Source organism: Monodelphis domestica, chromosome 3 (genome assembly GCF_027887165.1).
Source record: "Monodelphis domestica isolate mMonDom1 chromosome 3, mMonDom1.pri, whole genome shotgun sequence".
NCBI lineage: Eukaryota > Metazoa > Chordata > Mammalia > Didelphimorphia > Didelphidae > Monodelphis > Monodelphis domestica.
The window spans coordinates 12,572,970-12,696,189 of NC_077229.1; the positions used below are offsets into that span (position 1 = coordinate 12,572,970).

General features: G+C 41.4%; 3 protein-coding genes across 8 annotated transcripts; all 3 read right to left on the minus strand.

The window, feature by feature from the left end:
* Positions 1 to 8,308: 8,308 nt before the first annotated feature.
* LOC100617630 (zinc finger protein 260-like) lies at positions 8,309 to 40,269 on the minus strand. 3 transcript variants are annotated; one of them, XM_016432572.2, is made up of 6 exons: positions 34,011 to 40,269; positions 26,050 to 28,220; positions 23,731 to 23,853; positions 20,670 to 20,796; positions 15,328 to 15,423; positions 8,309 to 12,821 (listed from the first exon to the last, which is right to left on the minus strand). In XM_016432572.2, exons 2-6 carry the CDS (start codon positions 26,086 to 26,088, stop codon positions 10,984 to 10,986), a joined length of 2,223 nt encoding a protein of 740 aa, XP_016288058.2. In that variant the 5' UTR covers positions 26,089 to 28,220; positions 34,011 to 40,269; the 3' UTR covers positions 8,309 to 10,983. The 3 variants fall into 3 exon arrangements, with proteins under 3 accessions (XP_016288058.2, XP_056676527.1, XP_056676528.1); XM_056820549.1 differs by lacking the exon at positions 26,050 to 28,220; XM_056820550.1 differs by lacking the exons at positions 23,731 to 23,853; positions 26,050 to 28,220.
* Positions 40,270 to 40,405: 136 nt separating this feature from the next.
* LOC100617675 (zinc finger protein OZF-like) lies at positions 40,406 to 81,182 on the minus strand. Of its 3 annotated transcripts, XM_056820557.1 has the most exons (8): positions 81,029 to 81,181; positions 79,468 to 79,590; positions 59,415 to 59,548; positions 54,097 to 54,223; positions 50,111 to 50,233; positions 45,570 to 45,696; positions 43,047 to 43,133; positions 40,406 to 42,157 (listed from the first exon to the last, which is right to left on the minus strand). In XM_056820557.1, exons 4-8 carry the CDS (start codon positions 54,118 to 54,120, stop codon positions 40,740 to 40,742), a joined length of 1,779 nt encoding a protein of 592 aa, XP_056676535.1. In that variant the 5' UTR covers positions 54,121 to 54,223; positions 59,415 to 59,548; positions 79,468 to 79,590; positions 81,029 to 81,181; the 3' UTR covers positions 40,406 to 40,739. The 3 variants fall into 3 exon arrangements, with proteins under 3 accessions (XP_056676535.1, XP_056676536.1, XP_056676537.1); XM_056820558.1 differs by lacking the exon at positions 59,415 to 59,548 and having other exon boundaries at positions 81,029 to 81,182; XM_056820559.1 differs by lacking the exons at positions 54,097 to 54,223; positions 59,415 to 59,548 and having other exon boundaries at positions 81,029 to 81,182.
* Positions 81,183 to 84,530: 3,348 nt separating this feature from the next.
* On the minus strand, positions 84,531 to 103,905 carry LOC103098714 (zinc finger protein OZF-like). 2 transcript variants are annotated; one of them, XM_056820561.1, is made up of 5 exons: positions 103,806 to 103,905; positions 102,077 to 102,199; positions 97,159 to 97,285; positions 88,690 to 88,785; positions 84,531 to 87,851 (listed from the first exon to the last, which is right to left on the minus strand). In XM_056820561.1, the coding sequence occupies exons 2-5, from the start codon at positions 102,107 to 102,109 to the stop codon at positions 86,407 to 86,409; spliced, it is 1,701 nt and encodes a 566-aa protein (XP_056676539.1). In that variant the 5' UTR covers positions 102,110 to 102,199; positions 103,806 to 103,905; the 3' UTR covers positions 84,531 to 86,406. The 2 variants fall into 2 exon arrangements, with proteins under 2 accessions (XP_056676539.1, XP_056676540.1); XM_056820562.1 differs by having other exon boundaries at positions 84,531 to 87,848; positions 103,806 to 103,899.
* Between the last annotated feature and the right edge of the window lie 19,315 nt (positions 103,906 to 123,220).

Here is a 123,220-nt window from a genome sequence, read left to right on the forward strand (position 1 = left end):
CAGAAGGTTCAGGTTCACCAGGAACTGCCTCAATGAAATACAGCAAGCAAAACAGCAAACAGATAAGGATAGGATCAGCCACCAAGGAAATTTGCAGCCACCACCTCCAGATATTCTCCAGAGAGATAGTTAACAGCCTTAGTCCCAGCCTAACCCTTACTTCTAAGTGCCAGAATCTTCTTTCTGGTCTCATATAACTTTTCTCTGCATACTTACACACTTTTCTTATAACAGAAGGCCCACAAGTAACAACTAGATAAGGCATACTTGTAACAAAATTCCCCAGAAATATTTGGAAAATCAAACATAGAGATCACAGAGATTATAAATATCATTAAATGTAGAGATAAAAGGTTCAAACTTTATATGACTCCAAGGGTCCATTTTCTCCACGTTGACAGCTGTCAGAGTGGTAAGAAGACTCTGTAATGGGCCTTTCCAAGTCAGTTAAATAGAACTGGAACACTGAACATTTTTCATATAGACAAAATCACCCAGTTGAAAAGGGTGTAGTTCAAAATCAAAAGGCCTGATTGAAAAATAGTTCCCATCTGTTGCAATTCCTTTAACCTGTGTTGCAATTCCCTAATATACTTGGCAATTGTCATGTCACCACCAAGCATAGAAGTATATACTGTAACAAAGGGTCTAGCCTTTAGAGGTGGGTGACCAAATAACATTTCATGAGGAGAAACATAATAATCCCCTCTCCTCAAATGAAACAAAACCAAAGGTAAAACCTTGGGCTATTTTTAATGCATTTCTTGACACATTTTGCCAATTAAAAGCTTGATTTCTTTATTAACCCTTTCCATTTTCCCCAAACTCTGAGGGTGATAAGGAGTGTGGAATTGGGCATCATTTCCAAGTTGGCATAAATGCTGAAGCCAGAGGACCATATCAGGGTACAATTTCCCTTACAAGAATCCTGATAACAAAAGTTTTGTCTGCCTTTGAGACAGGAAAACTTCCACCCAATGAGTCAAATGATCACTGATAACCAAATGATATTTCCACTGAGCAACTTTGGGTATGTTTATAAAATCATTTTGTAAAGCTTCAAATCGGAATTTGACTAGGGGAAGACCAGCATATGCAACCTTTCTAAAGTCATGTTGATTAAAAGCCAAACATTCAGGGCAATCAGCAGTGATTCAACAAGCTACTGATGTGATTCCAGGTGCCATCCAACCCTTTCTTATTTTAACCATGATTTCCTCTGCACTACAGTGACCACTTGCATGTTTCGCCAAACAGGACTGCTGATAACACTTCTGGTAATAAGGAATAAATTAGATTAGTATAGAAAATTGTTAGTTGATTAGAATACTGACTTTTGGGGTTTAAGTTTAGATACCCAATTCCCTTCCATCCCTTCTCTTAGCTTAATAAATACTTAATTAGTTATAATTACTTGGTCTACCTAGTATTTTAATTATAGTGATTTCACTGATGACTTTATTTTTTAAAATATACAGAAATAATTCAGCATCTACTCCTTTTCTTCAGAGGGATGATTTATAAAATGCCTCTTTTAAAAGGCCTCCCATGAGGCATTTCAAGAACACACCAAAAATCTTATCCTTTGCATTTCTATATCTGATTGATGCCCCTTTCACCTGTGATACCATGCGTGTTTTTTAATGGACATTAAATCTCAAAATATGGTCATCTCTATGAATACCCATTGACAGAAATATGCTGAATTTTGGAGCCATGGACCTGCCATGAAGACCTCCACAAAGCAATGACATGGATTCATTAGAGGCAATAACCTCAAGCCAGGAGACTGAAACCTTTTTTCTTCCCCCACTGAAAAAAGACAATCAAACCCCAGAAGCACTCCAAGTGGATTTCAATTTCAATAATCATCAGATTTGAATCAGAACTTCTCACCAGGATATTTATAAATACTGATGTTTTCCTCTGGATTTCAATTCACACAATTATGTAATGTGAAATACCATAAAAGACAGTTTTGTCTTTCTTGGTTCTGCATTCAGGAAGGTAAAGATAATTGGGGAGGGAGACATAGTTGTGTTTTGATTTTTCCTAGTGAATTCATACTTGTCCTAATCCTTGTTGTTCAGTTGTAGATTGGGTGAACAATGTTGATGCTGGGACTTGTCCTGTTAATCCTAGTATTGGATTGGATACTGATGCTCTGACTTTTTCACTGTAGTGTCCTGTTTGTTGCACAATTCTACCGGGATAAGGCTTTCAAATCTATCCCAGACAAAAGGAGGAAGTCACCAATGGATTTACTATTTCCTCAATAAAGTTGGTGACAATTTCCTCTTGCCTGTCCCAAAGGTTCCATCAGAGTATTCTTGTGGAATGCTTGATTTTGAATCATATGGATGATGCATTTGTAACATACAGTGGAAAAGGGTGCATTCAAATACACATTAGTTATTGACTGGGTGTCTCCATGCCTTTAATTTAGATCTATATATATTGACCTGAATTTCTCCACTTTACCTCCTGACCATTTGACCTCCATGATCTAAGAATCATAATTGGCAGTTTTTAAATCATTAATCACTTGGGTATATACTGATAAACACAGGGCTCTAGAACTTTCTTTTGAATTCCTAAGATAATACATTTCTGGTATCGTGTGTATTTTTTCTTGGACTAGGCACACTCAATGCCATTCTGTTTGAACTCCTCTGGTGATTTTATTTTTTTTAATTTTCAGAAAAATTCAGCTTCTACTCCTTTTCTTCGGGGGGATGATTTTCAAAATGTCACTTCCAATAAGCTTTCCAAGAGACATTTCAGGAATACACCAAAATAATATCGTTTAAATTTCTATGTCAGTGTGCTGCCTCTTCTTTCATTAGGGATACCATATGCCTTTTTTAAAAAATGAACATTAAATCTCAAAATATGGTCCTGTCCCTGAACACCCATTGACATAAACATGCTGAATTTTGGGTCTAAGAACTGGCAATGTCTACCTCCACATTGCAATGAGAAGAATCCATTAGAGACAATACCTGCAAGTCAGGAGCCAGAAACTTTCCTAATGCCCCCACAGGAAAAAGTCAATCAAACCACAAAGGCATACCAAGTAGATTTCCAGTTCAACAATCATCAGGTTTGGATCAGAACTTCTCACCAGGATATTTGTAAATACCAATGTTAGCTTCTGGATTTCAATTCCCACAAACAGATAATGTGAAGTACCATGAAATGCAGTTTTGCCTTTCCTGCTTTTTCTTTCAGGAAGCTAAATATACGTGTGGATGAAGAAATTGTTGCATTTGGTTTTTTTCCCCCAGTGAATTGATACTTGTCCCAAATCCTTGTTGTTCCACTGAAGGTTTGGTGAAAAATGTTGATGCTGGGACTTTTGTTGATAATCCTAGTGCTACATCAGAAACTGTGATGCTCTGACTTTTTCATTGTATTCTTTTGTTTATTTCCCTATCATATTGGGACAAGGTTTTTACATTGGTTCTAGACAAAAGGAGGAAGTCACCAATGGACTTAGCCTGTTTCTGCAATAACTTTGATGACATTTTCCTCTTGCCTGTCCCAAAAGTTCCATCAGAGTATTCTTGAGCAATGCTTGATTTTAAATCACATGGTTGATCCATTTGTAAGATACAGTGGAAAAGGGTGAATTCAAATACGCATCGGTTATTGGCTGGGTGTCTCCACACCTTAAAATGAGACCTTTATATATTGGCTTATTTTCTCCTCTTTTCCTCTTTGACATTTTAACAATCCAAGACCTAAGAATCATAACTGGCAGTTTTGAAATCATTAATCACTTGGCTACATGTTGTAAACAATATGACTTTGCAACTTCCATTTGAATTGCTTGGATAATACATTCCTGTTGTGGTTTTGATTTTTTTTCTTAGACTAGGCGCACTCAGTGCCATTATGTTTTAACTCCACTGTTGACTTCTTTATTCAAATTGTGCAGAAAGAATCTGGCATCTACTCCTTTTCTTCAGAGAGATTATTTACAAAATGCCATTTTTAAAAAGCCTCCCAAGAGACATTTTGGTAATACATCAAAAATTATCCTTTGCATTTCTATATATGAGTGACGCTTCATGCATGTTTTTTTTAAACCGTTGCCTTCCATCTTGGAATCAATACTGGGTATTGGTTCCAAGGCAGAAGAGTGGTAAGGGCTAGGCAATGGGGGTCAAGTGACTTGCCCAGGGTTACACAGCTGGGAAGTGTCCGAGGTCAGATTTGAACCTAGGACCTCCTGTCTCTAGGCCTGACTCTCAATCCACTGAGCTACCCAGTTGCTCCCATCATGCATGCTTTTTAATGGACATTAAATCTCAAAATGTGGTCATCTCCAATAACACCCATTGACAGAAATGTGCTGAATGTTGCAGCTACGAACCTGCCATAACTACTGCCACATTGCAATGAGAAGGATTCATTAGAGGCAATAACTTCAAGCCAGGAGTCAGAAACCTTTTTTCTTCCCCCAGTGGAACAAGCCAATCAAACTCCAGAGGCACTCCAAGAGGATTTCAATGTAAATAAACATCAGTTTTGAATCAGAACTTCTCACCAGGATATTTGTAAATACCGATGTTTCCCTCTGAATATCAATTCACACAATCACGTGATGTAAAATAATATAAAATGCTGTTTTGCCTTTCCTGGTTCTGCATTCAGGAAGATAAAGATAATTGGAGATGGAGAAATTATTGCATTTTGGTTTTTCTTAGTGAAACCATACTTATCCCTAATCCTTGTTTTCCATTGTAGGTTGGGTGAACATTGTTGATTCTGGGAATTGTGTTGATAAACCTACTGTTGGATTAGAAACTGATGCTCTGACTGTTTCACTGTAGTCTCCTGTTTGTTGCACAATTCTATTGGGATAAGGCTTTCAAATCATTCCCAAACAAAAGGAGATAGCCAGTATTAGATTTTTGTTTCCTCGTTCCTCAAATGTTGGCAACATTTTCCTCTTGCCAGTTCCTAAGTTTCCATTAATGTATTCTTTATTTTACTTTATTTTTTATTTTTAAAATTTATCTAATTAATCAATTTCGAACATTTCCCCTTGTTTACAAGAATCATATTCTTTACCACCCCTCCCCCCACTGTTTCCCATACCTGATGTGCAATTCCACTGTATTTTGCATGTATCCTTGATCAAAACCTATTTCCATGTTGTTTATGTTTGCACTAGGGTGATGACTTAGAGTCAACATCCCCAATCATATCCCCATCAACCCATGTGATCAAGCAGTTGTTTTTCTTCTCCGTTTCTACTCTCACAGTTTTTCCTCTGAATGTGGATAGTTTTCTTTCTCATAAATCCCTCTGAATTATTCTGGATCACTGCATTGCTTCTAATGGAGAAGTCGTACTTGTAAGAAATTTCCCCAGAAATGTTTGGAAAATCAGGGTACCCTCATGGGATCTGGTTCAATCATTAATTGTAGATTTTACAATGAATGGATAACAAGTGCAGGCTTGATATGAATCCAAGTGGCCTTTTTCTCCACTTTGACATATGTCAGAGTGGTAAGAAGAACCTTGAATGGGGCTTTCCAAGACAATTAAATAGGACTAGAATGCTGAGAATTTTTCATATAGACAAAAATCACCAGGTAGAAAATGATGTAGTTCAAAATTCCCTCCCAAACATATAGCACACATGTACCAGTGGATGTGTGTGTTTGTGTGTGTGTTAGGACTCTTGTCATGTCCTGTGGTCATGGAGTTTCACCTGGAAGGGATGCTGGACATCACCTGTGCTGACTCCTGTGTTTCACAGAAGAACACACTGAGGACAAACACATGTCAGAGGCAGAATCCGAACCCAGGGCCTCTGAATGAATCCCTCATGGGGAACAGCAGGAAGGGGAATGCCTGGCCTTCAGGACTATCAGCACTTCCTTTCCTTCCTCAGCAGAGGACCTCAGAGGGGATCATGGATCAGCCACTTCCTGTATAACTGTGTCTGAGGATCCCACACGGGATGTTGGGCTGGGAGGGCTGAGAGGGGAGTGAAGGAGAAGGCAGATGGGAGAGGATGGGGAAGGGGGCTGGACCTTTTCTGTAGAGGGGGTTCTTCCTGGTACCCAGGCCAGAGATAAGGAAAATACAAACATCCCAGGCTACATCCATCCCAAAGTAAGACATTCCCTGTGCTCAGCAGTTGAACTTCCAAAGGAGAATACTCAGCATTCAGGGGGCTTTGGGTTGGGAAAGTTCCTGATCTGGAGAGGGGGAGCCTCAGGGCACAGACTGACATCCATCATTCAGGCACAGGCGCAAAATGATTTGTTCTTTGTCATTGGCTGAACTAGAGAAAAAAGAGAAAGGACTGGGATGGCAAAGAAGCCCAAACCAGGACTGAGCTGGGGAGTTTGGGTGGAAGAAAGTTCCTGAGAGTGGAGAGTGAAGTGATGATTTCCTAAGGTTTCCCCCCACCAGGGATCAAGGTGACTTGGACACTAGGGAGCCCTGCAGAGTCTCAGGGAGCTGAGGCAGGTAAAATTAATTTTCTGTCATTAGTATTATATTTTATGAGGTGTATTAAAGATTAATAATTTAAGAAAATACAAGTAAGAAAGCATGTGCCTAGGAGGGCTGAAAGGCCCATTCAATTTCACTTACATCATGAGAGACGCGTCTGCCTAGAAGCGGAAATAGGAAGAAAAAGAGCCATAGGTGGAGACTCTTTAAATAATAATTTGTTCTCGGCCCAGGTGAGAATTCAGGTGAGGTTACAAAGCATTCTGGGAAGCTGCCAAGGACTTCTGGGGATTGAAGTCTGGGGTTCAAATCTCCATTTTTACAGAGCCAAGGGTATGGGCAGAACTTCCTGATGAGTACTTGTTTCCAGTTTACTTTGAGAAGATATTTTGCCCTCTTTCTAAAACCTATTGGGGGGGGTTGGGAGTATGGTGGGTAGGAGAGAAGGGGGGGGGAGGAGAGACAATGACAAAGACAAGAGAAAGAGATAAAGACAAGAGACAGAGAGAAAAAACATAAAACAGGATGAAAGACAAAAACAAGAGATGAAGATGAGAGAGAGATTGAGAGAAAGAGAAAAAGAGACAGAGAGAGGGAGAGTTCTTAAACTTCACATGGTTCATGTTCATATAGGGTTGGCAATATATTAGAAATGTAAAGAGTAATAAGAGGAAGCAGATCTGAGTAAGGTATTTTAATAGTTTTGTTTCAGATTTCAAACTCAATGTATTGTTTATGAAAAGGTGAAATTCGGCAAAACCTTGTAAAGATATACTGTGGAAAAGCAGCTTCTTTTACAATCTGGATGCTGCAAGGTTGTAAACTACTTTTTTAAAAAGGTGAAAAAATACACATTTTAAAAAAATCATGTATTTTATCAGGATTATTGATCACGTAGTTTAATTATATCAAGCATTGTTTCAAGAATTTTAATTCTCATTTGAGGTTTAAATCTAATTCTGAAGAATTTCTGATGTTGATTCTCCTTTATGGAAGTAATAATTTGTATTGATCATAAAATTTTATTATATGATAATTATTATACTATTCTAATTTATATCATAGTATTATATAACATAATGTATTAAAATATAATACAGTAATATATCATTTAATATTGTATATTGATCATGTTCAAGCCCATGAAATATTTAATTTATTATATTTGAAAAGAGAAAAAAGATATCTGCTTAAATGTCCTTGTTTTCTTGTAAGCATAAGAGCAAGTTTAATTCTTATCTCCTCCATTAAAATGACTCACTGATTAAAAGGAAAGCCATTGTCATAGGGAGGAATAATTAGAACTTTGTTCATCTCATAGAAATGTTATATTGTATAGGATTCAGATTTTAACCAATAAAGAAAGCTATTTCTCTGAACATAATATGGTTTCTCATTGGGGACACAGGAATCCCATAAGCAAAAAAATGTCTCCTTCACCATCATCTTCAGAAAAGAGGGTGCCTTGCCTCCTGCTTATGAAGGGAGTTGATCCTGACAGTTCAGCCTTTAGGATGTCCTGAGACCCCATTAGTTGATATTTCAAGAGACAAGGTGGTCTTGGAGACCTCAAATCCTCCCTTATTACTTCATCAGAGGAGTTAGACTTCTGCTCAGACCCAGAAATCAGCCAACTGCATCATGAGCCTAGCAGGGATCAGGTTCCCTATTCCTTCCACATCTTCCTCATGCACTCTTATTGTTTGTTTGGTAAGATTTATATGTGCCAGCAAAAAATGAGAAAGAAGTGAGAGCCAGTTAACCAGGAAATGGCTACAAAATTTGTAATGGATGAATGACAAACAGTGAGGAAGAATGACAAGCATTAGGATTTCAGAGAAAAAAGTCTTTATTGTAGTAGTTTTTGCAAAATATGAAATTTGGGTCGTTTAATGAGGGCTTCTCTGTGGGAAAGTCTATGAAGTCTGTACAACAGCAAAATGCCTTTCCTAGTCAATTAGAGGCACTGAATCTTATCTCCAGAATAACGTGTCCAGTGTATCGTCAAGTATCAGCTTAAAGTGAAACCATTCCTTTAATTATTCCTTGTACACCCCTTCTAAAGCAGGAAGGCCGGCCCGCAGCCTTCCCACGAAAGGAAAGATAGAAAGCTGACCTTGGAAAAGGACTGCAGCCAAGGAGATGGACAAGAAGCAGGCAGATACACACGTAATATTTGACAATGGTGCTCCACAGAAAAGTCCCCACTACTTAGCTATCATGAGGACATGATACCGCTAAGCAGTCCTAAATTAACAATACGTGGATATAGGAATATAGAGATTAGCTGAGAGGAAAACCCGGTCTTTTAGAGTGAATACTCTAAACCCAGACCGTTCTGGCTAGAGAATTAGGATGATAATAAGGAAGGGTCTTTAGAGAGAAAAGGAAAGATAGAGAGAGGAAGTTAAAGAGTGAGCTTAGCCAGAGGCTAAGTTGCAGGAAAGACAGAGACAGGTGAGGGATGATAAGGTAAAGAGACCTGGCCTTCTGTGGAGCTCCTATTTATTACCATTGAGATGCAAATGTGCACAATACATAGGGATGAGTACATAGTGTATTATCATTGGTTAATGACAAGGTATAGGTGTAGTTTGTCTCAGCCAGGTGAGCACAAAGAAACCCGATTTCGCACCTAAACTGGGGGACACTGGAATCAAGGGTCAAAAGGCTTTACTTGCCATGTGCAGGACTGAGCATGCTCTCTTCTAAGACAATCTTTACATTCTAACTGATTCCCTTGTCCCTAAATAGGTGTGGACTGCTACACGTTCATTCTAGAAAGAATGTTGTTCACCACTGAATATTCAACTCTTCTCCATCATTTCATTTTTTTGACAACAATTATTTGTTGTGTAATATGTGTAAAAACAATATCCAACATTTGTTCAAAACTTTTGAGTCTTGGATTTTCTCTCCCATGCCCAAGAGATATTAAGAAATCGCATATAAATTTTGCATGTAGAATTATATGAAACATTTCCCCATATTGATCCTTCTGTGGAACTAAACTCGAACAAACAACAAAAATTTAAAACGTGAAAAAAACTTTTTTTGGTCTGGATTCAGATTTCATCAATTCTTTCTCTGGAAACATAAAAGTTTTGATTATCAGTCCTTTGAGATTGATTTCGATCACTGTATTGTTGAGAATAACTCAATTCACAATTGTTCTGCATACAATATTTCTGTCACAACGTGCTGTGGTTCTCCTGGTATTGCAAAATTCAGTCAGGATCAGTTCTCAAGTCTTTCTAGGTTTTTCCCAGCTCCTCCTTCTACTCATTAATTATAAAACAGCAGTATTCCACTATAATTATATGCCACAATTTACTCAGCCATCTCCAAGTTGATGAGTTCCCTTTTACTTTCTAATTCTTGTCAACCCAAAAAGAGAAGATTTAAGTGTTGGGTTTTAAAAAAAAAATACATATAGGTCCTTTTTCTTTTTGTGTCTTAATGTTCTTTGGATGCAGTTCAAAATTGCTCCATCCAGTTCACAAATCCACTCAATAGTTCATTAGTATCTCAGTTTTCCCACATCTCCTCTAACTTTTGTCCCTTGCCCTTTCTGTCATAATAGCCAATCTAACAGATGTGATGTGGTCCCAAAGACTTATAAATTATAGTGATCACCCTTGTCCTGAGGAAAATGCATAAAACTTAAGCACATTTGTTAGGTTTTTCTGTACTATAAATCTGCTAATATGAAGAGATGATTTTTGGATGAAAGCCTTTCTAGAGGGAATTCATCTGGAATTGGTCTGATCAAAAGACATTTTCTCACACTGAACAAGCTCAGGATTCTCCATATCAATGTCTTTCTTCTTCCTAGACAGTAATAAGATTCCTATCCAAAAGGAATTCTAACCTGGAAATAAGATATGATTGTTACCTGAAGCCCTTTCTGAATTCAACATCTTCCTAAAGTTTCTCTGAAGTGTGGATCCTCTAATGTTTAATCTAAAAGTGGCAACTATAAGAGCAACCTCACTCATGAGGTTTTTCTCCAGTGAAGATTTTCTGACATGAAGCAACTGTAGGGTTTATGTGAAAGCCTATCTAAATTGATGCCATTCATAATTTTTCTCCTCAATATGAATGCTATGATGCTTAGTAAGATTACTCCTCATTGTGAAAGCTTTACCACATTCTGTACCTTCATAAGGTTTCCTCCCCAGTGTGGATTCTCTTATGTGCAACAAGATGGCCCCTTTGTGTGAAAGACTTTCCACACTACTTACATTCATAAGGCTTCTCTCCAGTATGGATTCACTGATGTTTAGCAAGATTGCTCCTCTATGTGAAAGCCTTTCCACATTGTTTACATTCATAGGATTTCTCTCCAGTGTGGATTTTCTCATTTATAGTGAGAGATGTCCTTGTTATAAAAGCCCTTCCACAGTGATTACATTCATAAAGTTTCTCTCCATTGTGGATTCTCTGATGTGCTGCAAGAGAGTCCCTCTGCATGAAAGCCTTTCCACACTGTTTATATTGATAAGGTTATTCTCCTTCATGGATTCTCTTATGTGCAGAAAGATGACCTCTTTGTGTGAAAGCCTTTCCACACTGTTTACATTCATAAGGTTTCTCTCCAGTGTGGATTCTCTTATGTGCAGCAAGAGAGCCCATCTGTGTGAAAGTCTTTCCACACTGTTTACATTCATAGGGTTTCATTCCAGTGTGGATTCTCTCATGTGCAATAAGATGGCCTCTTTGTGTGAAAGCCTTTCCACACTGTTTACATTCATAAGGTTTCTCTCCAGTGTGGATTTTCTCATGGTTAGAGAGAGATGTCCTTGTTATAAAAGCCCTTTCACAGTAATTACATTTATAAATTTTCTCTCCATTGTGGATTCTCTGATGTCTAGAAAGGGAGCCCATCTGTGTGAAAATCTTTCTACATTGTTTACATTCATAGGGTTTCACTCCAGTGTGGATTCTCTTATGTGCAACAAGATGGCCTCTTTCTGTGAAAGCCTTTCCACACTGTTTACATTTATAAGGTTTCTCTCCAGTGTGGATTCTCTGATGTCGAGCAAGAGATCGCCTTTCTGTGAAAGCCATTCCACACTGTTTACATTTATAAGGTTTCTCTCCATTGTGGATTCTCTGATGTTTAGCAAGATTGTCCCTCCGTGTGAAAGCCTTTCCACACTGTTTACATTCATAGGGTTTCACTCCAGTGTGGATTCTCTGATGTCTAGCAAGAGATCTCCTATCTGTGAAAGCCATTCCACACTGTTTACATTCATGGGGTTTCATTCCAGTGTGGATTCTCTCATGTACAATAAGATGGCCTCTTTGTGTGAAAGCCTTTCCACACTGTTTACATTCATAGGGTTTCACTCCAGTGTGGATTCTCGTATGTGCAACAAGATGGCCACTTTGTGTGAACACCTTTCCACACTGTTTACATTCATAAGGTTTCTCTCCAGTGTGGATTCTCTGATGTCTAGCAAGAGATGAACTTTCTGTGAAAGCCTTTCCACACTGTTTACATTCATAAGGTTTCTCTCCACTGTGGATTCTCTGATGTATTGTGAGGGATGTTCTGGTTATAAAAGCCCTTCCACAGTGATGACATTCATAAGATTTCTTTCCATTATGGATTCTCTCATGTGCAGCAAAATGGCCTCTTGTTGTGAAAGCCTTTCCATACTGTTTACATTCATAAGATTTTTCTCCAGTATGAATTTTCTGATGTTTAGCAAGAGATCTCTTTTCTGTGAAAGCCTTTCCACATTGTTTATATTCATAAGGTTTCTCTCCTTTGTGAATTCTTTGATGTGCAGCAAAAGGTTTCTTCCATGTAAAGGCACTTCCACGGTCTTTACATTCATAAGGTTTCTCCCCATTGTGGATTCTCTGATGAGCAACAAGCTCAGAGTTTTGACTGAAAGGTCTCCCACCTTTATCATTCACAGAAAGTATCTCTACACATTTACTTTTTGAATGGCTAATGAGGTCTAAACTGCAGCCAAAGGCTATTCCTCCTAGGTTACCTTGATACATGGGCTTTTCAGGAGTTTTCTTATTTGACCAACCAAGTTCTACTTCTTCAGGAAAGCATTGACTTTGTTGACTATCCAGACAATAGTCCTTTCCTGAGGTCACTTTCATATACTGATTTAGGACTGAACATTGACTGAATTTCTCTGTAGCGTCAGCAAATTCACAGTCACTCTTTAGATTTTTGTTTATCTTGATATCAGAGTCACAAATTTCTCTCAAAATGACATCATGGGGATCCTCATTCATGCAGTTTTGGGGGCCAGATCCTTCCACAAAATGTCTCAGCTTTGTAGACATCTCCTTTACATCAAAATTAGCCTCTGCTTCTGAAGAAAACAAATTATGATATTAACACAGAAGGAAGGAGTACATACATACACATAAAGCAATATAAATTATTTCCTCTGATGACAGAAAGCAAACCAATTTTTATTCTATTTCTCCAAGCAAAAAAAAAAAGTTTTTATACTTAAACAAGCAGAACCAGTCTTTAGATACACCATTTGGTCATATCTGCAAGATGAATGAATTTAGGAAGATTTTCACATACAATAACAATGAAACCACAAAAAAAGCTTGTGACACAGGCAGGTACAAGATTCCAATCATTTTTCACAACTCATGTTATGAGTAAACAATGGTGAAATCACCTGACCTATTTCCTTGTAGCTAGAGTAAAACTCAAACCCTGTGCCTGAGCATGCTTTGTCCTCCATATTGGATTGTTTTTCTCCACTGCCCTTTCTATCTTTCCTAAAAAGGCATTCATCCAATATTGTTATAATTTTGTGAATCTCAGGTAACCTTCCATATATTCTCTTCTCCTCATTTTGCATGCACTACCACATGGCCATTTTTGGTCAATTTCTTGTGCTACACAGAAAAACATCTTCACTCTTTTTAACTCTCATGAAATAATTTTCAAAATGGAATATAAATTTCCTTTTTCTCTCTACACATTGTGAAAGCAAAATTTAATTGTTATAATATGCAAAGAGATTATGACATTCAATTTGAAATTATGCCCAATGGGCTTTAAATGAATGCATGCCCTTTGATCCAGCAATACCAATACTGAATATGTATCTGAAAGAGATAATAAAAAAGGGTTGTACACCTAATGCAAATATCAATAATATGGAAATAGGTCTTGATCAATGATACATATAAAACCCAGTGGAACTGAACTTCAGCTATGGTGGGGGAAGTGTGGAGGGAAAGAACATGAATCATGTAACATGGAAAAACATTCTAAATTAATTAATTAAATAAAAATTTTCAATTAAAAAAAGGGTTTTACAAAAATACTCATATCTTTGCTCTTTGTGGTGGTAAGAAACTGGAAAATAAGGGGGTAATCCCTTGAAAGAGGAATGACTGAAGAAATTGTGGCATATGATGATGATGGAATACTATTGTGCTATAAGGAATGATGAATTGGAGGATTTCTATATGAACCTGAAGAGTCTCCATGAATTGAAGAGGACTGAAATGAGCAGAAGCAAGAGAACATTGTACAGAGAAACTGAAACTTTGTGGAACAATACAATGTAATGGATTTTGCTACTAGTAGCAATCAATTATACAGGACAATCCTGAGGAAGTCATGTTCATGTAGGAACTATCCACATTGAGGAAAGAAATGTGGGAGTAGTAACACAGAAGAAAAATATATGACTTATTACTTGTATATATGGGTACTGTGAAAGTGAAATCCCCTACCTATTTTATGATTATAATAGTATTATCCTTTATGATTATTTTAATAACATAATTAATCTTAAGCTAATAGTCAAATAATATAGTTTGCTTTATAACAATTATAAACATTAGCAAAAAAAATAAAGTTTAGGTTGGTATCCAATCTTGTTTACAGGCATTTTGACCTATAACCCAAGATTCTACTTAGCCCACCACTTGCCTGTTTTTGTATAACAAGTTAGTCAGACAGAAGGTGGGGAATTACTCTTTTTTTTATAACAAGATACTCAGAAAGGCACCCAACTGCTGACTTTGAGTATTTCATAATAATTGTCAGCAGAAAAACAATTAGCCTCCAACCTCTTCTTGCAGAAGCCTTGGAAAGGTCAGGATAATAATAGACATAAGTTACCACCCATAGTGATTTTTTTTTACACTTTCTAACTTAATTAGCACTTGTATCATTAATTAAGAAGTGCCCATGTGAAAGATTGTGCATCCATTCTATTTTAAGTTTGATTGTATTTTCTGTCACTGTGTCATCAGACTACTTGACATAAAAAGGCTGTTCTTATAGCTTGGGGTCTCTGGTTCTGATCTTGACCAGAGTTCAGATTTACTGTAACATTGACCTCCTCTCAATAAAACTTTTATTTAGCTTGGAGTTTTGTACTTGTCTGATACATTTTCACCAGAGTACATGATGGAGGGTTTTGGTTTTAAAAGATTGCTCTAATGCAAAAAATGAAAAATATAAAAAAAAAGGTATCAAGTGATAACATTTATAGATTACCCAGTGGAATTACTCGTTGGCTCCAGGAGAGGGGAGGTAATAGGGGTGGGAAAGAAAATGAATCATGTAAACATGAAAAAATATTAAAAAAAAATAAAAACTAATCAGGGAAAAATTATCTTATGCCTTTTAGTGCACACATAGTAACTATTATTCTATTTTTATGATCTACAATATATAATGTCTCATGACCTCCCTACCCTCATCCATCTCTCACAAAATGAACAGCATGATTCGGCATTGGTCGGCCAGTGCCCAAGTCTAGCACTCCCTTCACTAGAATAGATAAAAGTCTTTTGGGATAATAGCCCTTATAAACCTACTTTCACCTTACTCACCTGAAAAGGAGCTCCTTGGGTCTTTTTGCTCTAGCAGCCATGGTGCTTCCCCTTGCTGAAAACAGGAGGTACAATATTTTCTAGGAACTGGAATACCTGTGAATGAGAAAGAAGGGATCAGGAGAGAAAAATAAACAATTTAGTCTATCTTAAAGGAAAGGGGGCATGAAAGTAAGGCCTACAGAATGGCTTCTGTTGTATTCACTCTTGGGATATTTGCAGGAGGGTGACTATTATGGAAATAATTTTTAATCAGAAAATTCTATTTTTATCTCTTGAAACAGAAGGATAGGCACATACCACAACCTCCATTATACAGAAATGAAAGGTAGCTCGTCATGAAGGGATAAGAGAGCAGAACTTGGAGTCAGAAAACTAAATTTAATCCAGGCTCAGAGATATGATAAGTGGGCAAGTTATTTAAATTGTTTGCCTCAGTTGCCTCAAGTGTGAACTGGGGGCAATAACAGAATCAAACTCACAGGGATGTTGTGAAATTAATGATAATTAAGAACTAACTCCTTTACCCAGTAGAGGGCATAGAATAGATATTTTGAAATATTTATTCCCTTTCTTTCCATTCCCATCATCTAGCCTGAGATTTGATGGAAGAATGAAGGAGGAATAAGGATTAATTAGCTAGACTAGGCAGAATTAATTGTGACCTATAGTTCTACACTTTCTTTTTTTATTTCCTTATTGTTATGGAAATAACAGTTCCCTTACCGTTACTCTCTAAATGTCTACTCATGTCTATTGAATGTTTTTCTTGTAAACAAAATATAGAATTCTGGTTTTTAATCCACTCTGCTATCTGCTTCCATTTTATGACTGAGTTCATCTTTTATAATCCCAGTTATAACTGCCATCTCGGTATTCCTCATCTTGTTTTCCTCTTTAATATTACACTTTCTCCTTTCACTGTCTGTCCACATGTTTTCCTTTAAATCTGTGAAGATTTTATTTGACTCTCCGCTGATTGTAACAATGAAGGTACTTAGCTCTTCCCTGATTGTGAAGATTTAAATTGTAACTCATGTCTATTTTTAGATTTTAATCCCCATAAGTGTAAACCCCCTACTTAAAAAGTTAAGTTTGGAGACCTGCCTATTTTTAGATTCAATTACAAAAAGTGGAAACACAGTACTTAAAAGTTAAGTATGAAAATCTGCTCACTTAAATATAATCACCAAAAATGCAAATATCCCACTTAATCATGAAGGGGTGGGTCTGTAACCCACGTGTGAGATAGTGGATGAAGAATCAGAATCAACTGACTGACTTCTGGGCAGTCCTAGAGCAGAGCTTCAACTGTGATTGGCAGATTTAAAATTAGGAGAAGGCACAGGAAGTGATGCAAGAGAAAATGCCTTTAAAAGGAGCTCTTAACTTCCTGTGAGAATTCTTCATGCTTTTGAGTTGAAGCTGGTGAAGAGGGGCAGAAGGATCTGATGACTGGACTGACATGTGGGGAGTGAAAAAGCTGGCTCTTTCCTGGATATTTTCTGAAGAGACTAGCCTCAGGAGAGACTGCCCCAGGTCCTCAGCTTTGCCAAGTCCAGCTATGGACCAACTCTCCTGGTGTTGGTTTTGAGCCAAGGGTCAGGAGTAAATTGTTTAGTGTTTAGGCTTACCTTATCCTCTCTCTGATTTCTTACTTCACTCTTTCTACATTTTGTAATGAATTGTAAATAAAATCTCTTTGGAGTTAATTAAATTCCTGGCAACCAAACTTTTAAATAATCAAGTCCAACCCTTTAAAAATTAATCCCTTTCCCCCCTTACAAATCACTCCCCTCACATCCCTTTCCTTGTATTATTCTACTCCCTACCACAACTCTTCTTATTCTCCTCCTACTATTCTAGAGGGCCTTTTAATCACTCCCCCTATTCCACCTTCCTTATGTTATTGCTCTCCCTCCACCACCTTTCTTATTCTCCTTTGTGAATCTTAAAAATTCCCAGAACCTACTTCATAAGATTTGGTTAAGACCATTCCCCACTTTAGACAATGAAGGGACTTAGTCAGGAATGTGAGAACTCTACTCCACCCCTACTTAAGCATACTTTAGGGGAAGAAACTCCTTGCTGAAAATTGAAAAATACTTAAACCCATACTTATAGTAAGGCAAAAGTTCTTAAGCTGTGCCTATTTTTAGATCTAATACAAAAGGGTGCTAAGTACCTATAAAGGTCAGGCAACTTGTGAACTTGCAAAAGGCAAAGAGGTGAGAACTTACTCAGGTGTGAACTTAATCAAAAGTTTAAGTCTACTTAGGTGTGAATTAAGAATGGTCTGTCCTTTGGAAAACATCTACTGTGATTGGTAGATGTAAGAACTTAGGGGAGGTGACATAGGAGAAAATTCGCTTTTAAAAGGAGCTGAGAAAGGGCTCTGGGAGGGATTTTCAGATTGAGCTGGGAAAAGCTGCCTTGAAGGACTCTCTTGGGGCTCCCTCTCAGAGATCTTGTGGTGAGTTGATAAAAGACTGACCGATCCCTCTCTTAGGGTTTTCAGCCTAGGCTGGCTCATGCTGGCCTAGGCTGGTATAGCCGTTTTCTCATTATTTCCTTTTCTCTCTCTCTCTTTAATTCCTCATTTGTATTAATTAAAATCTCTATAAAACCCAGTTGACTTGGGTATATTTCATATTTGGGAATTTTTCCCTGGTGACCACCTTATATTATTTGATTTAAAACAAGACATTGTCTTGAACCATATTTTTTGTGGTCACAATTTAAGGCAACCACTTGTATCTGCAACAGTTTAAGTCTTCCTCTATTTTAATTATTACACTTTTTGGTCCACAATAGAGTAAGATGAGATTCTATACCCCAATGAGTCTGGGTGGTCTTCTCAATGAGAATAAGTTATACTGATTGCCCATCACCACTCTCATCCTCCCCTCCACTGTAATAGTTTTTATCCCATGCCTCTTTATCTGATAATTTTTAACCCACTTTACTTCTTTCTTCTTTGTTCTCTCAGGGCTATCCTCTTTTCCATCCCCTAATTTTTTTTCATATACCTTCCTTAACACTTTAATACCATACCTTCTGTCTAAGGATACGACTTCTAATTACTATGCTAAGTATACCAATTTTAAGTTACAAATAGTATCTTTGCACTAGACATATAAACAATTTGACTTTCTTGACTCCTGTAAATTTTCTTTTCTTATTTACCTTTTTATGTTTCTCTTGAATTCTGTATTGGGACATCAGCTTTTCTGTTTTGGTCTGTTCTTTTTCATTAATAATGCTAGGACTTTTCCCTTTTTAATATCAAATAATGATTTTTCTCTCTGAAAGAATGAATTCCATCTTGATGGGTGGGTAATTCATGATTATAAACCCAGTCTCCCTGCCTTTTAGAATATCATATTCTGCTGGGAGCCATCAGACCACGACACCTTGACAGAGTCATGCATGGTAGCTGTGGAAACCACAGAGTGGTCCTTGGTGAGATGTGACTGCCCATTCTATCCCCCTAGCATGACTTCTTTCATCAATGCCCCTTACCTATGAATTGACATGATTATTATTCCCCTAGTCTCAAAAGAAATAATGTAAGAGCAAAACACATGTACCCTTATTCCCCCAAACATCACCAAAAGATCAGACCCTCAAACCCAATCCCAAAAAGACTAACATGGGTTAACTTTTACTTAGGTACATAATTCCTAGCAAAACCGCAGCTACAGGCTAAGCCCAAGAACTTTCCAACTCACAGAAGCCTATTCTCATGAAGTCAGCACACAAATCAATCCTAGAGGCCCAAGCGATAAGTACAAGTACATCAAGCTTCAGTATGCCTCAGTGACTAGATTACACAAACCAGTATCTCAGGAACTCCCTGGAAATGACCAGTCTAAATTTGAATTGTGTTCCCAGACCCCTCAGTCTCGATGATATGATTGTTGAATTGTCTTCCAAGAACTGCTGATTAATTATTCCATTTTATTAAAAGCAATATGTAATTTTCCTTGATTGTTTATAAGCTCAAAACTTCTCACGGGGTAATGAGAAAATTAAGGCATCTGTGACAAAATCATTTATCTTGTGTGTAACCTTTATTATGTCTTTAATCACAATACAAAAATATAGAATGTTAATCAAGTGATTTATTAAAAGTTAATGTATTACTTTTCCAATTATCTCTCTCTGATTTTTTATACCTGCATGCCAAGAAAATGGGTATAAAAATAAATCCCAGGTGTGGGAATGTCGGAGCATCTGTCAAGATGCAATGCATCCCATAGCCATAATGATTAAGCTGTCTTCCATTTGTTATTTATTTATTTTGACTGATCGTTTGCCACCAGTTGGGAACCCTGGAGTTGCAAGTGAGGTTGGACCCTGACCGCCACAATATTCCAAGCATTGTGATCTTTTAATATAGAAGTTCCCAGAACCTGTATAATTAACACTGGGCTTCCATGATATCTGAATTATTTCTTACTGGCTTAATGTAGTACTTTCTCCTTAGCACAAAGCTCTTAAATTTGGCAATAATATTGCAGGGAGTTTTCATTTGGGGATTTATTTCAGGAGATGATCTGTGGATTCTTTCCATTTCTCTTTTAACACAATTCCAGAATATTAAGGCAGTTTTCTTTGATAATTTCATATAATATGACTTGTTGGCTTTTGGGGGATGGGGTGAGGAGGGATAGTTTAATGAATTTTAAATTGTCTTTCCTGCATCTATTTTCCAGGTCAGGCGTTTTTTTTTCATTCAGATATTTCATATTTTCTTCCATTTTTGAAATCTTTTGATTTTATTTCAGTGTTTCTTGATGTCTCATGAAGTCATTAGCTACTATATGCCCAATTCTAATTTTAAAAGAAGGATTTTTTCCCATGACCTTTTGATCCTCCTTTTCCATGTGGTTCCTTTTACTTTCCCTGGAACTCTTTTCTACATTGGATTTTTTTTTACCCCCATTTAGTCAACACTGCTTTCTATGAAAGGCTTTTCTTTATTGCATTTTTGTGCTTCTTTTGCCACTTGACCAATTTTGCTTTTTCAGTTCGTATTTTCTTTTTGCAACACTTTTATTTGTTTTCCCCATTTTTCTTCCACTTCACTCATTTCATTTTTGAATTCCTTTTTGAACTTGTCCAGCACCTGAGACCAATTACCATTATTGCTTGATGTTTAGCATGTGGAGGCTTTTATATCCCAATCCCCAGCTCACCTTGTGTTTTGCTCTTCTTTGCCTCTTAGATATTTTCTATGGTTAGATTTTTCTTTTGCTATAAAATCCAGTACATATGGTTTGGAATAAAGACATTCCCTTAATAGCAGATTCAGAGTGAACAGTGGAAATTGTCCTTACCCACAGAAAGTAGATTGTGTACATTCTCTAGCATAACCTCCAGGAATAGCTCCTTCTGAGAATGGTCCAATAGGCACCACTCTTCCTGTGTGAAGTCCACAGCCACGTCCTTGAATGTTATTAATCCCTAAAACAGTAAAAGTGATAAAATTTAGAGCGGAACCTACAGAATTCATCTAAAGCAACTCTCATCCACTTACTAGAGGAAACTGAAGCACACAAGGGATTTACCCAAACTCCTAACCTTGAAGGGTGTCAGAGGCAGCACTCTGATCAATCTTTCAATCATCGAGAACCCAGTGTAATTCTGACAAAAGCATTTTGTGTCTAAAGTGAGAATCATGTTGGGATGAGTAAAAAAAAGTATCTTACTCTGAAATACTTTTCCATGTGGAATCAGGGAGATGGGAAATGCTTTATGAGTGACATGGGAGATTTTGTGGAGGAGACATAGAGAAGGTGATCTGAAATTCCTCTTCACGAGTCAGAATTGATGTGGTAAGAATATTTTTTTGAAGAATTTTTGAGAAGGTAGCATACACTGTATATTCTAGGGGGAAAACATTAGCAGTGATCAATGAGGAGATAACAAAGAAAAAGGAATGCTCTATTTAATTTCCTGAAAGTCTGAAATACTTTTATCTAGAAGAAAGCCTAAAGAGGAGTCCATACAGTTATATGGGATCAGACTGATTCTAGCTATGTGAAGACTATCATACTTGTGCTAAATTGAGAATGTGCTGTAGCCAAAATATTGTCTTTGCTTTATGATAATTTTGTTACTGGAATACAGTCAGTCATTTTTTGTTTACATACACAGGAAGAAGAGTAAGTATGATGAGGAAAAGAATGGTGTTCATCTTTTAAAAACATTTTAGCGATAAAATTATTCAAAAGCTATTGAAAGTGTAATGACTGGAATTCTCAAAAAGCAGAATTTCTTCTTTTGAAATATATAATTGATGGGTCATTTAATGTGGTCAGTCGACACTCTCAAAATCTAAAAGAAAGAAAATGGGCAGAATGAGCTAATATAATAAAAATGGCTCTCCTACCTAAATTAATTTACTTATTCAGTGCTATATCTATCAAGCTACCAAACATTTTTTTTTTATAGAATTAGAAAAGCTTATACTAACATTCAGCTGGAAGAAAGAAAAGATAAAAAATACCAAGGGAACTAATTAAAAAAATGTGAAGGATGTTGGCTTAGCAGTACCAGATTTTAAACTGTACAAAAAGCAGTGATCATCAAAACAATGTGGTACTTGCTAAGAGACAGAAGAGTGGATCAATGGGAAAGACCAGGGGTAAAGAACTTCAATGATGGAAAAACAGTAATTTTCTCTTCCAGTCTAGGTCTTCTGTCTCTCCCTCCCTGGTTAGCTCACCACTCAGGCCTGGGGGCCATCAGACCACGACGCCTTGACAGAGTCACGCATGGTAGCTGGGGAGACCACAGAGTGATCCTTGGCGAGATGTGACTGCCCACTCTATCCCCCTTGTATGACATCTTTCATCAATGCCCCTTATCTATGAATTGACATGATGATTATTCCCCCTAGTCTCAAAAGAAATAATGCAATAGCAAAACACCTGTACCTTAATTCTCCAAAATATTACCAAAAGATTAGATCCTTAAACCCAATCCCAAAAAGACTATCATGGGTTAACTTTTACTTAGGTACATAATTCCCATCAAAACTGCAGGTACAGGCCAAGCCCAAAACTTTCTCATGAAGCCAGCACAAAAATCAATCATAGAGGCCCATACTATAGGTACAGGTACACTAAACTTCAATATGCCTCAGTGACTCAATTACACAAATCAGTAACTCAAACTCCCTAGAAAGCCACCTGTGATGAAATCATTTTGTATGCAACCTTTATTCTGTCTGTAATCACAATACAAAAATATAGAATGTTAATCAAGTTATTTGTTAAAACTTAATCTATCACTTTTCCAATTATCTCTTTGATTTTATGTATCTGCATGCCAAGAATATGGATATAAAAATAAATCCCAAGCCTGGGAATGTCAGAGCAGCTGAGATGCAAAGCAATCCCATGGCCATTATGATTAAGCTGTCTTCCATTTCTTATTTATTTTATTTATTTTGACTGATTGTTTGCTACCTGTCGGGAACCCTGGAGTCGCGTGAAACTGGACCCTGACCGTGGCAACTCCGTCCGTCCCCTGAGGTCTCACATTCATAAATAACAGCTGAGGAGGGGATCTTTGGAGACCTGAACTCCCCCCTCATTACCGTCTTGCTCTTGCTAAAGGATGCTGTTCTAATAACTGGACATTTTCAGAAGAAATCTTTGCTCTCCCCACAATTCTCCCAAACAGATGGGAGTTCCTCCATCTAAGGACGTAAGCAGGAGGGTGCTGAGCCCTGAACTTCTGCAGCCTACTCTGGGCCACCAACAGCCACAGCATCCTGCTCAACTCAGCCTACTGGCTGCTGGTGTCTCACAGCAGCTGCTGCCCATTGAAGGGTGCCCAACATCCCCCACACTGCCTGTGCCCTGGAGGAGAGCTTGCTGGGGTTCAATTCATTTACATAAAGCTGATCATCAGGTGTATTTATCTGACATTTGTGGTCCTACACTGTAAACTGATACCTCCAAACTGGCCATGGCAGCTTCCTCATTCTCAGGGAGCCTCTCGTGCTCTGAAATTGTGTCACCGTCCTGGCAGGTTTCTGTCCTCCCTAACCAGCTCCTGTAATGGCTGCCTAAAGTCAGTGAAACCCCCAAAAGCTCCAGTTATGGGGATTCGGGTAACTAGAGATGTCACACTCCAGGGTGGATGAATCAATGGCAGCCCCTGGGCCTGTTTGACTGGAAACTGGGCTGCTCATTCAGGCAGGGTCTATTGAGGCTGGAAAACCTCAAGTACACGGTGGATGTGGGGGCAGCCAGGGTGGACCCTGCAACTTACCCTGAGGACAAGCAATGATGGCACCTCTGGAGGCCTGGCAAAGACACAGGTCTAAGTTCCGCTGGATTCCAGCCGTGGGGAGCTTGGTCAGGGCTGGGGAGGGGCTGCACTCACCTGGGAGGGGGGTCTCAGGGTCCCGGGGGCCATTTCCTCTGGCTCTGGATTTTCTGCTAGGGCCAGACTGTGGTCCTTCAGAGCATGGGAGCCCCAAGGTGGGGAGACTTCCTCTTTGGATGTCTGTGGGGAAAGAGAGAGGGGGAGGGCTCAAAGGACCTCCCAGGGCCCTTCCCTGGTCTCAGGGGTGACCCTCCCCAAGAGTTGTGACAGGGAGCCTCAGGCTTGGGAAGGACCTTTGTGATAATTAAAATTAAATTTAAGTATTAAAGTGCCTGCAGTTCTACTTCCTATCTTTAGATGGCGCTACCCTAGTTTGTCCTGGCTCTGGGTTAGGGTCTCCCAGGGCTAGAGAGCAGCTTGTCCTAAAGACTAGGAAGAAAAAAATGGTGTAGGTGCAGACAGGCCTATACTAGCCTTTGAATGGGGGGCTGGAAAAGCCTCAATGTGAGGCCAAAAGGTGGTGAGGAAGGTTTGGGAGGGGAAAAAACAAACAAACAAAAAAAAGAAAGGCTTGTTACTTAAGGCAAAATATAAAACCCCTCCTTGAAGGTAACCCCCTCGCCCCAGGGTCCAGCCTGAGTGACCAGGTGCTTCCAAGTCGGCCTACAGGGTTGGGGGCTGGGCACTAGCTCTGAGGGCTGCTGGGACTCTGAGGCTTTACTGGGGAAAGGCTTAGCAGGGAGTCTTCACTGAGCTGGCCTGGGAGGGGCAAAAGGCATGGATGGAGAGCACAGGCTGTCTTCAGGGTCCCCTGCTAGGATTTTACCCTTATTAGGCCCTGAAATGCTTCTCAGGGTTAAGGGACCAGCTTTAGGGATCTTGTTGCTGCTTCCCCAAAGCCCCACCTCCTAGTAAAGCTAATGCTAGAGGCAGAAGTGGGCTCAGAAAGGGCCAAAAAAAAAAAAAAAGAAAAAAGAAAAGAAAAAACCTCTCAGGAGGAAGATACTCTTCTGTAAAGGGCTAGAATTGAAGAGATTTCGGTCACACCTGGTTTTGGGGTGAAGAAATCAGAGCTGAAGTCCCAAAACCTGTCTCTTTTTGGGTGGTGGGAAGCTAAAAGCTGAGCTTGTTAACCTCCCCCAATACTTGGCTCCTTCTTTCCAATCCAGAGTTCTGGGCCACCAGGTAGTAGCTTTGATCTGTCCTAGTTGCTGAATCTGGTCCACACCCTGGAATTTTTTAGCCAATTTAATTTAGCTACTAAGAAATTTACTTAAGAATAATTTAGAGAGAGTAAAAAATGAAAAAGCTGAAGAAAATGAGGATACTTGTCTGGCCTTTGTGGTTGCCCAATTGTAATAATTAAAATTAAATTATCAGGCTATTAGTAGCTTTAACAATTTAATTAAATCAAAGTAGTAATAGTCAAGAGAGGGAAATATAGGAAAAAGCTAGAGAGCAGCTTAGCTAAATACCCTTATTGCTGTTCTGATGGACTGAAGCTCACAACCAACACTTGTCCCTTCAGGTTCCAACCTCCAGTCAGAAGAGCGTGCTATTGGGAGACCAGGGCCTTGGCCTCCCCCTTATAAGCAGTTTTCTCCACCCACTGGCTAAACTTGTTAACTAATCCCAAGATTTAATACCTTCTAATACAAGAGAAAGCTAAAAGCTAAATTTGTTAACTTTCCCCAATACTTAAAGCCTTCTAATATAAAAGAAAGCAAAAAACTAAACACAGGTGGGTCACAGATCTCTCCCACTTAAAGATAAGTGGGGTGTATACATGTTTCTAGAGATTAAATAAAAAATGGGCAGGGGAGAATTAATCCCATCTTCACATGAGCTGGGATTCCTGTAGAGACTTGGGGAACTTCAGAGGGCCCTGTACCCCCTTTATAGTTTCACAGCATAGCAAAGAGGCAAATATGTACTTTAGGATAATATCTACATGAACTATATCATATTACTGCCTCCCTAGGGAAAGGAGAGAGGGAGAGAGAGAACATTGAGGGCAAAATGTCAGAAAACAAACTTCAGAAAGGACTGTTTATGGTTGAATGGGTTTCCTTAGGTTTTGCTCCCTCTATGTCCCCCTGAAATGATAGTCCTCTTATCTGACTACAGGTTAAATATGGTTTAATAATTATAGTAAATCAAGAAAGGGGATAGGTAAGTGGGAATAGGAGAACTTTGCTGCTTCTGCAGTTAAGCCAAGCTGGCTCAGCTTCAGATTATCTATCTTCCTCTTAACTAGTCACTATCTCTACCCTACTAAAGAAAAGGCAAGTGTCCTTCTTGGGAGGGTCAAGTGATGGAAAGGATCTTCAGGGTGACCCCCTGAAGTTAAGGGATCAACCCCTTTCAGTAGCTTACTTTTATCTTGTTCTTCCTCAAATGGATGCTCTCACACATACAGGAACCTTTTTTTTCTCCAGGGCAAGGGAATGGAGGCAAGGTTTTTCACAAGTTGGGATATAGAGCTCCTGGTCTTTTCTCCACACTCAGCCATGGTCAGAGGGAAAAGACCATACCTGTTATGGTTTCTCCCACAATCCTCTTCTCTCACTCCAACTGTCACTGCCCCTCCTATTACATTCCAACTGATGTCTGCTCCATCTCAGTGGGCAAAAATGCAAAAGCTTGATTCACAATTTTCCTTTCCACACTACCAAGAAGGAGAAATCACTAACTCACATTGCTTAGCCTTTTCAGCTTGTCTTAGAAATGATACAAAGACCAAAGGTAAGGGATAAATTAAAAAAAAAAAGGAAAAAGAAAGCTGTCTATTGTCTCCATTCTTCCTATATAATGAGCATCTGTTCTCGATATCCCTTGGATAGGAGACCTGAAAAGTGAAACTTGCCTCAAATTTGTTTCCCAGCTAAGGGCTTCCCTTTCAATTATAAATGTACTTTTTCAAAAAATAAGAACTGTTCATTTTATCTTCTGTAATCCAACCTGTCTCCTGGGTAGAGAGGAATTCTTCCACTCTCCATGAATCTCCATGACATGAATAAAAGGAGGATACTTATGTATCTATAAAAAGTTGCTGGGGGAGGGGAGTATTTCTCTATTCTTCATAAGGAGAGATTAGTATCTTCCTTCAAAAGGATACCTAACATTCACTAATTTTTACAGGAAGTTTCCAATCTAACATTACTAAAAATGATAAATGCATGATGTAGAATATTGCATGTTTTCCAATACAATAAGGTTTCTCTCCAGTGTGGATTAGCTGATGTTTTGCAAGAGAGCTCCTGTATGTGAAAACCTTTCCACAGTGCTTACATTCACAAGGTTTCTCTCCAGTGTGGATTCTCTGATGCGCAAAAAGATTGCCCTTCTATGTGAAAGCCTTTCCACAGTTTATATTCATAAGGTTACTATACAGGGTGGATTTTATGATGTGCAGCAAGATTGTCCCTCTGTGTGAAAGCCTTTCCATATTTTTTACATTCACAAGGTTTCTCTCCAGTGTGAATTAGCTGATGTTTAGTGAGACTTCCTCTTGATGTGAAAGTCTTTCCACAGTGTTTACATTCAAAAGGTTTCTCTCCAATGTGTATTAGCTGATGTTTAGTGAGACTTCCTCTCAATGTGAAAGCCTTTCCACAGTGTTTACATTCATAAGGTTTCTCTCCAGTGTGGATTCTCTTATGGGCAACAAGAGGGCCCCTCTGTGTGAAAGCCTTTCCACACTGTTTACATTCATAAGGTTTCTCTCCAGTGTGGATTTTCTCATGTTTAGCGAGAGATGTCCTTGATAAAAGCCCTTCCACAGTGATTGCATTCATAAGGTTTCTCTCCATCGTGGGTTCTCTGATGTGCTGCAAGAGAACTCATCTGTGTGAAAGCCTTTCCACAGTGATTGTATTCATAAGGTTTCTCTCCATTGTGGATTCTGTGATGTGCTGCAAGGGAGCCCCTCTACATGAAAGCCTTTCCACACTGTTTTCATTCATAAGGTTTCTCTCCAGTGTGGATTCTCTGATGTGCAGCAAAAGATTTCTTCCATGTAAAACCCTTTCCACACTCTTTACATTCATATGGTTTCTCTCCCAGATGGAGTATTTGATGTGCAGCAAGATCAGAGTTTTGACTGAAAAGTTTCCCAACTTCTTTCTTCAGAACAACCATCTCTACCCATTTACTTTTTGGATGTCTAATGATGTCTAAACTGCAGCCAAAGGCCATTGCTCCTAGGCTACCTTGATACATGGGCTTTTCAGAAGTTTTCTCATTCCACTGAAAAAGTCCTACTTATTCAGGAAAGCATTTGCTGTATTGACTATTCTGACAACAGACATTTTCTGAGGTCACTTTAATATAATGATTTAGGACTGAAAATTGACTGAATTTCTTTGTAGCAACATCAACTTCATGGTCACTCTTTAGATTTCTATTGATCTTGACATCAGAGTCACAAATTTCTCTGAAAATGAAGTTATGGGAACCCTCAATCATGCATCTTTCAAGGTCAGATCCTTCCACAAAAATCATCAGTTTTGTAAACATCTCCTTCACTTCAAAATTAGTCTCTGCTTCTGAAGAAAACAAATTATGATATAAACACAGAAGGAAGAAGGAAACATACACACACACATACAGAGCAATATAAGTTCCTTCCTCTGATGGCAGAAAGTAAACTGACTTTTATTCTCTTTCCACAAGCAAAAAGGAGTTTTTAAACAAGTAGAACCAGTCTTTGGATACACCATTTGGTGATATCTGCAAGATGAATGATTTTAAAAAAGACTTTGACATATAATAACAATGAAATCTCACAATGGACCTATGACAGGCAGGACAAAGAGTCTCATCAAATTTCACAACTCACGTAATGAGTAAAGAATGGAGGAATGAGCCGAACAATTTCCTTGCAGGTATACTATAACTCAAACCCTGTTCCTGAGTATGCTTTGTCCTCCATATTGGACAGTCTTTCTCCACTGTGTTTTCTATCTTTCCTAAAAGTCACTCATCTATTATTGTTATCATTTTGTGAATCTCAGGTAACCTTCCAGATATTCTGTTCTCATCAATTTAAATGCACTATTACATGGTAATTCTAGGTAAATTTATTTATGCTAAGCAGAAAAACAACTTCTCTTTTTAACTCTTATGCAGTGATTTTCAAAATGGAACATAAATTTCCTTCTTTTCTCTATACATGCAAAGATATTATGACATTCAATTTGGAATTATGCCCAACAGGTTTAAAAGAATGTATGGCCTTTGGTTCAGCAATACCACTACCAGGTTTGTATCCCAAAAAGATAATAAAAAAATGGTTGTACAAAAATCCTCACATCCCCACTTTTTGTGGTGTATGAAATTGGAAAATGAGGGGATATCCCTTGATTGAGAAATGACTGAACAAACAGTGGTATATGATGGTGGTAGAATACTATTGTGCTGTAAGGAATGAATTGGAGGATTTCTATATCAACTGGAAGTACCTCCATGAACTGATTGAAATGAGTAGAACCAAGAGAACATTGAACACAGAAAGTGAAATTTTGTGGAATGATCCAATTTAGTGAAATTTGCAACTATTAGTAATGTAATGACACAGGACAATACTGAGGAATTCATGAGAAAGAATGCAGTCCACACTGAGGGAAAGAACTGTGAAGACTGGATTTAGCTAGATCCTGATTGATTGTAACAATAAAAATACTTAGCTCTTCCTTTATTGTGAAGATAAAATTGTAATGCACAAAAAGGTGATAACTTAGAATTTAAGTAGATCTGCCCATTTTAACCACAAAAAGGTGTTAAGTAACTACAAAAGGTGAACTTAACAAAGGAGGTGTTAAGTAACCCAAAAAGATATAATCTAATCAGAGAAGGTGATAACTAAGGAATGGGCAGTCCTGGAGAAAAGCATCTGCTGTGATTGGTAGATGTGAAAATTTAGGGGAGGTGACAGAAGAGATAAAGGTCTTTAAATAGAGGAAGCAAAGACTGAAGAAGGACAGAGTCAGTCACGTGGGCTTGGAGTGAAGGATGAGTCACTCGGAGCTGGAGGGAAGATGGACATTCGGACATTCAGAGATTCGGAGAGACGGACATTCGGGCACTGACTCGGAGGGGCGATGGGAAGATAAGACACCCAGACTTCTTTTTAGACTGTCACGGTTGGTGAGTGAAAGGCTGACTTAGTGGACTTGCTTTTCTCTTCCCCTGGCTGGGGCTTAGAAATTCTAACTGACTTAGTGACCTCGCCTTTCTGGAGGCATGAAGCCTCCAGATAAGGCCCATCTTCTTGAGGCTCTCTTCCCTTGGCTGGGGCTTAGAGATTCTAACTGGTATAAGAAGAAGCCAGAGTTTTCTCTCTTTCCCTCATTCCTTAATATCTTCCTTCTATTGTAAATATAGTAAATAAACTACCATAAATTCCATTTACTTTAATAATTCACTTTGGGATTTAGAAATTAAATCCCTGGTGATCACCCAATAAAACCACCTATTATATATAGAGTCCCAACTACAATGAATTTTAACAGAAATGTTGGAGTAGAAACACAGAAGAAAAGTATATGATTTATCACTTGTATATATGGGTACTAGGTGAAAAGTCCTACCTCTTTTAAGATTATAACAGTATTATCCTTCATGATTATTTTAATAACATTAATCGTAAGTTAAAAGTCAAAAATATAGTTTGTTTCATAAGAATTATAAACATTAGCTAAAAAAAATAAAGTTTAGGTGGTGTAACATCTTTATAGGAATTTGACCTTAAACCTACAACCCAAGTTGACTCAAGAAGTTTCACAAACTGTATTAAGTGTACACATTACATTTTTCAATTAAAGAATTTCCAGAGCAATTATATCAAATAATTCCTCCTTATGGCAGGATGAATTCTAACTACAAGGAAACCAAATAATACTTGTGGGATGAAATATATTCTCTGCATGTAAATGGTAAGATTTGCCTTTTGAGAGAAGAGCTTTTGGGACAGTCACTAACATTATTTTGAGTCTTGAGTTCAGTTATAGTCGTCTGATGGGTCTTTGATCATGAATCTGGTAATCCACCATTCCAGAGAAAAGTTACAAGTTACTCAAGAATATGATCTGGAACAGTTACAGGTGGAGATTTTGTATGGCAGAACTCAAGGGGGTGATTCTAAGCACATCTGTGTGAATCCCCTTTTGACTCATTTGAGAAGTTGTACTAATTTGTCCTGAGATCTGCTTTGTAACAAGATTTTAGCAGGAACATCTAAAGTAGCTCTACAAGCAACAGGAAACCAAAGAAGCAAATATAGTAAAGAGGAGACCTATTCCCAAGTGTCTGAGATGGTTTTTGAGCCGCAGAGAACTAGCTGTGACACCTGAAATCTGAAATGGAGTTTTTCCAACACTGAGGATGGATGACTATATTGCAAAGAAGCCTGTTATTAATTAATGTTGTCAACTGCTACTGGATGACCTTTGCTTTTTGGATGACTCTCTCTGTACACACATTTCTTCTGTTTACAAGCTGAGAGGAGAAGCAGAAGATTTAAGACCATCAGAGTAATACCTTAGGCCAAACCCACAACAAATGGTCCACTATTTTATCTTGATTTCTCTGAGAAAAATAAATTTGTGTGACGAAACTTTCTGGTTTTCCTTGGTCTGATGATTTTTTGAACAACACTTGTGCTCTTTCATTTGATTCTTTAGGAATTTTCTCCTGCTTTTACCTTGCTGACAATTCTCCCTTGAGTGACCTGTACAATCAGAACCTTCTGAAACTACCTCATTAAGAAATGAGACTTTTGCCCAGTCTGCATTGTGATATTCTTCTTTGGTGGCATAAAGACACAGTTAAAGAATCCCCCGGGGGCAGTCAAGTGGCTTAGTGGATGGAGAGTCAGTTCTAGAGATGGGGGTTACTGGGTTAAAATCTGGTCTCAAACATTTCCAAGCTGTGTGACCCTGGGCAAGTCACTTCACCCTCACTGTGTGACCCTTACTGTTCTTCTGCCTTGGAACTGATACACAGTATGTGCACTCCAATCAGGTTCTTCACTGGAAAATGATTTAATTCATGTTTTCTCTTTTATTGTCCTGCCCATGGTAAAGGATGCTGCTCTAATAACTCTAGACATTTTCAGAAGACATCTTTGCTCTCCACACATAATTCCTAAGACAGATGGGAGTCCCTCCCTCTAAGGATATAAGCAGGAGGATGCTGAGCCCTGAACTTCTGAAGCCTACTCTGGGCCACCAACAGCCACAGCATCCTGCTCAACTCAGCCTACTGGCTGCTGGTGTCTCACAGCAGCTGCTGCCCATTGAAGGGAGCCCAACATCTTCCACACTGCCTGTGCCCTGGAGGACAGCTTGTTGGGTTCAATTCATTCCCGTAAAGCTTCTCATCAGGTTTGCTCATCTGACATTTGTGGTCCTATACTGTAAACTGATACCTCCAAACTGTGAGCTATGGCAGCTCCCTCATTCTCCCAGAACCTGGTGCTCTGAAATGGTGTCATTGTCCTGGCAGGCTTCTTTCCACCCTAACCAGCTCCTGAAATGGCTGCCTGAAGTCAGTGAAACCCCTGTAAAGTCAAAGCTCCTATTCTAGGGATTCGGGTAACTAGAGATGTTACACTCCAGGGTAGATGAATGGCAGCCCCTGGGCCTGTCTGGCTGACACCAGAGCTGACTCATTGAGGCAGCAGCTACCAAGGCTGGAAAACGCGAGAACGTGATGGATGTAGGGGCAGCCAGGGTGAATCCTTGATCTCAAGCAGTGATGGCGCCCCTGGAGGCCTGGAAAAGACACAGCTCTTAGTTCTACTCTATTCCAGTGTGGGGGAGCTTGGCCATTGCTGGGGATGGGGGCATCGGGGTCCTGGGAGTTATTCCCTCTGGCTCTGGGGTCTCTGCTTGGGGTAGACTGTAGTCCTTCAGGGAGTGGAAGCCCCAAGGTGGGGAGACTTCCTCTTTGGACACCTGTGGGGAATTAGAGGGGGGGGGGGGGGCTCAGAGGAGCTCCCAGGCCCTTCTGATGGCCTCAGGGGAGACTCTCCCCAACAGAGGAGAACAGGGAGCCTCAGGCTTGGGAAGGGCCTTGGACAAGTCAGGAAGAAGCTTCCTCACCTTCTCTGCTGCCATCTTTGGCTTCATTCCATTCAGAAACTGCATTGCTGGATTGTGGGAGATGGGGGCGGGGGGAGCGCTGAGGGGAAGACGGGCATCAGGTAGGGGTGGGGAAGAGCCTGTTGGCATTTCTTCTGTGCCCAAGATCAGGCTCCTTCTATGGCAAGTGGGCACAGGAACCCCCATGTTTGCTGCCCCCGGACAGGCTCACGTTGCCTGCTTCTCCCTCATTCTCTCCTCTGGGGGAGGGCAAAGCCCCGCCATGGCTCATGGCATAGACAGAGTCGCCCCGGCCTGAGCCAGGCACTTCCCTGTTTGTCCCTTTTCTGTGGTCCTTTCAAGTGATGGTCAGACAAGCACACACATTGGGTTCCCCCCTCCCTCCAGCTCAGCAATATGAAACTGCACCACAACCGGAGTTATTATTGCTGCCTAGAAGTTGGGAGCAGAAAGTCTCAGTAGCCAAGGCAGGGAGCAAGGCCGCACCTGCGCACTGACTCCCTCTCAAACTCACCCAAAAAAAGAGGTCCAAAAATTGCAACTGTGAGCCTTCCAAGATCTGAAACTACCTACATGAGGTTCCCAGAATGCCTTGGGGATGTTACAGGGGGAGGTGCCAAGACTGCAGTGATATAGGAAACTAGGCAATTTGGGAAATGGAGAAAGCCTTGGGGAAGGGCATGGAGTACAGGAAGTGGTGCCAGGAATTCTCATAAGGAATTCTGGGAAATGTAGTTCGGCTTGGGTCCCTGGGTTTAGAGACATGGTAGGGGAGGAGTTATACAGGAATTCGGGGAGTCGTGGGGGAGTGATGCGGTAGGGCTGCAGCCTCCTCCTCCTCACCCCCATTTCCCCTGCAAGCTCAGCCTAGATTATTTAGCCTGCAAAATGCCTCAGACGAATGCCTGGCACACAGAGAGCTCCTAATAGGTGTCTACTGATTGAATCAATGGATCTACGTTCTTCGCGGCCCAGGTGGGGCAAGAATCCATTGGGACGGACACCCCCCTCCCCCCAGCACACTTTTACAGCCCAGGATACCACCTCTACTAGCCCCCGCTTGTTGCACATGCGCAAATGCTTCCGGCCACACTCACAGGCTCACTAACCCGGAAAGGGTGCACCCGGGTCTTACGGAGCAGAAAGTCTCAGCTGTCAGAGCACGGAGCCCCAGGGAGCCCCGGCCCCCCACCCCACCCCAGCACCACTGACTCCCTCCCCTCCTCCTCTCACCTAGTAAAGATCCTAGAACAACAGCAGCAAGTCTTCCAGGAGCTGAGATTGCCCATGTGAGTTCCAAGCATGCCCGGAGGCCGTCTCGGTGGGGAGGAGCCAGGACCGGGGAGGTCAGGTAACTGGCTTTCTGGGAAATGGAGTCCTCCACAGGCGGAGGGCCAAGACATGCAGGATGTCATGACACCGGCATTCTGGAAAATGGAGTCCTCCTGTCTAGACCACTCCATGTAGAGACTCGGTGGGGGAGGGGTCACATAGGAATTGTTCCCCAACCTGGGGGGCTGCAGCCTTCTCCCCCACCCCCATTTCCCCTTCCCGCCCAGCCTCGCTGCTGCTTTGGCATGGAAGCTACCTCAGGCTACAGCCTGGCACACAGCAGGTGCCTCATAAGTGTCAATTAATTGACTAAATGATTGATCAACCAATGGATCTCCCCTAACCCAGGGCCTGTGGAGTTGCCTCTTGGATCCCCGGTTTTGACAGAGAAGGAAACTGAGGCAGAGGGCAGCAGCCCCAGCAGGGGGAGCCTGCCCAAGGCCCTCCCCAGCCTTTGCCTCAGTTTCTCCCACTGTGGGATCCAGACAAAAAGAGCCTGAGCCTGGGGGCTCCCAGAGCACCCCCCCCCCCCAGGGCCTTGGAAACAGAACTGCATCCTCGGGGTCTCCTGGGCCTCTGGGCCAGCTGAGGAAGGTCTCCTTCAGCACCTCCCCCAGCACACAAAGCCCAAAGACTCTTCAGAGGCCTGGGGGAGGCCCAGGAACTCCCTCCTGCCCTTTGGGAAGCCACAGAAGGCAGCAGCAGCCGCTGAGCCCGGGCTCTGAGCCCTGATGGACAGAGGACAGTCTGGGGGGGTGTCTGGGTGTATCTGCAGAGCTGCTGGGCTCAGGATGTTCAGGCCTGGCTGCCTCTTCCCGACCCCTTTGGGGCTTTTTGGGCAGAGGCTGGGCGGCTTTGCCCTCTTCTCCTGCAGCCCATTGGACAGGGGAGGAAACTGAGGCAAGCAGGCTAAAGTGACCTGTCCAGGGTCCTGCAGGGGGAGAAAACTCAGGCCTCCCTGACTCCAGGCCCTGATCTAGCAGGCACTTAAGTGCTAAAGGCCCTGGAAGGGCTTCTCTCCCTGGACAATTCTTCCTTTGCTGGCCTAAGAGCCCAGGACTGCTGCTCTGAATTCACTCTGCTGTCTCTGGAGTTCAGGAGGGGAGAATACACAGGCCTGGACTGGGCATGGCCTGCCCTCCCCTGGGTTGGCTGTGTCGGGGTGGCCCGGGGCCTTCCCTGGAGTCTAAGACTCTCCTTCCTGGCTTTGGGCCTGTCCAGGCTGAGCTGGGAGGCAGCCCTAAAGGGAGACCTAGAGGGGGAGGCCTCCAGGAAGGGTGGCCAGGCCTGCCCTCAGGGGAGGCATCAGGGGTGTCCAGCACCCTCTGCGTGGTCCCCCTAGGCCTGCCTGCCCCCAAGAGCCCAGGAGGAGCTCTTTCCTGCAGGCACCCCCAGGCTCAGTCCCCAGGTTTTCCCTGCAGAAGGTCACGGCCAGACATCAGGGAACTCATGCTGGAGAGAAGCCCTAGACTGCAATGAGTGGGAAAGGCCTGCTGCCAAAATACAGATCTTTCATTGCTTGAAAAACAGATTCATGAAACGAAGAAGTCCTGGAATTGCAGTGAATGTGGAAGGAAGGCCTCCCTCTGGATCACAGCTGCTTCCTCAACCTGAGAGGATTCTTGCTGGAGAGAACCGCCTTAGTAGAATCAGAGAAGCAGTACTTTCTCTGGGGGACTCTGATTAATTTCCTTCTCACTGGAAAGAAACCACAGGAATGGGGCGCCTGTGGAAAGCCCTTCTGTTACTGAGGGTGAGCCATCTCTCCTTATTAGAGGAGTCATTGGCTGGAGATGCCAAGGAGGCACATGCTCTCCAGGAGCCAGAATGTTGACTGATCTTCCTTGACACCATGGTGCTGTTACCTGGGAGCTTTTTATTGGGGACAGGAGAGTCAGTGGTCCCAGTGGTCACCACCAGTAAAACAAAAGCTAATCCTTAACTCTGATCGCTGAACTTCCTAAATATACTTCCAGCAAGAGAGACAGATGGAGGAGAGACAGGAGAACAGTTCAGAGCTGCTCCAGTGGTCTGGAACAGTTTAACAACAGCTGGAAGTGGTCAGCCCCTAAGAGCCTTGGGGATTATGGCTGAATCTTGTTCCACCAAACATTTTTATCAGTGGCTTGAGATCATATAGGTCAGACTTTGTCAATGTTTAAGCACCATCTACATGTAATCTCTTGTTATTAAAGGCCTTGGTGGTCTGCTTATCTAGTTCATTGATGAACCAGGAAAAGGTAACTTGGTTTACTCTTTTCCCCTAAGCCCAGTTCAGGGAAGCTGGAGATTCCCTGGAGGGATGGGTAGTCAAGTGTCCATCTCAAAAAGAAAGAATAGGTGGAACCTAGGACATGGACTAAGCACTTTACAAATATTTGTAGCTAACAACAGTCCTGGGCTATGCCATTATGAGCCCCGTATTACAGGGGAGAAAAATGAGGCAGGTTAAGTGACTTGCTCAGGATCAGAGTAGGTGTCTGAGGCTGGATTTGAACTCAAAGTCTTCCAACAAGACCATGTGCCCATGGCAGATTAGCCATTTCAAAATCTCCATTCACCACCATCACAAAGCTGGCTGCAAGCCAAAGAGAGAAGAGCCTCAATGTCCATTGTCTTTATCATCTGTCTAAAGGAAATACATAATGACAGGAAGTCAGTGGGCTCTCAGGAAATATAGTTATTTTTTAGGGTAACAGATTTCCAATTATACACTACCACAATCCCTTTTTTCCTCCTATTCCCCCTCCCTTTTATTATTGCCCCCCTCCACCACCTTTTATATTTTCCTTCTGTTCCTTTATAGAGTAAGATAAGATTCTATATACCCCAATGAGTGTGACTGGCCTTCTCAATGAGATTAAGTTATGCTGATTGCCCATCACCACCATCATCTTCCCCTCCACTGTAAGTTTTTCTTCCTATGCCTCTTTATTTGATATATCTGCAATTCACAATAGGATTGTCTTTCTATATTCTGAACTACAAAGCTGTTATGGGAATTTGGAATAGTTCCATCCCAGTCAATGCAGCAATGAAAAAGTCCCAAGAAACATAGGAGAAACCATACTCTGCTTCACATAATTATCGAAGAAATCCATATGGAACAAGATGTTCTACTTTTTATAAGATTTGGAGGAAGAATGGATTTGCCAGGTTTGATTCAGATCCCAGACCTTTTCAATTTCTTACATTAAAATTGAGTTTCCGGGCAAAATATGCAATTGAAATACAGGCCAAAATGTTATTTCTTTCAGTACCAAAATAATTTCACTTATAAAACATTTTCAATAAAATTTGTTTCTTCTATATTTTCTATGCAATTTTTTATAAACAATTTTTATAAAATTTCTAAATGATCACACATTCAAAGTTAAATTGAAAACTGTTTCTATATTTTCATGACCCAATTTTATTTCTAATTTATTTCAAAAATTGTATTTCTGATTTTATTTTTCAAAATTATGAAACTTTTCCAAAGCTATTTCCCCCTCTTTTTAGTGATATACCCCTTTTGAATCATATTAATAAGCAATACATTGTAGACATTCTAATGTTCTACTAGAAAGTACTGAAGTGATCTGGTCAGCTACTCTCGCCCATTTTATGACTGGGATTGCTTTGCACACAATAATGACTTCTGGGCATGAATTGCCAGGCATGCTGGGTGATGACATTTTTACAAAGAAAAGGCTTGACTTCAGTACTCACCTAGAATCTGTGATACCCGGACTGCATTTTAGCCTTGTGTCTTTGCCTTCTTTATCTTCATGGGTGTCTTCACAGATGATGATTGTCCATCCATCTTTGTCACCTCCAGCCTCAGTGTCCTGGGCAGCATTTATAGGCTGGGCCTTCTCCAACTGCTGCTATCTTTGGAGCTGAACCAGTTCTGTTCTTGGAATGGCAATAAATTTAGCTGCCTGGCCATATAGATCAGGCAGAAGAGAGGATGACCTCAAAAACCACTGCAGTTCCTGCAGCCCCAAACCACGGTAGTTCTGGTAACTGCCTTCACCTCCTCTAAGCCAGGATTGCCAGGGGGGAACAGTGAAATCTGTATAGTTTTGTTTTGGTTTTACAGTCATACCAGGCTTCCCCCAGATAGATGAAGATCAGGTGGGGATTTGAGGTGACAGTGATGTTTTACATTTTCCATTTTTCTAGCAAGCCTCTGGTCTAAGGAAGCCCGCATTCAGTGGCGTAGCAGCTCAAGTCACTAGGCATGGGGAAATGCTAACCTTGGGCCAATTGTGGTTTTGAGTGCTTTTGAAAGAGAAACTGCAGTGAACACAGTAAAGTGGCTTCACTGTCTCTCCAGAAGGTGAATGTTAGGGCTAATAGCCAGCTGACCCTGATATGGAATATACCCGTCTCTTGGTCCTGGGTGCTGACAGGTCCTCCTTGGGAAAAGTCCTTTTTCCTGGTACCTGGGATGTCTTGTTTACCTTCCTGAATCAAAGGGAACCATTTCATGGCTGGGGGAGGCCAAGAATGAGTCAGCTTTGCAGTGGAGTTGGTAAGTCCTCCTAAATTATCTGAAATCTTTTGGAGAGTTTATGATGGTCTGTGACAGTCTGATCCACATGACATTGGTATCTAATCAGGTAAATGCAACAAATATTGGGCTTCAGGTTTTACAGCACTTACGGAATAGAAGACAGCCGACAAATCAACACTGAGAAATGAGTGGCACTATGAAGAATCGCCATCACAGTAGCGAAATAACTGGACTTATCATTAGTGCAACTCAAACTACTGAGGCACAGGTGGTCATTTTCCTCTTTTGGTAAAAATTATAGGATTGAGAGATTTTTATTCTGGTCTAATAGTGCAAAAGACAAATTCTCATCATTACATTCACTTATTACATCAACAAATTTTCATCAAGCAAATTTACAACAATTATAATCATAACATGTGGCTTAATAATTCTCAATTTACATAAAAATTTTTACTCACAAGATTAACAGCAGATGGAGGCATTGGGGGGCAGAGCTAAGATGGCAGTGTAGCAACAGGAGCCTTCTGAACCTCCTTCCAACCAATCATTACAAAACCTCTCCAAAGGACAGAAATCAAAACCAGAAGAGCAAAGGGGCTCTACCATGGGATTAAGCTTTAAAGGTAGGCAGTGTTTGGGGGTTCTAATGCTAAGAAAGGGCAAAATTGCACTTATCAGAGCACAAGCTGATCACATCTCCCCCACACCATCTGCCATGCCAGAGCCAGAGAGAGGATCAAGGAAATCTCTGAATTCTCAGAGGCTCAGATCCTCTCTCTGTGAAAGGTTTATTATCCTACTTGGTTTATGGAAAACACTATATAAGTGTTAGTTATTATTGCTCTCATTACTATCTTTTAGATCCTTATCTTCTTTCCTGGAAACAATGTCATATATTGCTTTGAAGGCACAAGAGTAGTAAGAGCTAGACAATGGGGTTAAGTGACTTGCTTAGGGTGACACCTAGGAAGTGTCTGAGGCCAGATTTGAATCTATTACCTCCCACCTCTAGTATGGCTGTCTCTCAGTCCACCAAGCCATCCGGCTGCCTCTATTGTTATTGCCACTTTAACAGGTTATTCATATTACATAGTCTTATACAGGGTTGGAAATATATTAGAATTGTAAAGAGTAATAAAAGGAAGTAGATCTGAGTAAGGCATTTTAATAGTTTTGTTTCAGATTTCAAACTCAATGTATTGTTTATGAAAAGGTGAAATTTGGCAAACCTTTATGAAGATATGCTGTAGAAAAGTAGCTTCTCTTACAATCTGGATGCTGCTAGATTGTAAACTACATTTTTAAAAAGGTGAAAAAATACTCATTTTAAACATATTTTAATTATATCAAGCATTGTTTCAAGAATTTTAATTCTCATTTGAGTTATAAATGTAATTCTGAAGCATTATGTTTCCTTTCCGATGATGATTCTCCTTTATGGAAGTAATACAAGAATTTGTTTTGGTTATCAAAAAATTATATTATATGAAAATTATTATAATATTTTAATTTATATCATAGTATTATGTAACATAGAAAGAAATGTTGTTCACCATGAATCATGTAACCATAGAAAAATACTTTAAAATAATTTTAAAAACTAAAATAAAAATATATACTTTTATAACAAGTGTTGTTCAACACTGAACCTATAACTCTTCTCGTCCATCATTATATATTTAGTTTTTTGAGTGTTTATGTGTAAAAGCAATATTTAATATAGTAAAAAAATTCTTTAATTATTCCTTGTACACATCTTCATTGTAGAAAGAATGTTTTTCACCACTAAATATACAATTCGTCTCCATCATTTCATATTTTATTTTTGACAACAATTATGTGTAAAAACAATATCCAACATTAAAAAAAAAATTTGAGTCTTGGATTTTCTGTCCCATGCTCTACTCTTCATAAGGAGAGATGAATATCTCCCTTCAGAAGAGAACCTAAATTTCATTCATTTTTAATAGGAAATTTACAATCTAAGATTACCAATACTAATAAATGTCTGATGTAGAATAATGCATGATTTTTTCCAATACAAAAGGTTTCTCTCCAGTGTGGATTTTCTAATGTCTAGTGAGAGATCCCCTTGGTGTGAAAGCCTTTCCACAGTGTTTACATTCTTAAGGTTTCTCTCCAGTGTGGATTCTCTGATGTGCAGCAAGATGGTCCCTCCGTTTGAAAGTCTTTCCACACTGTTTACATTCATAAGGTTTCTCTCCAGTGTGGATTCTCTGATGTGCAGCAAGAGAGCCCATCTGTGTGAAAGCCTTGCCACACTGTTTACATTCATAGGGTTTCTCTCCAGTGTGGATTCTCTTATGTGCAACAAGATGGCCCCTTTGTGTGAAAGCTTTTTGACACTGTTTACATTCATAAGGTTTCTCTCCAGTGTGGATTTTCTCATGTTTAGTGAGAGATGTCCTTGTTATAAAAGCCCTTCCACAGTGATTACATTCATAAGGTTTCTCTCCATCATGGATTCTCTGATGTGCTGCAAGAGAGCTCATCTGTGTGAAAGCCTTTCCACAGTGTTTACATTCATAAGGTTTCTCTCCAGTGTGGATTCTCTGATGTCTAGCAAGAGATCCCCTCTCTGTGAAAGCCTTTCCACACTGTTTACATTCATAAGGTTTCTCTCCACTGTGGATTCTCTTATGGGCAACAAGATGGCCCCTCTGTGTGAAAGCCTTTCCACACTGTTTACATTCATAAGGTTTCTCTCCAGTGTGGATTTTCTCATGTTTAGTGAGAGATGTCCTTGTTATAAAAGCCCTTCCACAGTGATTGCATTCATAAGGTTTCTCTCCATCGTGGATTCTCTGATGTGCTGCAAGAGAGCTCATCTGTGTGAAAGCCTTTCCACAGTGATTACATTCATAAGGTTTCTCTCCATTGTGGATTCTGTGATGTGCTGCAAGGGAGCCCCTCTGCATGAAAGCCTTTCCACACTGTTTACATTCATATGGTTTCTCTCCAGTGTGGATTCTCTGATGTGCAGCAAAAGATTTCTTCCATGTAAAACCCTTTCCACACTCTTTACATTCATATGGTTTCTCTCCCAGATGGATTATTTGATGTGAAGCAAGCTCAGAGTTTTGACTGAAAAGTCTCCCTACTTTATCATTCACAGAATCCACCTCTACCCATTTACTTTTTGAATATCTAATGAGGTCTAAACTGTAGTCAAAGGCTATTCCTCCTAGGTTACCTTGATACATGGGCTTTCCAGGAGGTTTCTCATTTGACTGAACAAGTCCTACTTCTTCAGGAAAGCATTTGCTGTATTGACTATCCTGAAAATAGTCATTTCCTGAGGTCACTTTCATATACTGATCTAGGACTGAACATTGACTGAATTTTTCTGCAGTGACATCAAATTCATAGTTACTCTTTAGATTTTTATTTATCTTGATACCAGAGTCACAGATTTCTCTCAAAATGACATCATGGGGACCCTCATTCATGCATTTTTTTGGGCCAAATCCTTCCACAAAATGCCTCAGCTTTGTAGACATCTCCTTCACTTCAAAATTAGGCTCTGCCTCAGAAGAAAACAAATTATGACATATAAACACTTTTTTTTGTATAACAAGATACTCAGAAAGGCACTCAACTGTTGACTCTTGAGTATTTCTTAATAATTGTTAGCAGAAAAACAATTAGCCCCCAACCCCTTCTTGCAAAGGCCTTGAAAAGGTCAGAGATAATAATAGACATAAGTTACCATCGATAGTGAATTTTTTTTATACTTTCTAAGTTAATTATCACTTGTATCATTAAGAACTGTACATGTGATAGATTGTGTATCCATTCTATTTTAAGTTTGATTGTATTTTCTGCTACTGTGTCATTAGATTATTTGCCATAAAAAGGCTGTTTTTATAGCTTGGGGTCTCTGGTTCTGATCTTGACCAGAGCCTGTCTTTACTGTAAGATTGACCTCCTCTCAATAAACCTTTTATTTAGCTTGGAGTTTTAGACTGGTCTGATAAATTTTCACCAGAGTACATGATGGGTGGTTTTGGTTTCAAAAGATTGCTCTACTGCAAAAATGAAAAATATAAAAATAGGTATCAAGTGATAACATTTATATATAACCCAGTGGAATTGCTCGTTGGCTCTGGGAGAGGGGAGGGAATAGAGGTGGGAAAGAAATGTAAACATGGAAAATATTAAAAAATTAAAAACTAATCAGGGAAAAATGATCTTAAGCCATTTAGTGCACATATACTAACTACTCATCTTATTTATGATCTACAATATATAATGTCTCTTGTCCTACACTGATTGCCACATCCATCTCTCAGAAAATGAACAGCATGATTCAACATTGGGCTGTCAGTCCCCAAATCTAGCACTCCCTTCACTAGAACAGATAAATGTCTTTAGGACAACAACCCTTGTACAGCTGCTTTCATCTCACTCACCTGGACAGGAGTCTTTTTGCTCTCGCAGCCATGGTGTTTTCCCTTGCTGAAAACAGGAGGTACAATATTCTCTAGGAACTGGGAGACCTGGGCATGAGAAAGATGGGATCAGGAGAGAAAAATAAGAAATTTAATAAGGTTTACAGAATGGCTTCTGTTGTATTCACTCTTGGGGATATATTTGCAGGAGGGTGAATATCATGGAAATCATTTGCAATCAGAAAATTCCATCTTTATCTCTTGTAACAGAAGGATAGGCACATTCCACAACCTTTATTAAATAGAAATGAAAGGTACTGGTAGTGAATGCGTAAGAGAGCAGAACTTGGAGTCAGAAATCCAAATTTAATCCAGTCTCAGAGAGATAAATGGGCAAGTTATTTTAAACTCTGTTTGCCTCAGTTGCCTCAACTGTGAATTGAGGGCAATAACAGAATAAAATTCACAGGGATGTTGTGAAATTAATGATAATTATTAACTTCTTTACCCAGTAGAGGGCATTGAACAGATATTTTGAAATATATATTCCCTATTTCCATTCCCATCATCTAACCTGGGAGTTGAGGGAAGAATGAAGGAGGAATAAGGATAAATTAGCTAGATTAGGCAGAATTAACTGTGACCTATAGTTTTACATTTTCTTTTTTTTTTCCATGTTATGGAAATAACAGTCCCCTTGCCTTTACTCTCTAAATGTCTACTTGTGTGTGTCAAATGTGTTTCTTGTTAACAAAATATAGGATTCTGTTTTTTAATCCACTCTATCTGCTTCCGTTTTTATGGCCGAGTTCATCTTTTACAATCCCAGTTATGACTCTCATCTCAGGATTCCCCTTCTTCTTGTTTTCCTCTTTTAATACTAAACTTTCTCCTTTCACTGTCTGTCCATGTTTCCCTTTAAATCACTCCCCTCACTTCCCTTCCCTTATATTATTCTTCTACCTACCATAACTCTTCTTATTTTCCTACTTCTCTAGAGGGCCTTTTAAAAACTCCCCCTATTCCATCTTCCTTATGTTATTGCACTCCCTCCACCACCTTTCTTATTTTCCTTCTGTTCCTCTATAGAGTAAGATAAGATTAGATACCCCAATGAGTCTGGCTGGTCTTCTTAAGGAGAATGAGTTATACTGATTGCCCATCACCATCCTCATCTTCCTCTTCACTGTAATAGTTTTTCTTCCCATGCCTCTTTATTTGATAATATTTAACCTACTTTACTTCTTTCTTCTTTGTTCTCTCAGGGCTATCCTCTTTTCCATCCCTTAATTTTTTTTTCATATACCTTCCTAAACACTTTAATACCATACTTTCTGTCTAAGGATACTACTTCTAATTACCATGATAAGGATACCAATTTTAAGTTACAAATATGATCTTTGCACTAGACATATAAACAATTTGACCTTCTTGATTCCTGTAAATTTTCTCTTTCTTATTTACCTTTTTATGCTTCTCTTGAATTCTGTATTGGAACATCAACTTTTCTATTTTGGTCTGTTCTTTTTTAGCAATAATGCTAGGACTTCTCCCGTTTTAAAATTAAATAATGATTTTTCTCCCAGAAAGAATATGTTCCATCTTGATGGGTGGGTAATTCATGGTAATATTCCAAGCATTTTGATCTTTTAATATAGAAGTTCTCAGAATCTGTGTAATTAACACTGGGCTTCCATGATATCTTAATTATTTCTTACTGGCTTAACATGGAAGTTCTTAAATTGAGCTAAAATGTTCCTGGGAGTTATCATTTGAGGATTTATTGCAGGAGTTGATCTGTGAATTCTTTCCATTTCTCTTATTAACCCAGTTCCAGAATATGAAGGCAATTTTCTTTGATAATTTCATATAATATGACACGTTGGCTTTTTTTGGGGTGTGAGGTAGTTTAATGAATTTTAGATTGTCTTTCCTGAATCTATTTTATGGTCAGGTTTTTTTTTTGTCAGATATTTCATATTTTCTTCCATTTTTGAATTCTTTTGATTTCATTTCATTGTTTCTTGATGTCTCATGAAGTCATTAGCTACTAAATGCCAAATTCTAATATTAAAAGGATTTTTCTTCCATGACCCTTTGATCCTCCTTTTCCATGTGGTTCCTTTTACTTTCCCTGGAACTCTTTTCTACATTGTATTTTTTTACCCCCATTTAGTCAACCCTACTTTTTATGAAGGTCTTTTCTTTTTTGTATCTTGACTAATTTTGCTTTTTCAGCTATTTTCTTTTTGCAACACTTTCATTTGTTTTCCTCATTTTTCTTCCACTTCACTCATTTCATCTTCGAATTCCTTTTTGAACTCTTCTAGTACCTGAGACCAATTACCATTATTCATTGACATTTTGGATGTGGAGGCTTTTATATCCCAATTCCCAGCTCACCATATACTTTGCTCTTCTTTGCCTCCTCAAATATTTTTCTATAGTTAGATTTTTCTTTTACGATAAAATCCTTTACATCTGGTTTGGAATGGATATTCCCTTAATAGCAGATTCAGAGTGAACAGTGGAAATGGTCCTTACCCACAGACAGTAGATTCTGCACCATCTCCAGCATGACCTCCAGATATAGCTCCTTCTGGGAATGGTCCAATAGGCACCACTCTTCCTGTGTGAGGTCCACAGTCACATCCTTGAATGTTATTGACCCCTAAAACAGCAAAAGTCATAAAATTTAGAGCCAAATTTTCAGAATTCATCTAGTATAACCGTCATCCACTGACTGGAGGAAACTGAAGCACACAAGGGATTTACCGGGACTCCTAACCTTGAAAGGTGTCAGAGTAAGCACTGGAGACCAGTCATTGGGAACACAATGGAATATTGCCAAAAGCATTTTGTGGGGGGCAGCTGGGTAGCTCGGTGGATTGAGAGCCAGGCCTAGAGACAGGAGGTCCTAGGTTCAAATCTGGCCTCAGCCACTTCCTAGCTGGGTGACCCTGGGCAAGTCACTTGACCCCCATTGCCTAGCCCTTACCACTCTTCTGCCTTGGAGCCAATACACAGTATTGACTCCAAGATGGAAGGTAAGGGTTTAAAAAAAAAAAAGCATTTTGTGTCTAAAGTGAGAATTATGTTGTGAAGAATAAAACCCGGAGAAGCATTTTACTCTGAAATATTTTTCCATGTAGAATCAGAGAGATGGGAAATGCTCTCTGAGTAACATGGGAGATTCGGTGGAGAAGACATAGAGAAGGTGATCTGAAATTCCTCCTCACAAGAGTCAGAAATGATGTGGTAAGAACATTTTTTTGAAAAGTTTTAGAGAAGGTAGTATTCTAGAGGGCAAACATTATCACTGATCAATGAGGAGAAAACAAAGAAAAAGGAATGCTCTATTTCATTTCCTAAAAGTCTGAAATACTCTTATGTAGATGAAAGCCTAAAGAGGAGTACATAGGGTATATGGTACATAGTACATATTGGGTTAGACTGATTCTAGCTATGTGAAGACTCTCAGTCTTGTGCTAAATTGAGAATTTGGGGAACTACTGGGTATGATATGCCGTAGCCAAAAACATTGTCTTTGCTTTATGAAAATTTTGTTACTGGAATGCAGTTAGGCATTTTATATTTAGTTACATGGGAAGAAGCATATGAGGAGGAAAAGAATGGTGTTCATGTATTTAAAATATTTTAGCGTTAAAAGTATTCAAAAAAAAGATACTGAAAGTGTAATGATTGTAATTCTCAAAAAGCAGAATTTCTTCTTTTGAAATAATTAATTGACGGGTTATTTAATGTGGTCAGTTGATACTGTCCAAAATTTAAAAGAAAGAAAATGGGCAGGATGAGCTAATATAATAAAAATGGCTGTCCTTCCTAAATTAATTTACTTATTCAGTGCTGTATCTATCAAACTACCAAAAAACTTTTTTTTAATAAAAACCCTTACCTTCCGTCTTGGAGTCAATACTGTGTATTGGCTCTAAGGCAGAAGAGTGGTAAGGGCTAGGCAATGGGGGTCAAGTGACTTGCCCAGGGTCACCCAGCTAGGAAGTGGCTGAGGCCAGATTTGAACCTAGGACCTCCTGTCTCTAGGCCTGGTTCTCAATCCACTGAGCTACCCAGCTGCCCCCCCAAAAAACTTTTTATAGAATTAGAAAAAAATTATACTAACATTCAGCTGGAAGAAAGAAAAGATCAAGAATATCAAGGTAACTAATGATAAAAAAAGGATGGTGGCTTCGCAGTACCAGATTTTAAACTATGCAAAAAGCAGTGATCATCAAAACAATGTGGTACTTGCTAAGAGACAGAAGAGTGGATCAATGGGAAAGACCAGGGGTAAATAACTTCAAAAACAGAAAAATGGTAATTCTTTCAATCCAGGTCTTCTGTCCCTCCCTCCCCTGAGGTCTCACATTCATAAATAAAGCTGAGGATGGGATCTTAGGAGACCTGAACTCCCCCCTCATTACCGTCCTGCCCTTGGTAAAGGATGCTGCTCTAATAGTTCTGGACATTTTCAGAAGACATCTTTGCTCTCCCCAGGAGTCCTCCCAGACAAATGGGAGTCACTCCATCTAAGGATGTAAGCAGAAGGGTGCTGAGTCCTGAACCTCTGCACCTATTCGAGACCACCAACAGCCACATCATCCCTGCTCAACTCAGACTAAGTGACTGCTGGTGTCTCACAGCAGCTGCTGCCCATTGACAGGTAGCCTAACGTCCTCCACACTGCCTGTGCCCTGAAAGAGAGTTGGCCGGGGTTCAGTTCATTTACATAAAGCTGATTGTAGCATACCAGGCATGTTGGCATCTGGGAAGTATGATTCATGTATTGATATTGTATTACCAGACACGTGGTCAGATCTCTTGATGGTCACTGTATGAAAAAGGACGCGCCCAGGCACTAGCAAAAGGCAATTTCATGAGCTGGGCCTTGACTTGGCCACACTGCCTCAGGGCCATGCTGCCTCTGCTGGGAGTAAGGTCATTAACATAGCTCTGTTCCATTAGGGCGTTGCCCAGCTCGGACTACACACATTTGCAAATTCTGGGGTTGATTTAATCCCCACCTCTTTGATATCATCATTGTCAATTTAACCAATGTAAATACCCATGTCATGTTACATATTCTTTGATTCACCTTCTAATACCTTCAATAAATACCAGGGGACAAGCGTGGACTCTTCCCTTCGGCCTTCACTGCTTCTCTCTCTCTCTCCCTTACCCTCCTCTCCTCTTACCGTTCTTGCTTCTCTGTATCTCTTTCCTAGTGATGTGGGTGCCCCCAAGGCCTCCTACTAATGCTCAGACTCCATTGTCTATAGGAGGCACCAAGGAGTTGAGTCTCCCCACTTTTCTAGCGCTGCTGTCACCCCCGAAGCTTCCTATTGATATTCAGACTCTCTTGTCTAGAGAGTATCAAGGCGTTGATACCCCCTACCTGTTCTCTTGTTCCTCTTACTTCCTCGGAGTTCGAGTTACTCCCCACTCGTTTCTATTTCTGTCTCTGAGTCATTACTATTCTCCAATTTCCTTAGCCTCCTCTCCCCACCTCAGGTTATTCCCACAGATAAATGTTATAGGACTCCCGCGAGGGTCCCTATACTTATCATCAGGTTTGCTTATCTGACATTTGTGGTCCTACATTGTAAATTGATACCTTTAAACTGTGAGCCCTGGCAGCTTCCTCATTTTCAGGGAGCCTCTTGTGCTCAGAAATGGTGTCACTGTCCTGGCAGGTTTCTGTCCTCCCTAACCAGCTCTTGTAATGACTGCCTGAAGTCAGTAAAAGCACCCAAAAGCTCCTGTTCTAGGGATTCCCCTGTAAACCTTAAAATTTCACAGACTTATGAATGTTAAAAATTTTACTCCACATTGAGGAATCCTCCAATTCCCTACTTGAAATAATTCCCTACCAGATAGTGAGAACTCTACTTGAATGTGAAAACTCCTTGCTATGGGAGGACCTCTATTCCACCCGTACTTAAGAATGCTTTAGGGCTCCTTGCTAAACAATGAAAGTACTTGAAAACCATACTTATAAAGGAAAGGAATTCTTTGAGCCATGGCTATTTTTGGAATTGATACAATGGGATGCTAAGTGCCTATAAAGGTGGGGCAACTTGTAAACTACTTAGACCTAAAAGGTAAAATAGTACTCAGAGGTTTTCTCTTAATGAAATTAGTTGATACAGCAGCATTTTTTTTCTGACTTACTAAAGAGATTAATCTACTCAGCTGTGAATTCAAAATGGGCTGTTTTTTGGAAAACATCTACAGTGATCGGTAGATGGAAGAATTTAGGGGAGATGACATAGGAGATTTTGCCCTTAAAAATGAGAGCTCAGAGATTGAGAAGCTCATTCTGAAACATTCAGATTGAGGAGAGCATTCTGAAACATTCAGATTGAGGAAGGAGCTGGTGAAAGGAGCTGAGATGATGCTGGCCTGGTGTCACTAGAATCCCTGCTTAGGCAGACCTTGTGGTGAGTGTTAAAAGACTGACTGACTGATTCTCTCTCTTAAGACTCAGGCCTAGGCCATATTGGCTTGAGGCCCTTCATAATTATTCCTTTCCTACTCTTTCTCTCTTTCTCTAATTCCTCATTATATTATTAATTAAAAATCTCTATAAAACCCAGTTGACTTGGGTATTTGAATAATTGGGAATATTTCCCTGGCGACCACCTTATATTTGATTTAAAAACTAAGACACTGTAGTGAAACATTTTCTGCGGTCAAATTTACTCACCCTCTCTTATATCTATCACAATTTATATCTTCCACCATTTTAACTCACTACAGTTTAAGACCTCAACCATTTTAAATCTCATACCACTAACTAGAGATGTCACACTCCAGGGTGGATGAATGAATGGCAGCGCCTGGGCCTGTCTGGGTGAAACCTGGGCTGCTCATTCAGGCAGGCGCTAACGAGGCCAAGAAACCCCCAGAACACAGTGGATGTGAGGGAAGCCAGGGCTGACCCTGGAGCTCACCCTGAGACCAAGCAGTGATGGCGCCCCTGGAGGCCTGGCAAAGACACAGGTCTGAATTCTGTTGGATTCCAGTCTGGGGGAGCTTGGCCAGAGCTGGGGAGGGGCTGCACTCACCTGGGAGGGGGACCTCAGGGTCCTGGGGGTCATTTCCTCTGGTTCTGGGGTCTCTGCTTGGGCCAGACTGGGGTCCTTCAGAGCATGGGAGTCCCAAAGTAGGGAAACTTCCTCTTCGGATGCCTGTGGGGAAGGAGAGAGGGGGAAGGCTCAGAGGAGCTCCTAGGGCCCTTCCCTGGCCTCAGGGGTGACCCTCCTCAATAGCGGGGACAGGGAGCCTCAGGCTTGGAAAGGACCTTTGTGATAATTAAAATTAAATTTAATTATTAAAGTGCCTGCAGTTCTACTTCCTATCTGTAGATGGCACTCCCCACAGTGCGTCCTGGCTAGGGTGATAGGGTCTCCCAGGGCTAGAGGGCAGGTTGTCCTAAAGACTAGGAAGAAAAAAATAGTGTGGGTACAGATAGACCCTAATGTACTAGTCTTTGAATGGGGGGGGGGGGACTGAAAAAGCCTTAACCTGAGGCCAAAAGGTGGTACTGGAAGGTTTGGGAGGGGGAAAAAAAAGAACCAAGAAAAAGAAAGGCTTTTCACTTAAGGCAAAATATAACACCCCTCCCTTGAAGGTAACCTCCCCCCCACCCCTGCCCTCCTAGGGTCCAGCCTGAGTGACCAGGTGTTTCTAAGTGGGCCTACAGGGTAGGGGGCTGGGCACTAGCTCTGAGGCTTTACTGGGGAAAGGCTTAGCAGGGAGTCACTACACTGAGCTGGCCTGGGAGGGCAAAAGGCATGGATGGAGAGCACAGGCTGTGTGCAGAGTCCCCTACTGGGATTTTACCCTTATTAGGCCCTGAAATGCTTCTCAGGGTTAAGGGAGCAGCTTTAGGGATCTTGCTGCTGTTTTCCCAAAGCCCCACCTCCCAGTTAAGCTAATGCTAGAGGCAGGAGGGGGCTCAGAAAGGGCCTAAAAAAGGAAAAAACCAACTCCCAGGAGCAAGATACTCTTCTGTAACTGAATCATTTAGGACAAAGAGTTAACAATGTAGTTGCATGTTTCAAGACTTTTACCAATGGGAATGGCAATCTAACTAACCTCTTAATCCATAAATTAAGAAAAATGTTGGTTTTGGGAGGTTTTGGCCACATTAGAAAAGAGTGAATAAAAGCTGGATATTTATGTATCTATAAAAAGTTGCTGGGGTCAGGGGGATTTCTCTACTCTTCATAAGGAGATTAGTATCTTCCTTTAGAAGGATACTTAACTTTCATTAATTTCTACAGTAAGTTTCCAATCTAACATTACTAATACTGATAAATGCATGAAGTAGAATATTGTATGACTTTTTCCAATACAATAAGGTTTCTCTCCCATGTGGATTAGCTGATGTGTAGCAAGAGAGTTGCTATGTGAAAATGCCTTTCCACACTATTTACATTCATGAAGTTTCTCTCCAGTGTGGATTCTGATGTGCAGCAAGATGACTCCTCTGTGTGAAAGCCTTACCACAGTGTTTACATTCATAAAGTTTCTCTGCAGACTTGATGCTCTGATGCTTTGCAAGATAATTCCTTTGTGTGAAAGCCTTTTCACAGTGTTTACATTCATGAAGTTTCTCTCCAGTGTGGATGTTCTGATGTGCAGCAAGATGATTTCTCTTTATGAAAGCCTTTCCACATGTTTACATTCATATGGTTTCTCTCTAGAGTGGATTCTATGATGTATAAGAGAGCCCCTTGTTTGAAAGTCTTTTCACATTGTTTACATTCATAAGGTTTCTCTCCAGTGTGGATTAGCTGATGTTTAGTGAGAGATTCTCTGTTTATGAAGGCCTTTTGACACCGTTTATTTTACATTCATAATGTTTCTCTCCAGTATGGATTCTTTGATATTCAGCAAGAAATCCTCTCTCTCTGAAGGCCTTTCGACACTGTTTACATTCATAAGCTTTCTCTCCACTGTGGATTCTCTGATGGGCAGCAAGATTACTCCTCTTTGAGAAAGCCTTTCCACACTGATTACATTCATGAGGTTTCTCCCCAGTGTGGATTAGCTGATATGTAGCAAGAGATCTGCTATGTGGAAAAGCCTTTCCACCCTGTTTGCTAGAATACCTAGAATTAACTGTGAGATAGTTTTATATGTTCGTTTATTTCCATGTTGTTATGGAAATGATAATGCCTTTACCTTTACCTTACTTTACTTACTTACCTTTACCTTTACTCTCTAAATGTCTACTTGCATATATCAAATGGGTTTGTGAACAAAATATCATAGGATTTTGATTTTTAATACACTGTGTTATCTGTATGAGGTCATCTCACTTATAATCCAAGTTATGATTACCATCTCAGTATTCCCCTTCAACTTGTTTTCCTTTTTTAATCCTACACTTTCTCCTTTCACTGCCTATTCACACATTTCCTTTTTAATCACTCCCTCTATTCCACCTCCCTTATATTATTGTCCTCGCACCACCACCTTCCTTATTCTGCTCCCGTTCCACTATAGAGTAAGATAAAATTCTATACCCCATTCAGTCTGGGTGTTATCCCCAATGAGTATAAATAATACTGATTGCCTGTCACCACCGTCATCATCCCCTCAACTGTAATCATTTTTCTTCCCATGGTTCGTTATTTGATATCATTTACCTCATGTTACTTTTCTCTTCTATTTTCTTTCCTCTTTTCTACCCCTTAAATTTTTTTCACATATCTTCCTTAATACTTTAATACCACACTTTCTATGTATACTTCTAAGTAATATGATAATGATAAAGCAATTTAAAGAGTGACAAATACCTCATCTTTCCACTAGGCACATAAAAAATTTAAGCTTGACTCTTGTAAATTTTCTCTTTTTTATTTACCTTTTGTTGCTTCTTTTGAAATTTGGATTGGGACATTAACGATTCTGCTTTGGTCTGTTCATTTCATCAGTAATGCTTGGACTTCCCCTTTATTAAATAATGATTTTTCTTCATGAAAGAATATAGTCCATCTTGATGGGTAGGTAATTCATGGTTATAAACCCAGTCTTTATCCCTTTTAGAATATCTTATTCCAAGCATTGTGATCCCTTTAATATAGAAATCTCCAGCACCTGTATAATTAACACCGAGGCTACATGATATAATAATTATTTCTTCCTGGCTTAGTGCTATACTATCTCCTTAGCATGAATGTTTTAAAATTGGGCTATAATATTCTTGGGAATTGTGATTTGGGGATTTACTGCAGGAGGGGATCTGTGGATTCTTTCCATTTCACTTTTAACTTGTGATTGGAGAATATCAAGGCAGTTTTCTTTGATAATTTCATAGAATATGACAGCTAGGCCATTTGGGGGGGGAAGGGTAGTCTAATGAATCTTAGATTGTCTTTCATGGATCTCTTTTCCAGGTCAGGTGTTTTTTTTAGTCAGATATTTCATATTTTCTTTTCTTTTTAAATCCTTTTGATTTTGTTTTATTGTTTCTTGATGTCTCATGAAGTCATTAGTTTCTATATGCATAATTCTAATTTTAAAGGAAGGATTTTCTTCCATGACCTTTAGATCTTCCTTTTCCATTTGGTTCCTTTTACTTTCCTTGAAAAATTTTTCCATAATGGATTTTTTTGCCCTTTTTTCCCAATTAGTTAACACTATTTTCTAAACAAACAAACAAACAAACAAACTCTTTTCTTTATTAGATTTTTATGATTCTTTTGCTCCTTATCCAATTTTGCTTTTTCTGCTCTTATTTTCTTTTTGCAATACTTGCATTTATTTTCCCATTTTTCTTCCACTTCACTCATTTCATTTTTGAATTCCTTTTTGAATTCTTCCAGCACCTGAGACGAATTACAGTCATTAATTGAGGTTTTGCATGTGGAGGCTTTTATATGCCAATCCCCAGCTCAGGATGTGCTTTGCTCTTCTTTGCCTCCTCAGATATTTTCTATGGTTAGATTTTTCTTTTGCTATTAAATCCTGTACATCTGGCTCGCAATAAAGACATTCCCTTAATGGCAGATTCAGAGTTAACATTGGAAGTGACCCTTACCCACAGAGAGTAGATTCTGCACATTCTCCGGTATGACTTTCACATACAGTTCCTTCTGAGAATGGTTCAATAGGCACCACTCTTCCTGGGTGAAGTCCACAGCTACATCCTTGAATGTTAATGAGCCCTAAGATGATAAATGTCACAATATTTAGGGCTTAAGATTTAGAATTCATCTAGTAAAACCCTCATCCACTGACTGGAGGAAACTGAAGTATAGAAAGCTTTTATCCAAACTCCTAACCTTGAAGTGTGTCAGAGCCAGCATTGGAGATCAGTCATTCAGAACCCAAAAGAATAATCATAAAATCATTTTATGTCTAAAGTGAGAATCATGTTGTGAAGAGTAAAACCTGGAGAAATGTCTCATTCTGAAATCATTTTCCTTGTGGAATCAGGGAGATGGGGAGTACTCTCTGAGTGAGATGGGAGATTCTGTGCAGGAGAAATAAAGAGGGTGATCTGAAATTCGTCCTCATCACAAAAGTCAGAATTGATCTGGTAAGAACATTTATTTCAAGAATTTCTGAGAAGGACTGCCTGCCCTATGATCTAGCCATAGCACTGCTGGGCTTGTACCCCAAAGAGATAATAAGGAAAAAGACTTGTACAAGAATATTCATAGCTGTACTCTTTGTGGTGGCCAAAAATTGGAAAATGAAGGGATGCCCTTCAATTGGGGAATGGCTGAACAAATTGTGGTATATGTTGGTGATGGAATACTATTGTGCTAAAAGGAATAATAAAGTGGAGGAATTCCATGGAGACTGGAACAACCTCCAGGAAGTGATGCAGAGCGAAAGGAGCAGAACCAGGAAAACAGTGTACACAGAGAATGACACACTGTGGTACAATCGAACGTAATGGACTTCTCCATTAGTGTCAATGCAATGTCCCTGAACAATCTGCAGGGATATAGGAGAAAAAACACTATCCACAAGCAGAGGACAAACTGTGGAAGTAAAAACACTGAGGAAAACCAACAGCTAGACTACAGGGGTTGAAGGGATATGACTGAGGAGAGACTCTAAATGAACACAAACACCAACAACATGGAAATGGGTTTGAATCAAGAACACTTGTGATACCCAGTGGAATCGCATGTGGGCTATGGGATAGGTGGGGGGGTAGGAGGGAGAAAATGATCTTTGTCTCCAATGAATAATGCTCTGAAATGACCAAATAAAACAATATTTAAAAGAAAAGAAAAAAGAATTTCTGAGAAGATAGTATATACTGTGTATACTAGGGCGGAAATATTACCAATGATCAATGAGAAGAAAACAAAGAAAAAGGAACTCTAAGTATGCTCCTAAAAGTCTGAAATACTCTTATCTAGATGAAAGCATAAAGAGGAGTCCATAGAGTTATATGGGATGAGACTGATTCTAGCCCAGTCTTTTGCTAAATTGAGAATTTGGGGAACCACTGGGTATGATGTGCCATAGCCAAAACATTCTGTCTTTGCTTGATGATAATTTTGTTGCTGGAATATTTTCAGTCATTTCATATTTAGTTACACAGGAAGAAGAGTAAGTATGCTGAGGAAAAGAAGAGTGTTCATTTTTTTAATGTTTTAGTGATTAAATTATTCAAAAGAAATATACTAACAATATAATGACTGGAATTCTCAAGAGACAGAATTTCTTCATTTGAAATAACTAATTGACTGGTCATTTAATGTGGTCACTTGACACTCTCCAAAATCTAAAAGAAAGAAAATGGGTAGGATGAGCTAACATAATAAAAATTACTATTCAAACCTGTGTCATAATAATCAAACTACCAAAAAACTTTTTTATAAAATTAGAAAAAAAATTATACTAAATTTTATCTGGAAGTAAAGCTCAAGAATATCAAGGGAAATAATGAAAAAAAATGTGAAGGATGGTGGTCTAGAAGTACCAGACCTTTAAACTGTATAAAAAAGCAGTAATCATCAAAACAATGTTACCTGCCACTTCTACCATAAGAAGGGTCACATAATAATGAACTGTAGAAACATTTCCCCAGCAATGATGAACTATACCAAAGGGAGAAATTCTTATAGGAACCATTACAAGAATGATAATTATAATGGTGATTTCAGGAATTGTAATTTTAGGACTGATGATAATCCTAGGCACATAAATCAGGCACCTGACAACTCATACCAAATGACCCCACAGCGTATATTTTGAGTATACTGTGTATATTGAGTATACTCTGAACCACCCAGGAAGTTACAGCACTTCAGGAAGGAGCCCAAAATATTACCCAAAGATTATGAAGGTGTAAGGAGTAGGGGGTTTGGGGGAGGGTTGGGACACAGCAATCAGAGGATACAACCTTTGATTTTCTAGACCCTGATGTCTTACTGCCTGTTGTCCTTATCCACTGTGCCACCCCCCCCCCCCACTAATGAGGCCCATGTAACATTAAAGGTTGTTAACACCTATTATGATTGTCTTTTGGACACTGGAGCTTTCTGGCCTGTATTGAAGAGTATACCTGATTCATATTGCAGTTCCACTGTCTTGGTTAAGGTCAGGGATACCCCTAAAGGTTACCAAGCTTTCCCCTAGAATAGTGTCTGTAGGATCCCTTAGTGTGGAACACTCTTCCCTCTTAACGCTTGGCTCTCCTTTAAATTTTCTGGGGAAAGACCTTTTGTGTAGGCTTAGGGCCACAATAAGTTTACTCTACAGATGGCTCTATGACACTGGAACTGCCTGAAGACTGAATCCTTAACTTTACTCCATGTACTTCTTTCAGATGCTCATGAAATGAAGAAGACTCATATTTTTGAGATCCCAAGTGATATACCTGAATCTCTCTGAGCCATATCATCTGATGTTGGCCTACTTAAATTGGCTGACCCTGTCCAAATTTAAACAAAATCTAGTCCACCTCCCTCCATTCCTCAGTACCCTCTTTTGAAGGAGGTAATTGATGGCATTACACCAATAATAAATTTTCTGACTGATCAAGGCATCATAATTCCCTGTAAATCTGAATACAATAAGCCCACCCTGCCTATTAAAAAGTCAAAACTGGGCTTGGAGTATTGAATATTAATTTTAACCTGTGAATACTGGATTCAGCTCTCCCTGATTGTGACAATGAAGATATTTAGCTCTTCCTTTATTGGGAAGATTGAATTGTAATCCCCAATCTATAATTTAGATTTTAATCCCCAAAGTGTTAATTTAGTATTTGAAGTAGATTTTTAAAATTTTAATTAAAGTAGATTTTAGTTTAATTTAATCTAGAAGTAGATTTTAATTTAATAACATTTTAATCTACAAAAAAGTAACCAATCACTAAAGGTGTGAACTAACTACTAAAGGTGTGAATTAACCACAAAAGGTGTGATCTAACCAAAAAAGGTATAATCAAATCAAAGAAGATGTGAACTAAAGAGTGACCAGTCCTGGAGAGATCATCTGCTGTGATTGGTAGATGTGAAATTTAGGGGAGGTGACAAAAGAGAAAAAGATCTTTAAAAAGAGGACCATAGAGGCCAGAAGAAGGGGATACTTGAGTCCATAGATTGAAGACCTCTGACTCAGAGTTGGACTGGCAGATATTTGAGCATTTGAGATTCGTGATAGAGTGAAGAAGAGTCACTCAGAGGAGAGACTGGAAGATGGACACTGGGACTTGGCTGTGAAACTGAACCCCTGGAGGAGCTTGTGCAGGAGACCTCAAACTGCTTCCTTTAGACAGTCACCTTTGGTGAGTGAAAGACTGACTTAATGACCCTGCCTTTCTGTAGTTGTAAACCTCCGAGAAAAGCCCATCATCTTGAGACTCTTTTCCCTGATTAGAGTCTTAGAATTTCTACCTGGCTCAGAGGAAGCCGGAATTTTCTCTCTCTCCCATTCCTTAAGATCTTCCCTGTATTAAATAAAACTACCCTAAATTCCATTTTATTTTAGTAAATCATTTGGGATTAGTAATTATATATATTTAATTATACATACAATATAATATATACATATATAATTAGTAATTAGTAAATCCCAGCAAGTCTTTCCACACTGCTTACATTCTGTAAGGATTGTAAAAGAACTAGACTTTGGTGTTATTATAATGATGGTTAAAGATGTCCTAAAGGGAGCTTGTTGTGAAAGGCAGCAGAATGCTATGAGATAGGAGCCTTGATGGGTTGACTCCTATTCTCCTTCACTCCTGCTGGGTGTTGCTGTCAGGGGTGCTGCACTGGAAATAGGGGATCCCTCCTTACATGAGGGTGATGGGAAGTTGAAGGGAGATCTCCCCTATCAGATGAAGTGATGGATATCCTCAAATTCCCTGGCAGGGAGAGATCAGTGAGATCAAGGAGACACACTTCCCCCAAGTGCCTTGACTCAGCAGGGAAGGGTCTGGATTAACACTCTGCTGAGGCTGATCTTATAACTTCAGCAAACTACCTTCCCTTAGCTCCAGGAGATAAACTAAAAGAAAGATTTGAGCAATGCCCATAAGGCTTGCAGGGGGGTTGGAAAGAGGGAGTCAAAGTCCCTGGTATATGTCCTACAAGCAGACAGCTGTCAAGCTAAATCTGAGTTTCTCCTTCTCAAATCCAGTTAATTCCCTCACTCCTAATTTTAATACTATTGGGTTAAGGAATAGTCAGAACAGGTGCAAAAGGCAAAGGGAGAGAGCCAGGTTCCAGAGCAGAGTCCATGACGCTCCCGAGTCAGAAGTCTTGAAACATTGGTGATATATTTCCTTGAAGAACTATGTTGCTGGAACAACTTAGTAGCAGTAGTCTCAGAGCAATACACAGTTGAAAGCTCTATTTGGCTCTTGACAAGATCCCCAGCAGGGAAATGCTTCCTGCTTCTTTGGGATCTCCATTCAAAAGCCCAGAATTCTACATGGAGCTAAGCCAAGTCTCCCCTTCTGTCCCAGCACCCTCTGCTCCTTAAAGGTCTTTGCTGTTATTAAGGTCTTGGCTACCTTTATATAACTCAACTAATTACCAACCGACACTACAAGTGACCAACCCCTAAGGACCAACTCATGCTCAGCAACCAACTTTCCCTGAACTGCCAGCCTTAACTGCCCAACCCACTGTGAGCCACTGACTCTCCAGTCATCAACTGACAGTCTGCAACTCACCCCCACTCAGCAGAATGCTCTGACTGAGAAATCTTTCTGCTCCCTTGCCTCTTAAAGATAGAGGGAGAGAATAAGAAAACTTGTTTAACACTATCCTGACAACAGTCATTTCCTGAAGTCAATTTCACATACTGATTTAGGACTCAATATGGGCTGAATTTCTCTGCAGTTTCATCAAATTCACAGCCACTCTTTAGTTTTTTATTTACCTGGATATCAGTCACAGATTTCTCTCAAAATGCAGTTATGGTGAACCTCATTCATGCATCTTTGGGGGCCAGATCCTTCCATAAAAACCTCAGCTTTCTAGACATCTCCTTCACTTCAAAATTAGTATCTGCCCCTGACGAAAACAAATTATGATATAAACACAGAAGGAAGGAGGACACACACACACATACAGAGAGCAATATAAGTTCTTTCCTCTGATGCAGAAAGTAAACTGATTTTTATTCTATTTTTCCCAGGCAAAAAAGTTTTTAAACTTAAACAAGCAGAGCCAGTCTTTGGAAACACCATTTGGTCTTATCTACAAGATGGATGACTTTAGACATACTTTCACACATAATAACAATTAAACTTCACAAAAGATCTGTGACACAGGCAAGTCCAAGATACTCATCATACTTCACAACTCATGTTCTGAGTTTGACTATAACTCAAACCCTGTGCATGAGCATGCTTTGGCTTCCATATTGGACATTCTTTCTCCATTGCCCTTTTTATCTTTCCTAAAAGTCACTCATCTATTATTGTTATAATTTTGTGAATCTCAGGTAACCTTCCAGATATTTTGCTCTCATCATTTTGGATGCACTATGACATGGTCATTCTTGGTAAAATTTGTATGCTAAGCAGAAAAACGACTTCTCTCTTTTTAACTCTCATGCAGTAATTTTGAAAATGGAATAAATTTCCTCCTTTTATCTATACACGCAAAGATATTATGCCATTCAATTATGCCCAATGGGCTTTAAAAGAAAGCATGCCCTGTGATCCAGTAACACCACTATTAACCCAAAAGGATAATTTTAAAAAAATGGTTGTACAGAAATGCTCATATTCCCCACTTTTTGTGGTGTACAAAACTGGAAAAATGAGGGGATATCTCTTGATTGAAAAATAACTGAACAAACTGTGTCATGTGATGGTGATAGAGTACTATTGTGTTGTAAGGAATGATGAATTTGAGAATTTCTATATGAATTGGAAGAACCTCCATGAACTGATGCAGAGTGAAATGAGCAGAACCAAGAGAACATTGAACAAAGAAAGTGAAATTTTGTTGAATGATCCAATTTAATGAAGTTTGCTAGCATTAGTAATGTAATGAAACGGGACAATCCTGAGGGACATATGAGAAAGAATGCTATCCACATTGTTATTTTTTAGATTCTCTCCATCTAGCTTGGTCTAGCACCCAGGAATGTGCACACCCACATTACATAGGCATGTGCTAGCAAATGACAAATGACAAATCAGAAACAGCGGACAGACCCCTAGGCTGTCCTAAGTCAAGCTAAGCTATCATTGGTACAGATGAGATGCAGGAAAGTAGGCATTCTTCCTCTCTCTTTCCCCGGAGAGGCAACTCTGGCTGGCAGCTTCCTAAGCGTTCTGACATCTTGGCGTGGTGGCAGCTATTTGTCTGGGTTTTGGCGTTGAGTTTGCCCTTGAGCTGATTCAGGCTCAGGCATCTTGGCTGAGCCCCTTTGGAGTCCAAGCTGATTCCTTCCTCCATCACACTCCAAAACCTTACTTTCAAGATACCCTAATCTTCCTGCCTGATACAAGCCAGGTGGGAGAAATCCTTCACCCTTTCCTTCTCCCTTCTTCTTAGTTTCTTTCCACTATGTCAATTAAATCACCATAAATTTCCAGCTGACTTGGGTATTTTATTATTTGGTACTTTACCTGGCAACCAATTAAATTTAGATTTTAAGTCACAGTGCTAAAATTATCTTTACAGTTTTGGTTGACCACGTTGGTTATGATGAAATACCCTCAATCTTCTTAACTTTCCTAAATCTTTTCTCTACTGTGACTAAGTTCAGCTTTTAATAGCTTATTTTGATCAGCTGTAGAGGTAAGGTCAAAAATCTTTCCCAGGTTTTTCTAGTCCTAATTTAGGCAGTTGGTAGCTAGGACCTTAGGGCCCTGTTGCTAAGATCTAAAACAGCTTAATTTAAGGAGAATCAAAAAAGTTTTTTACTCACCCGTTCTTGCAGCTGTATTTTTGAAGTCAAGTTAAAAAAAGAAAACAAAACTGACTGATAGAACAAGTAGTAAAGAGAGAAAGGAAAGAGATTTCACAGAAGCAAGAGATTTCACAGAAGCTTTTTGAGGGTGTTCTCACCAAATTCGTGGTCAGCCATAAACTGTTATAATTAAAATAGTTATGGTCATAAAATGTGGTGATTAAAAGAGTTAAAATGGTTCAGGTTGTAAACTGTAGTGAGTAAAATAGTGGAAGATATAAATTATAGTAGATATAAGAGTGGGTGAGTAAATTTGTGACCACAGAAAATATGTTTCACTACAGTGTCTTGGTTTTAAATCAAATATAAGGTGGCCACCAGGAAAATATTCCTAATTATGAATATACCCAAGTCAACTGGGTTTTATAGAGAATTTAATTAATAATGCAATGAGGAATTAAAGAAAGAGTAAGAAAGTATATTTGCACAAATTTTGAGCCAAGATACAGATGATATAAAATTTAAAAACAGCAAATTATTCAAATAAGTAGATGATCTACTATTGGCTTCAACAGATGCAGAAGCATGTCAGGAAGATAGCAAACACCTTCTTTTGGAATTGCACAAAAGAGGACATAAGATCTCAAAGGATAAGGTTCAGTGGTGCCTCCCGAAAGTAGAATATTTGGGGTTCATCCTAACTGCGGGTGCCTGCTTTATTTCCCCCAAACATATTGAAAATATTCAAAATTTAAGTGCTCCTACCACTAAGAAATAGTTGAAAGCAATTTTAGGAGCAACAGCGTTCTGTAGACAATGGATTCCTTGCTATGGGGAAATTACTAAATCCCTTATAGCATTAACGAGGGATTCGGTCCTTGAACCCCTCAAATTAGAGCCAGAACACCTGTCAGCTCTATCAGATCTAAAACAGGCTATCCTGTCTGCCTCTGCTCTAGGCATTCCAGATTACAACAAGCCATTTACTTTGTATGTACATGAGCGAAGAGGGGTAGCTTCAGGTGTTTTAACTCAGACTTTGGGACCTTCTCAGCACCCAATTGCTTATCATTGTGCCCAACTGGACCCAGTAGCATCAGGAGCACCACCATGTCTTAGAGGAGTAGCTGCTACAGTCTTACTAGTGACAAAAACTGTTGATCTCGTATTGGGATGCCCATTAACAATTATGTTCCCACATTAGATAGAAGCATTATTGCTAAGGCATAGAACACAGGCATTCTTGGATCAGCGAATTACAAGGTATGAAATAACCTTGTTAAATAGTGAAAACATTACCTTGACACGCTATACAACCCATAACCCTGCCACCTTGCTTCCAGATTTACCAACTTCAGGAGAACCATTACACAGTTGTGAAACACTAGTGTCCATGGCAGAAAAACCTCAAGATAAGCTTTTGGACACTCCCTTAGACAATCCAAATCTGGTCTTATTTACTGATGGTTCCTCTTTTATGAGGGATGGCATACGCTACACTGGAGCTACTGTAGTCACAGAATTTGCCACTGAGTGGTCAGCGTCACTGCCCTCTAATATTAGCACTCAAGGGGAAGAACTCATAGCTCTGAAACATGCTTGTATAATTGCCAAGGATAAAAGGGCAACAACTTATGCGGATTCTAGATATGCTTTTGGCATTTGTCATTCAGTCGGGATGCTATGGCTCCAGCGAGGATTTTTAACCTCAGCTGGAAAATCCATAGCTAATACAGAAATTATTAATGAATTTCTGCTCTCCAGCTGCCTGAAGCCCTAGCTGCAGTTCATTGCTCTGCCTATACAAGTGGCACACTGACCCTGTGTCTAGGGGAAATGATCGAACAGATACTGCTGCAAAGCTAGCACTCACAGAAGGGCCTGAATTAATTTTAACATTAACAACCACTGATGACTTAAATTTATCACTTTCCTATAATAAAGAGGAAGTGGAAAAATGGAAGCAAAAATTCAAAGCAAAACAGATTAATGTAGTATGGGTGTCATCTCAAGGAAAACCCCTGCTCCCTAGAAGTTTCTATCATCAGATTTGCCAATCTATTCATAAAAGTGGTTACTTTGGCACCCAGGGCATTGTGGCCTCTGTTAAGAGAGTATGGATAGCCCTTGGTATAACTACTATAGCCTCTAAAGTGTGTACAGCCTGCACTACCTGCCAAGCATATAACCAACATGCCTTTCATGGCAAAGCCTTTGGTAGGCGTCCTCTGGCTTACACACCTTTTGAGCCCCTACAGATAGATTTTATAACACTGCCAAAGGCCAGATATTATAAATTTTGTCTAGTCATAGTAGATCAACTGACCAGATGGCCGGAAGCATTTCCTAAGACCCAAGTCACAGTGGCTTTTGTTGCTAAGGTGCTTTTAAAAGAAATTATTCCTCACGTTGTCCTGCCAGCACATATTGACTCAGATAGAGGAAGTCATTTTACTGATTCTATCTTAAATCAAATATATTCTTGCTTAGGAATAACTCCCAAATTCCATGTTCCATATCATCCCCAGAGCTCAGGTCAAGCTGAAAGAATGAATTAAGAACTGAAAACGATGACTGGTGAATTATGCACTGAGACCCATTTAAAATGGCCTGAAATTCTCCCTCTGACCCTATTTTATCTTAGAACCAGGTCTAAAGGAGACCTACACATCTCACTATTTGAGATACTTTTCAGACATCCACCTATACAGGCTAAACCTTTCTCTCCTACATATACATCACTATTAGGAGAGATTGTGATATGGAAATCACTTTAAGGGTAAAAAAAAACCCCCAAAAAACAGAGGGGATTGTGGTACCTCTAGGGGTCCTACAGACATCATTCTAGGAGGAAGTCTTTTAATTCTTTGGGTTATTCCTGATACTCCCATTACATTCTCTGAGCCAACAGAATAACATTGTAAAAAATCAGGTGTTCTCTTTAATACAGACCAGGAAGCTCCAGTGTCTAACAGACAATCATAATAGGTGTTACCCACCTTTAAAGTAACATGGGGTTCATTAGTATGGGGGGGGGTAGTGCATAGGGACAACGGGTAGTAGGACATCAGGGTCCGGAAAATCAAAGTTGTATCCTCTGATTCCTGTGCCCCAGCCCCCCCTCCCCCCGGACACCTTCATTGTGTTTGGGAAGTTCCTTGGGCACCCCCCTGAAAGCAAACCTCGAGTATTTCTTGGACGAGCACCATTTTTTATATTTTGTTGTGGAGTTATTTCATTTGAGTTATCATTTTCCCAATATCCATTCCTATAGTCATCATTCCTAAAGTTGTGGTTTTCATTGTCATAATTATATTTATTTCTATAATTATCACTTCTGTAGTTGTTATTAAACTGAGTATTTATTCCTATAATCTTGAGAAAAGCTCTACATTGTACCGTATTGTGGCCCTTCTTCCCACAGAAGTGGCAGGTAATGGATTGATAATAAGATTTCTGGAGAGGGGCAAGTGTCGTTTCATTATCATGCCCACTTTCTAATTTAGTTATCCTATCTATTACACATCTCATTTTTTTCTTCATTTCCTCCATGTCATCATTGTTTTCTTCCTCCTTTTCTTTGTTTCCCTTTAAAACATATATAGCTGTTTTTCGCAATTCTTCAAGGTCCATATCTGACCATCTTGGACATTGTGTTCTAAAATAATTCTTAATTGCTTTGCAAGAGTTATTGACAAAGATTCTTCTAACTTCTCTTAAGCTAGTTTCTTTAGTTAGATCCCAATCCAGGTATCTGCCCCCAAACTCGATTATTCTATCCATGAAAATGGAGGGTGTTTCTTCCTCCTTTTGCTTAATTTTTTCAAGTTCCATCCACTTATCTGTACTGTCTGCACATTCCTTCATTGCCTTAAGGATGGCCTCTCTACAACTGTATAGTTGTAGATAATCCTCAGGATTGTTATAGTCCCATTCGGGATCCTGAGATGGCCAATGAGCTGCATTCCACCCCCGGGTTTTGTTGACATGAGCAATTATTTTATTTTTCTCACGTTCAGTTAAAAAAGCTTGTAGCAAGTTCTCAACGTCCTTGTAAGATGGATTATACTGAAAAAAAATGTCTCCCATCTTTTTTGTTACTAGAAAGGGATCTTCTTCATATGTGGAGATATTTCATGTAAATTCATTTATTTCTTGAGGAGTAAACAGTATCCTATGTCTTAAAGTCAACACATCCCCATTCCGTCCTATTTCAGGTACTTCTCTTAGAGGAAACAGGCCTCTAGTTGAATTTTGTACCTGTGGGTCAGTTTGACAAGGACAGGTTTCTCTAGGAGGACGAGATCTCCTTTGCATTGGAATTTGGTTTTCTGTAGGAAAGGGAACATGAGAAACTGGGATTGCAGGGGAAGGGTTTTGGGGATTAAATTCAGTCAAGATTTGCACTGCACGAGAGAATCAGTCTGTTAACTGAGCTATAGGGAAGGTTTTTTCCATCTCTATTTCAGGGAAGGAAATTTCCTCATTCAAAGGTTCAGAAACATTTCTGTTTCTCGTAGAGTGGGTGTTTTGCCAGTTGATCCTGTAAGAAACATTTTAGATCTTCTATTTGGACTTGCATTTTATCTTCAATTTTTTTCATTTTAGCACCTCTAAATACAGTATTGAGGAGTACAAAAATGACATTACATATCAATATAAAAAATTGGAGGTATCCTGCATTCCTCAATGCCTCTAATTCTTCAACTGCCATATAAATGTCAAAGAATGTAGTATTCATATATATATATAGTAATTATTTTTCTAACAGTCTTCACAAAACACGTGGGGAGCAGGACAAAGCAAAAACTTTCCACAGATTTTTTTTTTTACTCCTAATCTAGGCAGTTGTTCCTTAAGGGAAAGGATATTTAGAAACAGCTCTCCCAGCCAGGACTTTAGGGTTCTGTTGTTGAGATTTAAAACAGCTGTTTTCTATCTAACTATCAGAGTCACACAGCTGGGAAGTATCTGAGGTCCGATTTGAACCCAGGACCTTCTGTCTCTAGGCCTGGCTCTCAATCCACTGAGCCACCCAGCAGCCCCTTTAAGATTAAAGGGAAGAAAAAGAAAAACTGCTGATTCCAATTTAACTTAAGGAGAAAAGAGAAGAGAGAAGTTTTTTATACTCACTTGTTCTAGCAGCTGTGTCTTTAAGCCGAGTTAGCTGTTAAAAGGGACTAAGTGATGAGAAAGTAGAGTAAAAAGGCAGGAAAATTCAGAAGTTTATCGAGAGAATTCTTTAGACTCCTGTGTGGTCAGCCATAATGTGATATGGAAATCACTTTAAAAGACAGATATATATTAATTTAAGGTCGCCAAGGAATTCAGCTATGTAATTCCTAAATGAAACTCAAGTCAGCAGTCAACCTTTTATGCAATTTAAAAAAAATTACTAACAGGAGGAAGAAAAGTATTAGAGGGAAAGAGAGAGAGGGGGGAAAAAGGAGAGAAGGGAATAGGGCTTAAATACCCACTCTGCTTAGGCTGGGCCAAAGGCCCAAGGCCTTGGATAGCCGAGGCAAAGAAAAGAGACCAGTCCCTATCACTCACGTGACCAAAATGGAGAAACAGTCTGAGGGTCTCCACTCCAAGCACCAGGCTCCAACTACCACACTCTCCCTCCACACAGCAAGTTCCAGCCTCCTCAGCTCTCCTCTACCTCACTTCCTGTGTCTCACCTGTGCCAATGGTGGCTCTAGCTTAACCCAGGACCGCCCAGAGGTCTGTCCCCTTTGCACATGTCTGTTGAAGGTCATATTCTCAAATAATTAAATCTTGAGCTTTGCTGCAGCCCTTTCTAAATCCTGTTACCTTGAGTAGGGTGGAGATTGTAGTTTCCAAGACCTGATTCTGTCATTCCAAGTATCTCTATTGTTATTGATCAGGAAATAGCCAAATCCCATCCTCTAAAGAATGGTTTGAACAGGGTTGAGTAGTTTTGAAATTCACAAGATACTACTATTGTTTCATATATAGAGGAATTACAGCACAAACTGCATGAACTCCATGAATCCAGAGCTGCAGTACAAGCTGGACCACTAGATTTTTCACTTCACCACCTGAACCCAGGAGACAAGGTGTATATTAAGAATTTCCAGTGTACTGGAGCAACTCAGCCTTCCTGGGAAGGACCATTCCAAATACTGTTAACTACTCCAACATCTATAAAGGTTGGAGAGAAGGACTCTTGGATTCATTGCTTGTCAGAGACCATGTGTGGGGCAAAAACTTATGACCAAGAATAAGATAATTGTCAGAGACTATGTGTGGGGAAAAACTTATGACCAGGAACGAGATAAGGGTTTCTGAGAATATGAACAAATAGGTTACCTCCTGGAAATTGGCGTCGTTAAGACCAACGGCCACAAACCATAAAAATTCTTCACATTCCCTTTCTATTACAACCTGTCCTTAATCAGCCCCCCCCGCCCCCGCTACCTTAAGTGTATATATTCTCGCCCTGCGCCTGCAATAAACAAGCCTTGCCACTATCAGACAGACTCTGTCTTTCTTGCGTGCTTGGTCTCCCCTCTCTCCCCCTATGGTCTTTTAGGTGGCTGCTTCAGGGACCCCACAGTTGTATCCGGCGGGACCCGGATATCTGGCGCCCAACGTGTGGGGCCTGAGTAAGACAGCTTACCGGACAACTGAGAAACAAATTCCGCGGACAAAGTAACGGTAGAGGCTGAACGGACAGCCTTGAGATAAGGGTAAGTCGTCCCATCCCCCACAGGCATAAAAAATTGAGAGTGATTAACCCAGAGTGACTGTAAGTGTGACTGTGTGTGTGATTGCAGAGAGGAGAGGAAAACTCAGTCCACGATTCGCATACGAGTAACAGGGTGATCTCCTGATGGGGGTTTATACCATCTGCCTAAGCTCAAGCGACGTGGTCCATCCCGTTCTGGGGTGAGTGGAAGGCCTTGGCCGGACCGACTCTGACTGAGCCCTCGAATCGCTCACGAGTGTGGACCCATTAGTATCAGTTTCTATACCCTCGCGAGAGGATTGGCGAGAAAGTGGGGAAGTGTATGTGATAACTGTGAATGAGATGGGGAAGACACTCTCAAAAGAAGCTCTATTTGTTAAAGAGTTAAAAAATAGTCTCAGGGAGAGAGGTATTAGGGTAAAAAAGAAAAATTTATTTAAGTTCTTCTGCTTTATAGAAGAGCGTTGCCCCTGGCTCATTCTACATAGCCCGGGAATTCACCCCCTTACTTGGAACAAAGTGGGCAAAGAACTGAACGGCCAAATAAAATCAGGCCAAGAGATCCCCGATGAATATTTTTCTTACTACGGACTAATCCGTGATATTCTTAAAGAAGCCGACACTAATAAACAGGTCTCCCACCTCCTTAGCTTAGCTGAAGATGCTATCTTAGACCATAAAACAAAAATTGAGGAGGAGGAAATACCACCAGAAAAAGACAAACGCCCTCCTTCCCTCTTAGATGAACCAATTGAAAATCCCTCCCTTAGGGAACCTCTTGTCCCTTCCAAACCCAAACCCCACCTTTACCCCGTTCTATATACAAACCCTGATTCAGAAGACACACTTAATCCCACTTATCAGACAGAGCTAGAAGAAGAAGCCGCCTGCTATCAGGACAGTAATCACCTGGAAAACAGGCCCCCCCTGCAGTGTAAAAACAGGCTTCCCCCGTACAACCCCGCCGGTGGCAGCCTCACTCCTCCTGTTTTTCCTGTACTCCCTGGCTCTGAGAATCTTAAAGAGGCCACAAAACAACTCAGCCGGCAAATTGCTGAACTTAAATATTTCCTAGGACTTCAAAAGGAGGTGCATACATTAACTAACCAATTACATGATCTGCAAATAGATATTTTCCGGCCTCTGATTCCTAAGTCCAAGCCACCTCGATTAAAAGATAAGACCGCTCTCGCCTTCCCGGTTGTTACTAGGCAACAACAGGCTGCTCAGATTCCACCCGAGGACATTTCCCTCCCCCCTTCTGCCGAATCCTCTGACTCCGAAGGAGCAGAGGGAGATGAGACCGGTGGTGAACTCCCTACTTCAAGCTCACCACAGTCCCGTACTCCGATCTATAAAAAATTAAAATTCAAAAACATTAAAGACCTCCATTCAGCTGTTAAAAATTACGGCCTTAACGCCCCATTTACGCTCTCCATTCTGGAGGGGCTTGGAGGAGAAGGACATATGCTCCCCTCCGAATGGTCCAAGGTAGTACAATCTGTCCTCTCCAGGGGACAATTCTTAATTTGGAAGGCAGAGTTCCTTGAAAGGGCAGAAAATCAGGCTAAACTTAACTCAAAAAATGCCCAGACAGCCGCTTGGACGATTGATAAAATCGTCGGTCGTGACCGCTTTGCATTAGAAAACCAGCAAATGAGACTACCCCCTGGCTTGCTCATGCAAACTGCGCATGCTGCTATGGCTGCTTGGTGGGCAGTTCCTGCCGCTGGGTCAGTCACAGCACCCCTCTCAAAAATTCTCCAGGGACCCAATGAGCCATACGCTCAATTTGTTGCAAAACTTTTAGAAACCGCCGAAAGGGTCTTGGGCCAGGATGGAGCAGATAACCCGATGGTGAGACATTTGGCAATCGAAAATGCTAATTCTGCCTGTAAGACTGCCCTAAGAGGAAAGGCAAGAGAACTTGATCTAGATGGGATGATCCGCTTATGCAATGATATTGACGCTTATGATCATAAAATAAACAAATCCATCTCCTTAGCCATCGGGGTTGCCATTCAGGCTTCTCGCCCCAACACCCCCCGCAACTGCTTTAAATGCGGGCAACCTGGCCATTTTGCACGTCAATGCCCGTCCGGACAAAATCCTAGGCAGACCCCCGCACCAATAGTAGCCCCCCCTAAACCACCACCTAGCATTTGCCCGAAGTGTAGGAAGGGCCGGCACTGGGCCCGAGATTGCCGATCCAGAACCACCTTTGATGGGCAGATACTTCCCCCAGTACAGGGAAACGGGATGCGGGGCTCCCTCGGGAGCCCCTGTCCAGCTCCCTTACTCGAGCCACAGCAGGTAGCGCAGGCCTGGACCTCTGTGCCTCCACCACCAGAATATTGACACCTGAGGAAGGCCCAATAGTCCTCCCTACTGGCAAATTCGGACCACCACCCCCTGGCATGTTTTTCTTGGTCATCGGCAGAGCGCTCACCACCCTGCAAGGTGTTGTGGTGCATCCCACCCTTGTCAATAATGATTATACAGGGGAAATAAAAATTATCATAGAATCCCCACATGGCCCTGTCACCATCCCTGCAGGTAGACGCTTAGCTCAAGCCCTCCCCCTCCCTATGATTGGCAATTTCCCTGCGGTAGCCCACACACGGGACCCTTCCTCTCCAGGCTCCTCCAATATTTACTGGGTGCAGCAACTTACTGAGTCCCAGCCCACTCTCCAGTTGAAAATCAAAGGGAAAACCTTCACTGGATTACTAGATACAGGAGCGGATTCCACTGTTATCTCTCAGGCTCACTGGCCCCGCTCCTGGCCCCTTCAACCTTCATCTACCCATCTATCAGGAATAGGCCAAGTCCAAGACACCCTTCAGAGTTCTAAGGTCCTTACTTGGCAAGATACTGAGGGCAATAGAGGCACCACACGCCCATATGTAGTTGCAGGGCTTCCTGTCAATTTCTGGGGCAGAGACATCCTAACCCAAATGCGACTTCTCATGGTTAGCCCTAGTGACCCTGTCACCACCATGATGTTAAAATCTGGATACCTTCCAGGAAAGGGCCTTGGAAAAAAGGAACAAGGCCTCCCCTACCCCATTTCCTTTCGACCTCATAAGGATAGGGAAGGTCTGGGGTTGCAAAGTTTTTCACAAAATTTTTCGTAAGGGTCACTGATCCCCCTGCACTCCAGGCTGATAAAATCACGTGGAAATCTGACTCCCCTGTCTGGATTGATCAGTGGCCTTTAACATTTGAGAAGGTTCAGGCTGCCATAACGTTGGTGCAGGAGCAACTTTCCTTGGGTCACCTTGAACCTTCTACCTCCCCTTGGAACACACCCATTTTCGTTATCAAAAAGAAATCTGGGGGATGGAGGCTCTTGCAGGACCTAAGAGAGGTCATTAAAACTATGCTTCCCATGGGGGCTTTACAACCAGGCCTTCCATCTCCAACTGCCATCCCAAAAGGTTTTAGTAAAATAGTCATCGACATCAAGGACTGTTTCTTTTCCATTCCCCTTGACCCAGCCGACAGTCCCCGCTTCGCATTTTCTATCCCCGTCAATCACATTGGGTCCAACCCTCGGTTCCAATGGCGTGTCCTCCCCCAGGGAATGGCTAACTCCCCCACCTTATGTCAAAAATTTGTAGCTCAGTCCATTGACCCTGTAAGAACACAACACCCTTCAGCTTACATCATTCATTATATGGATGACCTCTTGATAGCAGCTTCATCCTTCCCCTTAACACAAACCATCATATGCGCACTTCAGGCCCGAGGCTTCAGAATAGCCCCTGACAAGGTCCAGACCCAGTATCCCTTCACCTTCCTGGGATTTCGCCTTGAGCTTGACTTTTTATTTTCACATAAGGTTTCACTCACACGCTCCACTCTCAAAACCCTTAATGATTTCCAGAAACTTCTAGGGGACATTAATTGGCTACGCCCCTATTTGCAACTTTCCAAAGCAGACCTTCGCCCTCTGGAGGACATCCTTCGAGGAGATGCTGACCCCTCCTCTCCTCGTTCCCTAACCCCAGCAGGCGAAGCTTCCCTTAAGAAAGTAGAGCAAGCTATAGCTACACAGAACATTGGATATTTTTCTCCCCACCTTCCTCTTTACCTTCTTATCTTTCCCACTGAATTCTCCCCCACGGGACTTCTATGGCAAGATCCCTCTCCCCTCATTTGGATCCACCTCCCTATGTATAACCGAAAAATTCTTGCCCCTTATCCTGACCTGATCGCCCGATTAGCAATGGTGGGTATCCATCTCTCCACCCGGCATTTCGGCCACTCCCCTGACCATGTGGTTTCCCCCTATAACAAGGAGCAACTTGACTGGCTCAAATCTCAAAATGATAATTGGGCTATACTCATATCTACCTACCAAGGCATCTTGGACAACCACATGCCCAGTAATAAATTGTTGCAGTTTTTCTCTCTTACCCCCTTCATACTTACACGCCAAACCCGATTCTCGCCTATCCCGGGGGCACCCACGGTCTTTGTGGATGGCTCTAAAACTGGCCTTGCCGCCATAGTTATGAATAACCACCCCCGTTCTATCAAAACCCCTTATGAGTCTGCACAGCTGGTAGAACTTTATGCTGCTCTAACTGTCTTCCATTCCCTGCCTGCTACCCCATTTAACCTCTATTCGGATAGCAGATACGTTGTTCAATCCTTGCTCCGACTCGAGATTGTTCCCTCTGTTCAGCCAACAACCACTACCTTTTCCCTTTTTTCCCAGCTTCAACAAGCCATTAGATGGCGGTCCTGTCCCTTTTTCGCGGGTCACATACGTGCCCGCTCCGGCCTCCCAGGCCCTTTGTCTTTCGGGAACGATCTTGCGGATCAACACACTCGCTTAGCTGCCTTGGTTACCGCGACTACCCCCTCTCCCCATCCCTCAACCGATCCTGTCTCCCTTGCAACAGAGGCACATAGACTTCACCACCTCAACTCTCAAACCCTTCGCCTGGCCTACAAAATTACCAGGGAACAGGCCAGGTCAATTTTTAAAGGTTGCAAGAATTGTGTCACTCTCTTGCCTGAACCCCATCTAGGAATCAACCCCCGAGGTCTTCTCCCTGGCCATCTATGGCAAATGGACGTTACTCACGTCTCCTCTTTCACTAGACACAAGTATGTCCATGTCTCCATTGATACGTTTAGCGGCTTTCTTTTTGCATCTGCGCAATCCGGCGAAGCCACTAAGCACGTTATCAAACATGTATTCCTTGCTATGTCCATGATGGGGAAACCCCTCTCCATCAAAACAGATAATGGCCCTGGCTATACTAGCCAAGCCTTTAAACAATTCTGTTCCCAGTTAGGCATAAAACATGTTACAGGTATCCCTTACAACCCACAAGGACAAGGTATTGTCGAACGAGCACATCAAACCCTCAAGAATACCCTCTTCAAACTTAAGTCCCAAGAGAGCCTTTACCCATTATGTGGCAACCAGACCCTGCTTCTTGCACATGCACTTTTTGTTCTTAACTTTCTCACACTGGACGAGGAAGGGCGTTCCGCTGCTGATCGCCACTGGCATCCACATACCACATCTGATCTGGCAAAAGTCCTTTGGCAAGACCCACTCACAGGCCTTTGGCAAGGCCCTGACCCTGTCCTCACTTGGGGAAAAGGCTCAGCTTGTATCTTTGATACCAAGGTGAACAACGCCCGCTGGGTCCCCTCCCGTCTGATAAAGACCTTTGACTCCCCTGCCCCTTCCCTTAACACAAACCCTCCAGGGGCCTGCCCCTGAGATTTCTTTTGTTTGTTTTTCAGGAAAATGCAAAATGATCCCGATTTGCTTGATCCTGTTCCTGAGCATCTGCCCCTCATCGACGAGCCCTGAGAGTCCTCATCTTCTCGTACACCAAACATGGGAACTCATTAACCCTATTAATCAACTCACCATCACCTCCATCTCTTCTTCAAATTGGCTGCGTGGACGCGGGTTCCCCGATATCACAGTTGATCTTTGTACCCTTGGCATTCCCTACATATCGTCACTTCATTATTGTTCTCACCTCGTGCCTGGCACCCAGATTCAGGATCAATGGGTCCAGCATACCCAATTCCCACTATACGGGTGCCCTGGCTTTGGACAGCCCGCTCACTGTGGGGGTCACTCAGATGGATTCTGTGCCACTTGGGGATGCGAGACAATTGGCACAGCCCATTGGATTCCCCAAGATAAAGACCTTATCACCCTCGCCCACAAAAGCCCCAAGCCCAAACACTGTTCATTCAACCAGCCCAATTGCAACCCTCTTATTATTAAATTCACCAACAAGGGTAAAACGGATCCCCGTTGGACGGATGGACTCACCTGGGGACTGCGCATTTATAAAATTGGCCCTGATGATGTCTTTCTCTTTACACTCAGATTGCGTGTGACCCCTGTTACCACTCCTATGGGTCCTAATTTTGTTCTTACCGACCAGCGCCGCCCCTCATATCGATACCCCCAGCCCTCCCGACCCCTCTCCTCCATCCGAATCCCCTCCTCTACTCTCTCACTTGCCCCTAGTTCCAAAGTACCTCCTGGTACCGCTGATAGACTCCTCAACCTCATTAATAACACCTATTTGGCTCTGAATGCTACCGCCCCGAACCTTACGATCAGCTGTTGGCTATGCCTCAGCCCGCAACCCCCATATTATGAAGGAATCGCTTTTACTGATTACCCTCATTGTACCTCTACCCCTTCCCCTCGCTGCGCCCTGTCCCCCCCACCGCCTCACCCTTGCCGAAATCTCCGGAAAAGGCCTTTGCCTAGGTCACCCCCCTCCCTCTCACTCCCATCTTTGTAATGTTACCCTTTCCATCTCCCACTCCCCTCATTATTTAGAAGCCCCCAATAACACCTTTTGGGCCTGCAACACTGGCCTCACCCCCTGTATTTCCCTTCAGGTTTTTAATACCTCCTCCGAATTCTGTGTGCTTATACAATTATGGCCCAGAATTACCTATCACACAAACACCGCCTTGGATAAACTTTTGTCTTCATCCCCTCGGGTTGAGCGGGAACCCCTCTCTACTATTGCCATTATTCTAGGTATTGGTGGTCTTGCTGCCGGCATTGGCACCGGCACCCCCGCTCTCCTACAGACCCAACACATTACAGCCTTACATTCTGCTATGACATCTGACCTTGTAGCCCTAGAAAAATCTGTTTCTGCTTTAGAGAAATCCCTATCCTCCCTCTCAGAAGTTGTACTACAGAATAGACGAGGCCTCGACCTGATTTATTTAAAAGAAGGGGGATTGTGTGCAGCCCTTAAAGAAGAATGTTGCTTTTATGCTGACCACACGGGCGTAGTCAGAGAGTCAATGGCAAAATTAAGAGAACGCCTAGCCCTTAGAAAAAAGGAGGCCGAGGCCCAAGAAGGATGGTACAATAATCTTCTGAGAAGCTCCCCTTGGCTTTCTACCCTAATTCCCACGATACTAGTTCCCTTTATTATCATCCTCCTAATCCTCACCTTTGGCCCTTGGGCTTTCCAACGCCTGACTGGATTTATCAAAGGATTTATCAAATCAAATATTGACTCAGCCCTTATCAAGTACCCTACGGTCCAATATCATCGAATCGAAATAGCAGATACTGACCAACCACACACCCCGTTTGATACCGATCGTCTCCAATTTAATAGCAGGGCGGTAACCAAATGACGGGAATAGCACAGGTCCTCGACCCCTGATGATCGAGTAACTCCCCCTGTGTAGCCTAAGACAGGGGCCGTCGCTGCGGTCCTGACTTAATAACCTTCCCTCTAATAAAAAAGAAAGGGGGAATTGTCAGAGACCATGTGTGGGGCAAAAACTTATGACCAAGAATAAGATAATTGTCAGAGACTATGTGTGGGGAAAAACTTATGACCAGGAACGAGATAAGGGTTTCTGAGAATATGAACAAATAGGTTACCTCCTGGAAATTGGCTTCGTTAAGACCAACGGCCACAAACCATAAAAATTCTTCACATTCCCTTTCTATTACAACCTGTCCTTAATCACCACCCCCCCCTGCTACCTTAAGTGTATATATTCTCGCCCTGCGCCTGCAATAAACGAGCCTTGCCACTATCAGACAGACTCTCTGTCTTTCTTGCGTGCTTGGTCTCCCCTCTCTCCCCCTATGGTCTTTTAGGTGGCTGCTTCAGGGACCCCACAGTTGTATCCGGCGGGACCCGGATAATTGCTCACATGTAAAGAGAGCATCTTCTGTTGAGACTGACTGATTCTATCTTATCACATGAATTGGAGATAATAATCCACTGACAAGTGGATACTGTTTTTTTTTTAAGAACACATTAAATTCCTGATTTTTCCCTTATTTTTTTTATTATTGCTTTTCTTTTCTTTTGATTAGAATATTTGATTTTCCCCCTTTTCCCTCATTTCTTGTACTAAAGGCACATATAATTAAGTTTTTTTCTCTTTCTGCAGTAATATAAATTTAAATATATATACATATGTATATACTTGCTATATTAATATATACCCAAACAGCTTTAGATTGTTGGAACCAGCTGTTTATTGATAATGGCATCTAACAATTATTGGTTTTGTTCTTTTTTCCTCTTATCCTCAAATTATTGTACTTTCAACATTGTTATGTTTACAAGACCCAGCGGAGAGACTAGTCTTCCTTGGGCCTCAGAGAGGTAATGTAAAAATGGAGATTTGAACCCTAGACTTCAATTTCCAGAAGCCCTTGTTACTTCCCAGAATTCCCTATAATCTCACCTGAGTCTCCACCTGGGCAAGATCACAATAAGTATTTAACTGGCAGCAACCCTAGTTCGCCCTCTTCCATTGTAATGATATATATATAGTAAGTAAGCTAAGTATGATGGTTTTGAAGGGGCTAATCAGCGCTATGCAAGTGGTTTTCTATTTTGTAGTCTTAATTCTAATAATCCTTAATAAACCTCTTAAAATATAATATTTTTATTACTAGAGACTAATTTAATTTTTACAACACTGAGGGAAAGAACTGTGGGAGTAGAAACACAGAATACAAGCATATGACTTATCACTTGTATATATGGGTACTAGGAATGTGAAAAGCCCTACCTCTTTTACGATTGTAACAGTATTATCCTTTATGATTATTTTAGTAACATTAATCTTAAGTTAAAAGTCAAAAATATAGTTTGTTGGTGTCAATTCTTGTTTACAGGAATTTTGACCTTAAGTCTACCACCCAAGTTTACCCAACAAATTTCACAGACTGTATTAAGTGTATATATTACATTTTTCAATTAAAGAATAATGAGGAAACCATGAGTTTTCAGAGCAATTATATCAAATAATTAATCCTTATGCCAGAATGAGTTCTAACTAAAAGTAAATCAAATAAAACTGGTGGGATGAAATATATTCTCTGCATGTGATTCCTGGAAAAAATTCTGCTCTGAAGACCTGATTGGTAAGATTTGCCATTTGAGGGAATAGCTTTTGGGACAGTCACTAACATTTTCAGTCTTGAGTTCGGTTATAGTCGTCTGATGGGTCTTTGATCATGAAGCTGGTAATCCATCATTCCAGAGAAAAGCCACAAGTTACTCAAGAATATGATCTGGAACAGTTACAGGTGGAGATTTTGTATGGCAGATCTCAAGGGGGTGATTCTAAGCACATCTGTGTGAATCCCCTTTTGACTCATTTGAGAAGTTGTACTAATCTGTCCTGAGATCTGCTTTCTAAAAAGATTTTAGCAGGAACATCTAAAGAATTTCTACAAGCAACAGGGAACCACTGAAGTAAATATACTAAAGAGGAGACCTATTCCTAACTCTCTGAGGTGGTTTTTGAGCCTCAAAGAACTACCTGGGACATCTGAAAATCTGAGATGGAGTTTTTTGACACTGAGGATGAATGACTATATTGCAAAGAAGCTGTATTAGTTAATGTTGTCAGCTGATATTAGATGAGTTTTTCTTTCTGGATTACTCTCTCTACACACATTTCTTCAGTTTACAAGCTGAGAAGATAAACAGAAGAATGAAGGCCATCATAGTAATACCTTAGGACAAACCCACAACAAATGGTTTGCAATTTTATCTTCATTTCTTTAAGAAAAAGAAACTTGTGTGATGAAACTTTCCGGTTTTCCTTGGTCTGATGATTTTTTGATCAACACTTGTGCTCTTTCATTTGATTCTTTTGGAATTTTCTCCTGCTTTTATCTTGCTGACAACTAACTCTGCCTTGAGTGACCTGAACAATCAGAACTGTCTGAAACTACCTTATTAGGAAATGAGACTTTTGTCAAGCGTGCAATGTGATATTAATTTCTCCTTTGGTGACATAAAGACACAGTTAAAGAAACTCCAGGGGGCAGCCAAGTGGCCCAGTGGATGGAGAGTCAGGTCTAGAGATGGGAGTTCCTGGTTTAAAATATGATCTCAAATATTTCTAAGCTGTGTGACCCTGGGCAAGCCACTTCACCCTCATTGTCTGACCTTTACTGCTACTCTGCCTTGGATCTGATACAGTATGTGCACCCCCATTAGGTACTTCACTGGAAAATGATTTGACTCGCGTTTTCTCTTTTACTGTCCTGCCCATGGTAAAGGATGCTGCTCTAATAACTCTGGACATTTTCAGAAGACATCTTTGCCCTCACACAAGCCCTCCCAGACAGACGGGAGTCCCTCCCTCTAAGGACGTAAGCAGGAGGGTGCTGAGCCCTGAACCTCTGAAGCCTACTCTGGGCCACCAACAACCACAGCATCCTGCTCAACTCAGCCTACTGGCTGCTGGTGTCTCACAGCAGCTGCTGCCCATTGAAGGGAGCCCAACATCCTCCACACTGCCTGTGCCCTGGAGGAGAGCTTGCCGGGTTCACTTCATTCCCTTAAAGCTGATCATCGGGTGTATTTATCTGACATTTGTGGTCCTACACTGTAAACTGATACCTCCAAACTGTGAGCTATGGCAGCTCCCTCATTCTCAGGGAGCCTCTCGTGCTCTGAAATGGTGTCACCGTCCTGGCAGGTTTCTGTCCATCCTAACCAGCTCCTGTAATGGCTGCCTGAAGTCAGTGAAACCCCCGAAAAGCTCCAGTTATGGGGATTCTGGTAACTAGAGATGTCACACTCAAGGGTGGATGAATCAATGGCAGCCCCTGGGCCTGTCTGGCTGGACCTGGGCAGCTCATTCAAGCAGGGGCTACTGAGGCTGGAAAACCCTGAGAACACAGTGGATGTGGAGGCAGCCAGGGTTAACCCTTGAGCTCACCCTGAGGACAAGCAGTGATGGTGCCCCTGGAGGCCTGGCAAAGACACAGCTCTTAGTTCTACTGTATTCCAGTGTGGGGGAGCTTGGCCAGGGCTGGGGATGGGCTGCACTCACCTGGGAGGTGGGCCTCGAGGTCCTGAGAGTTATTCCCTCTGGTTCTGGTGTCTCAGCTTCGGGTAGATTCTAGGCCTTCTGGGAGTGGGAACCCCAAAGTGGGGAGACTTCCTCTTTGGACACCTGTGGGAAATTAGGTGGGGGAGGGTTCAGAGGAGCTCCCAGGCTCTTCTGATGGCCTCAGGGGAGACTCTCCCCAACAGAGAACAGGGAGTCTAAGGCTTGGGAAGGGCCTTGAACAGGTCAGGAAGCTTCTGTTGCCATCTTTGGCTTCATTCCATTCAGAAACTGCATTGGTGGATTGTGGGAGATAGATGGGAGGGGAGGGCAGAGGGGAAGACGGGCATCAGGTAGGGGTGTGGGAGAGCCTGTTGGCATTTCTTCTGTGCCCAAGATGAGGCTCCTTCCATGGCAAGTGGGCACAGGAACCCCCATGTTTGCTGCCCCCTGACCAGGCTCACGTTGCCTGCTTCTCCCATGGGGCTGGGGGCTCATTCTCTCCTCTGGGGGAGGGCAAAGCCCCACCATGGCTCATGGCATAGACAGAGCCGCCCCGGCCTGAGCCAGGCACTTCCCTGTTTGTCCCTTTTCTGTGATCCTTTAAAGTGAGAGTCAGACAAGGACACACACACAGAGACTGCCCCTTCCCCCTCCACAAGCATTTTCACTGGGAAGCTGGGCTCCAGCCCCTCCTCTCTGCTTCCACATGCGACTCCCCCCTCCCCCAAGTTCAGCTATCTGAAACTGCTTCACCGGGGTCTTCTTGCTGCCCAGGACTTGGGAGCAGCAGAAAGTCTCAGTAGCCAAGGCAGGGAGCCAGGGCCGCGCCTGCGCACTGACTCCCTCTGAATCTCACCCAAAAAAGGGGTCCAAAAACCACAACTGAGCCTTCCAAGACCTGAGACTACCTACATGAGGTTCCCACAGGGGGAGGTGCCAAGACAGCTGTTACATCAGAAACTAGGCATTCTGGGAAATGGAGAAAGCCTGGGGGAAAGGCAAGGAGTACAGGAAATCGTGAGTTAGGATTTTTGGGAAATGGAGTCCTGCTTGGGTCCTTGGGTTTAGAGCCATGGTGGGGGAGGAGTTATACAGGAATTCAGGGAGTCCTGCTAGAGTGAGGTGGGGGGCTGCAGCCTCCTCCTCCTCACCCACATTTCCTCTGCAAGCCCAGCCTAGATTATTTAGCCTGCAAAATGCCTCAGACGAATGCCTGGCACACAGAGAGCTCCTAATAGGTGTCTACTGATTGAATCAATGGATCTACGTACTCCGCGGCCCAGGAGGTGGGGCAAGAATCCATTGGGACAGACACCCCCTCCCCCCAGCACACTTTTACAGCCCCGCACACCACCTCTACCAGCCCCCGTTTGTTGCACATGCGCAAATGCTTTCGGCCACACTCCCAGGCTCACTAACCCAGAAAGGGTGCGCCCGGGTCTTTCCCTTCCCCGGGAGTTAGGGAGCAGAAAATCTCAGCCGTCAGAGCAGGGAGCCCCAGGGAGCCCCGGCCCCCCACCCCACCGCCAGCACCACTGACTCTCTCCCCTTCTCCTCTCACCCAGCAAAGATCCTAGAAGCACAGCAGCAAACCTTCCAGGAGCTGAAACTGCCCACATGAGTTCCCAGCATGCCCGGGCTCTGCCACGATGGGGAGGAGCCGAGACTAGGGAGAAGTCAGGGAACCGGCTCTCTGGGAAATGGAGTCCGCCCGGTGCGGGACGACCAAGATGTGCATGATGTCACCACACAGGCATTCTGGGAAATGGAGTCCTCCTGTCTAGGCCACTCCATGTAGACGCTCGGTGGGGGAGGGGTCCTAAAGGAATTATTTCCCAACCTGGGGGCTGCAGCCTCTCCCCGCAACCCCCATTTCCCCTTCCTGCCCAGTCCTGCTGCTTCTTTAGCCTGGAAGCTGCCTCAGGCTGCAAACTGGCACTAGGGTGGTGCCTCATAAGTGTCTATTCATTGACTGAATGATTGATCAATCAATGGATCTTCCCTATCCTAGGGCCTGTGGAATTGCCTCTTGGATCCCCAGTTCTGACAGAGAAGGTAACTGATGCAGAGGGCTGCAGCTGACAGTCCAGGCCCAGGCCCAGGTCCCCCTCCCAGTTTCTCCTTCTCCAGGGATCTCTCTGAACCTCCTGCTGCTCCTTCTGCTTTGGGGGGATCCCTGGGGCTCCCTAAAGGAGAGGCCAACTCACTCCCCAGGTGGAGGACTCAGGGCTCAAAAGTGGCCTCAGACACTGCCCAGCAGGGGGAGCATGCCCAAGGCCCTCCCCAGCCTTTGCCTCAGTTTCTCCCGCTATGGGATCCAGACAATAAGAGCCTGAGCCCAGGGGCTGTGGGGAAGGTGGTCCAGAGAGGATCTGGGGGGAAACAGCTGCTTCCTCGGGGTCTCCTGGGCCTCTGAGCCAGCTGAGGAGGGTCTCCATTAGCACTGTCCCAGCCCACAAAGCCCAAAGACCCTTCAGAGGGCTGGTAGAGGCCCAGGAACCCTGTCCTGCGCCTGTGGGAGGCCACAGAAGGCAGCAGCAGCCACTGAGTCCAGGCTCTGAGCCCTGATGGACAGAGGACAGTCTGGGCGGGGGCGGGTGGGGGTATCTGTGTATGTCTGCAGGGCTGCTGGGCTGAGACTGTTCAGGCCTGACCGCCTCTTCCCGACGACCCCTTTTGGGTTTTCTGGGCAGAGGCTGGGACCCTCTCCTCCTGCAGCCCATTGGACAGGGGAGGAAACTGAGGTATACAGACTAAAGTGACTTTTCCAGAGTCCTGCAGTGGGAGATCTCAGGCCTCCCTGACTCCAGGCCCTGTGCTCCAGCAGGCACTGAGGGGCTAAAGGCCCTGGAAGGGCTTCTCTCCCTGGACAATTCTTCCCTTCCTGTCCCCAGGACCTGCGGCAGCTGCTCTGAATTCCTCTCTGCTGTCTCTGTGGGTTCAGGAGGGGAGAATACACAGGCCTGGGCTGGGCATGGCCTGCCCTCCCCTGGGATGGGGATGTCAGGAGCCACCCAGGGCTTTCCCTGCACTCCAGACTCTCTTTCCAGGTTTTGGGCCTGTCCAGGCTCAGCTGGGAGGCTGCCCTAAAGGAGGTCCAGAGGGTGAGGCGTCTATGGAGGTGGCTGGGCCTGCCCTCAGGGGAGGCAGCAGGGAGGTTCCAGAATCCTCTGGGGGTTCTCCTAGGCCTGCCAGTGCCCAGGAGGAGCTCTTTCCTGTAGGCACCCCCAAGCCTGGCCCCTAGAAGCCTGGCTCCTGCCATTCCCCAGCAGGGGCTTCCTGGTCTCCCCTCCTTCTCCCTGTCCCTGTCCCTCCCCAGCGCAAGCCCTGTCTTCTCCCAACTCTCCCCCTGCCATATTCCCCTTCTTGTTTAAGCCTCCCCTTCTGTGTCACAGTCAGGGCTGAGTCTGGGCTCCAGAAGACCCAGAAGGGCTCCCAAGTATCCCAGGACACATTTGCACCCAGAACCTCTGCTCTCCAGGCAGGCTCTGTCCTTGGGACCTTCTGGCTGCCCTGGACTCACCTTTTTCCCAGAACTTTTCCCTCACATCCCTCCTGGTGCTTCCAGGCATTCTCCACCTTGCTGCCCCCTTCAAGCTGGGCCCCCCAACTTACCTCTCCTCCAGCCAGAAACATCTCCCCACTGGGCCTGCCTCCATGCTGGCCTCCCTGTCCCTCTGTGCCTTGTCAGAGCCTATCCCGGCCCTCCAGACTTTGTCTACCAGAGGGCAGTGGGGGCCAGCAAGGCCCTTTGGGAACACAACTTCCTGGGCTGGGGGGCCTCAGGGCCTGGACTGCTCCCATCCTCTAGGGACTGGAGCAGAGCAGGATGTGGTCTGGGGCCTTGGTGGCTCCATGGGAGGGGAAAGGGGACCCATCCCGAGCCCCCTTTTCTCTTAGAAGTCTCCCCCTGGACCCCAGCCTTGGCTGGGATGCTAACAGCAGCCCCTGCCAGACAAGGCCATCCCATCTCCTCTTCCATTCTGTCTCCAACTTGCTGATGGTTTCCTGAGAATGTTCGTGAGCCAGAATGTGTTCACTGAGGGTGCAGTGGAATTGGGGGTCCCCCCCCAAGAGTGGCTCTAATGAGCAGCCACCACACTTGCTAAGATGCCAGCAGAGACAAGCTGCTTCCTTTGTTGGAAACAGCCTTTGAGGGCCATCCCAGACCTCTGTCACAGCCTGTTTCGAGTCTCTCCTCCCTCTCCTCTATCCAGTCCTACAGAAAGGGGGCTGCGACGGTCCCAGGTGGCAGCGCCTGATTCTCTCCATGACGAGCCCCTACAGACTGCCATGGCCCAGAGCACCCCGGGACTGTCACAGAATTTCCAGGCTGGGACCCCAGCGATCCTCTGGAAACTGCCTGCTGATTCCCTCCAGCTTCTCTTGCACTTGGCTTCTCCCTGGCTGCATAGAAACTCTCCTCTAGGCTTTGGAAAACGAGAAGGGTTGGGGTGGGGTGCTCTACTGCGGGGAGCAGTAATGCTGAGGGGTCTGGAGAAGTGGGGTCACACTCCAAATGCGACTCTGAGAACTGCCCCGGAGTCCCCCCCCCCTTCCCCCCAGTGCAAAGCCCCAAGAAAGCTGTTCAGCCCTCAGTCTGCAACCCTGTCAAACTGCTGCAATCCCTTCTGGGAGGCTGGACTGCTGCAGGATTCTCCAGGAAGGCAGGGACTTGTCTGTGAATTGGGGGTATTTGTCTGAGGTCGATGGGTTGCGATAGTCCCTATTTGTCTCTCAGTAAAGCTCTATTTAAGTGATGGTTTCCCCAGTTAAGAGTTTTATTTTAGTTGTTAAAGAGGGTTTACTTGGAAATGTTCAGGGTCCCCTTAATTTACTCTGGGCACAAGGTGAAGGGAGGAGGCTGGGGGGACAAGGGTGTCCAGGGCTCCCACTAGAGGTGAGCAATAGGAACTTCCGGTGCTTTTTTACCGGCCAGGCTTGACGTCTGTCAGTGCCCCACAAATCTAAAATATAGGGTGTTCACTCAGACTTATTATAATTTGCATTTCTCTAAATAATACTGATCACCCTCCTCCTGAAGAAAATACATACAACTTGAGCACATTCATTAGGTTTTTCTGCATTTTGAATTCTTTGACATGAAGTAAGAGATGATTTTTGGATAAAAGTCTTTCTACAGGGAATCCATCTGGAACTGGTCTGTTCAGAAGACATTTTCTCATACTGGACTCTCCATTTCAATGTCTTTCTTTTCTCATGACAGTAATAAGATTCCTATCCAAAAAGATTTTTTACTTGGGAATAGATGGTTGTTGCCTGAAGGCCTTATCATATTTATCATCTTCTCAAAGTTTTTTGAGTGTGGATCCTTGTATGTTAAATAATCTAAAAGCGGCAACTATAAGATCAATGAGTGAAGAAATCACCTATCCCACTTTATGATCGTTTTATTACCAACTCTAAGGTTTGATTTCATTAAAATTATAGCTTTATCATAGTTAATCATTGTTAGCAGAGGCCTTAGGAAAATTCTAGGAATCTCTCATTTGTGTAACTCAAACAGCAGGTGTTAGCGTTTTGATTAAAATGTATTTGTAGCATAAGTCAAGCATGGTAAAACTTAAGTGAATGTATTTTGTAACATCTATCTTAAGTAAGAATAATCCCAAGTGTAGCAGTCCAGCCCGTAGGTATTATAAAGAGACAAGGTTTGTGAATGGGCACATGGCCATTCTGCCATTCTGCGCATGGCAATGAACTCTTTCCCAGCATGGCTGAAATTAGGGCGCGAAAATCCTGCTTCCTTTTGTCTCACTCACCTGAGGATAAAAACTCCACCCTTCACCTTGTCGCGATTTGCAATTATCCAATGGCAATACACTAGGTAACTCATCTATATGTATTGAGGCATTGTGTAACTTATCAATATGTATTGAGTTCATTTGCGTAGATAATAAATTGGAAAGCCGTGGCCAGCTCCTCCTCTTCCTCTCTCTCTTTCTCCTGCTTGTTCTTGGATGAGCTACAGGTTTGCTATCACCACCTTTCTCTCTCCTCTCTATCTTTACCTGAGGCCTGGCTTCGGCCAGGTGTCTCTCTTTCTTTTCCAATGCTAATACCTAGCATTCTCTAATTCTATTAGTCTCTATTCATTCTCCCAGCTGAGCTATATCATCCTCTGACCAGTGTAGTGTTAAACGGGATCTCTGGGCGGAAAATAGCCTTTCAGTGACGTCCATTGATTGGAGCATGGCTGCGGCTCCCAAATATTAATAATAATTGATTACTGACTCATTATTGACATCTCAAAAGCTTGGCTCCTTCACGCCCTTCGCGGGATCCAAAACTTCTATCCCTTTTCTATTTTCCTACCATAAAGCTTCTCGCTGGCGGGAGGCTTTACCAAGAATAGATATCTGTAACCACCCGTGGTGACTTAATTAGCTCTGGTAAAAACTCCCTTATTTTACTGTTTTGGGACTATATATCTATCTATCTATATCTATATCTATCTATATCTATATATCTATCTATCTATATCTATATCTATATATGCCCAGTGTAATTACATGATAGTATAATTTTTACATTTGCTGATCTCACTGCTTAGGTAACGTTTTTATAAATACTTTATTTTCATAGTTGCTGACCCCTATTTTTGTTGCTAAAGTTACTGTAAAAATACTGTAGATTCTGTGTTTGATTTGTTGACAATCATAAACCTATACATTTTAGCATAAGTTTGGTATGTCAGGGGGCCACTCACAAGACTCTGGGTCTTTCTTAACCAGAAGTTCGGCTTTATTGTGAAACTGGCCCTCTCTCAATAAACCAATTTCTTTTTGGCCTGGAGACTTTCTCTTATTTGTGTTCCTATGGAACTAGAAATTATGCAACAGAACAGCCTCACTCATGAGGTTTCTCTCCAGTGAAGATTTTCTGACATGAAGCAACTGTAGAGATTTATGTGAAAGCCTATCCAAGTTTATGACATTCATAAAGTTTCTCTCCAATGTGGATGCTCTGATGCCTAGCAAGAGAGTCCCTCCGTGTGAAAGCTTTTCCACAGTGTTTACATTCATAAGGTTTCTCTCCAGTGTGGATTCTCTGATGTTTAGCAAGAGAGCTCCTCTTTGTGAAAGCCTTTCCACAGTGTTTACATTCATAAGGTTTCTCTCCAGTGTGGATTCTCTGATGTGCAGCAAGAGATCCCCTCTCTGTAAAAGCCTTTCCACAGTGTTTACATTCATAAGGTTTCTCTCCAGTGTGGATTCTCTGATGTGCTGCAAGAGAGCCCCTCTGTGTGAAAGCCTTTCCACAGTGTTTACATTCATAAGGTTTCTCTCCAGTGTGGATTCTCTGATGTGCAGAAAGATGGCTCCTCTCTGTGAATGCTTTTCCACACTGTTTGCATTCATAAGGTTTCTCTCCAGTATGGATTCTCTGATGTGCAGCAAGAGTGACCTTTGTGGTAAAAGCTTTTCCACAGTGTTTACATTCATGAGGTTTCTCTCCAGTGTGAATTCTCTGATGTGAAGCAAGAGAGATTTTCCATGTAAAAGCCATTTCACAGTGTTTACATTCATAAGGTTTTTCTCTAGTGTGGATTCTCTGATGTGTAGCAAGAGATCTCTTGTCTGTAAATGTCTTTCCACAGTGTTTACACTCATAAGGTTTCTGTCCAGTATGGATGCTCTGATGTGCAGCAAGAGAGACCTTCCATGTAAAAGACTTTCCACAGTGTTTACATTCATAAGGTTTCTCTCCAGTGTGAATTCTCTGATGTGCAGCAAGATTGCTCCTCTGTGTGAAAGCTTTTCCACACTGTTTACATTCATAAGGTTTCTCTCCACTGTGGATTCTTTGATGTGCAGCAAGATGGCCCTTCCGTTTGAAAGTTTTTCCACACTGTTTACATTCATATGGTTTCTCTCCATCCTGGATTCTCTGATGTGCTGCCAGTTCAGAGTTCTGACTTAAAGGTTGCGACCCTTTTTCACTCACAGAAACCATATTGATATGTTTACTTTTTGGATGCCTAAGGAGGTTTGAACTCCGTCTAAAGGCCATTTCTCCAACAGTACTTTGAAACATGGGCATTTCAAGAAGTTTCTCAGGTGACTGAACACATCCTACTTCTTCAGGAAAGCATTTGCTATATACACTATTCTGACAACCATCATTTCCAGAGGTTAATTTCATATACTGATTTAGGTCTGAATATTGGCTGAATTTCTCTGCAGTTTCATCAACTTCACAGACACTCTTTGGGCTTTTATTTACCTTGATATTAGAGTCACAGATTTCTCTCAAAATGAAGTCATGGAGACCCTCATTTATGCATCCTTGGGGGCCAGATCCTTTTACAAAACGGCTCAGCTTTTTAGACATCTCCTTCACTTCAAAATTAGTCTTTGCTTCTGAAGAAAACAAATTATGATATAAACACAGAAGGAAGGACACACACAGAAATATAAGTTCTTTCTTCTAATGGGAGAAAGTAAACTGATTTTTATTCTATTTTCCCAAGCAAAAAGAAGTTTTCAAATTTAAACAAGCAGAACAAGTCTTTGGATAAACCATTTGATCATATCTGCAAGATGATTTTAGAAAGACTTACACATACAATAACAATGAAACCTCACAATGTACCTGTGGCACAGGCAGGCCCAAGATTCTCATCATACTTCATAACTCATGTCATGAGTCTAAAGAATGGAGGAATGACCTGACCAACTTCCTTGCAGCTAGACTACAACTCAAACCTTGTGCATGAGTGTGCATTGTCCTCATTATTGGACAGTCTTTCTCCATTGCCCTTTCTATCGTTCCTAAAAAGTCACCCATCCAATTTTCTTAAAATTTTGTGTATCTCAGGTAAACTTTTAGATATTTTGTTCTCATCATTTTGGATGCAATATCACATGGTCATTCTTGGTAAGTTTTTTGTGCTAAGCAGAAAAACAACTTCGCTCTTTTTCACTCTCATCTAGTTAATTTTCAAAGTGGAAGTTTTCTTTTCTCTCTATATACAAAGATATTATGCCATTTTTGTGTAAACATACTAATTATTCACCTTATTTTATCCACAATATATAATGTCTCATGACCTACATTGAGTCCCTCATCCCTCTCTCAGAAAATGAACAGCATGATTCAGTGTTGGTCTGCCAGCCCTCAAGTCTAGTACTATCTTCACTACCACAGATAAAAATGTTTTGGGATAACAGCCCTGATACACCTGCTTTGACCACTCACCTGGGCAGTAGCTCTTTGGACCTTTTTGCTCTAGCATCCGTGGTGCTTTCCCTTGATGAAAATAGGAGATAAAATTTTCTCTAGGAACTTGAAGCCCTGGGCATAAAAAAGAAGGAAGGGATCAGTGGAGAAAAATAAAAAAATATAGTCCTTTTAACGAAAAGGGGGCATGAAAGTAAAGCCTACAGAATGGCTTCTGTTGTATTCACTCTGGGGACTTACCCAGGAGGGCAGAGATCATGGAAACTATTTGCAATCAGAAAATTCTATCTTTATTTTCCTCTTGTAATAGAAGGAGATACATATTCCACAGTCTCCATTATCTGGAAATTAAAGGTAGCTGGTAGTAAAGAGATAAGAGATCAAAACTTGGAGTCAGAAAAGCAAATTTAATTGAGCCTCAGAGAGATGGTAAATGGGTGCCCTTGGGCAAGTTATTTAAAACTCTGTTTGCCTCAGTTGTCTCATCTGTGAATTGAGGACAGTAAAACTATCAAACTTATAGGGATGTTGTGAAATTAATGATGATTATGAACTCCTTTACACAGCAGAGGACATAGAACAGATATTGTGCATGTATCATTGTTCAAAACGTATTTCCATATTATTAGTATTTGCAACAGTGATAATTTAAAGTCAACATCCCCAATCATATTCCTGTCGAACCATGTGATCAATCCTGTGTTTTTCTTCTGTGTTTCTATTTCCATAGTTCTTTCTCTGGATGTTGATAGCATTCTTTCTTATAAGTCTCTCAGAAATGTCCTGGATCATTGCATTGCTGCTGGTAGAGAAGTCCATTCTGTTCAATTGTGCCACAGTGTATCAGTCTGCATACAATGTTCTCCTGGTTCTCTAGAGCAGGTATTTTGAAATGTTTATTCCCTTTCTTTCCATTCTTAACATCTGGCCTAGAATTTCAGGGAAGAATGAAGGAGGAATAAGGATAAACTTGCTGGATTAGGCAGCATTCGGGGCTGTGAGGTACAGTTTTAGACTATTTTATAAATTTTATTTCCATATTATTTATTTTTATAAGTGAATAATCATATAAAACCACCTCAAAATAAAAACCCCAATAAACAAATGAAAAAATTGTATGCTTTCATCTCCATTCCAACTCCAACAGTTCTTTCTCTGGAGGCATTCTTTGTCATAAGTTCCTCAGAACTGTATTGGATTATGGTATTACTGACAGTAGCTAAGTCTATCACAATTGATCATTGCACAGTATTACTGTTACTATGCCCAATGTTCTCCTGGTTCTGCTTATTTCATTGCATCAGTTTATGGAGGTTTTTCCAAATCTTTCTGAAATAATCCTGTTCATCATTTCTTATAGCATAGTAGTAATCCTTCAGCATCATAAACCACTGAACAATTGTTCAGCCATTTGTCAAGTGATAGACATCCTTTCAATTTCCAATTCTTTGCTACCACCAAAAGAACAGTTATAAGTTTTTTTTCCCCCTACAAACAGGTCCTTTCCCCCCTTTTAAAAATCTCTTTGGAGTACAGACCTAGTAGTGGTATTACTGGATCAAAAGGTGTGCACTGTTTTATAGACTTTTGGGCATATTTCCAAATTGCCCTCTAGAATGGATGGATCAGTTCATAACAAACACCAGCAATGCATTGTGTCCCAATTTTGCCATTTCCTCTCCAAACTCTGTCACTTTCCTTTATTGTTATATTGGACAATTTGATACCTCAGAGTTCTTTTAATTTACTTCTCCAATCAAGAGAGGTTTAGAATATTTTTTCATATGATTATTGAGAGCTTTGACTTTTCCTTCTTAAAACTGCTTATCATAACCTTTGACCATTTATCATTTAAGGAATGACTTGAATTCTTTGAAATTTGACTTAGTTCTTTATATATTTGAGAAATGAGATCAGAGAAATCTGTTATAAAATTTTTTCCCCAGTTTGTTGTTTCTCTTCTAATCTTGGTTACATTGGTTCTTTTATACAAAAGTTTAAATTTAATATAGTCAAAATTATTCATTTTACATCTTGTAATTGTGAAGATTAAATTAACTCCCCTGCCCATTTTTAGATTTAATCACCAAAAGTGTAAACATTCCATTTAATCTTTAAGTGCGGGAAGTCTGAGACCCACGTGTGGGATAGTGGGTGATGAATCAGAATCAAACTGACTGCCCTCTGGGCAGTCCTAAGGAAAGCTTTAGCTATAACTGGTAGACATAAAAGTGGAAGAAGGCACAGGAAGTGACGCAAAAGAAGCATCTTTAAAAATAGGAATTATAACTTCCTGTGAGGGAATTCTTCATTCTTCGGACTTGTGAGGGAGTTCTGGAGTTCTTTGTGCTTGACTTCTGACTGCTCTCATTCTTTGGAGTTCTGAGTTCAAGTTGGAGGCTGGAGAAGAATCTGTTGACTGGACCTGAGACCTTTCCTGGTGAGACTGTCCTTGAATTTCTCCCTTTGGACTGACACATGGTGAGTAAAAGAGCTGACTCCTTTCCTGGATTTTCTGAAGAGACTAACCTCAGGAGAGACCTATCCTCTTGAGAGAGGCTCCCTGCATCCCCAGGTCCTCGGCTCAAAGCCAAGGCCTCTCCTGCTAAGGACTAAACTCCCCTGCCTGAGTTGAGCCAGGGGTTGGAGCAAAATACTTAGTGCATAGCCTAGCTATCTTATCCTATTCTCTCTCTGACTTCTCACTTCACTCTTTCTATATTTTGTAAATAAATTGTTAAAATAAATCTCTTTGGAATTTCATAAAAATTTCTGGAGACCTTACTTTTGAATAACCCAGTCCAACTCCTTTTCTTCCCCTTACATAATGTTCTATGTTTTTTGTTTGGTCATAATTTTTCCCCCTCTCCATAAATCTAACAGCTAAACATTTCTATGTTCCCTGAATTTACTTCTAATATCATGCTTATGTCTAAATCATATGCCCATATTAACCATATCTTGATATAGGATATGAGCTATTGGTCTATCCCTGATTTTTGCCATACTGTTTTCCCAGTTTTTTTTAAACCCTTACCTTCTGCCTTAAGAGTCAATACTACCATGTGGGTGAGTAAAAAAGATTGACTCCTTTCCCTGGCTTGTTTGGGAGGTACTAGCTACCAGAGAGTCCCTTCATCTTGGAGGAGGCCTTGTGGTTAAAACCCTTGTTTAATTTACCTCTGGGCCCCCTCTGCTGGGGCCTCTGAAGCCCTGCCTTTGTTTGGACCAGGCCAGAGTAAGGCCTTTCTCTGATTTTCTTACTTTCGTTCTTTTTCCTTTTGTAAATAAACTACCATAAAAAGTAATTTGGAATTGAGTAACAATTCCTGGTGACCACATTCATAAATTTAATCCAATCCTTTTATTTTTACCCTTACATTCTGGCCCTTATAGAGGTGATGATGTACGTCCTTGTTTCATCTTACTGATCTTACTGGGAAGGTATCTAACCGATCCTCATTGCAGATGATACTTGTTAATGGTTTTAGAGAGATACTTCTTATTTTAAAGAATGGCTCTGGGGACAGCTGGGTGGCTCAGTGGATTGGGAGCCAAGTCTGGAGATGGGAGGTCCTAGGTTCACTTTCTCAGACACTTCCCAGCTGTGTGACCCTGGGCAAGTCACTTAACCCCTGTGGCCTAGCCCTTACCACTCTTCTGCCTTGGAACCAATTCACAGTATTCATTCTAAGATGGAAGGTAACGGTTTAAATTATAATTATGAAAAAATAATAAAATAAAGAATGGCCATTTTATTGCTTTGCATTCTAGTGGTTTAAAGAGGAATGAGTGTTGCATATGGTCGAAGTTCTTTTTTCTATCTGTTGAAATAATCATGTGGTTTCTGTTAGATTGCTTATTGATATGACCAATTATGCTGATAGTTTTTCTAATATTAAACCAGCCTTGCACCTCTGGTATAAATCCCACCTGGTCATAGTGAATAAATCTTGTGATGTATAGCTGTAGTCTCCTTGCTAGGATTTTATTTAATATTTTTGCATCAATATTCATTAATAATATTTGCCTTTAGTTTTCTTTCTCTGTTTTTGCTCTTCCTGGCTTAGCAATCAGCATCACGTTTGCATCATAGAAAGAATTTGACAGGACTCCTTCTTTGCCTATTTTACCAAATAGTTTAAATAGTATTGTGATTAATTGTTCTTCTTATGTAGGATAGAATTCCCTTGTGAATCCATCTGCCCCTGGGGATTTTTTCCTTACGGGTTCATTCATGGTTTCTTTAATTTCTTTTTCTGAGATGGGCTTATTTATTAAGCTTTCTATTTTCTCTTTTGTTAATCTGATCAATTTATATTTTTGTAAATATTCACATTTCACCTAGATTTATTGTCATACATCAGGTCCTAATGCTTTCCTTTCCTCTTCTTTGGAAGCAAATTCACCCTTTTCAATTTTGATACTGGCAATTGGATGCTCCTCTTTCCTTTTTTAAGTCAAATTAACCAATGCTCTATCTATTTTGTTTTTTTTCAGAAAACCAATTCCTATTCTTATTTATTAGTTCAATAATTTTCTTACTTTCAATTTTATTAATTTCTCTTTTGATGTCTTGGATTTCAAATTTCATCTTGGAGATTTTTCATTTTATCTTTTTCTCGTTTTTTAAAAATTTTAGTTACATGCCCAATTTATTTATCTTTTTTTTCCCTCTATTTTATTGATATAAGCATTCAGGGATATACACTTTTCCCTCCAGTACTGCTTTGGCCCACAACTTTTGATATGTTATCTCCTCACTGTATTTCTTTTTATGAAATCATTGATTGTTTCCATAATTTCTTCATTGACCCACCCCTTTAAAAATTATTCAGTTTTTAATGAATTTTTAATGTCTTTCCATTAACTCTTATTGATTATACTTTTTATTGCATTATGATCTGAAAAGGTCTCGATATTTCTATTTTTTTATGTTTCACTGTCAAGTTTTTAATGACCTAGTACATGGCTAATTTTTCCTATGTTCCATGTAATGCTGAAAAGAAGGTATATTCCTTTTTCACTCTATTCAATTTTCACAAGTTAGCTATTAAATATAACTTTGCCAAAATTTCATTCACTTCCTTTACTCCTTCTTTGTTTTTGTTTTGTTTGTTAGATTTATCTAGTTTTGATAGGGCGTAAAAATGGAGATTTGAAGCCCAGACTTCAATCCCCAGAAGTCCTTGCTAGCTCCCAGAATTCTCTCTAATTTCCCTGAGTGCGAGATCACAAATTATTATTTAAAGGAGCTCTCCGCCTACTGGGCTCTTCCTACTTCTGCTTCTGAGCATACACGGCTCTCTACTAACAGGCAAGATGTGAGTGGTTGTGAATGGGTTCTCTGGGCCTAGACATGTGCTTTCTTATTTTGTATTTTCTTTATTTCTTAATCCTTTAATAAATCTCAAAAAATATAATACTTCTAGAGAAAACTAATTTTTACCTGCCACAGTTTGGCGATTTTAATTTAACAAGGGGAAGGCTGAGGTCCCCCACCAGTACAGTTTTACTGCCAATTCTCTACTTATTTTCCTGTAGTTTTTACTTTAAAAAGCTGGAGGCTACACTTGGTGTATATATATTAAGTACTGATGTTGCATCATTGTCTATACTGCCTTTTATCAAGATGTAATTGCCATCCTTATCTCTTTTAATCAGGTCTATTTTTGCTTTAGCTTTGTCTGAGATCATAATTGCTACTCCTGCTTTCCTTACTTTAGTTGAAACCCAATAGATTCTGCTCTATCCCCTTACCTTTACTCTCTGAATGTCTACTTGTGTGAGTCAAATGTGTTTCTTGTAAACAAAATATCATAGGATTCTGGTTTCAAATCCACTCTGCTATCTGCTTCCATTTTTATGGCTGAGTTCATCTCATTTACAATCCTAGTTATGACTGCCATCTCAGTATTTTCCTTAATCTTGTTTTCCTCTTTTAATGCTAAGCTTTCTCCTTTCACTATCTGTCTACATATTTCCCTTTTAAGCACTCCCTCCACTTCCCTTCCCTTATATTAGTCCCTTCCCTGCCATAATTCTTATTCTCCTCCTACTTCTCTATAGGGTCTTTTAGTCACTACCCCTATACCTCCTCCTGTATATTATTGCCCCCCCCCAACCACCTGTCTTATTTTCCTTGTATTCCTCTATAGAGTAAGATAAAATTCTATACCCCCATGAGTCTGGCTGTTATTCCAAATGAGAATGAGTTATACTGATTTCTGTCATCACCTTCATCATCCTCACCATTGGAATAGTTTTTCTTCCCATGCCTCTTTATTTGACATAATTTATCCCAGGTTACTTCTTCTTTTTTCTTTGTGAAGTTTGGATTTAGCTATCTCCTGATTGTAACAATGGAGATACTTAGCTCTTCCTTTATATTGAAGCTAGAATTGTAAGCTGCAATCTATTTTTAGATTTTAACTACAAAAAGGTATTAAGTAACTACAAAAGGTGAACTTAACAAAAGAGGATTTAAGTAACCCCAAAAGATAAAATCTAACCAAAGATGGTGAGAACTAAAGAATGGAAAGTCCTGGAGAAAAATCCAAGCAAAGAAGGAGAGAACTAAAGAATGGGCAGTCCTGGAGAAAAGTGTCTGCTGTGATTGGTAAGAAGTGAAAAATTAAAGGAAGTGACACAAGAGAAAAAGGTCTTTAAAGAGAGGAAAAAAAGACTGAAGAGGACAAGTCAGTCAAGGGCTTGGAGTGAAGGACTGAGGAGCAATTGGAAGACCGACATCCAGACTTCTTTTTTAGACTGTCACTGTTGGTGACTGAGGCTGACTTAGTGGACTTGCTTTTCTCTTCTCCTGGCTTGGGCTTAGAGATTCTAACTGGTATCAGAAGAAGCCAGAGTTTTCTCTCTCTCTCTCTCTCTCTCTCTCTCTCTCTCTCTCTCTCTCTCTCTCTCTCTCTCTCTCATTCCTTAATTTTTTCTTCTAATTGTAAATATTGAAAATAAACTACCATAAATGCCATTTACTATAATAATTCATTTTGGGATTTAGAAATTAAATCCCTGGCGACCACCACCTAATATTTATTCAGAGTCCAACCAGAATTAATTTTAACATCTCTCAATGCTATCCTCTTTCACTCCTTAATATTTTTTCACATAATCTTCCTAAACACTTTACAACCACACCCTGTGTCTAAGTATAACTCTTCTAACTAAAACGATAAGGATTCCAATTTTAAGAGTTATAAATATCATCTTTCAGCTAGGCATGTAAACAATATGACCTACTTGAGTCCTATAAATTTTCTCTTTCCTACTTACATTTTCATGCTTCTCTTGAATTTTGGATTGGGACATCAACTTTTCAGTTTTGGTGTATTCTTTTAATTAGCAAAATGCTTGGACCTCCCCCTCCCCCCCTTTTTAAATTAAATAATGATTTTTCTCCCTGAAAGAATATATTCCATATTGATGGGTGGGTAATTCATGGTTATAAACCCAGTCTCTAAGCCTTTCAGAATATCATATTCCAAGAATTTTGATCCTTTAATATAGAACTCCCCAGAACCTATATAATTAACACCAGGGCTCCATGATATAAGAATTGTTTCTTACTGGCTTAGTGCTGTACTATCTCTTTAGCTTGAAAGTTCTTAAATTAGGCTATAATAATCTTGGGAATTGTGATTTGGGGATTTACTGCAGAAGGGGATTTGTGGATTCTTTCCATTTCATTTTTAACCCATGATTGGAGAATATCAAGGCAGTTTTCTTTGATAATTTAATAGAATATGACATCTAGGCCATTTTGGGGGGAGGGGTAGTCTAATGAATCTTAGATTGTCTTTCATGGATCTCTTTTCCAGGTCAGGTGTTTTTTTTTCTGTCAGATGTTTCATATTTTCTTCTCTTTTTAAATCCTTTTGATTTTGTTTTATTGTTTCTTGATGTCTCATGAAGTCATTACTTTCTATATGCACAATTCTAATTTTTAAAAAGAAGGATTTTCTTCCATGACCTTTTGATCCTCCTTTTCCATTTGGTCCATTTTACTTTTCTGGGAACTCTTTTCTACATTGGATTTTTTTACCCTTTTTTTCCAATTAGTTAACACTACTTTCTGAAAACAAAACAAAACAAAAACAAAACTCTTTTCTTTATTAGATTTTTATGATTCTTTTGCTCCTTAACCAATTTTGCTTTTTAAGATCTTATTTTCTTTTTGCAATACTTGCATTTATTTTTCCCATTTTTCTTCCACTTCACTCATTTCATTTTTGAATTCCTTTTTGAATTCTTCCAGCACCTGAGACCAATTACAATCATTAATTGAGGTTTTGCATGTGGAGGCTTTTATATGCCAATCCCCAGCTCAGTATGTGCTTTGCTCTTCTTTGCCTCCTCAGATATTTTCTATGGTTAGATTTTTCTTTTGCTATTAAATCCTGTACATTTGGCTTGCAATAAATATATTCCCTTAATGGCAGATTGAGAGTTAAAACAGGAAATGGTCCTTACCCAAAGAGAGTGCATTCTGTACATTCTCTAGCATGACCTCCAGGTACAGCTCCTTCTGGGAATGGTCCAATAGGCACCACTCTTCCTGGGTGAAGTCCACAGCCACATCTTTGAATGTTAATGACCCCTAAAACAGCAAAAGTCACAAGATTTAGAGCTGAACCTTCAGAATTCATCTAGTATAACCCCCATCCTCTGACTGGAGGAAACTGAAGCACACAAGGGATTTTCTCAAACTCCTAATCTTGAAGGATGTCAGAGTCAGCACTGGAGACCATTCAGAACTCAATGGAATATTGACAAAATCATTTTGTGTCTAAAATGAAAATCATGTTGTGAATACTAAAACCGGGAAAAGTGTTTTACTCTGAAATGCTTTTCCAAGTGGAATCAGGGAGATGGGAAATGCTTTCTGAGTGACATGGGAGATTCTGTAGGGGAGAAATAGGGAAGGTGATCTGAAATTCCTCCTCATCATAAGAGTCAAGAGTTGATCTGGTAAGAACACTTTTTTGAAGAGTTTCTGAGAAGGTAGCATATACTGTGTATTCTAGGTGAAAAAATATAACCAATGATTAATAAAGAGAAAAAGAAAAAGGAATTCTCTACTTAATTTCCTAAAAGGTTGAAATACTCTTATCTAGATGAAAGTATAAAAAGGATTCCATAGAGTTATATGGGATCAGACTCTGATTCTAAGTAAGTGAAGAAGCACAGTCTCATGTTATTCTGAGAGTTTGGGAAACCACTGGGTATCATGTGGCACAGCCAAAACGCCCTGTCTTTGCTTTATGATGAATGCCTTGTTAATGACATGCAAGTTATTTGTCAAAAACCCATTGAACATACTCCTCTAAGTCTCTATGGGACCTTTGCTACAGGATGGGTATAGTGACATTTCCAGCTTTTACTTACCACAAATCCAGCTCAGAATTATAGCTTGGACATTTCTTTATAGTTTGTCAATCTAAGGGGATTAAGGAAAGGATTCAGGATTCTGAGATTCCCTTAGGAAGTTCTCGGGATGCTCAGGAGCTTTTCTTTTATGGGGACTCTCTGGTTTCTGACTCCTCACTAAAGATCCTACTTTGAGCTGAGGTATGCCCCATCTCATTGAAGGGGTGATTTTTTTCATGGGTTTATTTTGTGTTAAATTTTGTCTGGTCAACGTATATTGGGGTTACTATCCTTTTCTTTACAGTTACTAGTAAGCCAAGTGCAGGGTCATAGAAAAAGGCCCAAAGGGGTGGTCTTGTGTTCCTACCAGGAGTTGGGTGGACTTTATCTATATCTAGGTGCTTTCTATTCCTTCTCAGAAGAGAAAATTTCTGTAGGTCTGCTTGACCTTATCCAAGTGTGTTAAATGTGTATTTCATGAGCTCTAGAAATCATTTGCCTTTGACGGAAGTTTAAAGTTGTTCATTTGATAAAACTGCCTCTGTACCTCAAAAGAATTTTTTTTTAAACCCTTACCTTCCGTCTTGGAGTCAATACTGTGCACTGGTTCCAAGGCAGAAGAGTGGTAAGGGCTAGGCAATGGGGGTCAAGTGACTTGCCCAGGGTCACACAGCTGGGAAGTGTCTGAGGCCAGATTTGAACCTAGGACCTCCCGTCTCTAGGCCTGGCTCTCAATCCACTGAGCTACCCAAATGCCCCCCCCCCCAAAGAATTCTATAAAATGCACATTATTATTAAGTAAGGTAGCTATTCCAAAGGATTAGCCTCTCTTAAGAAAAAAATTCAGTTAAGGACTTAGATTTTGATAATATAAATGTTAGGGTCAAATTATCTTAACCACGTGTTCTCTCTCTCTCTCTCTCTCTCTCTCTCTCTCTCTCTCTCTCTCTCTCTGTATATATACATATATTTATAAATACTGTAAGAGAGGAAACTTAGACTTAATCTTCCAGAGGAAGAAGACAAGCAGATTTATTAAGCTGGAGGAACAACTCGAGTGGGGGAAGGGCAGGAAGGAGAGAGAGTTCTGAAGAACAGAGGAAGTGAGAGGATCTAAACAGCTGGAACTCACTTCTCTTTGGGAAGCCCACCAGAAAGGTTGATCTGAGCAAATTTCTGAGCCTGCAACATCCTCCTGTGACTTCTGATCCAGTATCCAGTGAAGACAAGCAGAGTGAATAGGACTTTGCCAGGAAGTTATTCACCACAAGATTCCCTATAAATTCTCCTAGAAAGTCCTTGAACTTGATATAATAGCCAGAACAGCTAGAAGTCAGGACAATTTCATAATTGACCCCAGGGATCAGGCAGACAAAGCCTGACCCTGCCAGACTTGGGGAGGGGTTCAGTTAGTATTAGGGACTCCATTCCCACCTTCCCAATACCTTATCTTTCTATTCACTTGCCCTACCTTTTATATTTCCTTAGAATAAATAGTTGTTCATAAGACCAAGTGCTTGCTTCATAGTATCCAAGAAGGGACACTTGGAGTTTGGGGGGGTGGTAAGTTACATTTCTCTCCTCAAAGAGGGAGAAGCCGTCTCTACTATATTTTGTTGCAACCAAGTCTCTGAAGGAACAGAAATTTGATTCAGAAGGCAACCAGAGTGGGGTTTGCTAGGGAGAAGAGAGAGGGAAACCAATTTATCCCCTTTCTCTCTACCCTTGATTCCATTCCATCTCTACCTCACTCTGGCCCTGAATTCAGTAGGGGGAGACTCCATTTATCTACCTACATTACAATACCTTCAAGTGTTTTAAAAGGATAAGCTAGCTTTATGATCAAGGACTGTTAGAAATACATCATATACACATTTCTAAATAAGTGTCTTAAAGAACAGGAAAGAAACCTTAAAGAAATCCATGCTACTGAACTGAAAAGATTGTAATAAATTTTTGAGACACAAAACAACTGTTTTGGTCAAATATTTCACTTAAAGTAATTAAGCCAGGAATAAGAGTTAAAATATTAGGCAAAATTCTTTGAAAGTTCTTCCCACATGGGCTAAAACCTCACGACTCCATTATCTTATTCAAGTTCTTCTACATGCCAAAAGACAGAACCCATATTCAGTTTTCAAGTCTTGAAGATTCAGTTTTTAAGTCTAAGATAAAGAAATAGTCCTCTAACTAGTCCCCTATCCCGAAAAAGAACAAACCGAGGAGATAACAATGCACAAGATCATCAAGTTCAGTGATTTTGTCCAAAAGGACCCCCTTTTGTTAAAAGCTGCTGTCTTTGTTCTGTATGTCCTTAAGAGGAACTTGGAGACAGTAAGGACAAGAGAAAGTAATAGTGGTAGTGATAGCTTAACAAATGAGAGGAAATGAAGGGAATACCCTCATTTACTTTATTTCCAACATGTGACTCTTAGTTCTATCCAAAGTCTGTTTGTTCTCTTAGACTGTCATAATAATACCCTCAGCCAGGAATTCACTTTCTGATTGGTAAGAGGAATTCTTTTTCCTGAGTCCACCCAATTCAAGCTGCCAGATGTGACTAATCCTGGCCTAGACAGAGGCATTAACTCTATCCACTAGAGACCTCACCTGCGCACCATTTAATACCACATCAGTATGCTGGTCAAGGGGGAATTCTTTATTGCCTTCAAATCACAGATTATGAACCATGAGATCATGTAGGATCCTTTAAGAGAAGTCACTGTGATGACCATTTTTAGGAAGAGTGAGGCCCAGGTAGGACATCAACAGTGCAGCAGACATCCATTATAATAGTAGAACATGGGCTGCAGTATTGGAAGGAATGGATTCTGGGGTATCAGAATATTAAAGCAATTCATGACATCAAAGATTTCTGTGGGAGGAATCAAAGCTCGAGGTGTGTCCTCATCTGGGGAAGCTGAAGGCCTTGCAAAAGAAGCTGGGCTCCCTGGGAATGGCGACTGACTGACTGGCCTAAGGAGTCCGAGGAAACAAGCTCGGCCCATCAAGGGGCCTTTTGAGCCTGTGAAGATTTATGCCAACTTGCCTTCCAAGAAGTGCTCTTTGATGCCACCTTCCTGCCAGGCTCCCGCTTCACTCGCTCCCCAGCTCCCACCCAGGGCCAGCTCTCCTCCCTGGGGCAGCTTTCCTCAGCCAGCCCAGCCCCTCTCCCCTGACACCCCTCTCTGCCCATCCTGATGCCAGCCCCTGCCAGGCTCTTTCCTCCTTGGGCTGGGGAAGCTTAATCCTGTCGGTCACATCCCTACTCCCCAGCACCCACCACTGAGGCTCTTCTGTAGCCAGGGGGGAATGGCTGTCAGCAGGGAATGTGGGGGAGAAGCTCAGTGACTGCCCTAGAGGTTGCCTTTGCTGTTAGGACAGAACAAGGTCTAGACGTCCTCAGTAGCACCTGCCCTGCCTCCGGCCCTCACCTACTTCTTTTTACTCTAATAAGGCACAAAGGGTCTGGTGAAAGCTGACCTACTGCCTGACCCGGGAAGTAGCCCCCATGTCCTCTGGCCTAGAGAAAGGAGCTTGGCTGGAGCCCTTTTAGCCTTGCCTGGAATGTCCAGCTCTTTTCTTTTGCTAAAAATGCTCCTTTCCCTGTCTGTGCCTTACCTGATCTCATCCCAAACTCCTTCTGAAGCCTCCCTGGCAGGCCTGACCTGTTCAAAGCCTAGGGCCTGGAGGTCAGGAGCAGAGCCTGTCCCTGGGCCATTCCTGGAACTGGGGGACACCCAGCCATCCCTGCTGAGGGAGGGGGTCACACTGGGGGGTGGATAAAGGAATGGCAGCACCTGGGCCTCTCTGGCTGGAACTTGGGTGGCTCATTCTGGCAGAGGCTACTGAGGCCAGGAAACCCCAGAACACTGTGGACGTGGGGGCAGCCAGGGTGGACCCTGTAGCTCACCCTAAGGACAAGCAGTGATGGCACCCCTGGAGGCTTGGCAAAGACAGAGGTCTGAGTTCTGCTGGATTCTAGCCTGGGGGAGTTTGGCTGGGGATGGGCTGCACTCACCTGGGAGGGGGGCCTTGGGATCTTAGGGGCCATTCCCTCTGGCTCCAGGTTTTCTGCTGGGGCCACACTGGGATCCTTCAGGAGGTGGGAGCCCCAAGGTGGGTAGACTTCCTCTTTGCACACCTGTGGGAAATTAGAGAGGGGGAGGGCTCAGAGGAGCTCCCAGGCCCTTCTGATGGCCTCAGGGGAGACTCTCCCCAACAGGAGGGACAGGGAGCCTCAGGCTTGGAAAGGACCTTGGACTTTCGAGGAAAAAGACTCCTCATCCTCTCTACAGCTACCTTTGGCTCCATTCAACTCAGAAGCTGCACTGGGTAGAAAGGGTGGATTGAGGAAGACTCCTAGGAGGATGAGTTATTGGGGAATCTAGGGTGGAGGTGGAGGGGGAAATGGGTATCAGGTAAGGGTTGGGGAGAGCAGCATGTTCGCATTTCTTCAGTGCCCAAGATCAGGGCTCCTTCTACTGCACAGGAAACCCCACCCTCCAATCCTCAGTGCCCCAACCAGGTTTATGTTGGCTGCTTCTCCCCTTGGCCTGCTCTGACCTGGCCATCCCCTTCAGGGAAAGGCCTGGACCAGTCCTTCCCTTATCCTGACTGCACCCCCCCCCCCCCAATTCTCTCTTCTGGTGTGGAAGAGGGGGCACAAAGCCCAACCATTGCTCCTGGTCCAGACACTCCCCTCTCCCCCCTGCTTGTCCCTTTTCTGTGGTCCATTAGTGATGGTCAGACAAGAAGGCATACACTGAGACGGCCCCTACTCCCAAGAAGCATTTACACAGGGCATGGGGCTCCTGCTCCTCCTATCTTGTGCATGCAAACAAGCTCACAAACCGGGAACTGGTTCACCAGGGCTTTCTTGACCCCCTCCCCCCCCCCCCCCCCCCCAGGAGTTAGTGTGCAGAAATTCTCAGCTGCCACATCTTGGAGCCAGGGCCATATCTGCCCACTGACCCATCAGGTCTCCTCCAGAAAGACCAACTGTGAGCCTTTGAAATAGAGAATGTATCACACCTTCCAGGAGCTGAAACAGTCCACAAGAGATTCCCAGAATACATTGGGGATGCCACAGGGGGAGGTGCCAAGTCCTGTGTGATGTCAGGATGTAGGCATTCTGGGAAATCGAGTCTTCCACAGGGAAGGGCCATGACAAGAATTCTGGGAAATGGAGTCCTCATGCCTGGCATCCTGGGTTTAAAGCCCTGCTGGGGGAGGGGCTAACAGAAACTGTCCCGGAGCCTGAAGTGGGGAGTGTGTGTAGCCTTCTCCCCCTCCACCCCCACCCCTGTTGCGCCTTCAGCACTGCCCAGATTCTTCTTTAGTCCAGAAACTGCCTCAGGCAAGAGCCTGGCACACAGCAGACACTTAATAAGTGATGATTGATTGATGGATGGATCAATGCATTTATGCTCCCCACGGCCTGGGGAAGTGGTGCTAGAATTCCCTCTTCGGACACACCCACAGACCCTCCCCTCTCTGCTTTATACACTTTTACAGCACAGCATTAGGCCCCTGCCAGACCGCTCTTCTTGCACATGCGCACACGCTTTCGCTCACACTCCCAGGCTCATTAACCCGAAATGGGTCCACTGCAGTCTTTCCCTTCCCCAGCAGTTAGGGAGCAGAAATCTCAGCTGCCAGCAGGGAGCCCCGGCTGCTGGGGCAGCCGCCTTCCCCACCCCAACCCCGCCCCCTTTCCGGGCATTGACTCCCTCTCTTCCCCCTCTCACCCAGCAAAAGTTCTAGAAGCACAGCTGTGCACCTTCCAGGAGCTGAGACTGCCCACATAACGTTCCCAGAGAGCCCCAAGACTGCCACAATGGGGAGGGGCCAAGACTAGGGAGAAATAAGGAAACGGGAATTCTGGGAAATGGAGTCTTCCACCAGGGAGGGCCAAGACTTGATGATGTCATGAGACATGAATTCTGGGAAATGGAGTCCTCCTGCCTGGGCTCCTGGGTTTAGAGGCTTGGTGGGGGAGGAGCTATAAAGGAATTATTCCCCAAACTGGGGAGCTGTAGCCTTCTCCCCGCCACCCCCCAATTCCCCTCCCCCGCCTTCCCTCTCTGCTTTTTCCTTAGATTGGAAGCTGCCCCACAGTAAATACCTAATAAGTGTCTATTGATTGACCAATTGACTCATCAATCCATGGATCTCTGCTTCCCCAGGGCCTGGGGAGTTAGTGCTCGGATCCCCACTTCTGACAGGGAAGGAAATGGAGGGAGAGGGCAGCAGCTGACAGTCCAGGCCCAGGCCCAGGCCCAGGCCCGCCTTCCCAGGTTCCCCTCCTCCAGGGATCTCTCTGAACATCCTGCTGCTCCTTCTGGTTTGGGGGGACCCCAGGGCTCCCCAAAGGAGGGGCCAACCCTCTCCCCAGGTGGAAGAATCAAGTGACATGGGGGCTGCCCTCCTGGGTCTGGAACCTCCAAGAACTGGGTTCTAATGTGGCCTCAGACATTGCCTGGAATGCAATTGCCTGGCCAAGGCCCTCCCCAGCCTTTGCCTCAGTTTTCCCCACTGTGAAATCTAGACAATAAGAGCCTGACCCTTAAGCTGTGGGGAAGGTTGTCCAGAGAGGATCTGGGGGGAAACAGCTACTTCCTCCAGGTCTCCTGGGACTCTGGGACAGCTGAGGAGGGTCTCCTTTAGCACAGCCCCAGCCTACAAGGCCCAAAGACCCTTCAGAGGCCTGGGGGAGGCCCAGAAACCTCCTCCTGCTCTTTGTGAGGCCACAGAAGGCAGCAGCAGCCACTGAGCCCAGGCTCTGAGCCCTAATGGACAGAGGGCAATCTAGGGGTGTCTGTGTGTCTGTGTGTCTTTCTGCAGGGCTGCTGGGCTCAGGCTGTTCAAACCAGGCTGCCTTTTCCTGACCCCTTTGGGGCTTTCTGGACAGAGGCTGGGAGGCTTTGCCCTCTCCTCCTGCAGCCCATTGGACAGAGTAGGAAACTGAGGCACACAGACTAAAGTGACTTGTCCAGGGTCCCATAAGGGGAGATCTCAGGCCTCCCTGACTCCAGGGCCTGAGCTCTAGCAGGCACTGAGGGACTAAAGACCCTGAAAGGGCTTCTCTCCCTGGACAATTCTTCCTTTCCTGGCCTCTGGCCCAGTGGCTGCTGCTCTGAATTCCTATCTGCTGTCTCTGGGGCTCAGGAAGGGAGAATACACAGGCCTGAGCTGGGCATGGCCAGCCCTCCCCTGGGATGGGGGTGTTTTTCCTGTCCCTCTCCCTTTCCAGCACAAGCCCTGCTTTCTCCCAGCTCTCCCCCTGCCATATTCCCCTTCTTGTTTAAGCCTCTCCTGTGTCACAGTCAGGGCTGAATCTGGGCTCCAGAAGACCCAGAAGGGCTCCCACGTGTCCCAGGATACATTTGCACCCAGAACCTCTGCTCTCCAGGCCAGGCTCTATCTTTGGGGCCATCTGGCTGCCCTGGAGTCAGCTTCTTACCACAGCTTTTCTCCTACATCCCTCTTGGTGATTCCAGGCATTCCCCACCCTGCTGCCCCCCCAGGCTGGGGTCCAGTCCCCCCTTCAGTCTGGGCCCCCCAACTTACCTCTTTTCCAGCCAGGAACATCTCCCCCAGGCCTGCCTCCATGCTGGCCTCCCTGTTCCCACCCTCCCCCCCCCCGGCCCCGTGCCTTGTCAGAGCCCATCCCAGCCCCCCAGACTTTGTCTTCCAGAGAGCAGTGGAGGGCAGGGAGGCCCTTTGGGTGCACAACTTCCTGGGCTGGTGGGCCATCAGGGCATGGACGCCCCCCCCCCCAGGGACTGGAGCAGAGCAAGATGGGGTCTGGGGTATTGGTGGCTCCATGGGAGAGGAAAGGGGGTGTCTGGGAGGAAGAGGAAGCCAGCATAATGGGTACATGAAGGTATGCAGACATAGAGAGGTGCAGGAGAGAAGCAGATATAACGATAATTTTAGCTTTGTGACCTGAAATCTAAATAATTGGTCACCAGGGAAAATTCCCAAATAATAAAATACCCAAGTCAGCTGGGAATTATGGTGATTTTAATTAATATAGAGAGAAGGAATTAAGGAAAGGAAAGGAGAGAGGGAGAGAGAGAGAGAGAGAGAGAGAGAGAGAGAGAGAGAGAGAGAGAGAGAGAGAGAGAGAGAGAGAGAGAGAGAGAGAGAGAGAATTAATTTAAACTGCTTTGGCTCAGGCTGAGCCAGGTAGTAGTTAGAGGTCTTGGCCAAAGTGACCTCCCTGAACCTAAGGGAAAGGGAGTCAGTCTTATCACTCACCACAAGACTGTCTCCAAGGAAGCTGTCTGAGTTAGTCCTCCAGGCTGAGTTTCAGTCCTCCACTGAACTCAATCTCCTGAACTGAGTTCAATTCTGAACTGAATTGCCTGAACTGACTTTTTTAGGCTCCTTTTAAAGAAATTTTCTCTTATGTCACCTCCCCTAAATTTTCACGTCTACCAATCATAGGGGATGCTTTTCTCCAGGACTGCCCATTCTTTAGTTCTCACCTTCTTTGATTAGTTTTCTTCAGGACTATTCACTCTTTAGTTCTCACTTTCTCTGGTTAGATTATATCTTTTGAGGTACTTCACACTTCTTTGTTAAGCTTACCTTTTGTGAGTTACTTGACCTTTTTGTGATTAATTTAATCTTTATAGGTACTTAATACCTTTTTGTATTAGATCTAAAAATAGACTTAGCTTAAGTTCTAGCTTTACTATAAGGTATGAGTTAAGTACCTTCATTGTTCAATTAGGAGTTTACAACTTTATCTTCCCCTAATGTATGTCTAATTAGGGTGGAGTAATTTTAAAATTCACACAGACTGGCCCAAGGCATCTCTGAGCAACGTCTGCCTGGATTGGACGGCAGGGAAAGGAGGGACAAGTGGGCAGAGGCCCCCCCCCCCCCCCCCCCCCCCCGCCGGCCACTTCTGAGTTCCCATCATTGCTGAGAAAAGGGTTCTGTGCTGGCTGGCATCAAGGAAAAATATTCCTGAAGTGACTGCTGGGAGCCTGGAAGAACAGAAAGCCACCAAGGCAGGCCCCAGAACATGAGGTTCTTTAGGCAGAGGGAGATGATGCTCTTGTGGCCCCCACACAGAGGCAGCCTCAGAGACTGGGAACAATGTGGGGTTAGGGAGAGCCTGTGCCTGGGAATGTCCGTAGAACTGAAGAGCTCGGGCTTCTCTCCCAACCTCAGGGAAGGGGACCAGAGAAAGCAGGAATTGGTGCCCCAGGGGCCGGCAAAGGGCCTGGAGCCTGGGACAGGCCTCAGTCTGAGAAGAGAAGCCCAGAAACCTGAGAAGTGTCCTTTGGGCAGAACCAGCTCTCCCAGCTCCATCCTGGGTGCTCAGTGGGGGCTTTGCAGCCTCTTGTTCCCTTGGGGCCTGGGGCCAGGCTGGGAGCTTCTGGAAGATGAGTTCCCCTGGGAGGAAGCAAGGCCAGCATTGCCCTGTCTGGTCACTGGGATTCTGCTGCAGACGGGAGCAAGGGCCAGAAGGCAGGTCCTGGGAAGAGGTTGAGGGGGTCGTTCCCCACAGCGGGAGGAGAGGAGGGGCTGCCAGGGGACAATTAGCCTCTGGGGGACCCTCCCCACCATCAGAGGCCCGAACACTGAGCCAGAAGACAGCACTTTGCCTTCAGTAACACCTTAACAGAAAAAGCAGCCCCACAGACCCATTTATTGTGTCTCTCCAGCCTTGGGGCCTGAGGTAGACTTCGGTGACCTTCCTCTTCTTTTGTAGATATCTCCTATGCTCTGGACAGCTTCTTGTGGCATGGGACTCCAGGTTTCCCTTGGGTACCCCAAACCCCTGAAGTGTTTCAGATCAAACAGAAAATTCCTCTCCTTCCTAGCATTCTGGTTAATGCTGAGGGAAAGGTGATCCTGGGCACCAGAGACCTGCGATGAGGAAAGACCCAAGAGAGAAATCTTCCCCTGAGGAGTCGTCCTTCACGTGTCCCCTGGGATTTCTAGGTTTCCCGTGTCCCACCTTAAGTTGGTTGTTATAAAAAAAAAGGTAGGGAGCAATAGGAGTCAGTCATCAGTCCTTTACTGAGTCAAGGAGCTTGCAATGGAGCAGGAAGCCTATTGCTTAACTGACTGAGGGGAGCTCAGAGTGGTTTTTTTGTAGTTCTGGAATAATTGGGATGGCCTTGAGAATGGGATTTCCATGAAAGGAGAAGTGACAGAAAGTGGGGATTGGGTACAGCCTTGGGGATTGGGCCATTTGAATAATAGCAAGTAGGGATTGGAGAGAAGCAGAGTGTAGGATGGACCATTGTGGGCTGGGTGCAGCAAGCTTTGGCAAGTTCCTAGAAGCATCTCTTCTCCTGCCATACTGGGTGTTATGAATATATAATGTAATGCTGTTGGAATCACCAACTTGGCCGTGAGAAGGACAAGACCTGAGAGATTCCGTGCACCATGTTGGAACTCCTGAACCAACTGGATGGATTTCAGTCTAACACCCAAATCAAGGTGGTTGGTGCTCCAACCAGGGTGTATATCCTGGACCTGGCTTTCCCCTGCTTGGGAGGTCTGCATTGCATGTTTGAGGAACGAGGTGATAGCCAGGATCATGTGGATCCATTCCTGAAAGACGGAAGTAAGCCCTGATGTGAATGAGGAACTGCTTGGATGACTTCTGTGGGGCCCATTATAAGGTCTGATGTACCAAAGCAAGAATGATTGTGTTTCCTCTGGGAGTCGCTGAACCCAACCATAAGGACTACAGGGAGGGTATCCTAGGGATTCAGGCCAAGAAGAAAGCCAGTCTACAAAACCACACTTGAGTGGTCTGGAGGCCGCTTGTCTGTCTGACTTGTTGGTAAAAATAGTAACAATAAAAAAGGAATCAGAATTATCCCCTCCAAAAATATTGATTATAATATAATATGTTATATCAAATAAATTCAATTATAATATATTATATTATTCTAGCTATGGGAAAACTAGATATAAAATTATAATTATAAATCAACTACCAATATTTTATGTGGGGCATTCTATAAAAATAAAAAGAAATAATTCAGTAAGACCTCATGCTTACTAATATCTAGAAGACTTGTTAAATGTTACTTTTATACATTTTGATGAATATAAATAGCATTTAAATGTAACTAGTTACTGTATTGGAAAATGCCAAACATAACATAAACATTTTTACTGTTGTTTATCAGGCATTTCAGTCACGTTTCACTTTTTCTGACTCTATTTGTGGATTTCTTGGCAAAGATACTAGAGCAGTTTGCTATTTCCATATAATCATGTTCAAATTTAATTCTGATCTTGGACCTAAATATTTGAAGCAATGTTTGCAATATTGAATACAATAGCAGATAAATACAATCTTAAATCTGTTATTGCACTGAGTTTATTTTTGAATTGTGATTTAAAATAAAGATAAAATGGAAATAGTCATTCACACAACCATGAGGAAGAAATGGTAGAATTTTACAAGCTCTTTCAATGAAAAATAGAAATACATTATTAATTTTAGGCTGCTAACTAATCAACAAAACTGAATAGGTAGTTATGATTATTTTTTTTTCTGCCAACTATTGGCAAGTGTGAATCTTAAAATTTCTCAGACTCTACCTTGGAACATTTGGTTAAGGTTATTCCTTATTTTAAACAATGGAGGTACTTGATCAGGAATGTATTGGGAACTTTACATTACTCCACCCATACTTAGGCATACCTTAGGGGAAGATAAAGTTGTAAATCTCCTTACTGAACAATGAAAAAGTACTTAACTCATACTTATAGTGAGGCCAAAATCTTAAACTAGGTCTATTTGTAGATCTAATACAAAAGGGTACTAAGTACCTATGAAAGTCAAATTAATCACTAAAAGGTCAGGCAACTTACAAAGGGAAGCTTAGCAAAGAGGTATGAAGTACTCAGAAGATATAATCTACCCAGTGAAGGTGAAAACTAAAAACTAAGAATGGGCAGTCCTGGGAAAAACGTCTACTGTGATTGGTAGACGTGAAAATTTAGGGGAGGTGACACACGGGAAAATTGTCTTTAAAAGGAAGGAGTTTAGGCCTCTGGTATTAATTCAGCCTTGGAAACTGAATTGGAGGTAAGGAGTCAGTGCTGGGTCTTGGAACTCAGTTCAGGAGTTGAGGATTTCAGTGAAGAATTGGAGTTTTGCTTGGGACAAAATCTTGTGGTGAGTGGATTAAAGACTGACTTAGTTTCTCTCTTGAAGAGAAAAGGCCTAGGCCCTAGCCTTTTCCTAATATTTCCTCTTACTCTGTCTCTTTCCCTTTCCTTAATTCCTTCATTTGTATTAATTAAAATCTCCATAAAACCAAGCTGACTTGGGTATTTCATATTTGGGAATTTTTCCCATGGCGACTACTTATTTTTAATATAAAATCAAGACACTAAAAATTATCTTTACACAAGTGTTACATGACAAATGTACTATAGTCCAATAGATTATATTGCTTTAGTTTATTTTTAATGTAAATAATAACCGTTATATGTAAACTGGAGGAGAGGAAATAATTTTGTTAGTACCTGAATCACATATAGCACCTTTCTCCCTGCCAAAGCTCATTAGATTGTTGAACATTTGTTCCTTCCCCAGGTCTAACTTAAGAATTACTATCATCATCTTCATGTCCTAGGCTGATATTAGAGTCTCCTCTTCTAGTTTCTTGAACTCCTCCCCACCTCTATAGCATGCAGGCCTTTAGCCACCCTTCCCCTACCCCATGAGCCCCAGCCTCCCCTGTGATTCTTCACCCACCGACAACTAGTTGCTGGGCTTCAGTCCCTTCTCTGGGAGAACAGCAGTAGTGGCAGCAGACCCAACCCCACTCTATCCCACCTCCCCCTTACAATATCAGGCCACATGGTAGTCTCAGAATCGGCTTTTTTTTTCTTTTTAATTCAGAGAATGAAAAAATAGCTTCTGGAGAGAAAGTCAGATAGGTCTCATTTTTAAAAACAGGTTTTTCTTTCTTCCATTTTACAACCTCCCAGAACGAGCCGGTTTTAGAGATGTAAATAATCGAGTCAGTAATCAATTATTAATTTTCGGGAGGCACAGCCTGCTCCGACCACTGGAGGTTACTATTCAGGCTATTCCCATCCAATGATCTCAATTTAACACTGCACTGGTCAGAGGATAATGCTAGCTCAGAAGGAAAGGAGATCAGAAACTAAAGGCGATAGATAATGCTAGGTATTAGCATTAGAAAAGAGAGAGAAACCGGGAGGCCTGGCCAAAAGGCCAGGCCTCAGGGAGAAAGGTAGAGAGGAGAGAGAAAGGGGAGAAGTTGCTCCATTGCAAACCTGTCGGTGTCCTCCAATTGGGCGGGCTGGCTGTGTCTCGTCCATTTTATTCTCTTTGATATACAAATGAGCTCAATACATATTGATCAGTTACATGATACTTCAATACATATGGATGAGTTACCTAGTGTATTGCCATTGGCTAATTGCAACTTATGACAAGGTGAAGGTGGGGTTATTATCTTCGGGTGAGTGAGACAAAGGGAAGCAAGGTTTCGCGCCTAAACTTCAGCCACGCTGGGAATAGAGCTCATTGCCATGTGCAGGGTGGCCATGTGCTCACTCACAATCCTTGTCTCTCCATAATACCTATGGGCTGGACTGCTACACATTTTTTGAGCAATTTTTTAAAGCATAGGAAATGGGGAACATTGGCACTACCCAAAAAATTACCAATGGGATCCTTAACAAATCCCATTTATGCAAGATATCAGCATCATGGGATACCCCCAAAATCCAGTTGAAAGATGGATGTCAAGAAAGGAGGTAACATATTTCTGTAAAGTTTAGTCAAAACAAGTATTTATGTGGCCATATTTTGGTTCTTTCAATTTTTAAATTATTAAAGGAATTGAAAATGACAGTAGAACCCAAAAATCCCAAAGAAACTTCTTGTTGGTTTGTCTGAGCATACTTCCTAGAGAATTCCACCAAGTCAATCACTGAGAATACACACACACAAAATCTCAGTTGAATCTGAAATAACATAGATCTTATAACCAGAACCTTACTTTAGTTCACTTACATATAAATCAGAATTTAAAATGGCACCCTAACTTCTTCCAAAACCTGCCTGCCATGATTCTGGTGTCTTACCCTTCCCATTATTGGGCATACTTTCTCTTAATTCAGCCCCCCTCCTGCCTTGCCCCCTATAACCACTCTCCCTGGCCTAGTCTTCCCTCTTCCTACCATGTCCCATTCCCATCCCACCTCCCCCACTTCCTCCCCTGTCTTATCTTCCCCTTTTCCAGATGACTCTATGATGTTAGAATTGCCTAAGGAATCTCTGACCTTTTTCCAGTCCTGCTTTCAGACAGTCAGGAGGTAAAGGAGCCTCCTGCCTTTAAAGTCCAAAGAGATATTCTTGAGTTTCTATGGGCTGCATCTTCTTCAGATATAGGCCTACTTAAGTCAGCTGTCCATGTTTAGATGATAACTGTATTAATTAGAATTTTGAACCCTTGGACTTCATCCCCCAGAAGTCCTTCAGTATTTCCCAGAATTCCTCTCCTCTCTCCACCACACTGCATGGTCACATTTATATGTAATTTCTGTGTCTCCTCCCCCTCATTCTCTCTTCCACGAGTGGTTTGGGTGAGCTCTCTCAGTTTCTCAAGTTTTTTTTAGTTTCCTTTTGCTTCAAGTTAAATATTAATAAATCTTATAAAATATAATACTTAGTTATTGGACATTAATTTAAAAATCTACAAAACAAAAGGTTGCCCACCTGCTTCCATCCTTCAGTATCCCCTACCAAGAGAGGCTGTTGAAGGAATTTCCCCAACAATAGATAGAGACTGTTCAACAAAAGTTCTTAGATAGCCCCCTTTGACTTAGCCTGTAAGACAGGAGCCTGCAAGACATTAGAATATCCTTACTTACCTCTGACTCTGGCTTTCTATTCCCTGTGACTTGTATAGAGTAGGAATCAGATTAGGGGACCACATTCCCCCCTTTTTTTGTCTCTTCTTTGACCTGGCAACTTTATTTAGTCATGGAAGATGGTGGGTAACTGCAATGTTGTTGCACCTGACCTACATTCTTATAGGATATAAGCTATTTCCACTAGACATTTGTGAAGATTGGATTTAGCTATCTCCTGATTATAACAATGAAGATACTTAGCTCTTCCTTTAGTCTGAAGATTAAATTGTAATCCTCTGATTGTAACAATGAAGGTATTTAACTCTTCCTTTATTGGGAAGATTGAATTGTAATCCACAATCTATTTTTAGATTTTAATCTACAAAAAGGTGATAACTCAGTATTTTAAGTACATCTACCCATTTTAACCACAAAAAGGTGTTAAGTAACTACAAAAGGTGGACTTACCAAAAAAGGTGTTAAGTAATCCAAAAAGGTATAATCTAACCAAAGAAAGTGAGAACTAAAGAGTGGACAGTCCTGGAGAAAAGCATCTGCTGTGATTGGTAGACATGAAAATTTAGGGGAGGTGACACAAGAGAAAACAATATTTAAGAGGATCAAAAGGGCAGAAGAAGATTGATTTGAGAGATATTCGATTCGAGTTTTGAGTTGGAGGCTCTGACTCGGAGGAGTGACTGGAAGACAGACACCCAGACTTCTTTCCATTTAGACTGTCACCGTTGGTGAGTGAAAGGCTGACTTAGTGACCCTACTTTTCTCTTCCCTTGGCTGGGGCTTAGAAATTCTAACTGATACCAGAAGAAGCTAGAGTTCTCTTTCTCTCATTCATACCTTAATATCTTCCTTCTATTATAAATATTGTAAATAAGCTACCATAAATTCCATTTACTTTAGTAATTCATTTTGGGACTTAGAAATTAAATCCCTGCAATCACCTATGTAAATATTCAAAGTCTCAACACAAATAAATTTAACACATTGAACATGTATCAGGGATATGATGTAATTGATTTCTATCCCCTTATTTTAGGGGAAGGTGATTCATATACTATTTGGCAACTTATTGAATGAATTCTCAAATTAGTAACCTAACCATACATCCTTTACCAAGGCTATTGATGTTGCAAAAGTATATTCATCATGTTGGAACAAGATTTTGTGTTCCCATCAGGTCATGTATGTGTTTGCATGTAGTATTAGATTTTGGGCAGAATCTTGCTTTTCTGAGGGAGGATTGTGAAGTTACCCTAAAATTCCATGAACTAAGATCTCTTTAAAGCAATTTTAGGGCAAGACATCTCCAATATCCCGAATAAGGAAAGCAGTTGTTGTGAGGACCATCATGATTCCAGATGGATTAAAAAGATGACAGCAATAGAGGATTCCCCTAGAAATCAGAAACTACATAATGAGACTCTGAATGAGCCTTTACATATTATGAACTGAACTTTTGGGGATTGGGCCCTCCATTGACTTCTGTCATTACCATGTGCCATTATTTTATCTTGACTGTAAAACATTTGTGCCAAAAAAGCAGATAGCTCCTTGTCAACATGTCTATCAGTTTTTTACTTTGTTAAGAGACACTCAAATATAGATATACATTCCATGAAATGAATGATGTCTTTAGGTCTTTATATACCCTGGTAAGACAACCTGAAATGTAAAGATATGATATATGGAATGATTAATTGGGGAGACTAAATTGCCTCCCAAAGAATCAGATGGTATATTGTGGGAATTTAACATAAGATTGTACTATTCCTCCCTGTCTAAAAGGAAAGTTTTGAAAATCCATTTTAGTCTCACTCCCAGCCTATAGAAAGTGGGAAATGCTAATGTAGCAGGAAGGGTGCCTTAGAAAATGAAAAAAATGACTTTGAATCATTGTGGTGAATATGTGTTCGCAGATAGATACTCATTGCTTAGGACCCCAGAGCGAGTTGGCTTCTCAATCTTCCTTTTGACCAAATAGACTGAGGCCTCTGATTCTCAGTTTAAGTGAATAAATTCATTAGGTATTTTTTGTATATATCAATGAAGGTTTTTTTCTTAGAGAGCTGAGCCTGTGGTCTCTCAAGGTTCAGGGTCCTCTCTCTAAGTGTGGCGGTCAGTCGAATAAGTGGTGAGAGACACTGCATGCTCAATCCCGTGTTTAGGCATCACACAATGTTCTGCCATGCACAGTGTTTGCATTTATTTTATAGGGTCAGTGAGTACATACTTTTCTGGCACACAATCATTTCTCAGCATACATGTTTCCATAGACATGAAGCCTAAGGAGATAGTCAATGAAACATTGTTGCTATAACAGAAATAGATGAATGACATAAACAGGGTGATCTGGAGGTTAGTTCCCCCTGACCTATGGGATGACCAGCTAGGAGAATCTTTGTTGCTTTTGATCAGCTTTCACAATCAATCACAATTACTTAGGAGATGGGTAACAAAACATTTCGTGACTATTCTATAAGGGGTTAGAGGGTAACTTAAAGCAGGCTAGAATTGGAATTTTCCTCAATTTCCAAGTTGCATTTTTCTTGTGTTCAATTCAAGCACCTGGAAAAGTTGCCTGGTTATGTGTTTCAGAGGAATGATTGATGTATCTGTCATGCTTGGCCTGCAATGGATGTGGGGTCTCTGAATGTACCACTGCTAAGAGAAAGAAAGGAGGGGTAAAGGGTAGTGATCTTTCGGTTTTAATTTTGTGAATGTAATCTTTTTGGGCTACTATTCTAAAGGGGTTAAAGTGGGACATATATGTGTTAACCCTATATATATTTGCTCTCATATTATTTCTCCTGTATTGGGGAGAGAACAATAATCATAACAATTCCATTAGTAAGGGAAGTTAGAGAGAGAAATCATGTAGAGGGAGTTCTGTGGGTGCTTTATTTTCTAGGGTTGCTTTGCAGTCTCCATTTCCCCAGACTGCAACTCTGTCAGACAGCGGGGGTAAGATGGCTCCCCACATTTTTTCACTTATTTCTTTTAGTGTAAAAACATTTCTTCATGTGGACAATAAAATAGATTTCTTTATATTTTTTTCATAACATTTTTCTCCTGAAGGGACTCTCAATGCCATGTTAATAATCTGAAAAAAAATTAAAGAATATGTACCATAAAGTTAAATCAGAATCCTAATTATTTTGTTTTTTGGACAGTCAAAAAATTAGACCATGTGAAATAACCTTGACAACTAGGTTCCTTGAATAAATTGAGAAAAACCACTTCCTTAAGATAATTAATTTAGAAAAAATTACTTTATATTTCCATTCTGTTTTTCATTGACAGTATCCCCTGCCTGAGAATATATTGATTCATTTTCTTTTGTCTTTCAATATCTGTGTATAAGTATCTATACTCTTTTACCTGATAAGAAAATTATTTTTCATTCTCTTATTACTGTCTTCCCATTAGCTGTATGATCTAATGTTCTTTAGCTGAATTTTCTTCTAACTGAAATCTCTGGCAATTTCAGTCATTTCCTTTCATTTCTCCTGTTGTTCATGTTCTTTTTTCATTTTTTATCTTTCACTGAGGTTTAGGTTTAGATCTCTACCCTTATCTCACACTGGGAAATTTGAATATTTTTTGCCTATTCTTGTATGGAATTTGGATCTCAGAGGCACAGGAGAAAGGGAGCTATATAGGTAGTGGAGTTAAATTCTATTGAAAATACAGACATAAATCCTATCCCCAATTCAATGACTAGATATGCATTCCAAAGACATACACAATGGGATCTTTTAAAAAAAATATTTATAGAAGCTTGTTTTGTGGTGTTAAAAACTGGCGATTCAGAGATTCATTTGGGGAATGGCTAAAGAAGGTGTGGTATATGATTGTAATGAAATATGATTTTGCTATAAGTAATGATGATCAGGATGATTTCATTGAAAACTCAAAAACCTTGTGTGAACTGATATGAAATAAAAGGATTAGAACCAGGACAATATTATACACTGTGACAGAATATTGTAAAATGATCAACAGGGGATATCTTATCTTTCCTCAACAATAAAATGATCCAGGACAATCCTAGGGACTCATGCACAGAAATACCATTCTTCTGTAAAGCAAGAATTAATGGAGTATGAATGCATATTTAAGCACACTATTTGCTCATTTTACTTTTTCATGTTTTATTTTATTTCTATTTTCTTTAACAACTCTGCTAATATGAAAATATGGTTTTCATGATTACACATACACAATCTACATTCAATTGTTTAACATTTCAGAGAGAATGGAGAGAGGAAGATGGAGAATTAGGAATGCAAAATAAAAAATGATTAAAAATGGTTTTTAACCTGTAATTAGGAGAAATAAAATATCATTTTAAAAGAAATTGTAAATTACTTCATGCCATGGACTGTATTGCTTTTTTCAGATGTATTTCCCCTCTACTTAATATAGCACCTTTCACATAATTTACACTTAATAATTTTCATTCATTGATCCATTTATGGGGTGCTCAGGGAGGGGTAGTATCTCTGATATGGAGGGCTTGTTGTGCCCTCTTAGGGCAGCTCTCCAGCCTCTGACCCTCACCTGACACCCAGCTCTCACTTGTGGCTCCTAGTAGCTGCTAGCATGCGGCAGCGGCCACACCCCAGGCAACGGCTTCAACAGGCCGGCCAAACCTTGTGAGGGTAGCCATCAGGTGGTAAACCCCTGGTGAACCAAGGCTTTGCTCACCCAGCATGTGAAGACTACTTCGGCTGAACAGACGGAAGAAACCAATAAGAAGGTTCAACGGCTGAGATGGCGACGCAGCAAAGTACTGTGGAGTGCTTAGGGCGGGTTGGAGCACAAAGGACAACACGGCAATCCAATGCAGCTGAGGAAGTCTCCAGGTGTAATGACTTTTCATGCCATTGGACCCAGGCTTCCAACGCCGAGAGAGTGGGACTGTCTCTGTGCATCGACTTTTCCATTTAAATCTCCTTCACGCACAAGTGTCTTTGTGCACACTCATCTATACACCATAGATGAAAACGCACAAAGACAATCGTCATCCTTGGTTACCGAGAGACTACTACTACCCCAAGAAGAAATGCCAACAACATACAAATATTTCAATTGTGATTTGCGTGTGTGGAAAAATAAGTATAAAAGATGAGAATAAAAATAACAATTCATGGATATTAGTTGAAAAACATTAAAGAGCATACAATTTATATAATAATATTTCAGATATAAGGGAGAAGGGGTCAGTTGAGATTTATATAAACATGAAAGAATGATGAATTTCCCCCAATCCCATAATATAGTTATAAAAAATGAACACATTTGGCTAAATGATTTATCCAATCAAAAGTAAACTGGTATGGATAATTTCTTAATTAATTTAAAAAAATTTATTGGATATTTGGGTCATTAGATGAAAGCAGATGATCTGTTAAGGAGATGACTTGCAAAATTGGGAAAATCACAATGCTCAAACTGAGACAAAAGAACATACATAACAAAATACCAAACAATATATAAAAAGTGGAGCTTGTCCAAAAATTACTCAGGTGCTACTACCCCTCCAAATGGGGTAGAAGGTGGTGCTCCTTAGACTCTATTGTTTTTGTTGATATTAGTCCTTTTCAGTTTTGTCTCCCCTCCAAATAGTAGCAAAGAAGAAGAAATTGATTTTTTTTACTACAGTACCTCTGTGACAACCTTCTGTTGATAATGAATAATTGACTGTACTTAGCTATTGATTATGATAAGACTTCCCCATTGATGGATCCATACTATTTTATTGCATTTTATTTGTTCCATAGAGTATTTAAAATTTTTTTCCTCTTTTTTCTTTCTCTCATTTTTTTTGCATTTGAAGTATGTAATTGTACTAAAAAGATTTTCTTTTAATTATTTTTGATTTTTTCAATAAGCTAAGATATCCACTTGCTTAGCATATAAATGCATACCCAAAAGCTTTGGAAACCTGCCATTTAATGATAAATGTGGGACTGTGATTTATGATTGTGTCTGATTCTAGATGATGGGATCAAAAAAGGAGCACAGACTTTATACAGTGCCATAGAAGCATAGATTTAACCTGAAAAGTGCCAAAAGAGCACACAGGTCAAAAGGAAACCAATCCCATGGATTGATGAACTGCTATGCCAATATGAAAGGACTTGAATCTAGTATGAGACTTGAGGTTGTGGTGCTTGATATATGTTATGACGCAGGACTCCTTGAACTACACTCCTTGTAAAATACTTTCTATGAAAGTACCCAACAATTGGCTAGTCTGGCTCCCCTATCCCTGAGAAATGACAAAAGATCAGACTAGAGAATGACACTTCCCTTTTACACAAAAATCTAGTTCTTTTTTTCTCTCTTATAGTATGGCAACTTCCTATAGTCTTGGCTACAAAGGGATAAGTGAAATATTACTCTATTCTGTCCTACAGACTTGTGGGATAAAAATTACTTTAATTGGACCCTAATATGAATTTTATGAATTTATTATTTTAATTCAGAAATTTTATATACATAGCTTTTGATATTTTGATTCCGATTTTGACTTTTTATTTCTCTCAAAAGCTTAATTTTTCCTTTTTTTTGTTCTTTGTTTTTCTTTTGATAATTGACTCATACACTCACAACTCAACCACTTTGAGCTGATAACAGGTGTTGATAAACACCCTCTTCAGGGGGGATTGTATTGTATTTTTATTAAAAAATCCAAGATTTAAAATTTCATTTGAGAAGAATTTCAGGAAAAGAAGATTGCTAACTGTTTGAAACCAGAGAATGAACTCTTTGGAGAAAGATGCTTGCAGAAATCTACACTGCATCAAGAAGATCGAGAATGAACTTTGGGTGCAATTGATTGAACAAAAGGGAATTGGACATTTATTGTAAATGTACACTGTTTTGTCAATGTGTCTAGCAAAACATTGGTTTTGTTTTCTCTCTTTTCTATTTCTCTCTAACTATTGTAATTTCCTCTTAGAAAGTGAAATATTGTATACATCTGTAGTTAGAAAGTTTCTAGGGGTTCAAGATGATTATGTTAAATGATCAATGGGGAAATCAGTCTCCCAATGATCATCAGGGGTGATTGTGAAGATTGGATTTAGCTCTCCCCTGATTATAACAATGAAGGTACTTAGCTCTTCCTTTATTGTGAAGATTAAATTGTAATCCCCAATCTTTTTAGATTTTAATCCCCAAAGTGTAAACCCAGTATTTAAAGTAGATATACCCATTTTAACCACAAAAAGGTATGAACTAACTACAAAAAGGTGTGAACTTACCACAAAAGGCATGAACACCCATTTCATACATTGAGTGGGAGGTCTGTGACTCATGTGTGAAAGAGTGGGCAGTCCTGGTGTGGAGTGATAGCTGTGATTGGTAGATGTAAAATTTAGGGGAGGTGCCACAAGAAAAAAACGTCTTTAAATAGTGGAAACAGACACACAGAGATCAATCAATCACTCAGGTTTGGAGTGAAGAATCAGTCAATCTCTCAGAGTTGGACTGGAGATAGTCACTCAGAGTTGGAGGGAAGACAGACTTGAGGAGAGACTGGAAGACAGATACTCAGACTTGGAGTGAAGACACTTGGCTATGGAACTGGACCCCTGGAGGAACTCATGCGGGAGACCTCAGACTACTTTCCTTTTAGATGGTCAACTTGGTGAGCGTAAAGGCTTACTTAGTTCCTTGCCCTTTCTGGAGGTGTGAACCTCTGAGAAAGGCCCATTGTCTTGAGATTCCTTTCCCCTGACTGGTGCCTTAGAATTTCTAACTGGTAACTGGTTCAGAGGAAGTAGGATCTCTCTCTCTCTCTCTCTCTCTCTCTCTCTCTCTCTCTCTCTCTCTCTCTCTCTCTCTCTCCTCTTTTCTCTCTTCCTTAATATCTTCCCTCTATTGTAAAATGAACTATCATAAATTCCATTTACTTTAGTAATTTATTTTGGGATTTAGAAATTAAATCCCTGGTGACCACCAATTAAATCCTATTCTCCAAAACTGACTTTAAATCTACTTAGTTGAACTAACTGCCCTCCCTGTGAAAAACTTTAGTGCCAGCCATCTAAACTAGGAGTCTAGGGTCAGCTTAAAAAAATCTGCTTGAAAACTAGAAGGGATGGGTTTTCTTTTCTCCATGCTGAAAAATGGCTAGTGCAGGTTGGAAAAACCAATGTGGCTTGAGGGAAAGGGGGTTGAAAGGTTTTTATATGTCATCCTCTGCAAAGAGATTTGACTCAGAGATAGTTGTGGGAGGCAGCAGCAGAGTAGCACAATGGAAGGGTACACATGGGGATGGTAGGAGTAGCAGGGTTTAGAGACAGGAAGCAGGAAAACAGAGGCCACAGTGGTAACAGCAGGTGGGCTGGGTGGCTGGAGAAAAAACTTACTAACTTAATTGAAAATCTCCCTTAAAGATATTTGAGCATTCTGTCCCTTTGTGTTTGCCAAAATGTGGGTTTTAAATTTAATATTCAATAACTAAATATTATATTTTAACAGTTTTATTAATAATAACTATAGTAAAAGAACTCCCTAAATCCATCCTTGTTGCAAGGGAAAAGAGTAGGGAGGAGTCACAGCAAACTTAAATACCATCATGTAAATGTTAGGACACAGGAAAAGGGAAAAGGATTCTAGGTAATACAGAAAGAAATTTTGGGTACTGTAGTTTTTAGGGGTTCAAGAATTTCCAACTACACAGTGAGATGCAAAATTGTTAAGGACTACTCATGCACCTAGGGAACATAATGATTACAGACATCATCAGGATCATGGTAAGCAAGGCCAATGCTGGCATTGGCAATATGGTAATGGAGGCAAAAAAGAAGAAATATTATGCTTGTCATAAAACCACCCAATGGAAATAACTCTAAAGCTACTTGGTGGTTGTGTTCTTGGTCTGGATTTCAGTCAGCTTTACAAGGGAAATTATTCTGGGTTGTCACTTGTTTCAAGTGTTGAAAATAACCCCCTTCACTGATTTTCCCCACATGAGGGAGAACTTGGTTTTCCCTTATATTTCCAAAGTTGTCTATAGGACCACCTTTTACCACAGTGGGCAGGAATCAGATCTCTATGACACTTCTTTGAATCTTCTCCCTCTTCTGCTTTCTAAAAACCCCTCATAAGTAGAATTCCTCCATTATAATGTAGGCTCATTGAGGGCAGCAACTGTCTTGTTTCCTGAATTTGCACCCCAGGCTCAGAGGCTGGCACATAGCAAGAATTGTCAGTGTTTTTTTTTTCCTATCTGCCTCTCTATCTTCTCTCAGTCTCCTCCCTACACAGCCATTTATTATCCCTCATTCTCTTTGGCAGTAACACGATTTCCTTGACAACAGATGCAGACTTATGGATAAAGTAGAAAGGCTACAGTCCTGAAATCCTGATTCAAGCACACAGGTGTCAGGATCACTAGCATTGTTAGCAGGAGTGATGAACATATTCTGCTTGTGGATTTCCCTGGTGAAGCTTTAGGCTTCTTTACAACTCAGGCTCAACTACACTTAACCATAGAAAACTGGCTGCTTCACTTGTCTCCTCTGAAGCCAAGTACCAAAGACTTAACCATTGGAAACTTAAACTTATCCCTTGCAGAGCTGCTCTCTTGACTACCTTAATGACGCTCTAGGTTTATTTTCACATGCAGCCACAATTCATTTTAATTGCTAGTAAATTCCAAGTTACTTTCCACTTCTGGAATTCGAATCAAATCAAGTCTGTCATTTCTTCTGGATAAATGCATAAATCGGATCCCCTGTGTCTCTAATCACCAGGCCTTTAACTTTTCATACCAAAATATAGTTCCCTAGCCACCACTCCCCTATATGTGCTGACTCCTCCTATTAGAATATAACCTTTTTGAGAACCAAAACTGTATTTGCTTTAGTATTTGTGTCACCACTATATTACAGAGCGCTTAAGGAAATCAATTTTCATTCACTTATTCATCAGTCCTCTCATTCATTCACGTCATCATCCTGTTTCTTCATCCTTCAGGCCGTGTGGGGTGCGCATAATTAGTAACATTGAGATGGACTGGTCTTGCAAACTTGCATTTTCTTTACTGAATTTAATCTGACACACTAGAATGCTCAGATATCTCTCTTATGTCTAATGCTTAATGATCTCTAAGGTTTATAACTCTGGGGATCCCAGAAGGTAAAATTCTTGTAATGGAGATGCAGGGACAGATATAGGTCCATTTGTATTCTGAGTGGAAGGATTATGCTTAAGCACTTCTCTAGGGGGGTAGTAATGGGTA

Coding starts and splice junctions, on each gene's coding strand:
- LOC100617630 (XM_016432572.2), bottom strand. CDS start 26,088: ATGTGTGAGAGCATCCATTTGAGGAAGAACAAGATAAAA. Junction 20,797..23,730: donor CCCTGAGACCCCCCTCCCAG/GTGAGTGCAGCC, acceptor TTACTGTTTTAG/GGATTAATAACATTCAAGGA. Junction 12,822..15,327: donor CCCAAGGAGCTCCTTTTCAG/GTGAGTAAGGTG, acceptor TGTTTTCTTCAG/AAGCAGAGGCTAATTTTGAT.
- LOC100617675 (XM_056820558.1), bottom strand. CDS start 54,120: ATGTGCAGAATCTACTCTCTGTGG. Junction 50,234..54,096: donor GCAGAATCTACTCTCTGTGG/GTAAGGGTCACT, acceptor CCTTCCCCACAG/GCATCCGAAGAGGAAGTTTC. Junction 42,158..43,046: donor GCAAAAAGACTCCTGTCCAG/GTGAGTGAGATG, acceptor CTTCTGAGGCAG/AGCCTAATTTTGAAGTGAAG.
- LOC103098714 (XM_056820561.1), bottom strand. CDS start 102,109: ATGGCCCCTAAGATCCCAAGGCCCCCCTCCCAG. Junction 97,286..102,076: donor TCCCAAGGCCCCCCTCCCAG/GTGAGTGCAGCC, acceptor TTGCTGTTTTAG/GGGTCATTAACATTCAAAGA. Junction 88,786..97,158: donor ACAGAATGCACTCTCTTTGG/GTAAGGACCATT, acceptor TTTTATGCCCAG/GGCTTCAAGTTCCTAGAGAA.